The sequence below is a fragment of the Aricia agestis genome, chromosome 5 (assembly GCF_905147365.1).
Source record: "Aricia agestis chromosome 5, ilAriAges1.1, whole genome shotgun sequence".
NCBI lineage: Eukaryota > Metazoa > Arthropoda > Insecta > Lepidoptera > Lycaenidae > Aricia > Aricia agestis.
Genome location: NC_056410.1, coordinates 6371648 through 6486251, shown reverse-complemented (window position 1 = coordinate 6486251; position 114604 = coordinate 6371648). Strand labels below are relative to the sequence as shown.

Genomic DNA, 114604 nt, shown 5'->3' with positions numbered 1-114604 from the left:
TAATATTATAAATGCGAAAGTGTGTCTGTCTGTCTGTCTGTTACCTCTTCACGCCCAAACCGCTCAACCGATTTTGCTGAAATTTGGCATGGAGATACTTTGAGTCCCGGGAAAGGACATAGGATACTTTTCATCCCGAAAAAAATGAATGGTTCCTCCGCGATAGACGAGTTTTGGCGCCACGGAGTTGTGGGCGATCGATCGGGCGGCGATCTAGTAGTTTATAAATTGTAATACTAATAGGATGATTAATTAGTAGAGCAAGGTCATGCTTATTATCAACTTCTGAATACAAAATTGAAAATACTATATGTAAAAACCCAATCTGACATTAGAAATAGGTATAGTTTGTGACAATATTATAAAAGAGAAAATGTGTCCTTCATTCTGTCTGTCTGTTAAATTGTGATTATAAACTGCTGAATCAAACTATGTGAAAAGCATAAACAAATTTTTTCGCAAAGCAGTCTAGGATATTCGCCTCGTGTAGAAGACAACGTCTGTCGGGGCCACTCCTAAACGAAAAATGGAATAATCACGCACGAGGCCGTTTGTGGTTGGAACACATGACATTTTAATTTTGTGAATATCAAATGGACCTTATTATACAACTCGTCTAGGTGTGGTACTTTGACCGACTCATCCTCGTATGAGTCTGCTTGCGGAATATAAATTTTTCATTTTTTTTATGAAATAAGGGGGCAAACGAGCAATCGGGTCACCTGATGGAAAGCAACTTCCGTCGCCCACGGACACTCGCAGCATCAGAAGAGCTGCAGATGCGTTGCCGGCCTTTAAAGAGGGAATAGGGTAATAGGGGAGGGTAGGGAAGGGAATAGGGTAGGGGATTGGGCCTCCGGTAAACTCACTCACTCGGCGAAACACAGCGCAAGCGCTGTTTCACGCCGGTTTTCTGTGAGAACGTGGTATTTCTCCGGTCGCGCCGGCCCATTCGTGCCGAAGCATGGCTCTCCCACGTGTAAATTTATTATACTTACCTAACTCAACAAGGACTTCTCACACTTTGATCAGCTCACTTCCACGGTGCGTTTTTCCCGTAACTTTCTGCCATGCACGGTAAAGCTCTGGAATGAACTGTCGCCAGCAGTATTTTCAGACCTTTACGACCTGCAAACTGCAGAGTATTCTCTTTTAAAAGGCCGGCGACGCACTTGCAACTCTTCTGACGTTGCGAGTGTCCATGGGCTAAGATAGTTGCTTTCCATAGTTAACACGTTTTACGTGGGCCGTGGGTTCGGGATAGCTGCATTAGTTGGACACGGTAGTCAAGCCAACTGAAGAACAGGCGACAGGGTATTTGGACAATTACTTGTGTTTGACGATTGAATATTTGGGTAGATGAACAGGGGAACTAATTTTTTGTAACATAAGGATAATTACTCATGTTCCCCTTATAATTTACCTTACCTACTTTATCATTTCTATACATCTACTTATACATAATATCCACATTTTTTATTTTAAATAATTTTCCCGGTCCTAAAGCATCGATTTATGCAAAAAACTGTCATTTTCAAATTGCTGCTTCATCCACTAATGGCTTCAATTTCGAAAGTGAAAAGAGAGCACCTGTAATAAAGTTCATTCAACAATCTCAAAACTTTTTTGCAATTTAAAATAAACAATTTGGAATTGAACGATGAGACATTGTTATCGAGTAAGAATGTCAGAGATTAATCTAAAAAAGGTAAACAAAATATGGCATAAGGTAATGCATTAAACGAATTCTTGTTGAGTGTTTGTTGCATAATTACGATATCTTTTATCTCAAGGCTTCGTACTCATTGTAGTTTGTATTAAAATTAATATAAGTTTTAAAGACAAAAATTGGTGCATTTTAGACGTGAGAGAGCCATGCTTCGGCACGAATGGGCTGGCTCGACCGGAGAAATACCACGTTCTCACAGAAAACCGGCGTGAAACAGCGCTTGCGCTGTGTTTCGCCGAGTGAGTGAGTTTACCGGCGCGGAGGCCCAATCCCCTATCCTATTCCCTTCTCTACCCTCCCCTATTCCCTTCCCTTGCCATCCCTACCCTCCCCTATTCCCTCTTAAAAGGCAATTGCAGCTCTTCTGGTGCTGCGAGTGTTCATAGGCGATGGATGTTGCTTTCCATCAGGTGACCCGGTTGGCTCCTTTGTCCCCTTATTTCATAAAAAAAAATGTTAACTGGACTGCCGGCACAGAATACATATTAGTTTAACAACTGCCGGACAAACTGTTCATAAAGAAATCCTTTAAATAATAAATGTGCATATTTTGGTAGTTTGTTATGATTTGGTATATTATTATTATGCACTTTGGTAGTGCATAATAATAATTATAATCTGATGTCTATTTATAAACATAATAAACACAAGTAATCTCCACGTTGGGATACGATAATTAACCATGATAGCGAAGCTGTCAATGATGGACAATCACAGGCAACGGTGATCGCACAGTAATTGTCAGCAAAGTACGCGCCGCATATAGTGCAAGAAATGCGGCGCGTACGGTGCGGACGAATGTGCGAGGTTTCACATCATTTCATACAACGAATTCTGAAATGCGGCGCGTTCGGCGCGTGCGTGCTGATAAATGTGCGATCACTATTCTAATGCCTCTACAGTCTACACATAATATCGTAATCACTTGTCGGTTTTTTGTCCATCATAGGCCAACGTAGAAAAGCCCAATCTAATCACGTGCTAAAAACCTTGGTTATCTGCAAACCCTGTGCTCCTCCACAATCTAGGCATCTAGTAATAATATTCACAGCGTACATTCCATATTAAGATTCGTTTTAAATCAGGTTTGCTCCATGAACTTTAAATTATTTAAATTATACCTATACGGACATAATTCGATAAAGGTGTCAATGTACGCCTATTACTGTGTTATTATTGAAATATCGGAGAAGTTGATTCCTAGGCAGATTCGTACGTAGTTTGATTACGTTATGTTAAACCCAGCCGACAGATCACAATTAACATTGAATTATAACAGTTGATAGACCAACGTTGGTCTATCAACTGCCTATAGGAATCAATTTCCTCCATAGTTCATTTATCTCGTACACATTATTTAAGTTTAATAAAATGCATACAACGAATAAGATATTTTTATACGCTATGTTTATCTATAGTCTCTTGTTTTAAGTAGCAAAATTAACGAATTCTAAACCTTAAAACTTAGCTAAAGCTAAGGTAAGAATTTAGCTTTGAAGTGATTGTACCTTAGAAAACAGTCGCGTAAACCCTGGGTGTAAAGTGGAGTAATGCCGATTTTTAGTGGAGAGGTGCTGAAACCACTGTCCTATCTCAGCAGATTGCAGTTAAGACACCCATCCCCATGTTTAGAAAACATATTTTTATTGCCACAAGAAAGTAGATTGCTGTCGTATTGACATTAAGAACAGTTTTCAGTCATTGGCTGTGCTCAGATCAGCATTATTGCACGGCAAGATCCAGTGCTACCTAGTGGACGATAAGGAAGCATTTTTGGGTCATAGTATGTTAACCCAGGTCGAGTCACTCACATCGTACCCGGGAGAGATCCACATTACATGGCAGAGCATGACCTCTCATCGTCGAAAATCCATAAAGGACTTAAAAACTATGGGCACATTGTTTTATCTGAAATAAATGTTTTTCATTCATTCATTCATTCAAAAAGGAATGTGAAGTACGTGTGTTATAGATAATTGATAAAAATAACTAACCATACCAAATCTTGAAGTTACTATGGTTAATCCCCATAAAGACGGCAACACAGACGTTAAGGTACCTTAGAATACAGACCAAAGAAAAATGAGGACTGAGAAGAGCTAACCTTAAAAAGTTCCACAGTTTCCAGCAACTTGACACTTGCTTTCATACTTATGCGTAAACAAGAACAAACCTTGATTTTAAGGAGATATAATCATAATTTGTAAATTTAATTAAGCAATGATGCGAGAGATTCCCTCGGAATTATGCAATTTCGTAATTGCGTGGAATGCACCTGTCACATATTTTCTTCAAAAAGTGTGTCAGAATTGCACTTACGTACCACCACCCTACTATTTTATACAGCATTTGCGCAGCTTCACTTGTTATACGTTTCCTATCTAACTACAATATTAGGAGTTTATTCATAGGTAGTTGACAGACTAGAACATACATATTTTGTTTGACGTATGTTAAAGAAGGCTATTTTGTAGTCTTTACACCCTCGACCCATTCTCTTTAGCTATAACTCTATATACTTCTCCAGCGTATTCCATAAATCGTCTTCTCTTTTTATCGTTATCTAGGATCGTTCTAATAGTTTCTTCTCTTTTTTCAATACCAAGTTTTTGCTCACAGCCGAAGCGTTTCTGACAAAATCTTTGACATTCAGTAAGTATGTGGGTAATTGTTTGCGGGGTTTCTTCGTCGCAGGAGCAAAATGGGCTATCAGTTATTTTAGATTTATGCAGATAACTCTTTATACCACCATGGCCTGTATAAATTTGAGTTCTTACGTTGGAGGTGGCGTCTGACCGTAGAATCTTGTATGCTCTAGTGAGGATTGGGATTTTTTTTAATGAAAAAAGGGGGAAAACGAGCTAATGGGTCACCTGATGTAAAGCAACATCCGTTGCCTATGAACACTCGCAGCATCCGAAGAGCTGCAGGTGAGGCGGGCCTCTTAAGAAGGAATAGGGTAATAGGAGAGGGTAGGGATGGGAAGGGCAGGGAATAGGGGAGGGTAAGGAAGGGAATTGGGTAGGGGATTGGGCCTCCGGTAAACTCACTCACTCGGCGAAACACAGCGCAAGCGCACTGCATTGTGAGAACGTGGTATTTCTCCGGTCGAGCCGGCCCATGGCTCTCCCACGTATGTCGATATTGTGTACTTTCCCGTGTCAGGTTGAGTATATCTTGCCTGCCAAATCTCTGTGGTTGCGGCTCTGATAGAGTTTATGCGTAAGATATTGGGAGACTGTCATATAGTTCATTGCTTAGGCCGGGCTCCTTCCTAGGCAAGTGCGTATGCACGTTCATTCCCTAGTATACTGTTGTGTGCCTTGATCCAGTAAAATCTTATATGCTGGTAGCATCGCTTTATTTCCTTGATATTTTCGTGTATTTTATATACTATGGGGTGTTCCGTCTTTGAGTTGGATATTTCTTCTAGGGATGATCTAGAGTCGCCGTAGATTGAGCTGTTTAGGTTCATGTATAATAATTTTAGTGGCCTTAAAAATTGCTAGCAATTCAGCTTGATATACAGAGCAGTAGTGGGCCAGATTAAAACTATTTCCGCTAATTTTGACACCGTTTTTCCAGCGTCAAAGACCGGTCAGGGTTCACAGACCGGTTTTTGACGCTGGAAACCCGGGTTTTAGCCACTCAGCAAAAATTACGGGAGTTAAGCTGGGAGGTGTTAATGTATCCGCCGTATAGTCCTGACCTTGCACCTTCAGATTTCCACCTGTTTCTGTCGCTGCAGAATTCCTTAGGTAGTTCAGGTTGACATCACAAGAGGACTGCCAAAAATCACTTGTCGCAGTTTTTTCATCAGAAGCCCTAAATTTTTTATAGCAATGGCCAGCGGGATCATGTCCCTACCAAAAAGATGGAAAAAAGTTATCGAACAAAATGGCACCTATACAGGGTGTAACAAAAATAAGTGATAATATTTTAGGGCGTGTACGTGTTCCTTGCACTGTGAAAGTAGCAGCGATGAAAGACTAATTTTTTTTTCACTTTAATTGTATGGGGAAACTCGTGACTCTCGGGCCCTTGCCCATACAAAAGTGAAACTTTTTTTTGTCTTTCAGCGCTGCTACTTTCACAGTGAAATCTCTACAAGGAACACATACAGACCCTAAAGTATTATCACTTATTTTTGTTACACACTGTATACTTAAGTCAATTGTAAATAAACTTTCTAAATTTTCACAGATTGTGTGTATCTGTTGCCGCTATAACAACAAATACTAAAAACAAAATAAAATAAATATTTAACGGGGGCTCCCATACAATAAACGTGATTTTTTTGCTATTTTTTGCTCGATATCAATAACTGCAACACATAGGCTCTTGAAATATTGACGAAATACTCAGTTATATTTGTACTTTAATAATAAATGATAAAATTTAAATAAATCAAATAATTAAGGGGGGCTCCCATACAAAAAAAACACAATTTTCAGCCTATTTTTGCTCGATTGAGGTACGGAACCCTTCGTACGCGAGTTTAACTCGCACTTGGCCGATTTTTATTTTATTTTGAGAGGCTTCATGTTAAAATAGGCATTAAGAGGGTGTCTAACATAGAATCAAACATCATCCTTCTCTCTTCACACTCACGCCCGTCTTTCATATGCCAGGTGAAAAAGAACGACGCGGATTCATCGCCAAATTAGTTTTTTCTCAATAACTCGATAAATATATAACATTTTAAAAATCCGCTAGGTCAATCTTTCAATGATAGAATTTTATACAATGTGTTAAAATAGTAATTTAGTTCAATGCACGGTTATGGTAATAAATGAAAAATTCGTGAAAATTAGATGCATCTTTGTGATTTTTTTCTATCGAGAAAATTTTAAGATATCGTGTTTTTGCTCAGATCAAATTCTTGTTAATATAATGTAGTGTCTAATTTTAGAAAATGAAACAATTCGGGGCTTATTTTCAAGTATAAAAATAAATTATAAAATTGAAAATTTTGGGTTAGTCGCCCCTTAAGGGTAATATTTTGTATATTTTTAGAACCATTAAAGACGGTTTTAACATAATATAGTAGTCAGCTTGTCATAATATAATATTTCAATTATTATTTGTCCTTCGGATGAATGGTAGAAGCCGGACATAATGTATAAACGAACCTTTGTGGCTCGCGGGCCGCGGCAGAAGCTCTAAGTTCAAATGTCACAACTCGTCCTTGCTAGCGACGCATTTTTGGTATATAAGACGTATCTTCTAGCAATCAAGTCATTCATTCGATTGCTTTGCATCACGAAACACCAAAACTCAAAATGAAATCCGTAAGTTTCAACTCCCACATATTTCACGTACAAATATTTCACGACAATACTATGGACCAGCGATTTGGATTGCTTTGGACATCGAAACTAATAGCAATTGTTAAAGTAGTTTGTTAAAAAGTGTTCAGAGTGCTTAGTCAAAATGCATTTGCTAATTTCGATAGTGAAATTAGATGTTAATTAATAAATAAAAATTACATGAGACATCGCTAGAGTCATGAGTCATGACACTCAGCGAAGCGATTGAAATCTTCGCCATCGGCACTTGCGAATGAATTTTGACTAAGCCCTGTGATTTGCTTGTTGTGTACGTCGATGGTAATGTTGGTGTTGTTGTGCAGTTCATCGTCCTCGCCGTCCTCGTCGCCGCCGCCCTGGCCGCTCCCCTCGACTCCGACAAGAACGCCGTCGTCGTCCGCAGCGACCTCGACAACATTGGCGTTGATGGATTCCAATGGGCGTAAGTTTCAAAAGATTAAGGACTCCGTAGAGTACCTACAGTGTAGTGATTGTAGAGTCAGTACAGTATATACGTACAGATTACACTGTAAGTTTGGAGTAGCCGATATTGTTACTGTACCTCTATAGTATAAAGCTTTTTTTTTAATTTCGTCCCCCTAACATTATCAGGGCTATTTATTTTCTATTTGTCTATAAATACATACAATCTAAATAATCTAAAAAATAAATGTCTAATTAGCCTTTGATGTAACAATTTAGTGTAAAGCTTACACGACCCAGTGACAGTATCGGCAAATGGATCTTGTCTTTATCCCCGGTTACACAAAATAATTAATTTCCGCATAAAAAATATAATATGAATAACTTTGACACGAAGGCTCATACTGTGCTCATACTGTGCTGCTCAAAAAGACCCCATCATAAATCAGCTCTCTTTTATACTTTGTTTTACACGGAGTAACCCGCACAGTCGTTAACTTACTAACATATTACAGTTACGAGACCTCCAACGGCATCGCCGCCCAGGAGCAGGCCCAGCTCCAGGGAGCCGGTACCGAGGATGAAGGCATCGAGGTCCGCGGCCAATACTCCTACCTCGGCCCCGACGGTGTCACCTACACCGTGACCTACACCGCTGGCAGGGCCGGTTTCCAGCCCAGCGGCGCCCACATCCCCCAATAAGTGACGTCTAGAAAGTGAAAACTTAGAACGACATTTGGCAACCCCTCAAATGTTTCAGCATTGCAATCGATATGGATCTTGTTAATAAAGTTTTAGTTTTTATTTAATTCAATATGCGTGTGATTTCTTTTCCTTCGACGAGTTAGACCATTAAATAAACTTTTTGTTAGCATTTAGCGATATATTATTATCTTATTGTATTTTAAGACAATCGATACGAAATATCCTACAGCTACAAGCCTCCACGGTGGCAGATGGTAGGTAGAAAAACATCAGAAATTTCCTACTGACAGGTTTTGAAAACACGTGTTCACCAGACGATGCTTCTGTGTGTACAAGTCTGCTTCCAAGCGGCAAACATAATATCGAAAACCCTTTGGCGTGTAAGGCACACTATTTTCTTGTCTATCCTATTCTAACTGTGTTCTGAGTCCTGACTTTATTTTTGGAACGAAGTTCCTTATCGCGCGTTGCGAATGGGGACTAGACGGAAAAAGTTGTAAAGACACTTTTTTATTAGTACCTACATAGCAGGGGCAGAGGGCGTTGATAGTATTCCTGGGCGTCAACTAGATGGCGTTTTTGATAATAAACAGCGACATCTACCTCAACCTTTTAATATAAAAATAGTTTTTAAATAAAATAAAAATTCACATAAATCTCCTGTGATTCGCTTAGTGCGTGACAGCAATAAACGCATTGCTGCGCTAATGGCCGGCTTATGATCATTACCCAATTCAGCGCCCTGATAAATGAAGACGTGAGTGGAAGAACCTGGTAAGTAACAGTTCAAAAATGCCATTGCCTCCGGTAAACTCGGTGAAACACAGCGCAAGCACTGTTTCACGCCGGTTTTCTGTGACCGCGTGGTATTTCTCCGGTCGAGCCGGCCCATTCGTGGCGAAGCATGGCTTTCCCAAGGTAAAAAAATATTTATTTATAATACTTTATAGAAAACAAGTTCAGAGTCAATGAACTTTAAGGTGGTTTGCTGAACATTTCCGGCCGTTTTTGAGCCTAGCAAACCAACATAATCTTAATGTAGACATTGCAAGGAACAAATTAAAAAAAATCAAGTTACGTAATGAGGGCAAAATCACCTCCCTCATCACACACTTGAGGCTTGCCTGACTCACTTCCTGTGTTTGTAAAGAAATTTTCTATTGAATACACTTTAGCCAAACCAAGTGCACATGGTGAAGGCAAAACATTTATTAAGTAAGTAATAAAATTTTTACGTACTTCCGGCTTTTCAAATCCACGCAAACCAAGCGTTTCGAGTTCCTATAGTTCTAAACTATCTATTTTAATCAAAAATATCCATGCACACCATGAGGGCACTTTCTAGATTGACAGCTCCCGGACCATTCCTCCCGCTTTTTGTTTTGGGATAGAAATCAATAACTTTTCTAATAAAATTTTCTTTCTAGCTGGCAGTTTCTGTCTCACTGACATCATAATATCATAGGGGTTTCAAGGTTGCTTACCGTTGTATATTTAGACAGGAATTGTATTGGTGGGAATGTTTGTTAGATCATTGTCCATTAAAATTTAGCAACTTGAAGACCCTATTTACGCAACCTACTCAGGACTAACTCGATGCTTTTTTTTCTTGCTATATACATAGCTACCGCGAATAGCTCTCTTTATTATTACTTGTTGATGATGACCAGATGTTACTACACTATCTGCAAGTACCTATTACTACACCATCTGCAAGTTTACTACACCATCTGCAAGTATTACTACACCATCTGCATTTTGCTTTCTCGCTGTTTACTTCACACTTCTATTTGAACCACTTCGTTTTGATGAACGATAAATTAAAATCTATTTCAGTAAACCAATTGCTTCGTATCCTTTTATGCAGTCTTAAAATATCCGATGCCTCAAACATTGTACGAAGAGTTCCATTTATAATAGTAGAATAAGTCTACCGTTCTACCATAGTGGATCGTTTTTTGGGAAAATCTTTCCGCGGATTAAGGACATCGGCCGGGATATGTGAGACTCCATAGGCGTGGGGTCTACCCACCAAAACCCCAGTGTTCCACTCCCAGCTTAAGGCAAGCTTGTGAAAACGACAACACCTACCTCCAATTTTGCCACATAATTCAGGTAGGTACCTAAGTAGTACAAAACATAGCTGATAATAAATTGTGACAAGTAATTTTTTGTAATGTTTGTCCGATAGGCGAAGGTATTTTAACCGAGATGATATAGATGGCCGAGAAACTTTAAAAAGAGATTTGGCAATCGTAATATGATATTTGATTTCATAAAGCTTTGACAAGCAACTAATAATAAGCACGTATAGAGAACGTGGCACTGAACTGATGTCGCCAATCTGAAAATTTCTACTTTGCCACCTGCCGTTCCTTCTCTTTTACAAAGAAAGACGCCTACTGGCGTTAGAAATCAAAACCGAACGAACTTGACAATAATTACGGCACGTGTTTTTTTGTAAGGACTGTAAAATAATTGCAGCAAATAATAATGTTTATCAATATCCAACTCTACGATAAGTTTGAAACATAGTTTTTCATATTTTGGTCATTTGATTTATATACCATCGCGATTCATTGCTTTCAATTAGAGTCGAACACTTACGCGAAAAGTAAGAGAGAAAACATAAAATAAAATAAAGTATCTTAATTGTAACCTAAATCTTTATTAACAAAATCCATATCGATTGCAATGCTGTGTCGGGGAGGTGGCGTTATTCACTTATTGGGGGATGTGGGCGCCGCTGGGCTGGAAACCGGCCCTGCCAGCGGTGTAGGTCACGGTGTAGGTGACACCGTCGGGGCCGACGTAGGAGTATTGACCCTGGACCTCGATACCCTCGTTCTCGGTGCCGACCTGCTCAAGCCGGGCCTGCTCCTGGGCGGCGATGCCGTTGGAGGTCTGGTAACTGTAATAGGAAACAAAGTTAACAACTATGCTGGTTCCTGGGTGAACAAAGCAGTAGCTTTGCTAGATATACTAAATTTCTTTATCTAACACCACTATCTCGGAAAGTATAAAAGAGAGTTGATTTGTGATGGTCGCTACGGTTTTTTTGAGCGACAGCCTTCGTATCAAAGTTATCAAAATTATTATTATGGGGAAATTGATTATTTTGTGCAATTCTACCCCTACCCATTAGCAGGTTACAGGTGTAGACGTCTGTAGATGCGTCCGGGGACGTGTAAATGCAGTTTTATCCACTTGCCTTAGATATTATGACAGAGTCGTGTGAACTCTACACTATACGGTGACAATATCGGCAGTGTACAGTATACTGACTCTATCATCATCATCATCTTTTATCATCACACTGAAACTTACTTCCATTGGAATCCTTCGACGCCAATGTTTTCGAGGTCGCTGCGGACGACGACGGCGTCCTTGTCGGAGTCGAGGGGAGCGGCCAGGGCGGCGGCGACGAGGACGGCGAGGACGATGAACTGCACAACAACACCAACATTACCATAAACGTACACAACAAGCAAACCCATAAAGTTAATATACCTAGCGGAATAGAGCAATAATCTCGAGCATTCTAACGGAACCGAAATTGATTTACGTCTGTGTGTAAAAATTTGTTTACGTACTTATACACTTACACAGATGCTTGTGTAGATCTAAGAGATTAAATTGTCAAAGTGATAAGTGCCGACTGCACGTCAAACAGATGAAAAAAATTGGTTCTGCTGTCATGTATCACACTTCTCTTTTTACCACGCAGTGTTACTTATAGTGACATCTCGCTTGATCAGGCCTTTGTTTCTCTATTCCGCTAGGTATATTAACTTAATGATCAAACCACAGGGTTTAGTCAATTTAATCGCCAGTGCCGTTGGCGAAAAGAGATATCCTTATAAGTTATAGATTCGTCATGACTGTCCGGCCATCCGTCCGTATCTCACAGCCATTTTACCATATAAATATAGTTTAGAAATGACTCTCTCACAAAATGTCAAATAAACCATAAAATGTTTTGCCGATTGTTCAATACTGCAAAGATCTATTCGACGTATCTTTGTTGAATTTGAGAAAACAGTTTTGTGTAATCTCCGGACGGAATCGAAGCTGCATCGTAGTTGGATTAATAGCAAAATGGGGGTAAAGCGAATAGATTTAGATCTTATCACACTTTAATAAAATATCTAAAATTCAAGTAACAACCGAAATCACTTGTGTACAGATTAAGTTTTTAAGGTAAGACAGTGTTACTACAATGCAATAGAGCGACACGTCCAATCACGAAATATTTTTTACATGAAATTGTAAGAGGCAATCTACGCTTAGTGCACTTTGAACTTTCACTTTTAATGAAAACTTTTATAGAAATAAAAACTTACGGATTTCATTTTGAAAGGTTTAGGTGTTTCTTGTTGCAAAGCAATCGAATGAATGACTCCGTTTGTATTAGGAATCAATTTATATGCCAAAATATCTTCCCAGCAAGGACGAGTTGTGACATTTGAGCTTAATCTATCTAGATTTAAGCTGATTAATTTATCTATATTATTACTAGACATCTTCATCGATTCCAAAATTTTAAGGTTAGTATTACATCGTTTATGCACATTTTTTTTACCCCCGATCGGGGGTTGATTTTGCTATTTCTTTAGCTTAGGTTTAATTTAATGTAGGTTTGCAAAATATAATATAATATTTTGATGTAATTTTAGTGCGTTTTCATTCATTTTCTATAATTTAGCTAATTTAATGTAGCTTAATTGGAATAAGGTTTGATACCATTATATAGAGCAAAAATAGACAAAACCTGGCGTTCTTTGTATGAGAGGTTACATACCATTTTTTATTAGCTATTATTAATTATTAAAGTACCTACACATATAATTGAATATTTCAAGTACCTATACATGCTGAAATTATTGATATCGGGCAAGAAAACGCATTTTTCTGTTAAAGCATAATTTGTTTTTATAGAGCCATCAGAAATACGTAATATTATTATGTGAATGGAATAAAAGTTAAAAAGTTAAATAAGCTATTTTTAATTTTTGTGATTTGCCTGCCTGGTTATACAGACGGACGGACAGATGGCAGAAATATCTATGTAAGTTATACACGCTACGGTTTACCGGACAGGTCGCCAGTACAATGTACAGGTATGCTAGTGCAGATATCAGTCAATTGATTGATTGATTGGCATTTGATTTTCGATTTTTTTCCGGTCGACTGCGCAGACCTAAAAAACTGCAGTCTATTCCCACACACGTTCCGGTAGCTCCATTATATACCAGGTATGCCTGGAGCCTCCAGGTATACCTGCGCAGGTAGACCTCTCCGGTAAACCGTAGCGTGTATGACTTTAAGGGTCGCGTTTTCCGTTTGGGTGTGGAACCCTAAAAATAATCTCAATCATAAAAATATTTACATTATTGGCCCTTGCTAATATAAACCTAGATGTTACTTTAATATCAGTTTATATTATACTTTATGGTAGCATCTAGGTTAAAATCGTTTCCTGGGACCCAAAACTAAAAGTATTTTCTTGATGTTTTTATATTATGTTTCTCATACCCGCGGTGTTGACCTTATGATATCATACTAATGGGAGATATTTTTATTGATTCCGGATTTGGCTGGTGGATCATCAAAACTAGTTGACGAAGTTCAGGGACGTATAATTATTATTTATTATGCTCGACTTATAGAACAGCATTTTGATGCGATTTCCGTCTAGTGATCAACTATTTTTAGTTCTTTTAAACATACATTCATAAAAAAAAATGTAATTAATAAAATTTAAGACTATTTAATAGTCTTTATTTGTGAAAATGTGTATGTATTAATTACATATACCTACATAACTACTAAGAGACTCAGGGCACAGACCTGTGCGGCCAAAATCAGATTGGTCATTTGAACCACTAGATGGAGGACATTAAATAATAATATTAATTAATATTATTTAATGTCCTTCTATATTTCTTAATTGTACCATCTAGGAAATTGATTCCTAGGGAGTTCACGGACCTACGTCATAAGGTCGGCTTATGTCAATTCAAAGTTAGCTGTGATCGCGGTCGAATGGGTTCGACTGAACGCGACCAATTAATTACTTAGGTCCTAGGAATCAACTTCTCTGAAAGTACAATGTTTGATCAATTTTCTTTTGATGAGAAAGTGCGAAAGTCATTTTTAGGGTTCCGGAACCCTTATACAGGGTGTAACAAAAATAAGTGATAATACTTTAGTGTGTGTACGTGTTCCTTGTAGAGAGTTCACTGTGAAAGTAGCAGCGCTGAAAGACGATTTTTTTTTTCACTTTTGTATTGGCTAGGGCCCGAGCGTCACGAGTTTCCCCATACGAAAGTGAAAAAAAAATTTGGTCTTTCAGCGCTGCTACTTTCACAGTGAACTCTCTACAAGGAACACGTACACACCCTAAAGTATTATCACTTATTTTGTTACACCCTGTAGATTCGTCATGTCTGTCTGTCTGTCCATCCGTATGTCACAGCCACTTTTCTCCGAAATTATTTAAAGAGATTGAGATTGAAACTTGATAAGTAGATGTAGACGTGAGAGAGCCATGCTTCGGCACGAATGGGCCGGCTCGACCGGAGAAATACCACGTTCTCACAGAAAACCGGCGTGAAACAGCGCTTGCGCTGTGTTTCGCCGAGTGAGTGAGTTTACTGGAGGCCCAATCCCCTACCCTACCCTCCCCTATCCCCTTCCCATCCCTACCCTCCCCTATTATTCTATTCCCTCTTCCCTCTTAAAAGGCCGGCAACGCACCTGCAGCTCTTCTGATGCTGCGAGTGTCCATGGGCGACGGAAGTTGCTTTCCATCAGGTGACCCGTTTGCTCGTTTGCCCCCTTATTTCATAAAAAAATGTAGTCTGTAAACCGCATCACAGAATATATATTAGTAGTACCAACAGAATTCCCACTCGTGAAACCAGTTTAAAAAAATATTAACTCTGAATGCTGCGATACTATAAAGTTCAAATTCCGACCGCGCAGTGCTAGGTGCCTACAATTATATTTGCCTACATGTACGCTCTCTTTCTATCGCGTAAGAGGTACCCTTTCTGACGAAATCAAGATTGTCACCTTTTAGAAAATAAAATAATCTTCTTTTAATTACTATAGCTATAACTAATAGCAAACTTTTTTATAGTAATAATCAAATTTTAGTAACCCAACGTATATTTTATATTATCGTTTTATAGTTTTATAATCGATTATAATGTAGGAGCTGATCAAAGTTAAACATACCTTGTGTTTATGTGTAGTATGCGGTTTGTTTGTAACAAATTGGTTTATTTGCTATGTTTGTGTATTTTTTTATGGCTTATAATTAACTGATCACCAGAAATAGTAACATTTCACAGACAAAAATAGTAAACGATCACCAAAATACATACCACCATTTTAATGTAAAATGATAACCAAAGATTTAACATCTTAAAGCCAAAAATAGTAAATGATCACCAAAATTAGTAAATGATCACCAACATTATACTAGCATTTTAAAGTAAAATGATCACCAAAATTAGTAAATGATCACCAACATTATACTAGCATTTTAATGTAAAATGATCACCAAAGATTTATTATCTCGCTATCCTATTTATGCAAAATGACTCCAAATAAATCATTGTCACCTAAACCAAAAGTAGTAAACGATCACCAACATTATACGTTAGCATTTTAATGTAAAATTTTAAGCAAATACATTTTTATTTAGCAAGTATCCTATTAAAGAGAAGAAGTCTTAGGAAAAGAGTCCCGTTTGTACCCTTTGGGTACGGAACCCTAAAAACGTACCTCTATTACTGAGACGTCTGTCTGTCTTTCTCTAGGGCCTAGGCTGTATCTTAAGAACCACTCAAAATCAAATCAAATCAAAATATTTTTTATTCAGAGTAATTTTTTTACAAAAATATTTCTGAACGTTGATACTAAGGTGCCTACCACCGGTTCGGGAACTATACCGGCGAGAAGAATCGGCGTAAGAAACTCGCACGGGGCCATCTTTTACTAAAAAGATGGAAATTACAATTTGAACATATATAGTGCACCAAGGCTTTAAATGAATATGTCAATGGGCGCTGCTGGTAAAGAAGAACTGTCAAAAATGACGTTTTTGTATGAAAACAGCGCTAGTTCCCCCTCTCGCCACGTTCATTTAAAGCCTTGTCGAACTGTAACAATACCACTCCAGCTAGACTTCTAAAAATTTCACAGATTGTGTATATCTGTTGCCGCTATAACAACCAGTACTAAAACAAAATAAAATAACTATTTAATCCCATACAACAAACGTTATTTTTTTGGCCTTTTTTGCTCGATATCAATAATGGCAACCGGTAGGCACGTTGATATTTTCGCAAATGCCTTGATTATATTATTATGTTAACTTCAATAATTAGGTAATGATAATAATAAAAAAATAATTTAAAAGGGGCTCCCATACAAAAACACAATTTTAGGCCTAATTTTGTTCTATAACGGTACGGAACCCTTCGTGCGCGAGTCCGACTCGTACTTGGCCGATTATTCCATTTTTGTATCAAAATCTTAATGCGGTCAGGCCTGTCCCACTCGCGCTATAACAACCAGTACTAAAACAAAATAAAATAATTATTTAATCCCATACAACAAACGTTATTTTTTTGGCCTTTTTTGCTCGATATCAATAATGGCAACCGGTAGGCACGTTGATATTTTCGCAAATGCCTTGATTATATTATTATGTTAACTTCAATAATTAGGTAATGATAATAATAAAAAATTAATTTAAAAGGGGCTCCCATACAAAAACACAATTTTAGGCCTTATTTTGTTCTATAACGGTACGGAACCCTCCATGTCCGACTCACACTTGACCGACTATTTTGTTTATAATATGCTTACATGTTTTGTCAATCGTAGTGATTTATTTCTGCAGAAATATCGCATTGATTTGCTCACAAGGATTTTGTGATCATTTACTATAATATTTGGTGATCATTTACTATATTTGGTGGTCATTTAGTATTGTTACGGTACATGGTATACGGACATGTGGTGCGCAAGTACATACTCGAACCTTCTAAAAAGGTCCAATGTTTGTTTACGTGTTTACCCTTTATTTGTTAGCGTGTTTGAATTTAGACCTTATGACTGAGTCCATAAGGTCTAAATTAAATTCAACTTACTGCACTTATCGCAAGGACGGCAGTTTTATTGTGGTACATGCCCGAGCCGCCTAGAAATTTCCCACGATTGTTTACTTGTTTATGTGAATCGGGAAATTTCTGGAATTCGTCTCGCCATATAAAAAGAGCCGCAGGCAGGCCCGGCAATTCAGTTCGGTTCGAGCGATCATCAAGGCGATTTCGGAGTGAACACGAGTGATCAATAGTGAGTGAACCAGTGAAACCTGCGACTTGGCTACGACCTAGGACAGTGATAGTGCTTAGTGATTGGACCTAGTGATTAGTGTTTGGACTTAGTGCTAAGTGTTGTGACCTAGTGTTTAGTGCAGTGTTAATAAAGTCTTCAAGAGAGTCACCAGGTCTTTCTCTCCAAATCCTCGAACCCTAGCACGTAACAACTGGTGTCAGAAGTGGGATTTGGAGATGCCATTGACTCCGAGAGAGGACTTCAAGGGGAGTGTCAGGACAAGGGCGCAGCGAGCTGCTGCCATTGACTCCGAGAGAGGAGTTGCGGAGGCCACACCCACTGGGGACCAAGCTCCGCCCACTGAGGGACAGGCCCCACCCACTGGCCCCGCCCACATGGCTCCGCCCACTGGCCACGCCCACCAGGCTCCGCCCACTTTGGCTGAAGCCACGCCCGCTGGCTCCGCCCACCGGGACACGCCCACTGGCCACGCCCCTCAGGCTCCGCCCACGTTGGGCATGGCCACGCCCACTGGCTCCGCCCACCGGGACACGCCCACTGGCCACGCCCCTCAGGCTCCGCCCACTTTGGACATGGCCACGCCCACTGGCTCCGCCCACCAGGCCACGCCCACTAGCTCCGCCCACCGAGCTCCGTCTGCTCAACCCCTGCCTACTGGCTCCAGCCACCATGCATCGCCCGTAGCTTCTGCGGCCCCTCAAGTGGCTCCCCAATTACAAAGCCTAATTGAGTTAATTCAGGCTCTGCAAGAATCACAAGACCGCAAGCTCGGCGCTTTGCAGGAGTCACAAGACCGCAAGCTCGGCGCTTTGCAGGAGTCTCAAGAGCAACAAAAGGACCTCCAAGAGAAAGCGCTTCTGGCCATAAAGGATGTCAGTGACACGGTGACTAAGCTTCGTAAAGATGTCGACGTAATGAAAGAACGAGTTACTGGGTTAGAGACGGTTGTGGAAAATTTGAAAACCGGATTCACAGAACTACAGAAGAGAGTAGTGCGCCTAGAAACTACGGGAGTTGCGGTGTCTAGTGGAGTCACTGGTGTGGCGCAAGGACCAAGAGTAAAGGTGCCACCGTACGACGGCACTACTTCTTGGAACGCTTATCGTCGGCAATTTCAGACTGTTGCTACCGCAAACGGATGGACGGAGGAGCAATGCTTGACCGCTCTCACTATTGCACTCAGAGGGCAAGCTGTGTCGGTTCTGGAGGCACTGCCACATACGGGAAATGGTTTCCAAGACCTGATGGAGGCACTGGAATCCAGATACGGGGAGCGACACCTGGAGCACGTGTTCCGTGCCCAACTGCGTGACAGAGTCCAACGTTCAGGAGAAGGACTTCAACAATGGGCGTTGGAAATTGAAAGACTCGTCAGGAAGGCATATCCAGGAGCCGACACCAAGATGGTCGACACAAATATTGTTCAAGGATTTGTCGACGGAATCAAAGACTTGGAGGTCAGGGCTGCAGTAAGACTTGGTCACCATACCTCGCTAAAGGAAGCATTAGCGCATGCTTTGGAAGTCGAGGCTGTGCGCCATGACATACGGCAGACCCATAAGATCCACAAGGTCTCTGAAGAAGTCAAGGAAGTTAAGGCTTCTACGAGGAAAAGATTTGAAGCCATGTGCTATAAGTGTGGTGAGAGGGGCCATCTTCAGCTAAACTGTCCGCAGAAGAAGACCCAGATGGCAAGGATAAAAAGGATCGAGGAACAAATGGAGGAGTTGAAGAAGCAAGCGGTTTCGTCCCCTACCCGGAATCATGCGGAACGAATAGAATCCAGAACTAAGGGGCGAGTACTGGATGACGCGGAGAAAGCCCCGGTAACTGTTACCTCCCAGGCACGGAGCGGAACAAAGAGAACAAGTAATTTGGGGCACATGGAGAATGAAGCTATGAGAAAGGCTCAAGAAAGAGATGACGACCTTCGGCACATCATCACATGGAAGAAACGGCGTGATGAAAAACCAATCTGGAGTGAGGTTGCACCCACTGGCGCTGTCACTAAGGCGTACTGGGAGCAATGGGACAGTCTGATACTTCAGGACGGACTACTCTACCGGAAATGGCAGAAGGCTAACGGCAGAGAGTTCTATTTTCAGATAATTGTCCCAAGGGCAAGAGTACCAGATGTTCTCCGCGAGATACATGAGGGCGTATCAGGGAGTCATCTAGGCGTCAAGAGGATGCTAAGGAAAGTGCGAGAACGATTCTTCTGGTTGCATTGGAGAGATGATGTGCAGGATTGGTGCCACAGATGTATTACTTGCGCTGCTGTAAAGGGACCACAGACCAGGAGTAGTCGTAGGAACCGTCTGGCGCGTTACCATGGCAGTAACAATGATGCTCGGGACGAGCATCTCTAAGAGGGGAGTAGTGTTACGGTACATGGTATACGGACACGTGGTGCGCAAGTACATACTCGAACCTTCTAAAAAGGTCCAATGTTTGTTTACGTGTTTACCCTTTATTTGTTAGCGTGTTTGAATTTAGACCTTATGACTGAGTCCATAAGGTCTAAATTAAATTCAACTTACTGCACTTATCGCAAGGACGGCAGTTTTATTGTGGTACATGCCCGAGCCGCCTAGAAATTTCCCACGATTGTTTACTTGTTTATGTGAATCGGGAAATTTCTGGAATTCGTCTCGCCATATAAAAAGAGCCGCAGGCAGGCCCGGCAATTCAGTTCGGTTCGAGCGATCATCAAGGCGATTTCGGAGTGAACACGAGTGATCAATAGTGAGTGAACCAGTGAAACCTGCGACTTGGCTACGACCTAGGACAGTGATAGTGCTTAGTGATTGGACCTAGTGATTAGTGTTTGGACTTAGTGCTAAGTGTTGTGACCTAGTGTTTAGTGCAGTGTTAATAAAGTCTTCAAGAGAGTCACCAGGTCTTTCTTTCCAAATCCTCGAACCCTAGCACGTAACAGTATATTTGGTTATCATTTACTTAATTTGGTGATCATTTACTTATTTGGTGTTCGATTACAATTTGAAGTGTTGTCATGACTAAAATAGCTGGTAGTATTGCAATTTTAGACTTTATTTTTTGGTGTTAATTATCTTTTTTGGTAAACAATTTTAGGGTATCAGTGCATTTTTTGGTGGTCATTATATTTGTTCTCTTTTTTATCTTTTTTTTTGTATTTTAAAGTCTTAAATTACTTTATTGAAATATTTCTTTGACTTTTTTCAATTGTTCCTATATTTTATCAGATTAATAATGATTCTGTCACAGCGGTTAAATCAGTACGTAGATATATGCGACGAAAAAATCTTGGGCGCGCGTCACCGCTCGCTTGTGAGTCCCTTGTGATCTGCCCCTTTAAAGGGGTACTTACAGCTCGATACCTAAACGCGCGAGTGGGACAGGCCTGACCGCATTAAGATTTTGATACAAAAATGGAATAATCGGCCAAGTACGAGTCGGACTCGCGCACGAAGGGTTCCGTACCGTTATAGAGCAAAAATAGACCAAAAATTGTGTTTTTATTTTAATATCATAATATTAATTCGCGAACGGAAAAACTTTATAACCCTTTGTACGAATAAATGGGGAAACGTAGGTGCATGAAATTTTGCACAGTTATAGTTTATATGGTGAAGGAGTGCATCGAACTAATATTATTTTGAAATTATGCTTTTATCATACTTTTTTTAACAAATAAAACATTACACACACATGAGAAATGACAGATTTTTGAGTGACAAGCCTATACATACGAATTATACTCTTTTATTTATGGTTGAAGTCTGCTGACAACAAGTTGACAAATTGAAAATGGATTATAGTTTTTTTATTGAATCTAAGATACTATTAGACAATGCTTATACAGCCACTCTGAGATCAGCTAAGTCCCAGAGACAAGAGTTGAAAATGATAAAGTCAATATTTTTTACAAAATATAGGTAGTAGTCCTAATGTCGTTGTAACTAAGGTTGAATTTCGACCATAGGGCGATCTCTAGTTATTATTAATGATTGAAGTAGACATATTATAATTAGGGCTTTTGTGAAAATATCAAGTACGTACCTGTTGCCATTATTGATATCGAGCAAAAAAGGCCAAAAAAATACGTTTGTTGTATGGGATTCCCCCTTAAATATTAATTTTATTTTTAATATTTGTTGTTATAGCGGCAATAGATATACACAATTTGTAAAACTTTCAGAAGTCTAGCTATAAGCGGTTCTTGAGATACAGCCTAGAGACAGACAGAATGACAGACAGACAGACGGACGGACAGACGGACAGACAGACGGACAGACAGAAATCGAAGTCTTAGTAATAGGGTTCCATTTTTACCCTTTGGGTACGGAACCCTAAAAAACAGGCCAACAATTGTGTTTTTTGTATGGGAGCCCCCCTTAAATATTTATTTTATTTTATTAATAATTATTAAATAACACATATAATTGAAGATTTTGTAAAAATTTCAAGCGTCTACATGTTACCATTATTGATAACGAGCAAAAAAGGGCAAAGAAATCTCGTTTGTTATATGGGAGTCCCCCTTAAATATTTGTTTTATTTTTAGTATTTGTTGTTATAGCGGCAACAGAAATACACAATCTGTGAAAATTTCAGAAGTCTATAGCTATAGCGGTTATTGAGATACAGCCTGGAGACAGACAGACAGACAGACGGACAGACATCGAAATCACAGTAATAGGGTCCCGTTTTTACCCTTTGGGTACGGAACCCTAAAAAGGAACATTGAAATTATAAATTTCAACTTTGAATTATTGAGCTTTTAGCGGTAGTTTTTTTTGTATTTAAAAAGTGGTTATTGATTCGAACTATTATTATTTATTGCAATACGAGATCATTTATTATTATCTATCTATCTATATACTTATAAAATTACATGTCCTGATTGACTGACTGACTGATTCGTCATCGCTGAGCAAAAACTGTAAAAGTTACAGCCACGAAATTTGGTGAGTAGGGTTGTTTTATTAAGTAGACACCCACTAAGGAAGGAATTTTGAAAATTTTACCCCGAAGGGGGTGAAATAAGGGTTGAAAGTTTTAATGAAAGTCCGTCATTTCTTAAGTTAGAAACATGAAAGTTTATTTTTGGACTGCTGATTAAAAATGAATGGATAGATATTTAAGCGTTTTTAGAAATTCTACCCCCAAGGGGGTGAAATATGGAGTTGAAAGTTTGAATGAAAGTCCGTCATATCTTGAGTTAGAAACATGAAACTTTATTTTTGTGCTACTGATTAAAAATGAATGGATACATATTTAAGTGTCTCTGGTAATTCTACCCCCAAGGGGGTGAAATTGGGGTAGAAAGTTTCAATGAAAGTCCGTCATTTCTTGAGTTAGAAACATGAAAATTTATTGACGTTTTCGTTTGACGTTTGCTTAAATAGGGTCCGTTTTTACCCTTTGTATAAGGAACCACAAAAACAAAAAGGAGAAAACTATCCATCTTTGTTATTATACTATGTTAACGCGGATGAAGTCGCGGGCAACAGCTAGTTATTTATAAATGTCATATTCGTATTTAAAATACATTTGAATACTATTGTATACTATATTTTGCAGTTTATAATATGGATTTTACAGTAGGTAAAATATATCCAGTGTAAATAGGCCACGAGAAGCTCGAGAAGATTGGATAATTACGGGTAAGAATATACTACTTATAGGAAACCAAATGAAAGTTAGAGTTATTTTATCAGTATTTTTATTAATAAATAATTTGTACGTGCATATTAATGTTCAGTAGGGTAACTTAAATTAGGATTGTAGTCTAAAATCTAAGCCTGGGGAATGTGGTCGCCGAGGGGGTGGAAGCCGTCCTTGTCGGCGGTGTAGGTCACGCGGTAGAGGACACCGTCAGTTCCCAGGTATTGGAACTCTCCCTGGACGAACAAGGATTGCACTTCAGTGCCGATGTCTACGCTCCTGGCCTCCTCGTGGGCGAGGATGCCGTTGGAGGTCTCATACCTGGAATTAAGTTTCCAATTAAAAAAAAAAAATTAAATATTTGAAATTCTGGTAGTGTCCGACCGAAGCTTCGGCTTCAGCTTCTGCCGCCTTCAGCCAAAAAAAGCCTTCCGCTTCAGTCTAAAATCGGCCGAAGCCGAAGGTTTCGCTGAAGGTCCGAGCAACTGTGGAACCAGAATTTAGTGTCCGACCGACACTAAATTCTGGTTCTACAGAAGGAGAAAGGAGTATGAAGTAAAGTGGTCCCAATTTCCACCACCAACGAGACCCATATTGACTTATTGACCATTAAATATAGAGTAACTTTCATTACGATAAATTAAAAATAAGCTCTCAGTAAAAAGTTATGACCATATGAAAAAATATTTTTGTGACTGAAAAATGAAAATATTGATATTGATATTCATTTATTTCAGTGAAAACCTAATATTAAATGCCAAGCGGCATGATATAACATAGACTGAGTAGTTAAAAAGTGCAATGGATCAAATTAACACTATTTTATAGAATAAAATGGCAGAAAACTTTTTCATTCCCTCATAACTTTTTACTTACAGGATATTTTTGGTTGCGGTCCAGTTATAATGATTCCGTATTTAGCAGACCATTACGTAAATGTTATCGGTTATGGACATTTGCACTAAACTCAATATATTTTTATTTCATCTACAATATTTTTCATACAAAATGGTACTTTATGTTTACAAAATGGTACTTTTCATTCAACCATAACTTTTCACTGACAGGGTATTTTTGATTGCGGTTTGGTTATAATAATGATTCAGTATTTAGTAGACAATTTTACTATATAGGTCTGTTAGTGGTGGAAATTTGGACCAGACTCCATACATTTAAAAACATACTCCTTTGTCTAATTCTTTCAGTGTCATGTTCAGGTTACCTCTAAGCTACGGTTAAGCCGCTGAAATTGGATGGGTATGCGGATAATTTGAGTCACTTAAAAGAATAGAGTTTTTATACAGTAAAATATGCCTGCCGCGTGATTAATCAGTATTTTATTATCACTACTGCTTGTAGAAGGGAGTCAGAATTTTGTTTACTTACGCGTATTCGTAGCCTCCTTGTTCGGAGTTGTTGTCGGCGTCGTAACGGAGGATGACGGCTTCACCGTCGGGGTTAACGGGGCCGGCCAGGGCGGCGGCGACGAGGACAGCCAATACGATGAACTGTTTATTACAAAAAAAAAAAAGATAATTAATTTACACTACATAATGACATACGCCATTATCTTTAGGTTCACTTGGTAGTTATTATGAAAATGAAAAATGTTTCATTTTCAAATTGGTTAACATCTATCAGAATGTTGGAGCCAACCACCGGCTCGGGAACTAGTCCGTTGAAATGAACCGCCGTAAAACCTGATTATTAAGTAAATTGGCAATTAAAACAATTATTTATTAAATTTTATACTTGCAAAATATTAAAAACTGTTAATTTTGACTTAAATTTAAGTCGGGTCGCAAGTTTTTCTGCAAATATTTGAAGATTTGCAATCTTCAATACAAATATTTAACTTTAATTAAAAACATACCGATTTCATTGTGAGAGTTTTGTAGTAGGTTACTGTAGCACAGAAAAAAGTGACTGAGGCTATGTTTTCTCGTGCTGCATTTATATCCGTAAATTTGGCATAGGTACTATCGATACCATATTGGCTTAGGTCACAGGTCATCCTATAACCAAACGAGTTTTAATTTTGGTCTTTAATAAATAAAAAATATTATGACGTTTATTGTATACCTAATTAAATTGCTTATGCGTATGCGGTTTAAAATCATTTCATCAACTCGAGTCACAAAAGCTGGACCTGTACATTTTTGCTAAACGGAAGCTTTCCCGCGAATATTATATTCCTAATAAAGATATAGTGAATTAATAAATAGGCCAAAATATGTTTACTGTGGTTTGTGTGCCATACATTAACGTGACATGCACGTAATTAAAAAAATGTGACAAATCTACGTGTGAATTAACCCTGTTATGAATTAACTACAGTTTAAATTAATTATCCAGAGCGTGTAATGCAAACTTTTACGATTAAAAACAAAAATATATTGTTTTTAAATTTTATTCACACAATAAAGTATTATTTTATATTAATTAATGTTTAAATAAATAAAAATCCTATGGAAATAGTGACAATTATTCTCTTGCTCCTATTGCTAGGTTTGTGGAGCTAGGCACAGAATATTATCATATTTTAAGTGTCTCCTAAGTCCTAAGTGTACTTAGGACTTAGGAGACACTTAAAAAATAATAATATTCTGACTTACTTAGACATCCTGATATAATGAAACCGCCTAATATAAAAAAAAAGAGGTTCTGTAAGTCATGGGCTACCCAGGTTCTGGGCCAGGGGGGGGGGGGGGTAAATCAGATAATTTTTATAAGCTACGTGTTTATAAAGAATAAAAAATTCATAAGTTTTAGTTGTAAAAATATTGTATTGCAAACAAATGGCAAAAATTAGTTTCCTTCATTTTTATAGATAAAATTACTAGACAAGATACTTAGTAGGGACGTCAACATGATCCGGGGGGGAACCATGCCCCCCCTGGATCTATGGAATTGAAAGTATTGAATTGTATACAATTCAATACTTTTAATGAACACTTTGACAAAAATCTTCACCAAGCGGTGAGCCACATGATACGTGATAATTTATAAGAGAAGACTAATAATCAATAAAATACGAGTATGTCTCGCGCCTGTATAGCTGCTTAAATAAAGATAATAATACTTATAGCTGAAAATAATTAGGTTTTTGTTAAGTGAATTTTACTACTATTATGTTTTTTTTTCAGGTTTTACGATCCAGCCTTTTATTTCAGATTTTAGGCGGCATTTTGTCAGTAACTTACGCTAACACGCTTTTATAAGCTTGGGCTGTGTGTATGTATGTAACGGAGTCTTTGAGCACGATTTTTACCTATCTCCAGTAGTCTAATTAATTCGAAACTTTGAATACGTATGAAGAATCAATGATAATCCAATAATTAATTGGTTTTTGTAGAAAAAAGGCGTGTTTTTTAGTTTTTTAAAACTATTATTATATTTTAAGGTAATAAACACCTTGTGTGTTAATGCTTCAAAAAATATCCACAGCCGAACATCCTCCTCCTTTTTGGAAGTCGGTTAAAAATATGATATTTTGATGAGACTAATAATAATAATTATTGCAGCAATCCTCTGAATATGACTGATCTATCAACGCGGCACCTAAGCTAAGAGCCAGTCCACACAGCGCGTTGCGTCAGCGTTGCGTCGACGCAGCGCTGCCGTTGCGTTGTTTTACATACAAATAACCAAGGTGTTCACACAACACGCTGCGTCCTCGCAACGCACACATGACGGACAGCAGCCCCCGAGATGAAGCGGGAGGGGGTGTTGACGTTAAGAGCTGGTACACATTGGGAGTTTTGTAGCGCGCCAGTAACGCGCGCTTGCATGTGTACGCTTCAATAGAATCCGGGGTTCTCAAAACCCGTTAGCAAAGCGCGCGCCTAACGCGCGCTTGAAAACGCCCAATGTGTACCAGCTCTTAAACTGCTTCGTAATAACGCTGCGATGACGCAGCGCCCGTGTGGCCGGCTATGCGTCAAACGAAAGCACTGCGTCGACACAACGCTGACGCAACGCGCCATGTGGACTGGCTCTAAGGATTAGAAGCACACCTGTAAATTCACCCCTTAGAGGGGTAAGATGAGGGTCAAAGTCGGTATAAAATTTTGCTGTTTCCGAAGTTATTCTTATCATAAAATCCATGTAAAACATTTTTGCTTAAATAATAATTATCCTCTAAGGTCTACGAATATTAAAAACTAAGGAAACGGTTTTAAATTTGTTTCCTTTCGAACTGTCATGTAACGTCAGCCGGATACAGCTGAAGGCCACCTTATTGCAAATATATTATAGATACTAGATGTCCCGCGCGGCTTCGCCCGCGTAAATTAGAAATTTTACAGAATCCGTAGGTACATTTTCCCATAAAAAATATTTTCCCCGTTTTTCCCACATTTTCCTGAGTTTCTTCTGTCGTATTAGTCTTAGAGTAATAATATAATATAACCTTCTCGATAAAATATGATGAGTCTTACTCGATAAATGATCTATCTAACACTGAGATAAGTTTTTAAATCGGACCTGTAGTTTCTGAGATTGACGCGTTCAAGCAAACATACTCTTCAGGTTTATAATATTAGGTAGATATAGATTTTTTTTAATTATCGCTTGACAAACTCGAGTCTCGATCTAAAAGACTATGAAATGGTATAATATGGTAGTGATGATGATGATGATGATGATGATGATGAAGAATGTAATTTGCATAGTAGCATATGCTTTCTGTTCTTAAAACAACGCCGAAACTCCCAAACTTGTATCTATAAAGAATCAGGAATTCTCTCAGCACCTTCCGAACCACGGTATACCAGGTATATCTCGGTGCAAAATCTTACTTGTTGGTAGCATATGCTTAGAATACTTCTCACGAAACCGAAGTCACCATATGTTTCCCTATAAGTTTTGAGGAGTTCCCTCGATTACTTATGGATCCTTCATCAGATCACCACTTTTCTGAATATAATACCAAATTGGGATGATACCCTATATACCAAAAGAAAAATTAACAAAAGGTTAACAAACGGCGGAGTAATCGTTGAATATAAGAAAACGAACATAACACCTCCCCCATTTTGAAAGTCGGTTAAAATTGTAGCCTATGTGTTATTTATTTAATATTTTAATCAGCACATGAATTGAATAACAAATTTTTTTTCAAATTAATCGTAGCACCATCTGTCAGGACAAACTAAAATTGAAATAGAATAATATTGAATGCGATGATAGCGCCGTCCGCCGGATCTAATGTAAAACATTCCAAAATCAACAACTCCTTATAAATAAGAAATTAATTGAAAAAACATTTTCCAGTAGACCAAACTGTAAATCTAAACCATTCTCGAATCTCCACGAACACACACAAAAAATTTCATCAAAATTGGTCCAGTCGTTTAGGAGGAGTTCAGTCACATACACACGCACACAAGAAATATATATATTAAGATGTACCTGGGTACACATTTTTGACAAGTATTATTGTAGAACATGTTTTTTGACGGAGTTACTTTTCCTTAGTTTTTATTATTCGTAGTCTAAGGTAGTAAAACGGGTGTTGAAAGTTTGTATGAAAGTTTTCTAATTTTCATAATTATTCTTGTAAAATTTTGCTTGCAGGTTTTTCATTGAAAGTCATAAAGCACATGTTAAATATATTTTTAGGGTCATTTCAGATTTAAGGCGAAGTAATTAAGAATTTTTCTTTGATTTCAACAAAATGTTTTATTTTGCTATATTATATTCTTATAATTAAGTTGATGATAGTATGCATATTTGTGTTTAAATATTGTTTTATTTAATAGATAAAGTGGTTTCAACCGAAAGGAAGACTACTTTTTAATAAGAATATTAAGGCATTGAAAAGGGGATGAAACTTTGTATATATATTAAACTGTTCATAAAATTATTTTTAAAGACAGAAGCTTTAAATTGAATTTTAGGTACTTAATTCGTGTTTTCAGTCAAACAGCTAGCCCTTTGACTGTACAACGCCATTCAATCACACGTCTAGCTTTTAGATTGAATATTGTAGTCGCTCAAAACGTTCAACACTACAGCTGATTCAAAAGCCGCCGTCTAATTGAAGTAGTTCAGCGCGCACCGCTGCGGCGCTAGGTGCGTTTTATTTACAATATGTCGTCAACTAGCAGGTGTTTGTTGGTGTTTGTGGTTGTTTTTTGGAAAGAAAGTAGTTAATAAAAGTTACAAGTGTTATTAAAGAAACAAAAATGATGGAGGCAGTTCTTTCAGCTCCCCCGAAAGGGGGGTTCGGGGGGCACAGCCCCCCGCCAAAACAAAAACAAACACAATCCAGAAAGTCCAAAAGTTGGTTAGGTTAGGTTAGAACTTAGACCACAACACAGAGGGAGCCGAGCGAGCGCAGCGAGCGTGCTGCGGCAGCAGCCGGCGACCGCCAGCAAATAAAAGGAGGGCTCGGGGGGCGCAGCCCCCCGCCAAAACAAAAACAAACACAATCCTGAAAGTCCAAAAGTAGGTTAAGATAGAACTGTGACTGTGCTGCGGCAGCAGCCAGCGACCGTCACAAAATACGCCTCAGAATTTTTTTTTACTTATTGCATTAAACTTTTGGTCACCCCTTACACTTAATCCGAGAATAATCTTTCAATTTAAAAATACAAAAAGTTTTCCTATTCTCCCAAATTACATATTAAACTAATAGTCACCCTAGTTAATTTACCATTAAACCAGTTGGCTAAGCGTCGTTTAGCTGTAGTGTTGAACGTTGTAGTCAACTAGTCGACTAAACGACGTAAAGCCGTAGGATTGAAAGGCGTTGTTCAGTCAAAGGGCTAGCTGTTTGATTGAACGGCTATTTAAACCAGTCGGCTGCGACATATATATTAATACGAGAGCCAAAAACTTTGTACCCCTTTTGAGGAAAAATGGGGAAACGTAGGGGAATGAAATTTTGCACAGTTATAGTTTTTATGGTAAAGGAGTGCATCGAGCTAATATTATTTTAAAATTATGCTTTTATCACAGTTAGGGAGGCGAGGTAGCTAAAATATGGCGTAATTCAACGGCGCCGTCGATACCTATCAAAATCGAAAGATAAAATAATTTCGAAAAGAAAAGCTCGTATGGTAAAAACCATTTTAGCGGTGGGTTTGGCGTGTACGGTTTTTTAAAAATGTAAAAAAAAAAAGCAGTTACTTGGGCATTTTCGAGCGCGTCAGATATTCATACTACTTATGCCCCAAGTGCCTCTGATAACATCGGTATACTAATCTGCCGGTTTGCGTGGTGGGGGTAGGCATATAAAGTAGTCAAATACTCGATATAATGGGGAAACGTAGGGGAATGAAATTTTGCACAGTTATAGTTTTTATGGTAAAGGAGTGCATCGAGCTAATATTATTTTAAAATTATGCTTTTATCATAGTTAGGGAGGCGAGGTAGCTAAAATATGGCGTAATTCAACGGCGCCGTCGATACCTATCAAAATCGAAAGATAAAATAATTTCGAAAAGAAAAGCTCGTATGGTAAAAACCATTTTAGCGGTGGGTTTGGCGTGTACGGTTTTTTAAAAATGTAAAAAAAAAAAACAGTTACTTGGGCATTTTCGAGTGCGTCAGATATTCATACTACTTATGCCCCAAGTGCCTCTGATAACATCGGTATACTAATCTGGTATACTAATCTGCCGGTTTGCGTGGTGGGGGTAGGCATATAAAGTAGTCAAATACTCGATATATATATATATATATATATATATATATATATATATATATATATATATATATATATATATATATATATATATATATATATATATATATATATATATATATATATATATATATGTATATATATATAAAATAATTTCGAAAAGAAAAGCTCGTATGGTAAAAACCATTTTAGCGGTGGGTTTGGCGTGTACGGTTTTTTAAAAATGTAAAAAAAAAAAACAGTTACTTTTAACACCCTCAGTTTTCGAGATATATACTCAAAAAACTTCAAGTCAAAAAGTTTTAACTTTGGACAAAAATGTAAAGAAATTTTTTTTGTGTAAAATAAAATTACCTTTTTTGTTTAATTAAACTTTTTTTTAAATGTATCGTTCGCGACATATATGCCGCAACGCGTTTGCGGAAGACGAAATGGCTCCTCCACACTTCCGGTCATGAGGAAACCGGCAGATTTTGTATTTTTAGTAAGTTTTAGATTATATTCTTCAAAATAAAAAAATAAAAAAATCGCGCTCGAGAATGCCGGATTAACTTTTTTTTTTACAAGTTTGCGACCCTATAGCTCGGCGCCGTCAAGGACTTATCGTCAGATTAGTTAAATTTAGTCTTAAAACACTAAAATCAACCCCCAATATCTTAATCTGACGCGCTCGAGTATTTCAGACTATCGATTTTTTTTTACTAATCTGATCGTCTATCCTAGGCGCGCGTCACGACATATAGAGCTAAATACTTTACAAGGTTGTTCTATTAGGTCCAAGGTATCTCTCATATCTTAAACTGCCACGCTCGAGTATTACCGAAAATTCCCCTATTCGCCTCCCTAACTATCATAAAATTTTTTAACGAATAAAACATTACACACACATTAAAAAATGACAGATTTTTGAGTGACAAGCCTGTACATACGAATTACACTCTTTTATTTATGGTTGAAGTCTGTTGATAACAAGGTGATAAATTAAAAATGGATTATAGTTTTTTTTTATTGAATCTTAGATACTTTAGACAATGCTTACACGGCCAGTCTGATATCAGCTGAGTCCCAGAGACAAGAATTGAATAAAATATCATAAGGTCAATATTTTTTTACAAAATATAGGTAGTAGTCCGAATGTCGTTGAAACTAAGGTCGAATTTCGATCATTGGGCGATCTCTAGTTAAGATTAAGGATTAATTTTTATATTTGCCTGTTTATCACACAGAATCAGCCGCTATAAGATACAAAATGTTTTATTCCAACTATCCCGGTATTGCTAGAGTCCATTTATTGCATCACTTTTGCCATCAGATTCTGGTAGACCTATAAGCTATTTAAACTATTAAGTTTGATTTTCTTTAAAAACCTTTCTTATTATTTCGTTGTAGGCCAGCGCTACTTCTTAGCTCAGACTTCTACGGATTCTTAACAAAAACGGTCCTAAAGTCATATTTATACTGACGTAGAAATATAAATTAAGTTTCGGGGATTCAATTAAATTATTTACGACGGGTTTAACAGAAAGTTTTATTAAATAAATACATTGCAAAGGCAGCATTATCACAACATCCTTATAACTTAAAATATATCAAACTCTTTACTGAGCCTGGGGAATGTGGTCGCCGAGGGGGTGGAAGCCATCCTTGTCGGCGGTGTAGGTCACGCGGTAGAGGACGCCGTCGGATCCCAGGTATTGGAACTCTCCCTGGACGAACATGGATTGCGCGTCAGTGCCGATGTCTACGCTCCTGCCTGCTTCGTGGGCTTGGATGCCGTTGGAGGTCTCATACCTGAAAACGATAGTGGTTGACAGCCTAAATAGTCTTATTGTTGGTTTGTCTGAATAGTTTTATTATTGTTAGTTTTTATGGTCGCCAAGGCAAGTTTTATTGGGTATTTCCATCATGGTGAATTGGGGAACTCCGATAATTTCTTTTTTAAATACTGTTCTCGTGTAACCTCGACTATGACGGTTGATTTAAAATTAACACACAATAATGAAAAAATAGTTGAGGAAAACTTGTTTTTAGGCGTACAAATTGACAAACACTGTAATTGGCATGCACACATAGATAAAGTTTGTTCAAAACTGAACAAATTTGTTTTTGTCTTGCGCAGGTTAGCATGGACAGTTAGTATCCAAACGTCAATTACAGCCTATCACGGCTACGTGTCCTCAGTCCTGCGATATGGTCTAGTTGTCTGGGGAAACTCAACGCATATAGACAAAGCATTCATTGTGCAAAAGAAATGTATTCGTGCTATAGCTAAGATTCCACCGTATGAGTCATGTAAGCCTTTCTTTAAAAAAATTCAACCTAGCATGTACATTTTAGAAATATTTAAATTCGTTATACACAATAAGGACATTTTTACACAATTGATTGACACAAACCCAACTAAATATTTTAGAAATTCAAATAGATTAATTATAAATAAAAAACCAAAAACAACTCTTTTTCTAAATAATGCATATACAATGTGTGTAAAGATTTATAACAAAATACCAGATCACATAAAACACTTGTCTAAAAAACAGTCTATTAGAGAACTAAAAAGAATGCTAATAAATGAATCTTATTATGATGTAAAGGAATTCATAAACAGTTGACATTAACTTATTTTATTTTATGACAATAGTTTTTAAATTAATTGACATTTTTACTTTATTTAATTTCTTGACATAAATATATAGATTTCTCATTACTCTCATGACATGTTTAATTATTACTAAGTATGTAAAAATTGATTTGAATAGGTATTGTTAGCGTAAAATATATTTTGTATGATTATAATTACTTATATTATAACTTTATGATAATATGTTTAATTATTACTATTATTAATGATGATTGATAACTTATGTATAAAATTGATTTGAATATTTTTAGTGTAAAATATATTTTTGTACATGATTATAATTTAAATATATATTTGCATGCTATTTTATACATAGCTAAAAGTGTTAGATCTTAAGAAAATAATCATTACCACCTACTGTATTCACCACTTTTATAGCAAATAAACGAATTGAATTGAACAATAATTACTAACGAGTATATTATAGCATGCACAAATCGACGTTGATAATGCAGCATCGCAGTGACGGCTATTTTGAGGAACACTCATCATTACGATGCTGATGGAATTTAATACCCCAACATGGAGTTTACCAACCTTTATATAAAAAATATATAGCATTGATCTTTGATTGATCCTTAAACTTACAGGTATTCGTAGCCTCCTATCTCGGAGTTGTTGTCGGCGTCGTAACGGAGGATAACGGCTTCACCGTCGGGGTTGATGGGGCCAGCCAGGGCGGCGGCGACGAAGACAGCCAATACGATGAACTGTTTTAGAAAAATCTGTGATAAATTCCACGTTTGCCAAAAATGTTAAAATGCTTCAAGATTTCGTTGTTCTTTTATTATGGAAGCGGTATATCATAATAATAATATTAGTATCTTTTTAAGACATTTACTTTAATTACAGTGAACATTGGAAACACTGATAAAATAACTTACAAACTAAAAAGTTAAAACAATTTATTTTTAAAAAAATTTTATTGAATCGGTTGTATTTTTTGTAAATAAAAATATAATTTAGACCTACCGATTTCATTGTAAGGATCTGTAGTAGTTTGCTGGGGCACACAAAACAAGTGAATGGTATCCTGGACGCGTGCTGCTTTTTTATATCTAAACTCTATAATAAATTAAAAAACTGGATCATGTCACGGTTATAGGTCATCCGATACGAGTTTTCATTTTACTAATTAATACAACACCGCATAGCAGGAAACATTTAACATAAAAAAAAATTACATAAATAATAACTTATTTAATATTTATTTAAGTCAGTTATAATTATTAGAAAAGACTATGCCGATTGAAATGAAATTCATCGGACAGAAATGACGTTTCCTGAAATAGTTGCAGGCTCCCGAAGATCGTGTGACGTTTGGAAAGCTATGCACCAGTAGGACTTTGCAGATGGGACACGAGGAACAAACGCATTTTACGGGAGTTCTCTGCATTATACAGTGTGTTACAAAACTAAGAGATAATACTTTAGGGTGTGTGTGTCCCTTGTATTGAGTTCACTGTGAAAGTAGCAGCGTTGAAAGAGCATTTTTTCTGTGATTTGTATGGGCAAGCTCTCCAGCATTAGGAGTTCGCCCATTCAAAAATAAAAAACTCCGTTGCGCCAAAATTCGTTTATCGTGCGAGAGCCGTACATTTTTCCGGGATAAAAAATATCCTAGGTCCTTCCCCGGGACTCAAAGTATCTCCATACCAAATTCCACCAAAATCGGTTGAGCTGTTTGGGTGTGAAAATGTAACAGACAGACACACATACAGGCAGACATAGTTTCGCATTTATAATATGGATTTATTTATTATACCTTTTGATATTTACCCCCAAAATAATTATATCTGAGGGCCTAGACAAGCGCCAAGCGATTATCGTAAACGCCAACGCCAACGCCACAAAATGTATGGGATTTGACATTAGTATTCGCTAGCGAAATCGTCGAAAGCGAAGTCAAATCGCATACATTTTGTTAGCGTTTACGATAATCGTTTACCACTTGTCTACTAGGGCTGAGCAGCTTAGAGGTCCAAAAATCATGCATTGATTTATAATAGCTGAAGTCACATTGTAACAGCAGACGTTTTACTTCCTCAGATTCAATTTGTGAATAAAGTACCGTATACAAACTTAATTTATTATTAATTAAAAAATAAACAAATTGAATCAGGAAGTTACGTCTGCTGATGCAATTTTAAAATTACTGATTAATCACATCCATTTAATTTATCTAATCTAAAAAAATATAAAAAGTCTATTTAATGATTCACAAGTTTGTTTCTATTTTTTTGCATTTGATAATAATCGACATACAGGTAATACAGGCGAAATAATGCTTTGACTGCCGTAAATATTCATCATACGATGAAAATCACATAAATTAGCCGGCTCGACCGGAGAAATACCACGTTCTCACAGAAAACCGGCGTGAAACAGCGCTTGCGCTGTGTTTCGCCGAGTGAGTGAGTTTACCGGAGGTCCAATACCCTATTCCCTTTCCTACCCTCCCCTATTCCCTTCCCTTCCCATCCCTACCCTCCCCTATTACCCTATTCCCTCTAAAAGGCCGGCAACGCACCTGCAGCTCTTCTGATGCTGCGAGTGTCCATGAGGGCGACGGAAGTTGCTTTCCATCAGGTGACCCGTTTGCTCGTTTACCCCCTTATTTCATAAAAAAAAAAAATCAACGTTGTAGACAATTTGCACAACAACTTTGGTTCCTATAATTATTTTTGAAAAAAAATGATAAACAAAGAAGTCGAAATTCGACCCCAAAGAAAAAAATTAAATTATAAGTTTCAAATTTCAACGTTTTTCTATTGATATTCTAATGTCAAAATATTTACTTTATTGAAGTGAAAACTTCTTTAGTGGCGTTGAGCACTTTTGTGGGATGGGTAAAAACTGTGAAACTCGCGTCTGACTCTCGTGCTGATCGAAAAACCGTAAGACGGTTGGAGAGTAGTGTTGTAACATCGAAATCGATTAATCGAACAATCGATTGTTTTTTTCGATTGTCGATATTTTTTAATCGATTATAAGAGTTGCGATTAATAAAAAAAGTTTTCACTTCTGCCGGCACTCCCGGAGTGCAACCCGTCTTTTATTTTTAGGGTTCCGTGCCCAAAGGGTAAAAACGGGACACTATTACTAAGACTTTGATGTCTGTCCGTCTGTCTGTCTCCAAGAACGGTAATAGCTAGAGAGTTGTAATTTTCTCAGATTATGTATATCTGTTGCCGCTATAACAACAAATACTAAAAACAAAATAAAATTAATATTTAAGGGGGGCTCCCATACAACAAACCTGTTTTTTTTCAACATTTTTGCTCGGTACCCTAAAATATTCATAAAATGCTAAATTTATACCTAAGTACTTTAATAATTAATTATAAAATTTCAATAAAATTAATTATTAAGGGCCCATACAAAAAAACATAATATTTTTCGTATTTTTGATGTATGATATATGTGATACGGAACCATTCGTGTGCGAGTCAAACTCGCACTTGGCCGATTTTTTAGAGATAATTCCTGCGACAGTCTCAGATATAAAGTCAAATGATGACAGACTGGCCATGTAATATAGGCCTACGTAGCCTGATATAAATAAATAAAATAATTAATAATTGTCGAACAGATTTAAGATTCAATAAAAAAATAATAACTAAATCTATTTTCAATTTGACAACAGACATCAACCATAAATAAAAGACTACAATTCGTGTGTATACTTGTATGGGCTTGTCAATAAAAATCTCCTAGTGTAATGTTTTATTTGTTAAAAAATGTGTGATATAAGCATAATTTCAAAATAATATTATTATCTCGATGCACTCCTTCATAATATTATCATAAACTGTAACTGTACAAAATTTCAATCACCTACGTTTCCGCATTTTTCGTCAAAAGGGATCCAAAGTTTTCGCTCGCGTATTAATAATATATATAGATGTAGTCAAAAATAGGCCTAACCTTTTTTTTAATAATATTTATGGTCGCTTCACACCACGTCAGCCTGGCCCCCTGCTAAGTACCTGAAGGACTTGTGTTACGGGTGCCAGACAACGGAAATATATTTAATCTATATCTATACATATTATAAAACAAAGTCGCTTTTTTCCCTCATGTCCCTTTGTTCCCTTTAATCTTTAAAACTTTCTTTCAGTGTTAGATAGCCCATTTATCAAGAAAGGCTATAGGCTATATTTTATCACGCTAAGACTAATGGAGCGAAGAAATAGAGGAAAACGTGGAAAAAACGGGGAAAATTATTTGAAAGGGCTAACTTGAACGCGCTAATCTCAGGAACTACTGGTCTGATTTGAAAAATTCTTTCAGTGTTACATAGCCCATTTATTCAGGAAGCCTGTAGGCTATATTTTATCACGCTAAGTCTAATAGCGGAATGTGGAAAAAACGGGGGAAATTATTTGAAAGGGCTCTCGCGAACTACTGGAGCAATTTTTGCACAGATAAGAAGTAGACCACGTGAAGTAAATAGCCCATTTACCGAGGAAGGCTATTATATTTTATTACGCTAAAACTAATAAGAGCGAAGAAATAGAGGAAAATATGGAGAAAACGGGGGAAATTAGTTGAAAGGGCTTATTTGAATGCGCTAATCTCAGGGACTACTGGTCCTATTTGAAAAATTCTTTTAGTGTTAGATAGCCTATTTATCGAGAAAGACTATAGGTTAAAACTAATAGGACCGAAGAAATAGGGGAAAAAACGAGGGAAATTATTTGAAAGGGCTTATCTCACGAACTACTAGAGTTTTTTTTCTGTTATTTGGGTGAGATAAGAAGTAGAGCAAGTGAAGGTTCATAGGTTTTTTGTGTACTAATTTGTCTGTAAAATATCTAATTTACGCGGGCGACGCCGCGCGAAACGTCTAGTTCATAATATTATGTGTATTTAATTACAATTTAGCTTAGACAAAATTAAGTATACCATTTAGTGTAACAATAGATTTATTTAACAAATATATTACAAATGCATTATACGTCTTTATGTATCACAACGTCCATAAATAAATTAAGTTTTCAAGTAAATGCTTAGGCCTGGGGAATGTGGTCGCCGAGGGGATGGAAGCCGTCCTTGTCGGCGGTGTAGGTCACGCGGTAGGTGACGCCGTCAGGCGCGACGTATTGGAACTCTCCCTGGACGAACAAGGATTGCACTTCAGTGCCGATGTCTACGCTCCTGGCCTCCTCGTGGGCGAGGATACCATTGGAGGTCTCGTACCTGAAATTTATTCGGCATTGATTTAGAAAATGTTAAAAAATTACAACTTAGTATTTGCTTACAAGAAACTCTTCCTTTTTTAATTTAAAGAAAAGGGAAATCAGTGAAAAAACTCAGAGTAAAGTTCAGACCAAAATGCTACCTGATACCTGAACTTTGTGATAATAGGAACGTCGCACTACTTGTTTATAGTTAGAAATCTTGTGAACTTACAAGTATTGGTAGCCACCTTCAGCAGCGTTGTTGTCGGCATCGTAGCGGAGGATGACGGCTTCACCATTGGGGTTGACGGGGCCGGCCAGGGCGGCGGCGACGAGGACAGCCAATACGATGAACTGTTTGATAAGAAAACAATAATTAGAAGTAATCACTAATCATATCAGTCAGAAAGTATTCCTTGCCGATGTCATAGCAATTGCTCTAAGCAGGCTAACTCAGTTTGAAGTAACCCACATCTTTGACTTCAGGACTTAAAATGTTTGGTAGACCTACCGATTTCATTGTGATGTGGTTTGCTAGCACACAGAACAAGCGACTGCCTTTCTGGATGCATGCTGCTGTTTTATATCAAAATGTTTTTTTACTAAAACAAGATTGGGTCTAGGTTAAAGGTCATCAACAAGTTTTAATTTAGTAATTAATGAATATAAAAATATATGAATACTATTGGAGTTTCATTCCTAATGAACAAGAGCCAGTCTACACGGCGCGTTGCGTCAGCGTTGCGTCGACGCAGCGCTGCCTTTGCGTTGTTTTACAATATAACCAAGGCCTTAAGGTTCATACGGCCGCGGCGCGCTGCGTCGTCGTAACGCACACAATATGACGGACAACAGAGAGGAAGCGAGAGGGGGTGTTGACGTGACTGCTTCGTAATAACGCAGAGCTGACGCAATGCGCCGTGTGGACTGGCTCTAAGGCCGCGTCTTCATCAAACATGGTGCAGCGCCGTCACCTTGTAACAAAACGACCTATTATTAATACCTAATCTATACGTCTTTATGCCTACTAGATGTCCCGCGCGGCTTCGCCCGTGTAAATTAGGAATTTTACGGAAACGTTTTCTCATAAAAAATAGCTCTTATGTCCCTACTCCCTTCACTTGGTCTACTCTATATCTGTGCCAAATATTGCCATAAAAATTGCTCCAGTAGTTCGTAATTTCTAATATTTCCCCCGTTTTTCCCGCATTTTCCTGAGTTTCTTCGGTCGTATTAGTCTTAGCCTATAGTCTTACTCGATAAATGAGCTATCTAACACTGAAAATATAAGTTTTTAAATCGGACCTGTAGTTCCCGAGATTAACGCGTTCAAGCAAACATACTCTTCAGGTTTATAATATTAGGTAGGTATAGATTTTTTTCAATTATCGCTTGACAAACTCGAGTCTCGATCTAAAAGACTATGAAAAGTACCAATAACATGGTATAATATGGTAGTGATGATGATGATGATGTTGACGATGAATGTAATTTGCATAGTAGCATATGCTTTCCGTTCTTAAAATAACGCCGAAACTCCCAAACTTGTATCTATAAAGAATCAGGAGTTCTCTCCGTACCTTTCGAACCAGGTATACCTCGGTGCAAAATCTTACTTGTTGGTAGCATATGCTTAGAATACTTCTCACGAAACCGAAGTCACCACGTGTTTCCCTATAAATTTTTAGGAGTTCCCTCGATTACTTATGGATCCTTCATCAGATCACCACTTTTGTGAATATAATACTATATTAATACTATATACCAAAAGAAAAAAAATAAAAATCGGTTAACACACGGCGAAGTAATCGTTGAACATAAGAAAACGAACATAACACCTTCCCCATTTTGAAAGTCGGTTAAAATTGTAGCCTATGTGTTATTCTGATGTATAAGCTATATTATTGTAAAGTTTCATTAAAATCCGTTCAGTAGTTTTTGCGTGAAAGAGTAACAAACATCCATACATCCATACATCAATACATCCATACATCCATACATCTATACATCCATACATCCATACATCCATACATCCATACATCCATACATCCATACATCCATACATCCATACATCCATACATCCATACATCCATACATCCATACATCCATACATCCATACATCCATACATCAATACATCCATACATCCATACATCCATACATCCATACATCCATACATCCATACATCCATACATCAATACATCCATACATCCATACATCCATACATCAATACATCTATACATCCATACATCCATACATCCATATATCCATACATCCATACATCCATACATCCATACATCCATACATCCATACATCACACTCACAAAAGTGGTGATCTGATGAAGGATCCATAAGTAATTGAGGGAACTCCTCAAAATTTATAGGGAAACACGTGGTGACTTCGGTTTCGTGAGAAGTATTCTAAGCATATGCTACCAACAAGTAAGATTTTGCACCGAGGTATACCTGGTATACCGTGGTTCGAAAGGTACGGAGAGAACTCCTGATTCTTTATAGATACAAGTTTGGGAGTTTCGGCGTTATTTTAAGAACGGAAAGCATATGCTACTATGCAAATTACATTCATCGTCAACATCATCATCATCATCACTACCATATTATACCATGTTATTGGTACTTTTCATAGTCTTTTAGATCGAGACTCGAGTTTGTCAAGCGATAATTGGTGATTGGTGGTCATAAAGTGGCATTTTAATTAAATTTTTCGGAACGAAAAAAGATCGGAACGGCACCTTAGGTTTATTTCCACAGTTTGTCCATACTTTCGCATTTCCGCTGGTCGCCGTGCTACCGCTACTGGTATACCGTGGTTCGAAAGGTACGGAGAGAACTCCTGATTCTTTATAGATACAAGTTTGGGAGTTTCGGCGTTATTTTAAGAACGGAAAGCATATGCTACTATGCAAATTACATCCATACATCAATACATCCATACATCCATACATCTATACATCCAAACAAACTTTCGCCTTAATAATATTAGTAGGATAGAATAGTAGGATAAAGCGGAAGAGTTTGTTTGTTTGTTTAAACGCGCTAATCTCAGGGACTACTGGTCCGATTTGAAAATTTCTTTCAGTGTTAGATAGCCCATTTATCGAGGAAGGCTATAGGCTATATTTTATCACCCTAAGACTAATAGGAGCTAAGAAATAGAGGAAAATGTGGAAAAAACGGGAAACTATTTGAAAAAGCTGCTTATCTCACGAACTACTGGAGCAATTTTTATGTTATTTGACACATAACAGACAAGAAGTAGACCACGTGAAGGATCATAGGCTATTTTTTGTGGACTTATTTGTCTGTGAAATGTCTAATTTACGTGGGTGAAGCCGCGCGGAACGTCTTGTAATTAATAAACCTACTATTACCACTTTCTGATAAAGTGCCGAATAGGCTATTCAGCTTTTTTGACAGATTCTCCATACTTCATCCGTCAAGTTAAGTGGTGGATAGCCTATTCGGCACCTATGAGGAAGTGGTGAAACAGGCCCTTAATCTGTGCAAATTTTTAAGCTCTTGCTTAAAAATTTTGACTGTGATTGGCTGATAAAAAAAAAATCCTCGGTTTCTTTTTCATTCGTCGTCTAATGCTAAGTACTCACATACGGTTTTGCTCGATAGTTTTACTCCAAATCAAGCAATAACCACCGTGTGGACCGCAAAACTGATAGCTTGAAGGCTATCAGTTTTGCGGTCCACACGGTGTATGTCAAATATATCATTTCCTTCGATTCGGAGCTGATTCGGAGTAAAACCATCGAACAAAACCGTATAATAATAATAAGCCCGCAGGGCAGCTTGTGGCGAGCTGTTGGGGGGTAGCGACCCCACGAACCCGAGTGCTCCCAGGGAAGCCCCTGTTCTCCATCTCCGGCTTCACCGGCCGGCCGGAGTAGGCGAGTCACCGTCTGCCAATTTTATGATACATGTTTCCACGTTGTATCGGCAGACGCCATAGTCCTTCCATAGTCCCAGTTACCCAGTCCACTACCACCTCACCCCCATAGCCCGGTATCATTTTTTAATATCCATTCCCTGTAATAGTCCTACACTGGCCGCTGGCTCCCCTTGGTCGTACTCCCATAGTGCGCACAGGGACTGTCGCCGGCCAGTGTCACATAACATTTAAATTAAAACTGTGTAACGGGCCTCTACGTATTGGCTTCGGCCCCACGCATGCCTTCCAAAGGTCCGGGATTTAATTGCCCGTGAGCAAGGAATACCTTACACAAACAATAATAATAATAATAATGAAACGTAGCCGCAAATTGGCTCATGCTCGGCATGTGTTGGTACACCCAGAGGCATATTCAGCGCCGGTCTTCCGCAAGAGCCGTATGTGAGTACTTAGCATAAAAGATTCATACAACAAAACGATGGTGAAAAATTATGCCAAGAAATATGTCAATGTATTATGATGGCAAATAAAAAACTAAAAAAAGAGGATCATCTAGTTTCTATAAGAACACTGGTGGTTTTGAAACATAAATATTTTCACAAAGTTGGTTCGATGTTTTCTTGCTATTTAACTACTACGAGTATACGGATACATTCCTATTCATTCTTCACTTCTTTGCCCCATTAGGCCCCATCTACATTAAATACGGTGCGGCGCCGTCACCGTGTAACGACACGACGCCGCCACCGTGACACGACACGCAGCACGGTGCCGCAAAGGTGCATCCCCGGTGCCCCTATTCCGTCAATATTTAGCTGTTGGAGCACTCGAACTTGCTTGTTTGGATATGGATCGCGAAAGAGTTAGAGCCATACGTTGTTATTACCATGGCAACGTCTGGCGTCTGTACGTCGCCGCAAAGCGGTGTTTTTCTTAAATTCTATGAAGATTTAAGAAAATACTTTGAAAAAAATTTCAATTATCTGAGGATATCACTAAAATCAGCGACTGATTGAGTGACGGAGCATACAAAGACGCGCAAACAACTGGCAACGTCAACAGTCGCCGCATGTGGAGCGGTCGACTCTGGCTACGCTGGCTACTTGGTAACGTCGCCAGTCGGTCGAAAGGTGAGTTACTCGTCATATTACATCTTAATACCTCCTCCTCTTAAAGCTACATATAATTTAAGAAAAACACCGCTTTGTGGCTACGTAGAGACGCCAGACGTAGTCATAGTAACGACGGTGGCCACGTCGTCATGGCATCCCGGTGAGGTTTGGCTCTTACTGTAAATATATCCTGTTGTTCCAGACTTCTTTTAGACTCCTACTCATTAGGATTATTTCTGTTGTTTTCTATTTAACACTTTATGTAACAGTAGCAAAATAAAAAGGAGCCCCTAAAAATGGCGTTGATCTTAAAAATGACGTAGGTACTTAATTATAATTTATTTAGGTGCAAATAAAAAACTGCTCAGGAAAAGCCAGTGCGAATTTGGTAAGTATACACAAGGCATCCGACTGACGTAGCTAATGTCAAGGCGTAGGTCAAGGCCAATAATTATTAAGAGTTATTAAGCTATCCAACCGGCAGGTGCCAAGTGCTGCCTGAATTTTATCCTATGGGTCAGGTCACACAGTCCAGGTACGAAAAGAGGCGCAACTTCACGATGCATATTACGTCGCAGTCAACTGGTTCAATCTATATACACAATGATATCACTGAACGTCCAACTAGTAAGCGGATTGTAACATAGGCCATAGCCCTTTATTTATAGCGGACATGAAATCAGCTAGGCGATTCGAATGTTTTTATCCAAGTGTATTTCCCACTGCGGCGACAGAGCTTGATACCGCTTCACAATTTTATTTTGCAACGCAGCGTCGCACATCGTTTTTTAGTATGAACTGTACGATATTATTTTAATAATGTCCAACGAAGTGAACTGCATTTTTTTTATGAAATAAGGGGGCAAACGAGCAAACGGGTCACCTGATGGAAAGCAACTTCCGTCGCCCATGTACACTCGCAGCATCAGAAGACCTGCGTGTGCGTTGCCGGCCTTTTAGAGGGAATAGAGTAATAGGGGAGGGTAGGGGAGGGAAAGGAATAGGGGAAGGTAGGGAACGGAATAGGGTAGGGGATTGGGCCTCCGGTAAACTCACTCACTCGGCGAAACACAGCGCAAGCGCTGTTTCACGTCGGTTTTCTGTGAGAAGGTGGTATTTCTCCGGTCGAGCCGGCCCATTCGTGCCGAAGCATGGCTCTCCCACGTATGGTCCCAATATGGTTCAAGTACAACTGTAACATTATATGCGTTTTTGTGCATTCGTTGACGAGATAAATAAGAAAGAAAATACGGCCAGGGTCCATTTAGCGCATTGCAATCGCATATAAAGCTATAAGTACTGATAAGACAATAGCAGGTAAAGGCTTTCAGTGGCAACAATCCATTAGTCCGCTACTCACCTAGATCAAAGTTAATCAAAGGAGAACGCCACAAAGGACAGAAAAAGGAGTTCCATTGTCGTAAATAGACCTGCGGTGTGCACGACGAAAACGTACTCTACTTCAGATTATAGGTGCTTTACTGTAATCAAAATAATGAGAGTTTCATACTTTTAACATCTGTATTCTATAAAGTATAAATAAAAATGAATTATAAATTTTGTTAGTCTCGCAAAATCTCGAGCACGGCTGAACCGATTTTGCTTATTTTAGTCTTGAAATATTCGTGTAAGTCCAGGGAAGGTTTACACAGTAGAATGAACTAAGTGATACGAAGTTCACGGGTAATCTAGTTTTACTTAAAATACCCTCCTCCTACCTCAATATTTAGATTTTAGTAGTGATGTTTTCGATTAAATTTTTATACAGCCGTTTGTAATGATATTATAAATTCGTGCACGTAATGTAAGGAATTTTTTTAAAGATTTCTCAATTTGAGTTAACCATAATAAATATTCATTCACAGTGCCATAGATGCTTCAGGTTTTTTTTATTTATTTTTCATTCAATATAGGGTCTTACGTCTTTACCATTATCCTTTAGTCTTTTATTATGTGAGTTGCCATTTTATTTGTTATGAACATCTACAAAAATTTTGCATATTTTGCCTTACCATTATATATCATCATCCTACTTGAAGTTTTGTACAAATTTTATAATAAAATAAATATAATTTATGAAAACATATAATAAACTGTTATGTTATGTACTGTGTGTGTTGTAGTTTTAACATTTCTCTTGGATGTAGATAAACATTAAAATTTACAAAGGCATGTAGAGCAACTAGCACTTTTCTCTTCCCGAGTAAGATTACATCAGGGACTTCAAAGACGCTTTGATACCGCTTAGAGGTGTTAATGCATTTCTCTCATTACTACACGCCAACTCACCTCATACGAGCCACTCACAATAGGACCTGCTTACAAATAAGATGAAGCTATCTTATTGTATTTGTTTAGGAGTGCTTACATACATCTTTGTTTTCTTTTATGATTAAAAAGAGAGTTTTCAATATGAACAATAATTATTATTATCAACAGCTGAACATTAGAACCTCCTTTATGGAAGAAGATTAAAAATAGTGTAGTTACAATTTAAGGAAAATAGAGTAATTAGGGAACTTTATTGTACATCTATGTTTATGATAAAAGGTCAAAAGCTTAGCTTATAGGTGTAGATGGGTAAAAAAATTAGGGGTATATTAAGATACTCATAAACCAAGTTCTACCTTGACGGACGTGATATATTTTCCCAGTCGTTCTGAATTCTAAAAACATCAGCTGTAATATGATATTCACCCCTCGATCAAACAACGCATATTTGATTGTTGGCGCGTTTTTTTCCCACTTTTTCCCACCCGCTCCGGGAGAACCGTTAAGAATCGTTTAATGACAGGAAAATTGAAAGTTTGAGCCGTTTGCTGCAAAAAACTTTGCTAAGTACCCTAAAAAATGAGTTCGGGAGATAACGCGAAAATGATGCTTCGGTATTTTTCGACGTAATTTATTATAATTGCATTCACGTTGGTAATAATTGTAGGTTGCTTGTTAACGACGTAATATAGCAATGCGAATAGTTATGTTGTTACAGTGTTACTTTGATTTCAAGAGGGATTGAGACTGCACTGAAATCATTTATCGCGTAATTGAGATTTGACTATATTTATACGTAAAACATAATTAATTATTGAAAACCATGGGTGAAGATTGCCCCGATTGTCTGTAATACCCTTAAAGGACATCATACACAATATTATTTCTCTATAATCGTGTGTCATGTAGTAGGTACACATTAGCCAATTTTCAGAATGTCACCTATAACAAACAGGAGTTTGGGAATAAAGATATTGAATGCATAAATCGTGTAGCACCGGCGCGCTCGCTGTCGTGTGTTCGAGACGAGTTGTTTTAACAAATATTTCGCCTGTTCTTTTGTAATACGTATACTTCACATGGTGGTTCAAGTAATAGGATCACCAGGGCAGTTTTACTGTAATTATGAAGACTGATTAAGGTGTTACGTGAGTTCTTATTGCGTCATGGTTGGCTCCGCCGGAATTTCGCGAGAATTGTATATTTTCCCGCAAAAAGTAGCCTATGGCCCTTTGCCTGTGCCAAATAGGGGACCAAGAAATCACTGTAGTAGTTCGTAAGATGGTCAGGTTTAAATAATTATGGCCGTTTTTCCACATTTTCCTCTAAATCTTTGATATTATTGGTCGCAGTGTGATGCTATATAGCCTAAAGGGTTCCACACATTAAGAGTCCGCCTGCAGGCTCTGGTTGGCAGGCTGCCTGACAGTCATTGACCGTCGATACAAAATCTACACAATCGTCAGGGGAACTGTGAGTCTGTGCTCTTTTCCGATTAACTGCCAGGCGGCGGCCTGCCGGCGAACTGTTAATGTAAAGGGCCCTTCAAGTCTTCCTCGACAAATGTACTATCCAACTCAATATTTTTTCAATTCGAACCAGTAGTTCCTGAGATTAGCGGGTTTAAACAAACAAACAAACTTTTAAGCTTTGTAATATATCTATACATAGATAGTTTTGTGCGGGTAACATTTCTAAGCCAGTGAATCGCTACCGCCTATGCCTCGTCCGCTTGTACCACGTCCGGGCAATAGATCATGTGCACCTGTAATATTAACGCGCACTACTCGTATCACACGCACATGGCGCTCCCCGAACATAACGTATATGGTTTAACACGACGTGGCTTTTTCACTACTTTCATATTTTTTACATATTTCATCCGCATTCAATAAGTTTGAAATGAAAAAAGTTTGTGTGTGTGCTTGGATGCAATATAGGGCGCGGGTTGCAATTAGCGACCGTAGAGGGTGGTAAAAAAAAATTCCAAAACCATAAGTGGGGATTTACTTATCTCACACATTATGATAATTAATAAATAACTAGCTATTTGACCGAGCTTTGCTCGGTATTCGATAAAACACGAATGAAATTGGAAAAAAGTTGGAATTGGCTCCAACGATTTTCATGAAATTTAGTATAATATAGGGGGTTTCGGGGGCGATAAATCGATCTAGCTAGAAATCATTTTTAGAAAATGTCATTTTATTCTTGTTTTATCGAACACCGAGCTCAAATAGCTACTAATATATTATGTTAATAAACTTGTTTTATTTTGACTTTGTTTAGTAGCTGTCTTTCTAATACAGAAAAGCCTTAACCAAACAGTCCAACTCAAGCGGACAGAGCAACTAATAATAAAATAACAAAATAAATTTAATTTACCAGGAAAGAGGCCCTGAATTGAGTCGATCCACCTCATCGAGAAAATTGAATAAGAAAATTTTATTTTTACCTTTTCTTCAAATAAACGAAAAATAGAGCGAGGACCCTTTTATTATACCTCTATTAGGGCAGCAATGGGCATCGAATTGGCTAATAACCGTTCTATCAGGTGAAAGGAATTCACTTTCGCTATCGTATCTGCGACTCTAGTGATGTTATAAGGATTTATCGATAGATCATCATTGTCATCTTAATAATATTATATTATGTGATCAAATCGGCCTTGTAGTTTCGGAGCCTATTCGATGCAAACTCCGCCCGGTTTTCGCGGGAATTTTTTGCAATACGAAGTACTTTTTTCTTTCTTGTGGTGTACTTTATAATTATGTCTATATTAAAGACGTATTACATTAATGACTAACTGAATTACTATTTAACATTACAATATTATTATATATACAGAATGTAACAAAATGAGGCGATAATACTTTAGGGTGTGTGTGTCTCTTATGTAGTTCACTGTGAAAGTAGTAGCGTTGAAAGTACAATTTTTTTTTGTAATTTGTATGGGAAAATTCATGACGCAGAGGCGCTTGCCCATACAAATCACAGAAAAAAATGCGGGCAGGGAAGTTAAATACATACTTCAGCCATAAAAGTAGCAATACCAACTAAATAGGTTCATTCTGTACGTTTTTTTTTTATGAGATAAGGGGGCAAACGAGCAAACGGGTCACCTGATAGAAATCAACTTTCGTCGCCCATGGACACTCGCAGCATCAGAAGAGCTGCAGGTGCGTTTCCGGCCTTTTAAGAGGGAATAGGGAAGGGTAGGGATGGGAAGGGAAGGGAAGGGAATAGGGTAGGGTAGGGAATAGGGGATTGGGCCTCCAGTAAACTCACTCACTCGGCGAAACACAGCGCAAGCGTTGTTTCACGCCGGTTTTCTGTGAGAACGTGGTATTTATCCGGTCGAGCCGGCCCATTCGTGCCGAAGCATGGCTCTCCCACGTATAAAATGTAACGAATAATCTGAACAGAAACAAAACAGAAATTTTATTTGAAACATCGACGTAACTTTTTCCATGCCTATCGTGTTCCGTAACAAAACTTTGTCCACCTTAATAGCAGTTTTAGTGTTTTTCCCGCAGTTCGGCACGTTAGCACGCTCGCTCCTGTACCGGGGAAACTTGCACAATTTGTTTTTCGTTGATTATTTTTATCGCCACTTCTGTTTAATTAAATATAGGGAATATATTTTATCTTAATTCAAAATCTTTTGTAATAATATTGTGCAAAGAAAATATAGCTTTCACTTGTACCATATATCGTTTTATACAGCTATCGTTTTCGTTAGTCGTTACCAAACCAGGACCTAGAGACAAGTGTCAAGCGATTATCGTAATCGCCAACAAAGTGTATGGGATTTGACATTAGTATTCGCTAGCGAAGCGATGACTTATGTCAAATCGTATTATTTTGCTATCGTATCTTATTTTGCTGAAATTTGGTATAAAGATACTTTGAGTCCCGAAAAAGAACATAGGATACATTTTGTCCCGGAAAAATGTACGGTAACTGCACAATATACTTTTATGATTTGCGCGTAAACTATTCAATCCATTCTGATAGAATTTGGTATGGATATATTTTGAGTCTCAGGAAATGACAAGGAATACTTACTTTGTTTATACGTGGGAGAGCCATGCTTCGGCACGAATGGGCCGGCTCGACCGGATAAATACCACGTTCTCACAGAAAATCGGCGTGAAACAGCGCTTGCGCTGTGTTTCGCCGAGTGAGTGAGTTTACCGGAGGCCCAATCCCCTACCCTATTCTCTTTCCTATCCTCCCCTATTCCCTTTCCTTCCCTACCCTCCCCTATTACCCTATTCCTTCTTAAAAGGCCGGCAACGCACATGCAGCTCTTCTGATGCTGCGAGTGTCCATGGGCGACGGAAGTTGCTTTCCATCAGGTGACCCGTTTGCTCGTTTGCCCCCTTATTTAATAAAAAAAAAAAAAAAAAAAAAAAAATGTACAGTTCCCGCACAGTAAACTTTTATGATTATCGCCTAAACTATTCAATCAATTTTGATGGGTATGGCAACACTTTCAGCCTCGAGATAGGACAAGGGATACTTTTTATCCCGATTTAAGAAATTCTTTCAGTGTTAGGTAGTCAATTTATCAAGGAAGGCTATAGGCTATATTTTATTACGATAAAACTAATAGAGGAAATAGAGGAAAATGTGGAAAAAACGGGGGAAATTTATTTGAAAGGGCTTATTTAAACGCGCTAATCTCAGGAACTACTGGTCCAATTTGAAAAATTCTTTCAATGTTAGATAGTCCAGTTATTGAGAAAGGCTATAAGCGATATTATATTACGCTAAAACTAATAAGAGCGAAGAAATAGAGAAAAATGTGGAAAAAACTGGGGAAATTATTTAAAAGGGCTTATTTGAACGCGCTAATCTTAGGAACTTCTGGTCCGATTTGAAAAATTATTTCAGTGTTAGATAGCCCATTTATTGAGGAAAGCTAAAAGCTTTATTTTATTACCCTTAGACTGATAGGAGCGAGGAAATAAAGCAAAATGTGGAAAAAAACGGGGGATATTATTTGAAAGGGCTTATCTCACGAAGTACTATAGCATTTTTTCTGTTATTTGGGTTAGATAAGAAGTAAACCACGTGAATGATCATAGGTTTTTTGTGTACTAATTTGTCTGTGAAATTTCTAATTTACGCGGGCGAAGTCGCGCGGAACGTCTAGTATTATATAATACCATATACTTGATACTTCTAATTTGCATTAAATGTGTAACATAGTATATTTTATCATACTAATACTAAAAGATCAATGCATAAAATTAACGTGTCTTTTCAAGTTCATGTGAAAGTAATTATTATGATTTTAATAAATAATTACGTAAATTTTTCTTCAATGCCTCTAGTCTCGTGTATCGGTTTTACATAAATCATTTAATATTCATATTATTTGTCTGATTTATTACAGCGGGACTATAGATTGATTCCTAATTATGATATACTAATAAAGAACAATAATTCATGCAAATGAATACTTAAAAATGGTGGAAGTATTTCTAGTGATCGACCTCGCATCATGCGTAAACTACTGGATTGATGTTAACCATTACAATAATAACTATACTGCATGACTGGTGAGACATTTGCAATACTTAAGGAATGTATTCGGTACTCGATTCTCATTATAATTATGTAATAAAATTGGGTACTTAATTTCTTAACAAATTTCCCTTTAAATAAATGAATCATGGATACTGAGTGAATTACACGGCTAGGCAAGTAGGCATACTATGCGGCCGGCGCGGCGGCGTGTGCCATCAAAGAAACACCGCGCCGCGACCCTTCCCGCGCGCGGTTTTCATGCGTTGGGTAAATAATTATTTAACTTTAAGCTTTAAAAAATAATATCAATTGATTACTGAGTAAATGTAACTCAGTAATCAATTGATATTATTTTTTTCATCTAATATAATAGCCAAATATCATGTCGTCGAGTATTGAAAATGTCTCACCACTCATGTTGTATTATTTGCCACTTGCTCGAGCAAATCTTTGTTTCCAGCATGTCTGCTGTAATAGCAATAACATAAAAATATGCTAGCTATTGAACTAATTCGAAACAAGCCCAAAACTCAAAACGTCCAGCTGAAATAGGCTGGTAAAATGTATCTAGTAATCCACATAGCGTGACCAAATAATGAATACGGTAACGAGCGGCACTAAAACAGTGGGCACTATACAGGGTGATGCATCACAGCAGGTGAGTGATTCAGAGGACAAATGAACAGTTGAAATACGGTAATGGCCGCCCCGGCAAATGTTTTAGTTTAAATTCCACCTGCATTTGTAAAATATCGTTGTGCGGGTAATTTATTGTGAGTCACTATTTGGTTTGCTATTTGATGTTTGGTTTTAATTTTGATGGTTATGAAACAATTTAAAGCTAAACAATACAATACAAATACAAAAACTTTATTTAACAATATAAACAATACTGGATATTAGACTTACGGATATATCAGAAGAATTTATGAAAACAATATGTTAAAATTAATTGATAAGTAGGCTAAAAACTAAAAAGTCAGTAAATTTACTATCGCTATTACGTAGAAAAAACAATTTTTTTCCTATATAACCGAGTTGACAAAACATTAATTAAAAGGGTTTTCAAATTATTTTGTTACGAATAATCCACAGTAACAACATTCACCTTACCATCGACGATAATAATTTGTGCCAAAAGAAGCCAACTCCTTGAAGGCATTAGTGAAATCTTCAACAACCCTTGCAGGTAACGACGTTTATCTCTTCCCATCTACACTCAGTAGATAACCATAATTTATTTGCGTAACATCTCCGCGCAGATTAAAAATGTTAATTAAGGAATTATTCGCTGTAATTTATTCAACTCCACCGGGATCGTACCTTGTTGAAGGTATGCGGTTATACAGCGTGTGTTTTATTGTGCTTAGCGAAATTAGACGATTTGTCGTGTCCAAATTTTTTGGTTTATTTAGGAAATGTTCATTGTACTAGTATAATATAATATAGTTAGACTAGTTAGAGATTTTAATATTAGTCGTACGGTTAAAAAATCACAAACAATTAAAAACTCGACACTAATGTCCTCAAAAAATATTGTTTAAATTAAAGTAAAAATAAATGTTAAAAATAAGTTACATTTATTTTTGCTTAAATGGAAGTATTTATATGTATTTAATAGGAACCTACGAATAATAAAAACTATAGGAACTAACGGAAAATTATGGCGTGAATGATGTTCAAAATTTAAGTCACATTTTATTAATACTCTTAAACATCCTGTATAGAGAAATGGGAGTCTGTCTGGATATCTTCATTAATCTGCGCAGATATCTGCTTAATTCATGCTAACTAATGCGACTTCGATTCATTAAAACAACCCTTCACCTGACATAAAACATTATTTTATGTTGCTTGCTAGGGATCGTTAGAAATTAAGTGTTTTATAGTATGAGTAGTATTTTTTAAATTAAGTTGTAAAAGTAAGTAAAAAAGTTCGTGTGCTTAAATAAATATTATGATTAATCAAATTATGTTAACCACGCGTAAATAGCTTCGATAAATATATGCAAACTGTTTATATTATTTTTTGATAATATATAATAATATTTTGATATTATTTTCCTCGTCCTCGGCGATAAATCATTTAATATCAAAAATATTTTTTATTTCGTCATCGAAAGCAGAAGTATATCAAAAGAAATTAACTCTCTGTCGGTACCGTGCTTACGGTCTGTCTGACCCATCGTATTTACAAAAACTCAAATCCTTATAAAGACATCAAAATATTGTCAAAGTGTGCCGTAACATCAGGTGGCGGGCGGCCGCCGCTGGGAATATTTTAATACAGTACATCTCGGACCCTCCGCAATCATTTTATTTTCATACCCGGTCTCGGAGGCCCAAAAGGTCTACCTTTTCGTGATTTGCCATTCAAAGTGTGAGACGTGACGCCGCATCAGGTATAGGGATCACTCCCGGCCTTATTCTCGAAACGATATCGATTCCGAATTAAAATGCGCGAACGGGGTGAAAAAGTCACTTGTATTGACAACTGCCTTTTCACCAAAGGTCACGGACTAATTTATTAATTCTCGCAGACAAAATAATTATTAATCCTTATTAATAAATTATGTTATTTATAGTTTTCGATACTGTTTTGTATTTTGCATTTTTTGTCGTCAACGCTTTATATTTTTTCATAGTTGTTGTACGAATGTTAATCTTACCGTACTTATGATTACTCGCAACTTTTATTAAGTTAATTAACATAATGCAATGCAAAAAAAGTATGCAGAATATCGGAAAGTATTTCGGCATCTAAGTGTGTAAAATTTCCCAGAATAAGCCCTCGAGCCGTATCACAGAAGGTCGAGATAATTTTGTTGACAAATAGTTCGCAGGAAAATTTATTGTTTTTTAAATTCTCTGTGACTTTAAGCTGAAACGTTTTTTTTATTCTGAAACTTACTCGTGTCATATTTCCAATCGCCCAAGGAAGCGTAAAAGTTATTTATGACACCCGAAGTAAAGTTTATTATATTCAAAATAAACCAGTTTGAAGGTGATTAGTGATAATAAATTATATCTCAACATAACAATAAAATATTTTGTATTGATTAACATTTTAACGTTAGAGTTGTGCCAAAAAAGATTTTCTAGTTGCATATTAAATAGCGTAATTGAGTATGTGATTCTCTATTTCGAGTACCTATCCAAAATTGACCGTCAACTGTCCATAAAACCTCTATCTATAGTTATTTAGATGCACCAATATACAACCACTGGTAAGATTATGGTAATCTAATCCAGCGCTGGATTGCGACTGAAATAATGTAAACGGGAACTAGAGATTAATTTATAACGTTCCAGTCTATTACAATACCTTTTTTTTATGTAATAAAGGGGCAAACGAGCAAACGGGTCATCTGATGGAAAGCAACTGTTGCAGTGCATTGCCGGCCTTTTAAGAGGGAATAGGGAAGAGTAAGGAAGGGAATAGGGAAGGAAATAGGGTAGGGGGACCGGGCCTCCGGTAAACTCATTGACTCGGCAAAACACAGCGCAAGCACTGTTTCACGCCGGTTTTCTGTGAGTCTATTTCTTCGGTCGAGCCGGCCCATTCGTGCCGAAGCATCTACCACGTTAAACCCTGTTTTCATTGTTCCAGTAGCAAGACAGCTCTGGGTTGGATTACTGAATGGGAATGATATAAGACTTTTAGACCAAACTATCACATGAAGGAAACAACAAAAGATTATGCGATTATTTATCCTGACCGTATGCATTTCTTATTGTCTTCCCGCGGGTATATTCCGGGATTCCGAGCACAGGTCCCGCATAAACTGCCTGGCCGTCACGAGGTGTGTTTTATAAAAAATAAAGTGCGATTTATTAAAGGGTACGGTGTTTTGATACCCGGATCACGTCCGGGCACGGGCCAGATTTGTGCTCAAGGTGCGGCATTCCGCCTTTGATAACTTCCACCCTCACTATAAAACTATTGGATCTTTTTGCGTACGTTATTGATATATTCATATTACATTCGATTTGTATGTGAATCTTTGAGATAATTCCAAATGTGAAATGTTGAAATTAGCCTTATATTCAAGCATTTAAAATCTACAACTAGATTTTCCGATTAGTCAAAAATATACAAAAAATTAAATCAGCTACCGTCGAACAGACAGAACAAAAAGAGTACCCGGATACATTCATTAAATGTGACCAAACGGACGTACAAAATAATAAAAAATAGCCACCTCGAGTCAATCCTGTACAGTCGCGAAGAAAAATATAATAAAATAAAGTGCTTATGTTATAGTGCGTGCATCAGCTTCGCCATAAAAATCGTCTAGACGCGTGATTTACGTTCACCTGAGAGGCAGAATGTTGGGGAAAAAATATGGCCCCATATATCTTAAAATGTCGCCTTATTTGTTTAGAAATATTGTTGTTTTTAATTAAAAGTTTCAGTAGTTTTTTAGCGTTATATTTCAAAGACTATTTTATTTTATCACGATGTTACACGATTTCAGTTTTATTTATGGAATTATTTACTATAAAGTTGGATTAATTATGTTTTAAAATTGAACATATTTTTAAGTTTCAGTTATGTAAAATCTTGCAAACACATTAAAAAAAATCATATTTTAAAGACTCTTTAGAGAATTATTATTACTTATTATTATTGTTACGACTGTAAAGATGTAGCACTTAATTAAAATAAAATAAAATTTTGCTCATAGATATGTTGATAATGTGAATGTGTTAAAATAAATGCAAAAAGTCTATTAATACACTTTTATTTCTAATCTTAATTAATATGTATCTTCCTTTTAAATTTTATGTGCACCGATTAGTTTTGTCTACTAACTAATTAATGTAATTATAAATGCCCGTAGTATTTAAAAATATTTTTATTTTTCTTTGTTAATGTACTTAGCGGCTGCACTCAAAGATATTTAATGTATTTTTTTAAAAATTTTTATAAAATTCTTCATAAAATTGAAGTAAAGTAATCATTATTAGAGGGCTGCCATGAGATATAGTATAAGTGATGATCAGTCGTCATCTTCCGTCTTATTGGGTTATGAGAGTAAAAGTAATAGAGAGTGCTCTTGTGTACTGCGCACACACTTAGGCACTATAAAATTACTCTTGCGTAACAGGTCCAGTTTCAATTAAACTCTCCACCGACATCGAAACCGGTGTGAGTAAAAGAAAGTTTACGATTGACTTTCGTAGTACCGTAGACGGCCGCTACGAGACAGCTACGAATTGCTACGGGGACTATTTGCTTTGTAATTTATTTTGTAACTAGATGACGCCTGCAACTCCGTTGCGCCAAAATTCTTTTATCGCGCCGGAACCGTATATTTTTCTGGGATGAAAAGTATTCTATATCCTTTCCCGAGACTCAAAGTATCTCCATACCAAATTTCAGCAAAATCGGTTCAGCGGTTTAGGCGTGAAGAGGTAACAGACAGACAGACACACTTTCGCATTTATAATATTAGTGAGGATTGCCAGGGTTTTCAGATTAGGCTGCATTAAATACTTCACGGCAAGTTTTTATGAGTTTCTTTTTTAGTTCATCAGTTAATCAAAATCTATACTTCTACATATTTTTTTTTTGTTTTCATTATAACTCACAACCCAAAACTAGTACTTATTGTATTAAAATTGCACATACTTGTTGTATTGAATAATAATCGGCAAAGTGCGAGTGGAACTCGCGCACGAAGGGTTCCGTACCACAATAGAGCAAAAAAATACTGAAAATTGTGTTTTTTTTGTATGGGAGCCCCCTTAATTATTTTATTTATGTAAATTTTATCATAAATAATTAAAGTACAAATAAAATAGAGTATTTTGTGAATATTTCAAGTGCCTATGTATTGCCGTTATTGATTACGAGCAAAAATTGCTAAAAAATCACGTTTGTTGTATGGGATCCCCCCTTAAATATTTAATTTATTTTGTTTTTAATATTTGTTGTTATAGCGACAACAAATATACACAATCTGTGAAAATTTCATAGGTCTAGCTATAGCGGTTCTTGAGTTACAGCCTGGAGACACACAGACAAACGGACAGACGGACAGACATTGAAGTCTTAGTAATAGGATACCGTTTTTACCCTTTGGGTACGGAACCCTAAAAACCAGTTTTGCAGAATTTGCAACCACTAGATTTTACAAACAAACATGTAAAAAAAATATTAATTAATCACCTAAAACCATAAAGTTAATTACCTAGCGGAATAGAGAAACATAGGCCTGAGCAAGAGAGATGTCACTATCAGTAACACTGCGTGGTAAAAAGAGACGTGTGATACATGACAGCAGCACTCTTTTTTTGACGTCCAGTCGGCACGTGCCGCACTTTGACAATTTAATCTCATAGAATTCATGTTCAATCATGCTTGTGTAAGTGTAAACGTACACATATTTTTACACACAGATGAAACCAATTTCGGTTACGTTTGACAGCTCTAGATTGTTGCTCTATTCCGATAGGTATATTAACTTTATGCCTAAAATGCCCTATTAGTTTTATGTAAGATTGTATTTAATACTATTGAAGCAAATTCTAAGATATAAATCTATAAGGCTTGGGAAGTAGAATGGTATTGGTCAGTAGATGAGGGTGCCGAGTAGGCCGGGGCGGCGCGGCGGCGGGCCGTAACCGACCGTCGTAAAGCGCACGACACTAACAGATACTGGATTATACCAGGCGTGGATACACCGGGTACTTGCTAGAAAAAAAACCCAAAAAGACTACTAAAACAGTGGGGACATTCATACACTTTCGCAGCGCGGTATACCTTAAAGTCATGTTCCCGTTGCTTTCTTTCCCCTCCTCTATATTCCCTCATTACCACCACTGCATCACTGGTTTACTATCCCTCGATCCTCCTTTCAATCAGGTCATGATATGTTCCGAGGCAAGTTTTGTATATTTTATGAATGAAAAATATATTTTTTTCAAAATATAATAGCAATAACTCAGATTGGCACAAGTGGGCCTTACACACAGAATTATAGAAAATAATACAGTAAACTAAAATTTATAATTAACAAAAAAGTATAAAATATAATAATAGCTCATTATAAGAATACAGTATTATAAGATATTATTATTACTTAAGCAAGGAAAACTGAGTGTATCTCTAACTTTTCCGCTACCTTATTTTATGGGGATTATACGATCAGCTTCTACCTTGTCAACGTTCCTCCATACTCAGGTTTGGACAATGTAATCTTTACAAAAATACAAATGCACAAACACTCACCCCTATGTTGAACTCAATAAGGCCTATTTTCCTTTAGCATTGCAAAGTATAGTATTAAGTAAGCGCAGAAAAAGGAAAATTGACTTACCGTAGATAAGGATAGTAATAGGCTGCGTTTTTTCTTCTAAAACTACGCCAAGCCGTTAAATGCTTTCGCCTGTCTTGTTTACCTTTATTTTGTTAACTATAATACAAACATTAGTTAATAACTAGCTAAAAATCGAGCTTTGTGAGTCGCGTCGTCACACCTTGACTGACTGATGATAACACATCTACATACAAATAAAAATTACTATGTCAATAGACGTGATAGTTTTTCCCTAAAGTGTACCACAAAATGAACAGGTTCTGGGATATACTAGGGCGCGCTTCGCTCGCCCTGATAAACGTCATAATTTTAAATGAAGTTAAAAATATATTATGATGGCGTGAAGTATATATGCTTTATTTACACAAGATTGAAAAAAGTCAATTGTAAAGTTTTACTCTAGTAATTGTTAGGGTTAGTTCACATACTACGAGACGAGGAGATGCGATGTATATTCTTGTACGAAAATGCGCTTTATTTACTTGGTAAGATAGTACATATTATTGATATGGAGTGTAGATGGAGGAGAACTATCTCTGTATGTAAAAAGTGTCCGCTGAAGTGCGTTAAATTAGGGTGGCGCTACAGTAGCAACAGGGTAAATTTTAAATCATTTAGCAGCTTTTATTTCAGCTATTTTAGGTTATATTTTTCAAAATATATTGGTATTAACCCAGTAATTCTGTGACTCGGCTATTCGGCTAACTTCAATTTATATTTTGTCACCAACGGCATTCATTCCATACCCTTTACTTGCTGCAGCCATCGCCACTCTTGGATGATTTTTCAACTGTTATTTACTGCGTACAGCTGGACACTTTTTCAAATATCCCTCATATAAGATAGTTCTCCTCCATCTACCCTCCATAATTATTGAATTAACAGACTTGCCACAGACAAGGTTGGGCTGCCTGTACTTACTTTGATAGCTTCTTTTAAAAATGCATCTACTGCATATACTGATTAACCCTTGTTACCATCTACTTTTAAGTTTTAACCAAACAAAATAATTTTAAGTAGAATTTCCAAAAAGGAAATGAATTTATCCACTTTACTCTCGGGAAGAAGAAAATAAAATAGTTGTAGAGGGTATATAGTGTATATAATCTAATGTTGTAATATATTACAGTGCACTCTCCGGCAGTGGACGCGGTACCTATCCCAGGAACATTGCCAAAGTGACCTGTCACTGTCTTTTTCACTTTATTTACATTCCCCGCTCTTATACAAGGGTTAAGATTCCTTTGTTCGAAATTCAAATCTGTTAGATTTTAATAACGTTTTCTGTAGCAAAAGTCTTTTTAATTTGATGTAATTACAACACATTATTGCCTTGAAAAGTTACTTATTAAATAGTATGAAAATTCTTGTGTACTGAAAATGAAAGGCCATGTTATGAATTAGTATTTTAATCATTCGTAGGACTTACTCGTTATGGGACTGAGTCAAAGTGTTAATGTCTGTCTGTTACCACTATATTATGCTGAAAATAAGTGATAGCGGCGGGCGAACTCACATGAGGATACGCTGAAGGAGTGAGCACACTGAGACGGGCCGTGCCGGGGCTCAGCGTGCCGGGGCGCATCGCAAAAATCCGCCTCCATACAATTTGTATGGAAGCGGATGCGCGTATCGCACACTGTGCCGGGGCGCATCGACGCGGATTTTCGCTCGGTGGATTTCCGTTAATGCGACACGGCCCGACAAGATCCGCTGCGCCCCGGCAACAGTGTGCTATAGCCAGCGGCGCGCGGATGTGATGCGATGCGGCCCGGCAAGCCTCGGCTTTAAATCCGTCTATGCGTTGCGCGCCGACCTGCCCCGGCACGCCCCGGCACAGTGAGCATTAAAATCCGTCAATGCGATGCGACCCGACCCGGCAATAGTGTGCTATAGCGCATTTTGCGCTGCGCTGCGCCCCGACCCGCCCCGGCACGCCCCGCACGCGCCGACAAAGTGAGCGCGAACCTTAATGGTGGATTAGCGTTTAGATGTGTAGTTCTACTAGTAACCAAAAAATCACGATTAGACGAGAACAGGTTATTAGCAGCTTTTGTACGTTATTTGTAGATATCGTACCTACTCGAACGATTTTAAAACATTTCTATACAAAATATATAAATACAGAAGATAATGTACTCGCCAGTCAACTTGGCAAGTCATCTCGGACATCGTTGGGCCCGTACCTGTTGTACAGCAGCGAGTCCCCCTGCCAAATGGCGGCGCCATGCCAAATTAGATCATAAAGGTTAATACGCCGCGGTCTGACGATACGCAGTAATGGATTCTTATGTGTCATTGTCTGGTGTAGTCTTATTACGCATTATGACACTGTAGTGTTTAATGCAGCTCTTATGGACCTTAAAAGGATTTTCACTTGGATCGCCGAATATTTGGAAACAGTGAATAGAATAAAATGTTGTTGTAAAAAATATAGGAAGCAAACATATTCTGAAAACATACTGTATGGGCATTTAGCTGTGATATTGCTGTATAAATGACTGTAAATAGAGTATATTAATCTTATATCTTATCGGCTCCAACGATTTTCATGAAATTTAGTATATAGGGGGTTTCGGGGGCGATAAATCGATCTAGCTAGGAATCATTTTAGAAAATGTCATTTTCATCGAATACCGAGCAAAGCTCGGTCAAATAGCTAGTATATATAAAGTTATGAAATATTTCCTTTATCTCTTCCAATCTACATCAGATTATGATTATGTTAAGGTTCAAGTCCGTATCGGTTTATTTAATTTATTAATATATTTCCAACAATAAAATCTAAACATCTGTTTAAATCCACAGCTTAATACAAATCTGACGTACAAAGAGCATTGGAAAGATTTTAAATTCGCTTTAAAATAAATGAAACACATAAATTGTATGGTGTAAGTAGAAAAGTAAGAAATAATCCCAGCACAGGCATCCGGCCAAAGATAAGGGCGCGCTCACACGTGAGCAGCTAACAGCCACTTAGACGAGATACGGCCGCGCTAATCTCTGATTTACCACCATCCACTAAATATGGTATTCCTAGACTGACGATTTAGGTTACAATGTAGTATATTGTGTAACTTACAGGGTGATAATTTAAATGTGGAAAGTTTGTGCAAAGTACACTGAATATACATTAAAAGTAAAAAAATTAATTTGCATCCATTGATCATAGGCAGATCGAAAATTTAAGTTCTCAAAATAGTAATGGAATTAAAGACGTGAGTGGATGAAGTGGGTAATAGACAATTTGAAAATTGACTTTCTTTTGCGTAAATGGAGCCTCCATTAGATCCGGAAAGAAAGTAGTATTTTATGTATAACCAGATATATAAGCCAGAATATGATAAAATAGATAAGTTACAAGATTTCTTAAAATTATAAAGGAAAAAATTAGTAATTACTCACCCGTATGTTATTAAATGTTAGTTATCAACTTCATCCACTCGACACGTCTTTAGTTCATATATCACATCTATTTCTATTTGAACATACAAGATTATCGATCTACCAATACATTTTGTCAAAGAAAAATATGTGTTTAGTTTTAACAAACACACAAAATGTTTTTCCACTAAACTTATACGAGAAAATAATCCAAGAGCATAAATTTTCGAGTGAAATTTCTTTATTTGCCTCGAAGACATTGCAACTGTTACGACCCTCTACGACACACCTATCTCTGGGCCGCGTGCCAAAGTAAACTACACCGTTGTGCATGAGGCTTTATGCGCCGTGATACAAACGGAGGGTCTTTATTTTTTAATTTGGAAATGTTTGTTTTCGAAATGAATAGTAAAGAAAATCATTTGTACCGTTTAATACAGTCAAGTGTTTGTATTGATAGACAGTTAAGTTAAATTATTATATGTAAAAGCTATCAGGTGGATAGGAAATTTAACTAGAAGACGGTCGTAATTAAATGAAGTAAAGAAAAAAGTAACCTGTGTCCTTTCCCGGGACACAAAGTATCTCCATTCCAAATTTCACCAAAATCGGTTCAGTGGTTAGGGCATCAAAAGGTAATAGACAGACATACAGACACACTTTCACATTTATAATATTAAGAAAGTATGAATTTTAGGAAAGTAATTACTAATGCTCTTCAATGTCATTAATCATTATCTAATATTGTATTTAAACTTCTAACACACACCGCGACACGTTGTAATTGCTAAAACCGCACCGTCAGCGTATGCAAAACGAAACAGCGTGAAAAATAAAATGTCTGGCGCGTGCGACGTGTCCCGCCGTCACGCGCGCGACAGGTAACGTCGTATTTTTAACACATGCTACATTTAAATTAAATTCCGCAGTAGGAGCGTGACACGGCGCGCTTAATTTAGGCAATTTCAGATAAAACGCTTATCTGTTACGTATAACACTTTGCCTGCGTGACGGAATTATGTTCTGTTTGCATTTATAAAGACGTACTTTTATTGGGGATCGCAGTTTTTACGAGTTGAGTGCCCAAGGTGTGCTTGTTAGCAAGCTAGGCTACTACAAAGTTTTCGGATTGGATCAAATGTTTTGAACTGTCTATACACATTTAAAAAGAAAATAACACAGATAATCGTTATGATATATTAAATTGAAATAACCATAAGCATTTGAATTACAAAGTAACATTTTACATTTCAGCAATAATTCAGCTTAAGGTTGTTATTGACTCAAACTTCAGTTATTTTTATGATCACTTTTTAAATTTATTCACTAGTGAAACGCGTCCTTACTCGTGTAATGCTATCGAACAGCCGTTTACACGGTTTGGCTCATCGATTAGCATAAAACACGCTCGCCCCTTTTCCATTCAGTTACGTCGTAATTTTTATTTTCCACAATTCATCACGTCGCCGCTCCTTGGGGTGTCACGTCGCGTGACAGGTGACGCTTGTTCCGTTTTTGTAAATTAATAAATTGCGTTTTCCAGCTTACAACACTTTTACATGGGTCGTCTCCAGAATATTTAGCGGGCTGTTTATTCAAAGGTTAGGTGCTCAACGAATATTGACTTGGTTATGGTTTAAGGCATGTTAAAGTTAAGGATCGGCAACAAAGTCTTTTTTTACCTCATCAGGTTACTGACACTGGCTATTCTTTATGGGAGGCCATTTTTAAAGAAGAAGAAGTTAAGGACGGTTGGACAAGATTGGGTAAGTATGGTATAGATACTGTTGTATAATGCCAGAAATGCTATGATCTTAATCGTCCCACAATCCAAAATTAATATAATTTTCTTTCAAAGTGTCTATTCTAGGCGGAAAATATCGTGAGTTCTTCTAAAACAATGTTCTTGATAAAATTGTTTGTTTAAACTTTTATAAAACAATTGACCCAGATTTTTATTATTTGTAGACCCAGACACTATCCCATTACTAATTAAATGATTTTTTCTATACGCTAGAAAAAAACAAGCACACATTGTGTACGCGCCTTATTGTACAACAAAATACAGAGTCCTCAAGAGAACATTTTCAGCTCATCCAATCTACATAGACCGTTACAGCATTATGCAGGTGTTAGCAATTGGCTCACGTTTTTGCGAGAGGCGATAATTAGATGAGGCTCATTAGGGGCCAGACTAACCCGGTTATTGTCCCCCACCGTCTTGTGACGTCACCGAATATAAAGTGCTAATAAACCTTACCTTCCCAATTCGCCGGTTTGAATGCAAGAAGTAATTGTGTAAGGACATTACCGTGTGAGGATTATAAATGTACTTATTTGGTTTTATTTTGTCGTCGCATTTTGAGACTTGATTATTTTTTGTTTTGTTTTGGCTACTTATTTTTCTTATTATATTTTATTGTGTTGCAATCGTTTAAAAATTAAAAGTACATCTTTTCAGGTATTAGTTAAAACCGCAAGAACGAGAAGAGGCTTAAAGAAGCGATGCTAAACAAAAGGTGGTGTCACGCTTTTAATATTTTGTGTTGCTACAGTATACCATGTGACGATGTAAAAAGCACCATACATTTTCTAAATTAAACGAGTCAACTGGCAACTTGCAACGCTGCAAGAATCACAGTGTCTTGGAATTTTTGTCCAATCGTTTATCACTTATAAACCTTGCTTTACCAATTCCCGTATAAAATAAATAAGGACTTTTGATGTAGGGGCATGCAGGGTACATGGGTAGTCGCCGGCAGTAAATCAGCGCACCTGACCCACGCCACTTGTCTTACGGCATAAATCTTTGGGTCACTCAGCAATAGTGTTGACCGCGTTTTTCACGTTACGGTTGTGTAAAAAAATATCTCATCAATATTTTTATAATGTTTCCAATTTTATCAATATACTCCATCAGAGGCTTTACATGCAGATGGTAGACCTACGTAAACTAGTCGGGTAACGGGTTATGTGTTATAATATGAAGCCCAGTCGAGAGATCACAGCTAAATTTGACTTGATGTAAAATTAAAGGTTGGTCCCTACTGGTCATCAAGTTCGACAGCATCGACAGCAGCTAAGTTGGAGAGTTGGAGGTTCTGTAAGGAGTTTTCAGAGCAGCGTCTGAATATAACAACGCTCGATCGATATCCACGCTCGTTCGGAAGATTTCTTCATATTGTTCCCGTCAACGTAAATAGCAAGACGTTTTCCGGATTATCTAGTTTACATTTTTTTTTTAAATGGACGCTTCACACCACGTCAATTCGGCTCCGTGGTAAGTACCCGCAGGACTTAATGTGTTACGGGCACCAGACAACGGAAATATATTTAATACTTTTATACTATACATATATTTAAGTTTTATACATATGTTTAAGATTTTTATTATATAATTAATACACATCCACGACCCAGGAAATTTGAAAACTTTTTGTTCCGTCGGCGGGCCCGACCCCCGGCTTGAGCTACAAACGCGCTCATCCATTGAGACACAGAGGTCGTCGTCGAATTAAAGTTATACTAATCATAAATCAATAATTACTCAAATAAAAATCGATAAAACTTTTCGGCATCACTAGAGCGCACCCTATCGTGGTCGTAAATATCGAAGTATTGAGTCCACAGGAGTCGGGTCAGGCCGACTGTTTGTTAATGATAGTGAGGGTCACTCCGACCTGTCCTCTCCACCGCCGCCATTAAATAGAACGATAAAATAACACCACTATTCAGCGGGGAGATTAATGCACTTTTATGTTTAGGATATTGTAATGGTTATTAAAAGGAGTATTATATATTAAAAGGAGATGGAAGGAGCAACAAATAACAACACGTCTAAAATCAAGACGACCAGTTTCATCTTAGCGCAAGTGTAAACAATGTGTAAATGTTGGCTGATTCTTACAATCAACACACATTACAAAACTACATAGAAAATAAAAATCAGTCCAGCTTTTTCGAAAGAGTTTAGCAACAGACACCGCGTTACGAGAAATTTTTAAAATAGGATTTTGTTTAAATGACTGAAAAAATTTAATTTTTTTTAACTGAATTGATAAAAAAAACTTGAGAGTTGTCAAGGGACACCTGAATGGAACGAAGTTATTTCTTATGTTCAAAAAACCTGTATACAATATATTATACACTCAAAAAAATATTTAAAAAACGCCATATATTGACGCTCGGGAACTCTAATAACGCGTCGCTGTTTATTCTCAAAAAATGCCATCTAATAAAAAATTGTCGAGGTCAAATATCGTTCTGTCTAGCCTCCTTTACGCCGAACGCGCCATAAGGAACTTCGTTCCAATACTGACAAAATACTTATAAAACAGACAATTTTTTTAAGTATCATAGTCACATCCCTTTATAAGTATTCGAAATGTTAACCGTTACGTTATCTTTAGAATATTACCCTTATACATTGCAAGATATTTCAGTAGTGTGAGTCGCTAACTAGAAAGAAATTAAGGCACTTGGGTAGTCGAGACGTGCAGCTCATAATGCAGGTCGCCAGCGCCGCATAGTAATCACCTCTTACAGACACTACAACCTATTGGAGAAATGCAATAGATATAATACATCTAGAATTATAGTAGTTGTATTGTATGGGAAGGTAGTTAATAAATGTAGGCGCCTAAACAAAAATTCATAACTTTTTTATATAATTTCACTCAACAATTCGTCAATATTAGAAATAAAATTACGTAACAGGAATATTATAGATCACAAAATTACTTTGCAACAACTAATACTAAGAATAAAGAAGCATAAAACAATTTAAACGCCTTAAAATAAAATCGAGCAATAATATTCTAGCCTTTTAAGTATGTATGTTGAAACAAAACAATTTAAAAACAATTTACCAGAAGCCCACAATTGTGTAAACATGAATTGTTTGGAAAATTGCGCCAATAAGGACTTAGCTCGTAGACCCTCTACGAATCTTCGTAGAGGGTCCACGTAAATAGCTACGCACTACAGTGAAGTAACCGCAGGCAATAAAAGTTTTTCGATTAACACCTGAGAGGGCCGCCCTGTATCATTAACATTGGGTTTATTATTTGTGAGGGAAATGAGAAAATTATTTAATAAAAGGTTGCTTACAATTTGTGTTATTAGTAACTCGTTTCTTACTAGTGTTTGTTAAATAATCCTGTTAAAAACCTTTCGAAACTGTACAGTTATAACACAAATTGATAACATTTTTTACTTAATGAATCCCGTAGTATCTCGTAGAGTATTCTTTAAGTAAAAAATATTTTTTTTACTTAAAGAATACTTATTTGACGAATAAAGATTGACGAACCTATGGACTCCCACAACACCGAAGGGGCCGACACATCATTCACGATAGAACGAATATTCGTCTTGATATACAATACGCCTAGTTATACTAAGCAATAAAATTTGTAGCTTAACATTCTCTCAATATAAAAATTTTATCTTCTTAAATATAATGTAAAAAGTTCTTTAATATAAAATAACGTCTCTTAAAAGTTTTTAATCCGAATCAGTTTCAGTGGAAATATATCACGGTGTTCAATTTGCGACATTCTAGGTTTTAATTTAGTGTCCAAGTCTGCGTCTAGATGCCCTAAATCATACCTGCTGGCAGGTGCCGGGGCGGCGGCCTAGTCAAGCGTGAACAGATAGTAATAAATTCCTGTGTCTCCGAGGTAAAGTCCATAAAATGCGTTATAAGAAGTCAATGGTGTGCGCTGAGGTGCGCCGTATGGGTTGATTGGAACGGGTTTGTTTGTAGTGTGCGGGTGACCTTGTAGATTGGTGAAAAATTTCAGTTTATGAGGCACCTACGATTTGAAAACTTTCAAAAAGGGCATAGTCGCAGGCTACTTTACCAAAGGCATAGGCTAGGTTAAGAGTTGATTAGATTATTATCATGCTATCAGTCTCATTCATATAAAGAGTGACAGAGCAGAGGAAATTACATTTGAAATAGCGATTAGAAAGGCCTTATTAAGTGCCTTTTTTGCAAATGGCCTCTAATTTTACTAATTTAAATTTCCAATTCATTTCTAACAATGACTATAATATTATATAATATTTTTATAGTAAATTTAACTTCGAGCAGAATCGGAAGCCTCAAAATATCTTCACCTTCTCGAAGTATAGTCTAATACGGAATTTGATTTACTAAAAGCTTGAACGTGTGAGCCTGAAATATTATGATGTTTTCTGTAGGTGCGGTCTAGACTTTCATCTTGCGAGAGCGATGGCGCTGTCGGGGAGATCGGTGGTGAAATAACGCAGCCACGATAGGCAAAGGTGGTTTGGTCTGAAAATATTAGCTTTTGTCTCCCGGTTCATCTTTTCTGCAGGAAAATTTAAGGGAGAAAAAATGTTAAAGGACCATCAAAGAAATTAATTTAAACAATGGTATTTGCGTTGAGTTTTGTCGATATATATTAGTCGTGATCTGTCGATGGTATTTGATAAATCCTGTGAATAATTTTCTCTGATAGTACAATAGATATTGCATGAAATTTGATGTTTTGTAGCATTATATTTGACCTACCATTGAAAATAAAGTTTTTGCTTATCATAATGATAATTGTTTGAAAGTAGATTCGACGCATTGTTTACTTCCAAAAAGGTATATAACTTGGCCACAAATTAAGTTGAAAACTTTTTTTTTAAGATTTAAACGAAGAAACTTTTGCCTTAGTTCTGTCTGCTTTACGGTATTTACATACGTCATCCTGCGAAAAACACGTTTTAATAAAGCAATCGGTCATCAAAATAAAACATTTCACTTGGGTTTCTGAGAGCAAATAGAGATAGCTAATTCGGGAGCCAAGTCAGGATTTTCTTGGCACGCGCTTAACTTGCGAACTCAACCTGAGGTGAGCGAAGTTCGTAACGAGTTCTACTTATTTGTTTCAAAAACTACTGATTGAACTTATTTCAACGCGTCATCTCGAATGAAAATTGTATAAAACTTTGTGACATATTAAAATAGTTTTAGTTCGTTCCAAAATTGAACGATAAAGCTGGCTTGAGGTAAATTGTACAATGCTAAATCAGCGCTATAGCAATCTTATGCTATAAAATATTTCAATAAGTATTTTGATGGCTGGTTTGATGCTTGATTTGTTAAGTAAATTAGTCTACAAGTGATAATTTTATATTTTTAGCCGTTTTTAGTTTTTGTTGACTCTTATGTTGATTAGTTTAAGCTTTATTATTCTCCTGGTTATTGAGTTTTTATACAGCGTTACCTAAAACAGCAGAAACAGATTTTGTTGAGGGATGAAGTTGATACTTTGATTGCCGGAAGTGGCTAAGAAGGTGGCGTTCAGGACCCAATCAAATAACGTAGGTCCACCATTTACCACTGAATATATTTCGCTGATAGAGAAATTGATTCATAGGCAGTTGAGTGGTCGGATTATGTCAATTCAATATTGGCTAAGATCTGTCGGCTGGGTTTGACATAACGCGGCCAATTTACGTAGGTCCACCATCTACCTTTTGTGGTGGTGGCAAATCAATGTCCCTGATAGTGCATAAACGAATATCGCAACAAACATCTACACCGTACTCGGTGAAACATAGCGGTACCGGTCATTTCATTTTCTACCGGTCATTTTCTATATAAACCGCGAATGACAATGGACTAGGAACATCTGACACTTCATTGTCAATGGCGGTTTATATAGAAAATGACAAGTTTTTGACAGGGAGTCAATGACCTCTATCGCCATGTTTCGCCGAGTACAATATAGTTTACAATAACATTTTCTATTTCGGGTTTCACACTGTTCGTGTTTATTTGTACAATCCTAAGGTGTAAGGCCCCCGCGGGACCGCTCGACCGCTACACTGTACCTGCCAAATTGTTATACTCATGTTAACTGTGCGAGCCATTTTATTTTAACCACACACTATTTGGGGTCGAGCTGTTTGTAGGTTAGTTTTATTTCTGTGGCTTTGTAGTAAGCGCTGACGTAATTGGATTTGTTTTATTAAAAACCTTTGTATATAAACATCCATACCATCAATACTAATATTATAAATGCGAAAGTGTGTCTGTCTGTTACCTCTTCACGCTCAAACCGCTGGACCGATTTTGCTGAAATTTGGCATGGAGATACTTTGGGTCCCAGGAAAGGACATAAGATACTTTTTATGGAAAAATGTACGGTCCCTGCGCGATAAACGAATTTTGGCGCAACGGATTTGCGGGCGTCATCTAGTACAATAATTATAAATTGCAATTGATTAATACAATATTTCAACAATCTTATTATTATTTAATGCATATCACAACCTTTCCTTTTAATATTAATTTTAAAAGCAATATTATGTTTGAATGAACTAACTATATTGCTAAAATTAACTTGAAGTGAAATTAGTTACGAATAGTAAAACGGTTTACATACAACAACGATAACTTTTTTCGAATCAAAAAATAAAATGCACATTATGTTCGGAGCTTTTTCCGTGAGCTTTCACACCCAATAAGTATTACCTGTTAAGTTCCGATAAAGCTCAAGTACACCGCAGTACGTGAACTGGAGTAAGTAATCGGTTTGCGCCGCTAAATCATTTGTAAGCTTTTATACCTGACAGGAATTGATACCGGCTTTCAGAGGAAATGTGTGCTTTCATCGAGCTTTTTAAGCTCTGTTTTAGTGGAATAATTCGGCGAATTCTAAAGCTAAATTTTCAGTCAATAAAAGCTATTTATTTTCTTCTTTTGTAGTATAATTAATGGAAGTTCTTAATAATAATAAGTAAAATAGTTTTGAACTTTTTTAATAATATCAAATCATTGTTTATATAATGCAAGTGTAAAAAAGTCAGTGGACGTATTATACGCATGGTGAAAATTTCCGATCCAGAATTCATTTTAAACCACAAAGGCTAGGCCGTTAAAATCTAGCTCTTGATAAATTTTATGACGCCAACTTCCAGCCAATAACTCAAAACAAAACGCAGCTCATATTTCATGACAATTGAAAAGTCCATTAATAAAGGTACAGTAATGACGAACGCACCGCGCCGTGAACGACAAATCGTCAGCGGCGAGAGGTGAAAACGGCTGGAAAATGGGTTGAAACGGTGAAAAGGGGTTGAAACGGTGAAAAGGGGGTGAAACGGGGTGAAATTTATAGCCACTGAGTTTTAGTGATTGATCCATATGCATTGAATGCCGATGAAGTGTGTTCGAGTTTTGTGCCACGTTTAATTTACGATGGCTGCGTTTTTTGTTGAATTTGCAAAATTTTAATATTAAAATCATTCAATCATTACACAGAACATTTTTTTGTCATTGTATTCTGTTACAAAACTTTACCATTTTTTTCCTTTCGGTACTCTCAGAGTATACCGGCGATCTTTTGTTATAATATAATAAAAAAAAAAATGTCTGTGTGCATGAGTTTATTATTTACATACTAAATAATCATGTATTTATTCCTAACATGCTTGTTTTGCCCCCTCTGCCTATCAATACGCATTTTAATATTTGATAATAATTATAAAGTTATTAAAAGCTCAAAGGTCTCAACCTAAAAAATGTAAGCTAATTATTTAAGTTTTAAACCACACTGCAACGTTTCGAGGTGATGCGATGGATTTTTTAAATTGCAATGGGCAGTCCAAAACAGCTGGCAGCCTAAGTGTACTGACTCTAAGCCTGAAGCCTGAATCTAAGGAATTACAATAACTTCCTTAGTGTAACTTCTCTTAGTAACTTCACCGCCAAACTTCTGCCGTCAAACAAATACTTTAAACACATTTTAATACAAAAAAGTAGTTGTTATAATGAATATTGTAGGCTTTACAGGCTTCAAATATCCGGTGAACGATGAAGAGCGGTCGAGACATCCATTCACCTGTCCGGCCGGCTCAGCCTCTAATTCCAACATATGTGTATAGAGCTGTTATATGTCTCGTAAAATAATAATATGGAAATGAAATTTTCGTCATCGCGTCACTGGAAATGCAAAATTAGGAATAGCAATAAAGCTCTGTATTCATAAAGCCATATTGCTATTTGTAATTCGTAAAAATAAGTTTTCTATAGTTTGTGCGTTCTAAGATGATATGCGTGACACATTATAATTGACAATAGTAGGGAAGTTACCTAACAAAAATTAATCGATAATTTAAAAATATCGAATCACTTTGTAAAGGAATTGCAATCGAAATTATCGATTTCGTACTGACATTTCAGTGGTGCCGGCGACTTAAGATGGCCGCGCTTTTTTATCGATTTGATTTCGATTCAACAGTGTCAATCTCTATAAGTGATATAGGTTCCGTTTCATGCATCTGACATTTTTCAAATGTTTTCTCAAAAATAATAAAGTATTACAAAGTCATCAAATATCGTTAGAAGGCAAATCAAGTTTTTTCTTTATGTTCAGCAATAAGTAAATATAAATTAAAGTGCCTAAAGCTATGAGGAAAAGTAGGCTTCTGAAAATGACGACATAAATCTGATAGCCAAAGCTTATATTATTATGTTTTCACTTACGCTAGTATGAGTGATTGCATTTTTTTTATTAAAATATAACTCTCTTCCATTCTTTCACTCCCATGTGTTTAAAACTTTATAGATTAACAGATACTTTAAAAGAATATTAGTGCAAATTCTTGTCGTAGCAACTCTGTATACATATTTTCGCGGCGAGAAGCATTAATCGCGATAGCTCGAACGGGGGCGATTGAAAAACGAAAAGAAAGTGTCTAAAGGTTTTTAAAAAAGAGAAATGATTGTGAATAGCTTTTAAAGGTGATGGGTGACAAATGGCGGTGTCGACGGATCGGCCTGAGCGATTGTTTCACTCAAATAATACTTTTTGGAGGCTGTGTGTAATGGACGTTGTATTGAGAACGTCCGTACGATGGATCGATATCTGTATTGGCATATTTTTAATGAAAGTGTCTATTCTCTATTCTCAAAAGCTACTGACAGCTTTTGAGAATAGAGAATAGAGAGAGAATTTTGAGAATAGACAGCTAATTTTGAGAATTTGGATAGGTAAATAATAATATACTAATATTATGTGTTTTTTTAGTTAAAATGAAATAGACGATGAAAGATTTGGTCTAAAGTAGACGAACAGGATATTAAAAAAACGTAATGTTAATGTTTACTAACGAATATTTAAAATATGCTTTATAGTTTTATCGTGTACTAATGTCCCGGCAAACGTTGTTTTGCCTTATAAAGTATTTCGCCCATAATATTACTTTATTGAAGTGACTAAATAAGTAAGTATGGCACCATGGCAACGTCCATCGCTATCCCATCGCACAAAAAATGGTCGCCGTCAGTCTCGAGTTGTAATAATTTACTATTATTCATTCAACAAATGCACTTATCAATATTAAAAGTAGATATTGTCCGATTCTCCACCCTAGTCGATATACTCGCTAAGATTCACGAAAATCAGTCGAGCCGTTTCAGAGGAGTTCAACCACGCACACCGTGACACGAGAATTTTACATATTAGATTTTCCACTATTTTAAGTTCATTACATTCTTTTTTTTGTTAAGAGCCTATGCAGTCCCACTGCTGGGAAAAGGCTTCCCCCCAAGTCCTTCTATTCATCCCGATCCATCGCCACCGTCGGCCAACCTGGCTTGTATGTGTCAAGTTCATCGCGCCATCTTTACATTACATTCTATCTTAGCAAAAAATATTCACCTTTTTTAAGTTTTAAAGTTACGGTCATAGTACTTAAAATGAGGACCAAATGTTTAATATCTGCCGGAAACACCTAGAAACGCTCAATGGGAAACAAAATAAAATGCTTGGAAGAAATTAATACCCTATTATCTTCGCTCGCGATTGGGAACAATTACCTTTCCCGCTTTTATTACTCGCCCGCAATAAAAGGGGATTAGGGATTCAATAACTCCATTTGATAAAAGTTTGCGAACACCTGCCCCGAATTTACGATCCACCCTTCACCGAACTTCGCGAATCATTACAAGCTTCATTGGTTCTGATTATAAATATATTGTTTTATAAATAGCTAACCCTTTTTAGGGTTCCGTAGTATTAAGGAACCCTCATAGTTTTGGTCTGTCCGTCCGTCTGTCCGTCTGTCTGTCTACTATTAGGAACCCTATATTGCGCATGGTCGGTTTTCAATTTCAGGCGGAGGAAGTGGAGGTTTTTGACAAATTTTAAAAAAAGAAAAGGTTTTTAAGCTTGATTTTGATGACAATTAGCATTTAACCTTTTTCAGTTCAGTTCAGAAAACATTTGAAAAGTCAATAATTTTCGATCTTTTTGGTAAGAGAATCTATATAATTAATTATTATTTCCTTAAGAAGTATTAGGTACTAGCTGGTGCCCGCTAGTACCTAATACTTCGTCCGCGTCAGCATAGTAGATCACGTCGCAAGTATTATTTTTCAAAAATTTTCAATGTACAGAATTGACTTTCCTACGATTTTATTATAAGTATAGATAATATTTGTTAATAACTTCAAAAGCTAAGGTGAGTCCGGTAAATTACTAAGCGTATTCAAGAATAAAGTTCATTTTATTACACCTAAGTGTGTGCTAATTTTCTTTCGCTATAATTCCTTGTGCCCTGCCTGTAGTCTGAGCACGAACCTGAATTACAGTTTTCTTGTTTATTCCAGCTACAGGTACAAAACATAACTAAGCTGGGACAAAATACGAATATAGATTTAGTTGAAATTTGAAAACTAGCCAATAAATTACATGGTTTTTACGTGAATACAATGGAATATAAAAACTGCATCGCTTTTATTTACTTGTTTTTAAGCCTTTGGTACCCTTAGGGTCAGCTACATTGCAACGAGGCATTGCGATGCATTGTTAAAATATGAGCCATTCAAGTTGCAAGCTGCCTGTTTCCAGCCCGAAATTCCTGGTGGCTAGTCTCTCAATTCAAATTGTATCTTCTTGTATAGAACACAGACTTCATTTTTTAATGTCTCATTTAAAAATGCACCGCGTCGTATCGACTACTCGACAAAACACAACGCCAAACGGTTTACACCGCATTTCATTGAATTTCTAAATTGGTCGTCCAACTCTAAAACAACGCTTAGAAAAGTCACCTCAAAGCGCATGAAAACGCAGACCGCTATTTAACAGCAATTTCGTAAAAAATACCATAACTGGGATTTTATGTGGAACCGCCGCTAATCGCTAAACTCACCTGCCCTCTGGTATTGTTTGTGAGGGGAAAACGGAAAATAACCACAGCGTTGATGTTTTACTAAAATAGATAGATATAAATAAAATTATTATTCAAAACAGTTAAAAAAATGACAATGGCAGGCACAAAGATTTTTTGCAAATTACACTGTAACAAAAATAATCAATGCATAAATCCTTTAGCGTTTTTTAATGGTTCTAAGTCTCTGAACTCTGATTGTAATCCAATTTGTTTGTTTTAGGCATAACATTACAAATTCATTATATTATTATATTATTAAGTACATTAGCTAATTATGCCAAAGTTACAAGACGGAAGTTCTACTGTGTAATAATGTGTCGTCAGCATTATATTCTGTAGTCTTAAGTTCAAGTAGCATGCCGATGCCGTCGCTTTAGTAGGCCTATTACGAAACCGTTTTGAGACTAAAACAATCGGACGAGAACGCTGCGTCCTGCTCTAACAACGTCATTTCACGTTTGTAAGAGTAGGACGTAGTATTCTCGTTCGATTGTTTGAGACTCAAAACGGTTTCGTGGTACAAGCCCAGTTGCGTAACTTCGGCGTAGTGTGTTTAGAGTTTTTCAGTTACTTTATTTATAACAACTATACTATTTTAAACAAATATATTCAAAACCTAGTCGTCGATCATGATATTTTTTTATGAATCTAATTAGTTCATTATTTTTTTATATTTTATCTTTATAATATTTTATATCGATGTCATCATCCAATCAATCGGGGGAAATAAGTAAAAAATGATCGAATTCGCCTCACGTGCGAGTGGACGCGGGAAAAATTGCCCTTTTTGCCCGCGTGTGTATTTGTCAAATTACGGACTTCACCGGTGCCTTTTGGTTTACAGATTCGCACTTTTCTATTTTGTTTAATTAACATTCACAAAAATACACGACGTCGCGTCGATGGGAATACATTTTGTTCGAAAGCTTTCTAATACAAAAATTAATATAAATCCCTTCCCGGGATTCAAAATAAATCTAAGACGATAGGTACAGCGTGTTATATTGTGCGTCATGATAGGGACTAGCGGGAACACACGGACATATTATTGCATTTAAATATTAGTATGGATTTTTGCTTAGCGCTATAGACAGGGGATTGTCTAGATAAGTGTCTGGTATGGTATCAGGTAACAAACGGCACTGTGCGGCGCTCTTCTGGACATCATTTTAATGACATCTCGCTCCGTTCTAGTTATTCCTCTGCTCTTTTAAAACTAGTTAGAACTTTCATTAATTACAATTTTATACTATCGATTGATTTTGAGGTAAAACATTTTCTTGCGTTATAATAGTCAATTTTTACATATAGAAATCATTTATTAAGCTTAAGCAAAACAAAATAATTAAGAGATGAGTGGAAGAAGCAGATAAGTAACAATTATAAAAAAATGCCGTTTTTTTTGCATAAATGAAGGTTTTAGGGCCGGGAAAACGATTTGTGATGAAAAAAATGAGGATTTTATATATAGCCAGATACATTAGCCAGATGATGAAGTAGATAAGTTAACAGGTTTGTCTAAATTATAAGTTAAAAAATGACTTATTGTCCTTATGTAATAAAATGTTACTTATGTGGTTCTTCCACTCACGTCTTTAATTAAGACTTTTAACTCTCTCGTCACTTAAGAAAAAAACATTTTTAAGATACAAAAATATTATTGAGTTGGAGATAAAAATAGGAAACAAATAAACGCGGTGTATGTAATAGTGCGTAACAGCGATTCCACCTGCGTTCGACAGACGGGGCCCGCCACGGAAATCGGTAACAAATCACATAAAGCCACTTACACATACGGCGATTTATTTGAATGCTATTGGAATAAAGCATTGGTTTTTATAATTATATATCCATATAATCGACGTATTTATTTTGAGTATGTCCTTTTCACATGCTGCTTATATTTTAAAGAAGTCCTTAATGGGCGCTTATGCATACAATTTAACTAAACAATCACATAAACAGGTATGGGGCTACAGGAGACATAACCCTCAGTTGATGCAAAATCTAGGTTACTAGTGTGTGGTTCTTATCGACATAGGTATTGTACCATTGAACAAGTTGATTCGTAGGCAGATGGCGGATCTGCCTACGAATGCGTAATTAGAGTCCCCGTAGACTACAAACTTTTAGCCAGCCGATAGTTTGACCAAATTGGGGTTTCAGTAAGTATATTATTATCGGCCGATACAAATCGTTTAGCGCACCTTCATACATTTTCGTACTGATTAAGCTTTCGATCAAACTATCGGCCGACAGAAAGTCTGCAGTCTGCGGGGGCTCTTCAGCTAACATTAAAGTGACATAACACATTTGGTCCGACCAAATGACGTAGGTCCGTCAACTGCATATGTATCAAATTCTCTGATAGTACATTTCACCATTAGTTAAATCTTTCAATCTTATAACCCCCTAAAATTTCAGGTTGCAACGGCGTCTGATCGCCTCATTTGTAAGGGCCCTTCTAGTAAAAAATACTATCACGTAGTATCGGACGGAAGGTGAGGGGTCCAATAAAAATGTATAGAGGGATTTGTGAAGAAATAAACTCCATTCTGACCGGTGGCCGGCGCGCGGTGCCAATTAATGAATTATTACGATTTCAGAATACAAATACTTTCATATTTACTGTACTTTAAAAGCTTTGCCAGCAGCCGCCCTTAGAGAAGCAGAAGACCGAACAAAATGGAAGAGCTTAACAACCGAAGTAGAGGAGAACTTTTTCAGTACCTAATAAAGAAAACGACAAAGAAGAGAAAAGCTTTTAGTGTTTTGTTTGAATGACAAGTATATTCTTAGGTGCTAGATGATAGCTGTAACTTCGTCACCCAAAAGACGCGTAATTAATCGCGCGGGAACCTTAAATTCTTCCGGGATAAAAACACATTAAATACCTATGTTCTTTTCCGGGACTTACAGTATGTGCACATTAAAATTTAACAAAATCGGTTCATCGGTTTAAGAGTGAAGGTAGACAAACAGACACGTTTTACATTTGTAAATTAGTATGGATATAAAATCTTTATGGACATCCTCGATTGGATCAACGATATCCAAAAGTAGACTAAGAAACTTTTTAAAAATGTGTATGGGTTGTTGTGATTGCCTAGAATGAATAGAATAGAATGATCTAGAGCTAGACATTCCCTAATATTTACAGGATTTTATTAATGATTTTACTAATTTCTTACCTCTTTATACCATTTTTAGGGTTCCGTACCCAAAGGGTAAAAACGGGACCCTATTACTAAGACTTCGTTGTCTGTCCGTCTGTCTGTCTGTCTGTCTGTCTGTCGCCAGGCTGTATCTCAAGAAACGCTATAGCTATAAGACTTGTGAAATTTTCACAGATTGTGTATATCTATTGCCGCTATAACAAGAAATACTAAAAACAAAATAATATTAATATTTAAGGGGGGCATGCCTAAGTACCTACCGATCAAGGAAATTATCCAGCAGTGGTAGGATTACGCGGTGAGCCAATTGCCCTTTCAGAATATCTTTAAAATATCATTCAATTCAGACACCCTCATAGTCACAGGTTTATCTTCTTCACCTAGAAAGGAGGTATTATTTGGATTTGTGAATGAGCGATAGAACGAAGACATTGATCGATTCACCTTTGTGATCCACCCGAAGTGCTGACGACTGCATTTTATTTTCGCACGAAACGCTGAAATGAACCTTGTGTTACAAAAAATAAGAGTCTTATTTGCTCGGGTTTTATTGCTATTTCTCTTTGTAAATATTTATCTAATTACAACACGTCTTGTCAAAAATGTGTACCTAGTGTAATGTGTTATTAATAAAATCCTGTACACATTTTCCCACGAGTGGAGCCCAAAGAGGCAGAGGTGGTGGGGCTGCGGTCGTGTATCACGCGTTTCCCGTAGTCCCACCTTCAGGAGCAGGAACACCGTTGGGGTTTTAGTGGGTAGTCCCGACGCGGATATTACGTCTAACTCGGGGAGTCCCACATACCTCGGTGGTCCTCCCCAGGCCCCGGGAAAAAAGGTACACATTTTCAATACATTTGCAATATTAGGTGGCCTTGAGCGGTATCAGGCTGACGTTACATGACCGTTCGAATGGAACCAAATTTAAAACGGTAATAGTATGGGAGTTACGTTTCCTTAGTTTTTATTATTCGTAGGATAAATACATTACCAAAAGAAAGTAGCCAAATAAAATAAAACATGACGATTTATAAGCACCTCGTTATTATAGGAGCAAAAGCAATAACAATCATTGTCTAATATCTCACAATCTTATATAAAAAATTCTCGTATCACAATGTTAGGCCGCATACTCCTCCGAAACGGCTTAACTGATTTTAACCAAATTTTATATGCATATTCAGTGGGTTTGAGAATCGGCTACTGGGTACTTTTTATATTGATAAGTGCATTTGTTGAATAAATAATAGTAAATTATTACAACTCGAGACTGACGGCTACCATTGTTTGTGCGACGGGATAGCGATGGACGTTGCCATGGTCACATACTTATTTAGTCACTTCAATAAAATAATACGGGCGAAATACTTTATATGACAAAGAAACGTTTGCCAGGACAGCTAGTATTATAACATACGAACTGTATATTTGGGATACCTACTTAATTATTAAAAGAAACAAAATATTTCATATAATATTTTAATATTAATGGACAGAATAAAAACAAACGAGTGAATAAAATCTAAAAAGCCGTAACATAAGCTCTGATGGGCTTTGAACAAAATCCCGTAAATTGGGCGCCCCTCACCTGACCAGCGCCAAATAATCTGACATCCTAACACAAGCCTATTACAATAAAATACTGCATTTGTTCACAATAAAAAGCTGACAATAAATTATTGTGGCCTTTGCAATCATATTTTATTTGCATCAATAACGAACGGATTACTGTTGAATCATAACAGAATGCTACTTCTGCTAAGTTACTTAAGAGTAAGTTGTTGTGTCGTTTCCATATCTACTGCTATACTATACCAACTTTTTTTATTGTGCGTAGACAAATTTATTGGAAAGACTAAGACTACGAGACCCGTAATGGTTAATGTGGTGGTAAAAATGGTTGACAGCTTTGCTACTTTACTTTTATGATTGTAAGCGCAGGTTCATTTCATTTTGATCAAGGAACTCTTTGAAAAATATTCATAACGTTAATGGTATTAACTAAGATGGGTGCTGGCTGCGGATATTAATAATTCATCAATCCCAGAGTTTGCAGGTAAGCATGCACTTTGTGCATATTGGATGGAAAGATCAAAGTTTTAAGTTATTAAGACTGGCTTTAATTGAAATAGCATGATGTGAATTCCATTCATTATTAACTATCGCTTGTAATAGGTGCCTTTTATAATATTATAACGATATTTACGATACTCGATTACGATAAAATGTTGTAAAATGTTTAATAGAGTCTACAAGATTCTGAAAGAAGGAAAGTTATTTAAAATCTGAAATAGAAAAAAACTTACAAATGTAAGAAAACAAAAGACAACTGTTAAAAAATTTAAATTATAGTATTAAAATCAAATCTGTAATGCTGATGGAAGAATAACTTTAGGTTCAAACAATATAAGGAATTCGAGTTAATCTAATTGAATCGATTCAAAGAAGTGAAGAGTTTTCTCCTTGCAGAGGATCGGCGGACGTCTGAGGCCAATATAAATGTAAATGTTCCTGAGGTATCCACTTGTGTCCAGAGATTGATCAGCACGAAGATAGAAGCGACTTTCAAATAGATACATACCCCTTTAACGATATACATATTTACTTACCGAATAACTATATTTTTGATCTTTATCTTGATTCTACGCGACGTTAATCTTACATTAGTAAGACGTAGTAAATTGTTGAAAATTCGTCATTTAAAATAATCTTTTTAAACTAAATTGGAAAGTCTGAATTAAATACCAAAACTGTTGGTCATAATTTTGTACATTGTAAATTGTAATAATATAATATTATTCCAGTGTTGAATAAGCCCCAATGTTAATTTATATGGGTTCTTTAAAGCCATTGTACCTCTATGAGATTTTTGCTACATAATTAAACAAAAGAAGATCGATAGAAGACGTGAAATTATTTTAAATATATCATTAACCTTTTGCTTATCACTCTTAGGTGAATGAACTTTAAACGATGACGCAATACACTATCGCCTAATCCTATCTGCATACTGGTGTCACCGGTCAAGCTTAGGCCACACGAAGCTAGGTACATTATAGTAGGGGAGACCAGTGTGCTATTCATGTAGTTACTCGAGCACCGTGGAGACTTAGTAGGTTTTGTAGATTAGGTAAAATGAAGTACAAAAGAATATAAGCGTTTTTTGTTTTAGCTGTGCGTTAAGGAGCAACATCCATTTTAAAGTTAAGAAAAAAGAAAATATATAAAAATAAATTGATAATAAAAATAATTTATTACAAGATTTTAGACAACAAGGACTGAATAATTTAGTCAAGTGCGACATAACATATCTTGGAAGCTTAGATATAATAGATAGATATCTGAACCTTTTTTTTTTTAATTTTAAAAGTTCCTACAAGCTTACCGTACGTTTAAATCATCAGAGTTTTAAGTGTAAGCTTCTTTGGAATATACAATATCCGCTATCTTAATCTGACGGATTTTAATAGATACTTGAAAATAACTTTTTTGAACCCACCAACTAAGAAACCATGATAACTAGAGACATGTAGGCTTGTATAGGGAAGCCTATATAAGCTTATTTTGCCTCCCCTACTATTACATATTTTGACATTTAATTTTTTAGAATTTCTCGTAGTTTCGACCACATTATAGTACGTTACAAATATTTGATTTGAAATTCATTATCGAATAGTTTTAAATGGTAGACAGATAGTTCGTCAGATGAATTATGCATGATGAGAAAATCTTATATCCTCTTATTTTCATTGATAAAATATGCTTTTACATAACAGGCATAAGATTTTGGATACATAAAAGCTATACTATATTATGTAGATTTCAGGAAAATAATAATTTAGCAGGTAATTTAGAAGTTAGATAAATACATTAGTGGCGTACTCTGGAGGAGGCCTATGCCCAGTAATGTGACAATATCTCAGAATATTGATAGAAATATTTTTCTATATATATCATGATGCAGGAAGGACGTTGGCGTGCTCTGCCTAATCCGCTAAGAGCATTAAAGTTGCAATCGTTTTTTAAATTAGGTTATTTTATATTCAGAATTTTTATCATACAAAGGCTCTACAATAACCTGCTCTATGCTCTACATATCGGCGACGTGCGTTCCGAATCACAAGAGCCCTCATGCATAAAGAAACGGGGCCGCAGCGCTGCGCCACCTGCACGGCCCTGAATATTTCAGCGCCACTCAATTATTACGACAATCGTTACTTTTGTATATTAATATTACGGGTAATATTTTCATTTAACGTCGTTGGTTAGGTGTAAAAAGGGGAGAGTTGAAAGCTACAAAAATAGACAGCACCAGGGCTTTATTCAAATGGCATTCGATAAATTCTACGCATAAAAAACGATAACGCACCATTAAGAGCCGTGACGTACATGCCGACGAACATAAGTAATATCACTAATATGTAACATTTACACGACCACGATCACAGCCGCGGGCAAAGGTTAGGTAATTTATAAAATTAAAAAAGTCTTTGTGCATATTTAAGTGACAACAAAAGCAACCCCTGGTCCTCTGAACTTTCCACTTTTAATGAATACTTTATTCAATCGGCGAACTTGTGGAGTTTTCATGATTTTTATATTGCGAAGTTTCGCATTACCTATGCATTGTCCCGTTTTGTACGTATAATTTCACCGAGACGGGACATCTGTTGGAAACTTTTTAATGTCCCCGGGATTCGATTTCGGATCTTATGATTTGAGGGAACGAATCGGAGCTACTATTTAACATGTTGTTTTGGTTAAGGGAATTGGGACGACGGTGTCTATGCTTACATTCCTAGTCCTAGAATAACTCTATTTTAAAAAGATAAAACCGACTTCAAAATTGTACGTAATTAAGAATTAAAACTCCTACCTCCAAAACTACTGAACCGATTTTGATGAAACTTGCACTATTCCCTAAGTTGAACAATACCTAGTACAACAACAAAAAAAAAAACTAAAATCGGAATGGTAATTCCAGAGATATCCGAACACAAACATAAAACATACACATACACTTTTGAAATTTGGTACATTTGTTCAGACGCTGATATATAGACTAAAATATATGAAAATTGTTCAGTTCTAGAAATATTACATACATACGCGTCGAATTGATAACATCCTTTTTTTGAAGTCGGTTAAAAATACTACTATTAAGACTACGTCTAGCGAACTTTTAAGTCTCTCAAATACTGTAAGGTATACAATATTATAACATTTTTTTTTAAAGCTATAAGTGCTAAATCCTGACTTTCTAAAATAAGGGGAGAAATAATCAGTACACTACGATCTATTTTTTAATGATTACTAATGAAAATAACATTCAATTTCTTTTGCACGATATAGGATGTAGTATTTTTAAATATTTTACGCTAAGAATAATATGTAAAGTTATTACCATTTAAATGTCAAAATTTGTAACTTCATCCAAAACCAGTTTGCCAGGCCCTTAACGGCAACCTCTCTTAGCAATCCGGAGACTTTTTAATGTATTCAAAGAGTTCAGATTTTTCTATGAAGAGATTTTATATGGATCTTCGCATAATTAGCATATTCTACCTATCGAAAATGGGCCTCTTGAATAATTTATTTAAAGTATGGATGTTGGACTATATAAATAAGGCAACATTTTTTAATCTTCAGTTACCTGCTCATCTCAGCAACTAACCGACCTCAAAATGAAATCCGTGAGTACCATTTTGATATTATCCATTTTATTTATATGATTCTTTTATAGAAATTAAATAGTTAATTATATTATGAGTCTAGTTTCTAGTCAGAATTTTGTAAATATGTTCATAGAACTACTAACTAGGTAGTTAATGTGTTCATTTGACCTTAAAATTATCGACCTAAGAACATAGAAATAATAGGCCTCTCTATGCCTTTACTGATTAGTGACATCCGGTATCTCAGGTTGTACCATATATATAATAGGCCTCTTATAATTATTATGCCTTTACTGATTAGTGACATCCGGTATCTCAGGTTGTACCATATATATAATAGGCCTCTTATAATTATTATGCCTTTACTGATTAGTGACATCCGGTATCTCAGGTTGTACCATATATATAATAGGCCTCTTATAATTATTATGCCTTTACTGATTAGTGACATCCGGTATCTCAGGTTGTACCATATATATAATAGGCCTCTTATAATTATTATGCCTTTACTGATTAGTGACATCCGGTCTCTCAGGTTGTAATATTACATCTAGCTCCTAACTTTTAGAAGGAATATACAAGGACTACAAACAGTGACAAAATGCATCATGTCTTTTTGATTACCCGTCTTTCGAGTACAAAATTGTGATTTTAGTATTGGAATTAGATTTATGTTTACATAGTTTGTGAAAAACGTAAAACGCTTTGGAATCTGCTAAGTTATTTTTGTGTTCTATTAAAAATAAAATGTTAATATGTTTTGGTGATATATACCTTCTGTTATGTTCAAGAGCGGAATCTTTGCCTGCTACGAACATAGAACTTCCCTTAAAAATACAACCATTGTTTGTCCCACAGTTCGTCGTATTCGCCCTCTTCGTCGCCGCCGCTGTGGCCGGCCCCGTGACCCTCGACGTCAAGCCTGTCCAGCAGCAGGTGTACAGCCAGCAGCTGGTCCGCAACTCCAACGACGAGCACGCCGAGGTCCTCCGCTTCGACAACAACAACATCGGCATCGACGGATACGCATACAGGTAACACTCATTCTATATTAGTTTTGGGTTTAGCGATGAGTCGTTAATCGCAAGTTTACAGAATAGTATAAGGCCCAATTTCACCAACGTCTGTTAGCTGTTAAAATGTCATGTCTTCTCTTTCATTCATATGAAAAACGAAAGAGGTAACGTGATACTAATTCGAGCACTAACTTTAACAGTCGTTATGTACGGGATGTCATCTGGCTATACGTAAATATAATAAAGCGTGTTAAAAATACTTACTTAATATACTATACGCTACTTAATATTACTACTATATACTATACTATACGATACTTAATATTACTACTATATACTATACTATACGATACTTAATATTTTTATACGCTTTTATTAGCTTGGGCCGCATGTATGTAATGGAATATTTGAGCACGATTTTTACCTATCTACAGTAGACTACTTAATTCGAAACTTTGCATAAAATAAAAAAAAGTATGTTTTTAGTTTTTTTTTTTAACTATTGTTTATTTTGATTTCAAATCATTTTCCGGGCCCTAAACTCTTCATCTATGCAACAAAATATCCTTATGGGTCGCAATGACGTCAGGGCTAGAGTGACCTGCCTTCTTTATGATAAAAAAAATGCAACAAAACCGCAATTTTCTGTTCCTCACCTGCTTCATCCACTAACGTCTTAAATTCTCTTCACAGCTACGAGACCAGCAACGGCATCCGCGCCGGTGAGCAGGCCGCTCTCAAGAACGTCGGCACCGAAAACGAGGGTATTGAGGTCAGGGGAGAGTTCTCCTACATCGGCACCGACGGTCAAACCTACACCGTGACCTACGTCGCCAACGAGCTCGGCTTCCAGCCGTCCGCCCCCCACCTCCCCCACAACTAAGAACCCCCAAAAAACGAGGAACAACGAACGATTCTGAAATGTTTAATGAAATAAACGGCTTAATTTAATTGTTCTAGTTTTTTCTTTAATATGTCCTTTACTTTATACAGAATGTAATAAAACTAAGTGACAATATTTTAGGATGTGTATGTGTTCCTTATTGAAGACTGTGAAAATAGCAGCGCTGAAAGACTCAATTTTTTTGTGATTTGTATGGGCAAGCGCCCCAGCGTCACCTGTTTCCCCATACAAAAGTGAAAAAAATATTGCTCTTTCAGCGCTGCTACTTTTACAGTGAATTCTATACAGGGGATTCATACACACCCCAAGACCTAAAATATTAACACTTAGTTTTGTTACACGTTATAAGGTTGAAGAATTTGTTTGTTCGAAGCAACGAAGTTCGAACGCGCTTATAATCTTTCGAACTACTGGATTTTTTGTGCATAATAGTAATAGTGTAAAATAAGCTGCGAGGAATATTGTCTACTAAATTATAAGTAGGTACTATATTTTGTAATTTTGCTCTATCTATCTCACGAGAACTTGTTATTTTATTTATAGTCTTTAAACTGTGTGCAAATTTCTTAACATATATTTTTTTAACAAACAGTTGGAGCTTCAATAATAATATTATAATATACAAGATGACGCCAGCAACTCCGTTGCGCCAAAATTCGTTTATCGCACGAGAACCGTTAATTTTTCCCGGATGAAAAGTATCCTATGTCTTTTCCCGGGATACAAGGTATCTCCAAAATTATTTATCATTTTAGCAAAATCGGTTCATCAATCAGTGAAGTTCTTTGGGCGTGAAGATGTAACATGCATACAGACAGACAGACACACTTTCGCATTTATAATATTAGAATAGAAGTATGGATCTGATCTGAATTTATAATAATATTGCTTAAGACAACATCAGTTCAGACAATTTCCTATTTCCTTTCCTATCGTGCACCTTCGTTTCATTTCCTGGTAAGTCTCATACAATTTTTCGTGCTTTTTTTCTAACGAGACGTCAATTGTCTACAAGTATGGAAAGAGATCCACTTAATAAAAAAAATATTTATTCCTTAATCTATTTGTAGATAAAACATGTTAGTGAAATCCTTTATTCATATTATTTTAACCCAGTTTTATGGTTTTAAACCGTAGTAATCAACATAAATAAAAATTTATTCCAATTTTGCTAGTCTGGCTAAGACTCGAGAATGGCTTAACCAATCTGCCAAATCTTGGTCTTGAAATATTCGTAGAAGTCCAAGGAAGCATTATGCGGTGAGAAAATTTATAAGTTAAGTGATACGAAGTCCGAAAGTGCGATTGTCACTATGTTACCACTTCACGTCTAAAGCCACTAATTAGATGAACTTCAGAGTTCTGAGATGCTACATTACGAAATACTGTTTAGTTAATTATTTATTTTTATGACTTTACGCAATTGATTTCTTTTTACCTTTTTGGCTTAAAAGTAGAGCAATTTTAATTTCATCCAGTCCATACTCGTAGAATGGCAAAATTCATTAAGACATTTTAGCTTACATGCTAATAAAAGGTTGAATAATTGAATCCCTCTCCACACTATGGGTTCGTTATTACGGAGGTATGATCGAGGCAGCGCCAAACACTGGATTTCAATAAAGCCGACCTTTTGTTACGTGTGCTACCAATATTTGAGCACGGTTCAACCGCCGCGATATTAAAAGATTCATTTCAGATGAACATTCGTTCATCATAGGAGCTAACAGCCAGTTAGGTTTTGGGTTTCTTATTGATCGATCATTCGCCGATATCCAGAGGATTTCCGTTAACGGTTTTAAATGTTTATTGGTCATTAAACCTTTAGCAGTATAGTTATATGTTTTGAGATTATCTATATGGTTATTATTTTCAAAAGTGCCTGTCTGCATTATGGATAAAATTTGTTTTTGTTGTGGCAAATTGTACGTTTCTCGAGAATCGAATTTCTAATTAAATCTCCATCGTATCCTGACTCCGGTGGATTAAGGAGTTTCAAGTTTAACTTCTTTTACTTTACTTAGTTTTGCATTTATATATTTTATTGCGAAGGCAAATTATAATATAAATCACTCACAAAATTATTTTGAGGTGCTCCCACACCGGGTGAATTCGCTTGTAATGTAACGGAGTCGAGCTTTACATCAGTGAGGGAGGAGAGCCGAGCATTACAATGCACACCTTGTAATGATAAAGTGTGTTTAATATCTTGATACAGCATGACGTGGGAGAGCCATGCTTCGGCACGAATGGGCCGGCTCGACCGGAGAAATACTACGGGCTCACAGAAAACCGGCGTGAAACAGCGCTTGCACTGTGTTTCGCCGAGTACTCACTGCCGGGTTTATCGGAGGCCCAATCCCCTACCCTTTTCCCTTCCCTACCCACCCCTATTCCCTTCTCTACCGTCCCCTATTACCCTATTCCCTCTTAAAAGGTCGGCAACGCACCTGCAGCTCTTCTGATGCTACGAGTGTCCATGGGCGACGGAAGTTGCTTTCCATCAAGTGACCCGTTTGCTCGTTTGCCCCTTATTTCATAAAAAAAAACTAGCTATGGAATGCTCAAAGTCGGATCTTTCATGTTACATTAGACGTGAATGCTTCCGATGAGGGCAACTTTCGAAATAACTATATTTTAGCAATGTGTGATATTATGCTGTACGTAAACCTTAATCAAAGTTAAAGCAAACTTCGGTTAGACAGCTCATAGTACGCTGTAAGCGCCAATATTAAATGGCGCTTAGTTGAAAAAGGAACAATCACTAATTGCAGTGACAATATGCTTTTGTCATTAATAATAATGATAGATGACGTTCGTCGGGAGGCGGAGTGATTCAGTGCATCCGCCTGTCAGTAGCTAGAAATAGTTTCGCGCGTCGCATAATTCATTAAAATTTAGAATTGATTTGATAGCACTTCGGATGAGAACATAAATTACTACAGGTGTTTCCTCGTCGGTTGTTTTGGACGACCTATTTGGGCGCACGTCTCATTACGTGCGATTTAATTTATTGCGTAGTCCGACGAATATTTTTTGTAACATACTATATAAATATTCGACATATTATTTAAACTTAATCTTATGCTAAGTGTTAACCAAGTTACTAAATAGAGAAAAAATAAAGTTACAAAATTCGGAATTCCAAATACTGCTGGTATCAAAAGATTTTAAGCAGAGATGCCTTAACTATTTGCCCTTTACACGTTGGACATCGATGGAAAACCACGATGGCTATCATGATTGCAAAGCTGCCTGTCGAATACTAAAGCATGCATGGGCAATCATAAACAACATGTAGGTAAGCAATCTCTTGAATTCGACCAACGTGGATACACCGCATTTGGTTACTGGCAGGTGGTGCTAGGTTAGTGCTAAGTTGGTAGAAATCTATATAATTATATAAAACTCAAAGGTGACTGACTGACATGATGATCTATCAACGCACAGCCCAAACCACTGGACCGATCGAGCTGAAATTTTGCATGCAGTTAGATATTATGACGTAGGTATCCGCTAAGAAAGGATTTTGATCAATTCCACCTCCAAGGGGTTAAAATAGGGGATGAAAGTTTGTATATAATAATACTTCTTAACGCGAGCGAAGCCGCGGGCAAAAGCTCGTAACATATAATATTACTGCAATGTTTTCACGCTATACGGCAGCACTAGCACAGACAGTTAACAAAAAGTTTTTTTCGACGTTTGACAACGTTTATGTCAATCCATACTAATATTATAAATGTGAAAGTGTGTCTGTCTGTCTGTCTGTTACCTCTTCACGCCCGAACCGCTGAACCGATTTTGCTGAAATTTGCCAGGTAGATACTTTGAGGAAAAGGACAAAGGATAGTTTTTATCCCGAAAATCTACGATTCCCTCGCGATAAACAAATTTTGACGCAACGGAGTTGCGGGCATCATGTAGTACATGTTCTAATATGACACAATATGCAACATGTCGGGTTTTGGTTGGATTATTTACTGTATATGCTAGTAGCGCCCTCTGCTCCTTTGCGTTATATTCCTTATGAAGCGCCAAGTTGTGTTTAAGGTTGGTGCAAGTTTTTGTCAAGTTGGTATGGGTTTGGTGCCAGATTGTTGCCAAGTTGTCACGGTTGTGTTTTCTGCGTATGCGAAATTGACGATTTTATAAATCATTTTATACTTGAAAATAAGCCCCGAATTGTTTCATTTTCTAAGCATAGATACTACATTATACTTCCAAGAATTTGATCTGAGCGAAAACACGATATCTTAAAATTTTCTCGATAGAAAAAAAAACACAAAGATGTATCTTATTTTCATGAATATTTCATATATTGTCATAACCGTGCATTAAACTAAGTTAATATTTTAACAAATTGTATAAAATTTTATTATTGGGCCACTGACCTGGCGGATTTTTAAAATGTTGTATATAAATTTATCGAAGTTATTAAGAAAAAACTAGCTTGGCGATGATTCCGCGTCGTCCTTTTTCACCTGGCATATAGGACGGGCGTGAGTGTGAAGAGAGAAGGACGATGTTTGATTTTGGGTTAGTCGCTCTCTTAAGCGGAAAAGCAGGAACACCGTTAGGGTTTTCGTGGGTATGCCCGGGCGCGGCCTCCACCGCCCCGGGGAGTCCCACATACCCGCTGCCAAACTGCCGGGGATGCGTAAAAGCATTTCCCCAACGGGAATAAAAAAAGCTTGTTGCCAGGTTGGTGCGGTTTGGTGCCAGGTTGCGTGTAAGGTTGGTGCGAAATGTAAATGCACATCGCAGTAATTCCCGCGGGTGTTGGCGCATGAACACGTACGCTTTCCTGTTTGTTCCGCTGAAGGCTATTGTTCCTGAATGTATGTCGGGATTTATAGCGGATGTATTTATTTATGGGCTCTTTTGTTAAGTATTTAAAGGAAGACAAATGAATGATCGGGCGTAATTAAACCAATAAAAGTAACCATTATACAAATTAGCCAAATCGATACAAATGCGTAACAAGTATGTTTTAGATTGTGTTTAGGATTCCGTACCCAAAGGGTAAAAACGGGACCCTATTACTGAGACTTCGATGTCTGTCCATCTGTCTGTCACCAGGCTGTATCTTAAAAAACCGCTATAGCTAGACTTCTGAAATTTTCACAGTGTATTTCTTATGCCGCTATAACAACAAATACTAAAAATAAAACAAAATTACAACAAACGTGATTTTTTGGGCTTTTTTATGTTATTAGATTCGGAAAACTTACGGCTACATACAAATAATATAAAAAGAAGAACACATACATGAAGACCAATTAAAAGTTTTCATCTACAGATAGAAAATCTAACAAGAAATATAAAGTCGTTAGTTAATTATAAACAAAGAGTAACAAACGTAACAAAATTTTAATAAATGACGCACAAAATAATTTTTTAGATATACATTTTTTTAATGTAGCTATGTTTTTTCTCGTAATAAATAATGGCAACAGGTAGGTACTTGAAAATTTTTACGAAGCCCTTAGTTATATGTATACTATAATAATTAATAATAATATTAAAATAAAATAAAGATTTAAGGGATCCCATACAAAAAACAATTTTTGGCCTATTTTTGCTCTATAACGGAACCCTTCGTGCGCGAGTACAACTCGCACTTGGCCGATTATTTGATATTGTATGAGGTTTAAAACCTTTTTTTTACTTATGGTGTATTGATTATTATCAAAACAGTAAAGAGTCCAATTCCATAAGAAATAGGTTTAAAAAGACTATAAAGTGTGAAATACAATATTATCTAATAAGTCTCCTAGAAAGTTTTATGGTGCTCCTACACCGCCGTTAGAAAATGTTTGTAAACATTTTCTAACGTAAAAACATTTTGTTAGGAACTGTTACATGTTATAAGTGCTCCTACACTAATAGAAAATGTTTACTAATGTTTACTAACATTCTATAACATTTAAATCTGGTATTGGCTCACCGCATACCCCGTCGTCCTTTATAAAATTTACAAACAAAAGGTAACACAATATGTTTTATTTGGTTATAATTTGTTAACTTACGTTTACTAAATATTTTCTAACATGAAAATTGAAAACATTTTTAACATTTTTTTACATTTTGTGATTAAATGTTTGCTAACAAATGTTTACTAACCTTACTGCGGTATATTTTCTAACTGCGGTGTGGGAGCACCATCAGGTTAAACAATATTTAATAAAAGAGAATAATGTTATGCAATTTATCATAACACATAATCAAAAACACTCGTACCTATCTAACAAACGATACATGCTAATATCGAAGGTGTTAGCAGTAACAATTACCGTTAGCCCAAGCGATACGATTAAGCGAAATTAACAAATTCCTGCTCGATGGGAAGACAAACGGAATTGGAAAAACCGGGAATGAATCACTCCGTTCAGCTGAGTTAACAACCGCATTATACCCGCGTTTACAGCGAGACGACCCCCATTACTCATCCCGTGCTGTATTAATGACAGCCAGCTGCCTGACTTACCTTTTCGTGTTGTTGTGTGGTGTAGAAGATAAGATGAAGAGATTACGTAGAAGTTGTTTACTTATATATTTTTTGTTGTGGTATTAAAAAAAAAAAAAAAAAAAAAAAAAAGGTAGCAGATGGTGTATAAAAAGCTTATACCATTCTATTACATTACCAGAGGTGCAACGAGAACTTCTTGTTTTTCTGTCAAAGAGTTAAGTGGGCAATCGACGAATTTAAGTACTTACCAGAAATATTATTATGTGACTGATTAAAGTCTGGGGAGTACAATAGTTTCATTAATAGTGAGTGCGACACCAATCTCAATTATTTAGATGAGACAAAGATAATTTAGAGGGAAAACTTTTTTTAAGCAGATTAGATATTTGAGATATGAACAGCATTGAACTTGTAAGACTTTTAGTTCACATATTTACAGTATAGTTATATTTACATACAAAAACCACTTACAAAACAACTTATAAATATAAAAACAAAAAGTTTCTTTATTTCATTGATGCTTTCATCAATAAAATAAAGAATATCACAGAATTTTATACAAACTATACTTTTTTTTCGCTTGTATCTTGGACCATATTTACCTTTAACTTGAATTGTTACGTAAAAAGTATTTGTATTGCTGTAGGTTAAAGTCGAGATTACTTCGCACGCTTTCAAAGGGCTTTTAGAGTAGGTTGCTTTGGGGTACTTCATTCGTAACAATTTTTCTTTGTCGCAAAGAGACGGATTTGGGCAAAATTAATTTTGCGAGGAAATTTTATTAAGAGATTTCTAAGGTGGAGGTTTTTGTTGACGATAATTTATGTTTGTGTGTAAATAAAAGAACGATTTAGCTAAACGTAATGCCTTAAAATCCATCATAGTTGTAAATTATAATGTTTTGTGACTATTATAAAAGTTAAGTTAGGTTTAATAATAGTACATAGATACAATCAATGTACTATTTGCTTTGTCCACACTGTGCCTTTTTCTGTTCGTCAAGGGCATGCGTTATAGCGCAGTCAACAGCCAACGTGAGGCATTCAAAATCTAAAACTTCAAAAATGACAATATTGGTGTTGAGTTCCTTGACGCATTCAATATGAAAGTTGATGAGGAACATTGAAGATGAAAGTGCACAGTGTGGACATAGCAATTTTTTTCTACATTATATTAGTGTGTATCTTGCATAAAGCTGAATAGAAATTTAAAATGAACTTATTCACCACAGTCATAAAACGGAACGAAAAACTTTACTCCCATTTTGTGTTATATCTTTCTTATTTCAAATTAAACCCAATTCGAATCTCTCAAAAATTATTTCTACGATCAACCCAATTTCTAAACGAAGTTTAATCAACACTGTTAGTATTTGTAATTTAAACACGAAACTTTTAAATGAAGAATGCTCAAGTTTAAAATTCGCGGTGCGACGTCGTCCTGCGGGCTGCCGCAAACAAGGCGGGCGCAAATAAAATTAATTGACTATTCCGCGCATACCTGCCGCTAACGAGCTATGAATTTTATTACAATACTGCAATAAAACGGAAAATCTATAGTCTGCTAAGGGACTGGCTACTTTATTACAGAATATGAAAAATAGAGCCTGTAATTTATTACATATTATGCGCTTGCTTGTATTTAGATTTTTCAGGGCAAAAACTATTTAATCTTCTTTCCCGGAGTCAAAGTATCATATCAATTTCCATTAAAATTAGTTCTGCGGTTTCATAGGAAGCAGACAGACAGATGAAATTACACTTTTGCATTTATTATAATATTATTACCTACGGGAGTATGGATGTTTATGCACCTACTTGATCTTTATGTCAGCCAAATCATATCTTGATATCACATTTATTATATTTGACTGCTATATTTATTTCAACCCAAAGCCAAGTTTAAGATTTATCATTCATTTAGGAAAAGTAATTGAAGTCATTTATTATGAGGTAATAACACCATTGTCGGAATAACTCAACGGCAATTTATAATAATCCCGTGACGTCAGAGATCGGGGAGACACGCGACATGTGTCGATGGCACTCGACTCAATGATACATCACCGAGATATATAGTCCGGCTTAGCCCGGCTCACCTGCGGGATAACCGTTAGATAAGTAGCCCAAATAAACCTCCGATATGTTCGTTTTGTATTTAGTTTAGGAAGTTGTTGGATAAGGAATTTATTAGTGAAAACTATTGGCTCTTAGTTTTGTAATAATTTTAGGTATAGTTATTAATAGGTAGCTGTAAGTTTTCCTAACTTTTTTTTGAAATAAATGGTGAACGCTGAACAGTGTCGTTAATTTTACTGTCAAAATAATTGGAAGTCAAAGTGTGGATTCAATGTGAGCTGTAAGTGTAACTAATATGACATGACATTTGTGAAAACAAATAAATATATCATGTATTTTTATTTCAAACGAGCTTTTGCCCGCGGCTTCGCTCGCGTTAAGAAGGATTATTATATACAAACTTTCATCCCCTATTTTAACCCCTTGGAGTTGGAATTGATCAAAATCCTTTCTTAGCGGATGCCTAGGTCATAACATCTACCTGCATGCCAAATTTCAGCCCGATCCGTCCAGTGGTTTGGGCTGTGCGTTGATATAGATCACTATGTCAATCAGTCAGTCAGTCACCGTTGAGTTTTATATATATAGATTTTATCAGTGATAATAAAGAAGCTTGGCTACGGCCTACGGGCCTTGATTTGAAGCGAATAATAGTGCACTGTGCAATAGCGACATCGGCCATTTTTATAAATAAAAAAAATGGCCGAAAATTTAAAACACAATTAAAGCTTACATATTTACAAAAAATACTTTTTATTTTACTTTAAAACTCTACCTTTATGCGTATTTGAATATAAAAATCAACTAAGCCGGACTAAACCCAAAATTTTATAATACCGTAATCCACTTTTATGAGACAAACTCGTACAATTTAACTTCAAGCGTGGAATTTAATGCTCAAGAAAGTTCACCTGAAGAAGTTTTCAGTTTAAATGAAAAAATAATTTCAATTTGCGAAGTTGGACGACTCGGTCGACATCATTACCTTCACATTTTTGAGGACGACACTTTTATATTTAAAATACTTTCCAACAAACTTGATAAGCTATGGATATTAGACGAGAATTTTATACAGGTTATATTTCTAAGAATGTAGAAACAAAATAAAAATATCATGTGAGTTGTATCTCACGATTTTTTCTTTTTAGAGTTCCGTACCCAAAGGGTAAAAACGGGACCCTATTACTGAGACTTCGAAGTCTGTCCGTCTGTCTCCAGGCACTATCTCAAAAACCGCTATAGCTGGAATTCTGAAAATTTCAGTGATTGTGTAGATCTGTTGCCGCTATAACAACAAATACTAAAAACAAAATAAAAGTCTGTCAGTTACTCTCCCTCACTTTTTCTCTCTCTATCTCTTTGTACAACGAACTCTTCTACAAAAACATTAATGTATATTTATACAGTATACAAAACAATGATAAAGTTAGTCGGTTCAGGTGCTTATCCGTCGCCGATGGAAATTTCACAACAACTTTTGTATAACTTGTGACAGTTCCCCGCAGCTGACAGATGAGCGTACCTTTACCTAAACATGTACCTTTTTGTCTGTCCTGACTCCTGAGCCCACTTTACTGACTATGTCCACACAAGTTCGGCTTCGAAAGGTTTGATAAGCGTAGGGCGTAGCAAAATATCTACATTCTAGAGATTACCAGTAGTTTTGAGTGACGTAGAACCTTGAAAATACTTTTGATGAAGCGTTATATAACGTTACATATTAACACAGTCTATATCTTTATTACGCTGTGATATTAACGTTAACGTTATTTTCAAAATACCAACAAAACTCATTTCAAAACCTTGACTTTTAAAAGGATACGTAAAAATATGTCCCATGTCACATTAATTGCACACTTTTAAAGTGGATTAAAGTGCGACCAAAAACCCTTCTATCCATTATCCACCTCCGTATAAGCTTTGCGGCGTAAGTCTAAAATCGTGTTGGATCCGGTTCGGTCCGCCCTGAACCGGAATAATCCGATCCACCTGATCCCGTGCGATCCGGAGGACTTGCGGATACAGTGCCCCAAGTTTGTACCGTATACTCTTAAAAGTTTTCATAAAGTGCGCTTCTGTTTTAACAATATTAAATTTGAGTTAAGCAACCGGTAACTCAAAGTTAGAAATGTTATTTATGAAAAAAAATATCTATAAATTCATCTGAAAATTATATTCTATTTAGACGGATACAAGAATATATTAAAATATTATTATAGCAAACGACTAGAGATTATATTATATTATGACATTAATTAAGTAAGTAATTAATAATATTATTTTATTACCAAATTATCTAGAAAAGTGCCAATAAAGTAAGTATCTTAAGTTTAATTTTAATATCCAAAAAAACTTAAAAAATAAATCCTTTCTTCGTTCAATTTGACGTTCGTTTTATTTAAGCCATTCAAAAGGAAGGAAAAACACCTCAAGGTAATTTAACTCTTTAAATACCTTTCAGCCCTCCACGAATTGCGAAAGGGTGGTTAAAAATTGGAAGGGTGCCTTCGAATACCTGACTAATTCATGCAAACGAATGCAAGCCAATTAATTAAGAGCAGTCTGACTGCGTTCAGAAATCTGCTGCCGTTGGAGAATCCGACCGAACCTTCATACTTATTGACAATCGCTGCGGAAATTTAGAGCAACGTCTGGACAATAGAAGGCAAACATAATATTATAATTCAAAGCATAAATAATATGGTCAATTAATAATACACTTATTGTTGTCTAGATTTTATGGTATGGTAAGAATTTAAAGTACCTACCCTTAATTTTACTACAATAATAACTAAAATATATGTTGAATTATAAACCATAATTCAACTATATTTTAGTATACTTTGCACAATCCGCAACTATTATTATTGTAGAGTTTCAGTAATACATGAAAAATATAGACCTCGTACACAAAACAATAATAATAATTTATAATAAATATTTTTTTTATATTGTAGTACTTATTTTTTTTTGGCATCAAACTATCGCATACAAAAGCAATACAATATTTAAATATAATTTTTACATTTTTTTTAATGAAATAAACGAGCAAACGGGTCACCTGATGGAAAGCAACTTCCGTCGCCAATGGACACTCGCAGCATCAGAAGAGCTGCAGGTGCGTTGCCGGCCTTTTAAGAGGGAATAAGGTAATAGGGGAGGGTAAGTAAGGGGATTGGGCCTCCGGTAAACTCATTCACTCGGTGAAACACAGCGCAAGCGCTGTTTCACGCCTGTTTTCTGTGAGAACGTGGTATTTCTCCGGTCGAGCCGGCCCATTAAATAAATAAATAAATAAATAAAAATTGTTTTATTTCTGAACAAATTTGAATCAAATATTTTCAGAACGTTGAACTACATGTTGCCTACCACCGGTTCGGGAACTAACCCGGCGAGAAGAACCGGCGTAAGAAACTCGCACGGGGCCACTTTTTAGTAAAAAAGTGGAAAATTTGTCTATTAAAAAAATAAAATTTACAATGTAAATAACTTTATCTATACAATATGAATACACAATTGTAAGTCACATATAATAAATGTATAAGCAGCCTTTGCAAGCAGCCATCCTACTCCCAAGATGTGCTATCGTTTAGGAAATCGTTGACCGTATAGTAGGCTTTGGCACACAAACGTTCTTTAATTACTTTTTTAAATTTATTTTTAAATTTATTCGTGCCGAAGCATGGCTCTCTCACGTCTAAACCTATATAGTTTCGGCACTATAGGTATATACAATAGACCTATAGTTCCGAAACATAATACATACTTATCTAGAATTTAGATCCTCTTAACGCAATGCCAAATTCTGTCTGAAGAGTTCACAATACCTCTAATTAATATCCTAGAGTTCTTATCTCTCAACAACGAGATTTTAAGAGATTAAGGTGTTCCATTACAGGATTTTTCCACCGTCGAAAAGTAATATTAATCTTGCCAGCTTTTTACTATCACACAAGTTTTATGCAAAGGATTATTACATAATCATTGTCAGGAATCGGTTTAAAGGTCGGTTTAAAGTTAATTTTTTATGTTGTTAGACGGTACATCATTAACGGAACGACTTTTGGTTATTTAGATTTGATACATTTGTACTAATATTATAAATACGTAAATGTATCTGTCTGTGTGTCTGTTACCTCTTCACGCTTAAAACGTTGAACCGATTTGTATGGGCTGGGTATGGAGATATTTTGAGTCCCGGGAAAGGATATATGATAATTTTATCCTGAAAAAATGTACGGTTCCCGCGCGGTAAACGAGTTTTGGCGCAACGGAGTTGTGGGCGTTATCTATAGTAACCCAATTAATTTTCAAAGATTCCAGATGCTTTGAGTTTTGACTTCGCTAAAGGTTAAATTATTACCTTTGATTTGACTTCGCTTCATAGGTAGAAACATACAATATGACCAATATGAAGGTGACAAACGTCGGGTCAGTCAGAACATTAGTTAGGGGAATAAGGTTGGAATTGCGTGCCGGAGATAAACAGACGAGGTCCGCCGACTTCCAACATTTGTCACATCGTGCATATTGTAGTGTTGTGGTTAAGTATATCGATAAATTTATTGATTTTAAAAAACTTCCACTTTTGTAGTAAAAAGTGGCAACGTGCGAGTTTCCTTTATTCCCGGCGAGAAAAACCGGCGTTAGGTAGTTGCCGAACCGGTATTGATTTAAATAACAATTTTTATTTTATTTTTTATTGCTTTACTTATCTCTACTTACGTTTTAACCCGGCGTCAATGACGTGAAAATAATTACACGGACTATGACGTCGGGTCATTATGACCCGAACTTTGTAGATTAATTTTTAATAAAACTAAGTAAGCTACCACAATTTTGTTTATGAATTATTTAAAAAGGGGACTTAAATTATGCATAAAATAAAAAAAACCCTGTGTTATATTATAAATATTTTTGTTATTGGCTTTTTTTACGGCAGATGCAAAATTAACCTTGAAAACTTTACGTGTACGTTAATTTTATATTTTCGCAAAATTTTCTTACTTATGAAGGAAAAAAATATTGATGAATTTAAAGGGAGTTTGTTATAACTTACTAACATGAAAATAAAAATTAATCAGTCTTCTACTTCCTCATTTAGAGTTGTAGCACTACTATATTTATTACAATATGTAATTATGCCCTAGCATATAAAATTGGACATGCTGTGCATGTATGAAGTGTATTTTTAACTTTTTTAGATGAATCGACTTCATATCTTTTGTAAGTTCCAGAATTTTTTTTACTTTTACCTAGGTAGGTGGTGCTCAAGTTCAATGCCCAAAGCAGCCTGAGACTCGTCATCGTCAAAGTCTAACTCTTCTAATAACTCTGAAATCCTTTCTGGACAGTTAGTTAATGACATTCTTCTTCAAAACGTTAAAAATAAGGCAAAACGATATTTTAATACTAATAATTTTCTTCACATCTTAATTTGTACCCTATGTCTTTTGTATTGTAACGTACTGTTTTTACCTTACACTATAATTACTTTGTTAACCACTGACTCCAATTTTGTATGTAAGTTTTTTTTTCTGTTTATCTGTGAAAACTTGTAATTGGCCTTCATGTTTGTGTAATTTGTATTTGCTCTTGTGTTTAGCCGTAAGTTTTCCGAATTTAATAAAATAAAATAAAATAAAATAAAATAAAATAAAAGTTATTCACAAAAATACTACACCGACTATGACGTCGGGTCATATTGACCCGTTTTTACTTGGCGCGTGTGTATCTTGCTTCACACGAGGCGTAGCTCTAGCCGTAACAGCTAGGCGGGTGTAAGGGGGTTGTATCTCCAGCTAAACTAAGGTTGAAATCATTCAATTGGCGCAAGGATAAAATATGACGAAGTAAACTCGCCTCCGGTCAATATGACCCGGCGTCATTGTCGCCGGGTTAAGCACAATAAATAAAAATATTGGTGGTCACGTGATACGTTCCTCAGCCAGGATACGACTAAGAAGAAGAAATAAAAAATATTTCAAGCTGCTGTAAAAATCTTTGTATGAACATTTCGTTGAAAAGCCCATTTTAAAATTGTTGTGTACAACACTAAAACCATCTGCGTGGAAATGGGAAGACCTGTGCTCTCGGACTGAAACGAATGGCTATTTGTTCGGTCACATAAGTTTCTGCTCACCTGACCATGTGAGGTGAAAAGTCATCACAGGAGCGAATATAATTCATAACTTGATAAAATGTTATCGGAATAAAAACTACTGAGTTCAAAGTATGCTGGGTTGTCATAAAAACTAACTAAGCTCCTTTACAAACATTTTCATTTTTTTTTGTATTTTGTCTTACACATCATTATCATGATAGTTAACTGTAACTGCATTTACTGTAAACTCTACAAATTATATTGCTGAAAGTCATCGAGTCCAAGTTACCTTTATAGTCTACGAATAATAAAAACTAAGAGGGCCCCTAGACGAGCAATTTTATTGCGCAATATCATGTATTGCGTAATATAATTGACTGTCTAGGGTTGATATTGAACATCCCGCGCCTTCAATATAATTGTCTAATAAACTGTTCAATAAAATTAAAGCGTGATATTGCACAATACAATTGATCGTCTACGGGCCGGCTAAGGAAAAGTAACTCCGTCAAAAATATGTTCTACAATACCTACTTGACAAAAATGTATACCAACCTAAGGTATAACCATAAAGTTAATATTTCGCTAGGTATATTAACTTTATGGGTATAACACATTTCAATTATACATTAATTGCAATATTAAGGTGGCCTTGAGTGGTATCAGGCTGACGTTACATGACAATTTGAAAGGAACCAAATTTAAAACGGTAATAGTATATGAGTTACGTTTCCTTATTTTTTATTATTCGTAGTTACGTTCGTACATACGTTTTTCAGTGATAACGATATTTACAAAACATCGTTATACTCCAAATCGTTGATTTGAAGTTTAATGAAATAAAACTCAATCACCGAATTGAATTGCATCGTGACTCGTGAGATTGAAAGACAAACAGAGTCTGATCGGAGGTCGTTAAGTTGGAAACCCCACTTACCTCCTGGATGGCTATTACGCCTCAACCCTTCCATCTGATAAGAAAGGCAATCCACCTTTAGCTATCTAGACGCCAATCCGTCTCCGTCAAATGTTTTTATGCAGCAGCCATTTTGTTTTGTTTTGTCTTAAATAAATTTAAATCTGTACCAAACTTAAAACATTATTGAAGTTTACAAAACAATAAAAGCCAAGGTTTTCAATTATTACCGAGGATGAATATAATATTCGTGCACTAGTACTTGGACAGACAAAAAGCGAATATTTAATACGACTAAAAGGTCAAAGGACTCAGTTGTTAATACAGTGCCATTGATTTGATAAATACTAGTAATTAATAAAAAAAAATACAGTTTAACCTCTACATTAATTAATTTACCAACAAAAATATAAGAAAACGGTGTACAAGTCAAGAAGCCGTAGCCGAAACTGTCTCGAACTCACGTAAGCCATTACGTACAAACTAAACGATCACCGGACCTCATTACTGGCGCTTAACTCCCCCTCCCCCCTGCAGTGGGGAGTGGGGGGGGGGGGGTGGGGGCTAAGTGACTCCAAACGGAAATAAAGGTGCACGCGACTGGAGGTAATGTTAATTGAATTTCTGCAGACGCGTGCCTAGTGTTGGCAAGTTATTGTAGCGATACAATATTTGTAATTAGATTATTTGGGTCTATTTTTAATTGGTACTTTTTAACCGACTTATTAAATGTTATTTTTGAAAAATTAAGCGTTTGAAATTTATTTACTTTTATCCCATTTTGTTAACATACAGTAAAAATGAAAAATATTGCGAATATTACTTAAGAATAAATTAAGAATGACTGTTCATCACAGGAAGACTTTGCGTATAATTTTCATGGGAAAAAGTCATAAAATGACTTTTCAAAAAAGTATATACAATATTTTGTTTTCAATAAGTTGTTGAATTATTATCGACAGTCGATAATATTGTATATTATTTTCAATTAAGAAGTGTATGCACATCACTAAATAGCCCGTCGAGTGATAGGTACCTACGCGACCACGCCACGCAAGATTAAACGTCACGAACCGTCAGATATTTTCACCAGAAGTGGGGAGGCACAATTAAGAGTGGCAACACCGACATCATTATCACAATTACACAAGAGTCATTTTCGCTTAATGATTCTTCTTGTAATTTTGTCGCGGTAGTCACCTGCAGAAAACAACTTTTAAATATGACAATAGGCATTTTCGTAGGCAATTTAATATTAAGTGACAATTGCTGTTAACGGCAATATGATTTCTAATTATATTTTGCTCCTTACGGGTCCTCTAATTAAGGGTAGAAATATAATTGTATTCTAATTTTTAGGGTGTGGGTACTATATTTTTACCTAACTTTTAGGATTTAGACAATATTTTATAGAATAAAATATTGTCAGGTTAACAAGTCCAGGGCCTATTTAAATAGTTAAAAAGAAAGTATTATATCGCATAGCATGAAGTGTAATAGAGTTTGACTTAATTTTGATTAACTGGCTATCCCTCGAAGACTTTGACAGACGATGTAGGCCAAATGTGGGATTCAAAAATTATTCTTTAGTAATCAGCAAACCAATGCCTCAGAGATTAACAAAGGCACTCAATCTTAGAATATTATCCCATAGATTAGGCAACTTAATGCATCGTTACTCTTAAATTCACCTTCGATAAACACTAAAAGCTTCTGATCAAAGCTGTTAAAGTATGTTAAGACTTTTACGTCCCATATTATTTAAAACGCAGCAATTTTCTGGGCGATTTGGCGCGATCGCTACATCTCCAGCACTCTAGAGGTGGGAACACTGAGCAGGTAATGAAACACTTACTGTAAATCATGAGGGCCTTTTACTGTAAAATATTGGTACAGACACTTAAGGGAAATAAAAATGCACGCCATGAAGTTGAATTAAATACCAGGCCAACCAGGTAGAGTAGTTTATTTGAACTGTGTTTTTGTCAAACTCTGTTTAGCTGTTTGTTTGATATTTAAGGTACAATTCTTTAAGGTATTTGAAAGAAGTTTTTAACTTGTGAAATAACTCTCAAAGAAACTAATCTAAAGAAAATACAGTATGTATATAAAATGTAGTTTTTATGCTTCTTCGCTTACAAAGTCATATAGTTTATAGATAATAATAATAGATAATGGTTATTTATAGCAATTATAGCTTTATTAATGTCATCTTTTAGTACTAAAATATCGTGATAAAACATCAACAAACAAGTGTGTATTTTCTCCAAAGGTCCCTCGAGGTAAGCACCTGTGTTGTTTGTGCTCACTAAAAGGTGGTGTCGGATGTCTATATCGCTTTACTAAACGCTCAACCAATAGTCAATACCAAACAGAAATATCAAATGTTGCAAAATATACCACTTAAAGTAGCAATGGTTTGCCGTTTGAGGTGAGACAAAAGAAAAATGAGAAAAATATATGCGACTTATTACTTGTAGATTTGAAGCAATTGAATATTAATATAATATGTTATGTACCATCGAGAAAATTCATTCCTAGGCATTTCACAGACCAATGTCATTTGGCCGGATCATGTCAATTTAGGGTCAATTCAGACCGCAACGCGACGCGTAGTTGCATTTCTAAATTTGTATGGGCTTGACAGATTTCAATCGCATGAGACGTCATGCAAAACTGTCAAATCCATAAAAATTTATTTTTATGGATTTGACAGTTTGAATTGAGTGATCTGTCGGCTGGGTTTGACGTTACGCGACCAAACTACGTAGGTCCCCCATCTGCCTAGGATTCAACTTCTCTGATAGTACATAATATGTTTTGTCTAATTTCAAGGAATTCTTAATCATTACTATTAATTATTTTCGAATATTTTTCTATGATGTACACGATTCACTTTTGCGACATAATATAACATGGGTGTATAAAACATTTGCTTTGAATGATTTAGATATTACGTAGGCGTAAAAGTTTGACACAAAATCGTTACAACTTTTTTTACATGTTTGATCAATTTATTTGGACTAGAAATATTTGCATTTTAATCTATTTGATCTATTCCTAACTTTTTTACAATGATGTTTTGATTACCGCGTGGCGGAGCGCGATGATTGTGGGCAAACAATCCAATCAGTCAGTGCGGACGTTGATCGAGTTTTTCTATTTCAATTAGTGTCAATTCATTTGTTTTTTGGTGATATTGATGTTAGGTAGTGGAAATTGGCTTTATAGGTTTTTACTCTTTGGTAATATTTTGTGGGTTTTTTACTTATTCCTTTTTATCTTTATTTTTAAACTTTGTATGTGCAAATATAAAATATTCAGTTCAATAATTTAATTCTATAAGGCTGTGTAATATGCTTTTCATTATCATCCCCATTTATCATAAATATTATATTTCGAGATGATAATTAAAAAAAAACATATAAAGAATATTTATCCGAGTAATTTTTTGTAACTTTTTTGTTCAATTGATGTTATTGCGATATTTGCGATGTATAGTAGAAGGCTTATTAATTCTAACTAGGTTCACAAATTTTCTGCTAGTGAATAAATTACCTACAAGAAAGCAATTTCCACAGAGGGATCTGTAAGTAAGAGGTGGTATATAAAAGTATCTACGTAGAGCGGAGGTAACTTTAAGGGACCGACCGCTATTACACTAGTACCTATGTCTAGAATATGTGGATACGATTCAAAATTATGTTTATTGTAAATAATTTACAATATTTTTACTCTGAGCTTTTATTACATCCGCTAAGCATTGTGGGAATATCAATTTTGTTATTAAAACAAAAATTTAATGTGAAGTTGATAAAAAAGTGAATTTTATTTTTATATGTAGATATTTCTAGTTGTGGAAAGAATGAGTAAGTCATGAAAAAAGATGAGTAAATATTAGCAGTATCCTGTATCACACAATAAAACTTGTTCCTATTTTACAAGTCGTTAAAATACACCTCTCAATTAAAAATATAATATATTTTTTGATTGAGTTTGATTGACTTAGTTACCATCGAGACTGTAGTATAACGATTTCTTTTTCGTGTCACTTGAAAATATTGTTATTCTAACGTACATCGACGAATCTTACGTCTGTTTTGAGAGGGCCATGATAATTTATATTTAAATGATAGGCGTATTATAACGACTTGCAAAATAGGAACAAGTTTTATCGCATAGTACTTATAACTAAAGTACATCTTCACGAATCTGGCACGTCCATATCATTCCAACGTCCGGTCCAGCAGTAATTGGTGCTATCAGCGAGGCAGGCGGCCATAAAGAGGTGAGGTGGTCCGATCGCCCGTGAAACCTCCTCCGTCCGAGCCGATAAAGAAAACTCGCTACTTAGCGACACACGATTTACCGCCCGATACGTGTGAGGTGAGCTTTACGTGCTGCAGCTGATAAAATAGTAAAAGGAGGTTTTAATATTAATATTCAATAAAGAGTATGTATAAATATTTATTTGTATAAATAGCTGGGTTTCGAGAAAATAACAAAAATTCAATATGAGACTGTACCTCGATTTTACTACTTTATTGCAAAATTAAGAATGCTTAGTTCCTTCTACATTGTATTACGTTCGTTAGTCTACAAGAATACAATTTTATTATTTAATAGGAAACAGATCGAAAAAGATACTAATCTGTTACTTTAAAAATCGGTCAAGTGCGAGTCGGACTCGTGCACGAATGGGTTCCGTACCGTTATAGAAAAAAATGGCGTTTTTGTATGGGAGTCCCCTTAATTATTTATTTTATTTCAATTTTATTATTAAATATTAAAGTACAAATATAATTTAAGATTTTGTGAATATTTCAAGTGGGTACATGTTGCCATTATGGATTACGAGCCAAAAAAGCCAAAATAAATACGTTTGTTGTATGCGAGTCCCTACTTAAATAATAATTTTATTTTGTTTTTAGTATTTGTTGTTATAGCGGCAACAGAAATACACAATCTATGAAAATTTCAGAAGTCTAGCTAAAGCGGTTCTTGAGATACAGCCTGGAGACAGACAGACAGACCGACAGACGGACAGACAGACGGACAGACAGATTAACAGACATCGTAGTCTCAGTAATAGGGTCCCATTTTTACCCTTTGGATACGGAACCCTCAAAATGCATAGCTCCTTAAGCATAAAGCTCGTAGCACCGCTACGAAACAGTGCTACGAGCATCGTAGCATTATTTTCAGATGTCTAATTATTCTAGCTCCATCCCGCCTTTGTGAGCAAGATACAGTAGCAACACGAGAGAGACAACCTGAGAATTGGAGCGAGATTCACATCCATGAATCGAAGTCCATGAATTAGTCTTCTGAGAATCTCGTAGCTCTGCTGCTCTACACATATTATTATCTTTATGCAGAAGCAAGAAGCAAACTTATTTCATACTAAGAAACAATCAATTCTAGAAAAAAATATATAAATTATTATATGTATTATGTAATCTTCTTTCGAATACATTAATTATAATTAGAGTTTTTTTTTTGCCGAAATAACCTTTCCAAACCTTACTATTATCTAAGCTCTAAGACGCAGAAAGCTTTTTATCTTATAGAAAAATACAAATTTGTGTGCTCAGCACTGAAAGAAAGACGCATAATTAAGGCTCGTAACCCACAAGTCGCCCCACCTACATCCATTCATTGACAGTCAATTGAGCCAACAAATCGCTGTGGGGTCCCGACAGTCTTTTAGCGGAGGTAGGCCCATATATTAGCTGTAAAAGGTAGGCCCAGGGCTGCCACACGTGTTCCTTATTTAATTTACTTAGGGTCACGATTTTAAAATTACGAAAATGTACTAGCAGAGAATATTGGTACAAAGCAGATTGCATATTTTATTTGGATAGGTCGTGTCATGTTAATGTTAGTCGTGTTAATATGTATGTCAGTATGTTCTGTCAGCTGGATTTTACATAATTCGACTAAATAACGTAGGCCCTTCATCTGCTTATGAATGAAACTGGACGCCTCCATGGTCTAGTGGTATAGAGCGCGGCTCTTCACTCGGAGGTTGTGAGTTCGTTCCCCGCGTTGGAAAACATGTTATTTCCAAGTTTGGTTAGGACAATGCAGGCTGGTCACCTGATTGTCTGACAAGTAAGATGATCCATGCACTGGATGGGCATGTAAAAAGTCGGTCGTGTCGGTCTTCCGCCCTACTGGGTAATGAGAGTAAAGGAATAGAGAGTGCTCTTGGGTACTGCGCACATACTTGGGCAGTATAAAATTACTCCTGCATAGCTGACCTGGTTTAAATGAAACCGGCCACCGTCAACAAAACCGGTGTGGGAGCTATTATTATTATGAATGAATCTCACATTGTCCTATGTCTAAGTTATGGTTTTTTAATGTGGGCAACTTAAGCCAAATGTCTCATATCTTGTGTATTTCTGTATGTGTTTATTGATTATATTACATTTTTTAATCCTCCTTTGTTCGTCCGATGTGATATAAACTGAGTGTCGGTATAGGTATCGTATCCCGGGAGTGCCGTGGCGGTGAGCGCTCCACTTAATAATATTTTTCACCTTGTTTCGTTTTCCAATTTTCCGCAAGTCACTCTCCTGGGTAACGGGCCGTGTTTTGATTTAGAAATGCGCCACTGGTCTTTCTTGTTTATAGGGTACGATGCGGAGACGATACGATATACGATATTGTGTTTTGTACTTAATCATTGGAAGGATTGTTTAAGCTAGTAACCGGATTAATGTGAAAGTATTAACTTTTACATCAGTCCGGTTATTAGTTACATAGAAATAAATACGTCTGTCTCTCTTTCGGATTTATATTATTACCGTTAGAATATTATAATTCTACTTTAATTAAGTTAAAGTTAGTAGCACTGATTTGTTTATTGCTTGATAAAAAAAATACAATTTCCTCGCTACAAATAATTATGAATTCGGTCCCGGGACTAAAAGTATACGTTTTTATATTTATATTTTGTTCGATCGTTTCATCGTAAAAAGGTAACAGAATAACTTTGTATTTAAAATTATTTTATTTAACTTTTTCATTAATAGAAGAGATTTACATTAAAAATAATAACTTTAAGTCGTTTGGTATATATTGCCTCGTGCGTTGTTTATTTGCAGCTATGACAATGTTTCTTAGTTGTGATAAAAAGTGGGAAAAATTAATTAAATTTGACCTTTCTTTTGGTTTGGTTAAAACGCTAATTAATTGTAATGAAATATCGATCAATAAATTTTGAAAGCGCTTTTCTCTTATTACATGACTGTGACGGCAATTTCCATATTTTTTGGGTAACAGTAGTAATATCTACGTACCTAGGTACTTTTAAACTTCGCGCCCAGATTTTCTCTCTCAGTCTTCTAAAACAGAAAGGACTGAAAAACCTAACATAATATCCAATGTTCAAAGTGATCATAATCGAATTCATACAGAGTTCGGTAGTTGAACACGATATCGGTAAAAATAACCCAAAAGTTGAAGTTGCCAGAAACTTTACGCTACATGTTTGTAGAGGGACGTGAGCAAAAATAATATTTTCATCATCGCCCATTCGACCTGACCCCACTTGTTCTAATCTAATTTTCCCCCTCGATATTGGACAAACATCGTTATTCCGAGAGATATTTTTGAATATTATACCGTTTCATTAATATGTATTGAGATTTTTGTAACAGCTGACCTGATCAGTTTTGGATGAGATATTTAAATGATAATGTAATTGTTTTTGGAGAATTGAAGACCGCAGACTTTATTGTCTATAAAGATCGCTCGACTAACTTGCAACTTGGGGTATACGAGGTATACCGTAATCCGTATACCCCAAGTTGCAAGTTAGTCGTCGAGTGATCTAAACTTTTGTTAGAAAAAAAAAATCTGCAATAATGAAACGCGTTTTAATACTTCTCAATTTGAAATATTTACACATGCGAATAAAGACTTGGCTGATAAATTAGAAACATTTTCAGGATAAAATTAAAAGAACATCTTGTGCCACCTTTATAGTAAAATCAAATATAGGTCTACCAGAATCTGATGGCAAATTTTGGTGGCAGATTTTCAAAAAATATCCTTGATCATTCGATACATTTTTATATTTGCATATTTCATATAATAAGCCGCTATACGGAAAAAAGGATCAAAATGTTTTATTCCAATTACCCCGGTATTGCTAGTCAATTTATTTTCTCACTTTTTGCCATCAGATTCTAGTAGACCTATAATATCGTCCGATGAAAAATAAAACATTATCAAAACTCATTACAATATACGTGGATAAAAAGATACTCAAAATTCTTTTGCACATAAAAGGTCACATCACAAAAATAATATCATTTTGTCAAGTTAGAATGGGCGGTCAAAGATATGAGATGACATGGAGGGAGCAGGTAACTTGACGGAAAATCTAATTTCACAAATTGAATTACACCACGAGATATATTTCAGCGAGTGATTTCTGCGATGTTATTGTACGGAATAAGTTGATTGATATTGTATGAATTGTGTGTAAAGTTTTCTAGGAGTTTTTTATTTGGATGTTTCTTGGGAATCTATTTTAAGAAATATTTTCGCAGGTCTAAATATATTGCGCAAGGAATCTTGACGAAAATGTAATAATAACAATGTTATATAATATATAATATTTATAATTAAATTTTAAAATACTGATAAAAATATAATTAAATGGATCAAACTTTCACATAATTCCTAACCATTTTATATTCAAAGTCATTTCTAATGTAAACTAATCATACAATAACATAGTTACTACACTAAACTACACTTACACAAAAAAATATTTTTAGTGTTTAAATATTTTGTAGTAAATTTTTGTACAGGAACCTAGGTTATTAATATTTTAAGCCGAAAAATAACTCAAACATGTTAAATATTTTCATATGAGAAAATGATTTTGGTATCACGTAATACGTAGGTATGTATGAGAATTTCGATGGCACCCGGCCTCTTAAGTTATAAAAAAAAAGATAAATTCAATTTATAAGGGAAAGAAAGGAATAGTATTTGGTTAGTAGAAAGGAATAGAAAATGTGTACTTCGCCAGGGTCGGCCACAGGAGTGCGGTTACAGCAGTTAAAAGTAAGAGACGCCACGTGAGTTAGCTACAATTTATATGCAAATCAGGACAGGGATCTTTGTAGTACAGGGGATGACTACTATTTCGATACGATTTTATTAATCTATCGAATATTTGTCTACTTTTAATCAGTGATATGAATAAAGTATATGAGTATAATATATTATGAATATTTTTTTGTTTCAAAGAAATTAAAAATATTACAATATATCGACCACGAATAATTTATTGCTCTAAACTACGAATAATAGAAACTAAGGAATTGTAACTCCCATACTATTACCGTTTTAAATTTGGTTCCTTTTGATCTGTCATGTAACGTCAGCCTAGTACCGCTCAAGTTCACCTAAATATTGCAAATGTATTGAAATGTTTACCTAAGGTACACTTTTTTGACAAGTATTGTGGAGCATGTTTTTTGACGGAGTTACTTTTCCTTAGTTTTTATTATTCGTAGGCCCAAAAATATGTTATAAAAAATTATTGATACTTACTAGAAAATTATAAACAGAATAAACGTTTAAAAATACAAAATATAATGTTACTTTTACATCTACGATATATCGCACTTTTAATTAGTTGGAATTAGTTGGTTAGTTTTCGCTGCTTCCTCCTGGACTATAAAAGTCGGTCTCTTAATTCTCCTGAGACGAATTTAATAGAGTTTTCGCTGAGGTGAGCACTGCACACTTTATTTACTTTTTACAGTCAGTTGCTCTACCTTTGATACTGGAATTGTTTGAAATAAAGGCATTAAAATATTTAACTTTTGTAATAAAAGAAATAGTATTAAAAATATTGAATAAATTAATTTTAAATAGCTTTTTTTTTTAAGTTGAGAGGAGTTTAGTGGCTTTTAAAAAATAATTTTTTATCGAGTTTCTTTATACAGGGTGCAACAAAACAAGTGATAATACTTTAGGGTGTGTATGTGTCCCCTGTAGCTCTGAAAGAGTTTTTTTTTTCACCTTTGAATGAAAATATCCATGAAGCGCGGGCGCCAGCCCATACTAATCACAAAAAAATTTTGCTCTTTCAGCGCTGCTACTTTCACAGTGAACTCTACATAAGAAACACATACACACCCTAAATTATTATCACTTAGTTTTGTTACACCTTGTATAGCATTTAAAACAGTCACTAAATATTGAGAAACTATTTTAAAACAAGAAATAGATATTTTGTGACTGCTTTCAAATAAAATTATTTTAGAATATGTCGTTGTTTAAGTTAAAATGTCCCTTATGGGGAATATACTAATACCTTAGTAAGCAAGTAAGCAAAAAGTATGTGGAACACTCTTGGACCTTGTTGGACGAAGGGATTAAGGGACTAAGCGGATAGTTTGCTCTGACACATGCCACCTGGTATTAGCGGACACGGACAGTTATGACATGGGCAATACTTTGTTTGCTATGTGTCCCCGTTGGCTCTTATGTCAAGAACTTATGTAGCTTGTATTTATTTTTAGGCAAATACAAGGTTAAGGACCTGTTTCATCTGATACAATAATATGTATCAGATGAAACAGGTGATAAGTGCCTAATAGTAGTAGATCCACCGCTTAACTTGACAGCTGATAGAATATGGAGAATCTGTCAAATAAGTTGTGGATAGCCTATCCGGTACTTTATCAGGAAGTGGTGAAACAGGCTCTTAGGTAAACATTTTTCAAAAATAAGAAATATACTGTGTCTTTTCCCTAGACTCTATCTCCAGCGGTTTAAACATAAAAGACTTTAAAATAAACCGGCATACACTATACAGATATACACACTTTGATTTCATTAATATGCATACAGATTACCTATAGTTTTATTTGACTTAGGGCCAGTTTCACCACTTTCTGATAAGGTGCCGAATAGGCTTTTCACAGCTTTTTTGACAGATTCTCCATACTTCATCTGTGAAGTTAAGTAGTGGATAGCCTATTCGTCACTTATCAGGAAGTGGTGAAACAGGGCCCTTATTAATTTAGATTTTCACATTAAAATGTCATAAACGCTCATTCCCTAAAAAAATTCAATCTCAAATAAAATCTTAGAAAACAATTCCATCGGTTCATGTAAAACAATTAAATCAATGTTCGCGACAAAACCATTCGAACTTAAAAACGTCGAGAAACAATGGATTCTAATTTGTTTCCACATACCTAACGCGATAAATCACGGGTCCGTTTCATCGGCCAAATTAAACATTATTCTTTTGGATCGACATTCCAGCTTTGGGGACTTTTTATTGGAATTTTTGCGTATTCTGTACGTGCCAATAAATACGAGCGTTAAGCGTTTCAAACGATTCAGACCCCACCATTTAGCTCCTTCACGCCAATCGCACACACACAAGCCTCATGCAAATCGCAAAGATAGAGCACTTCCAACGTGTATTTGTTGCTTTTCGTAGCTCAAGTTTTGATACTATCTAAATGCGATAGATCTTCAACGTTCTTGACTACTAAGAAATTAGTTCTGAATATAAGTTGGGTCAATAATAATTCGTGACAAATGAGCGGACGGTTTAATGTTTACTTTTTTAATTTAAAATGATTTCAAACATTATTATACTGCAATTTTAAAGCCGGATTACTCTAAACTTTTAAATTAATATTAGAAAGACAACAAGGAAAACAATCATACAGAATCTATTTTAAAAATCCAATATAATATCTTTGCCAATACTCTACCATTCGCCATATTATTACTAATTTCTTCATTTGTTACAAAAAAAATAAACAAGTATCAAAATTAGCCGAGAGCGCTACAAATCCCAGAATTGTTCCTTTAACACGACATAGAGGCAAATAACAAAATAAAATACAATAGAAAAGAATAAAAAAAGAATGTATTGATTTGCTGGAATTTTTATTAGGAGGTGTTACCTCAGGAGGTTAGCATATTGCTTTCCGCGCGTTAACGCTTCCGCCCGCTAGCGCCGGCTTCTCTTCCGTATATTGCTTTTATTTGCCATTTAAATTTTTATTACTTGACAATAAAACTATGTTAGTTGTGATGCGTTTTATTTGTTTGCAGATGCAGTGCTATCTAGATCTGCTTTGATTGCAATTATTATTTCGAGGTGATATTGAGTATATTTTGATAATAAAGAAGATTAGTTCAGGTAAAATTAAAGCCCTGGATGCTATAATTTATTACGCTGTCATTGGTACAACCAAAATGAACAGAGGTTATTTGTAACTCGTGATGGTGTCTAAATTAAAGTACCCACTAGTCTGATATTCTAAGGATGAGCTTAATTCTGATATGAAGTAGCTTTCAGATATATTATATTTTAAGAGCGTTTGTGTACGACATGTCAAAAGTATTGGATCATCGGCCGCTAAAATTCTGCGTATACAAACGCCCTACCTATACAACCGATATGATTAAATTAAAATAAATGAATGAAGATGTTATGGAACAGGCGATTTAATTAATCTTCCCCCAAATTGGGAATGCGAAAGTACACGAAACTCAAAGTTACATTGTAAGGGCGTGTTTACACTAAATAAAGCGCAAAAGGTACGGATTTGTAAGATGTAAATCAAACTGAATGTTTTATTAAACACTCAGTTGTGCTGGATATTCAAATTAAGTGGCGTCGTCTCGGTGTGCTGCTGTGGAGATGGACTTTTTGGATTTGCGATATAGACTAGGTATAGTTAGTCTATATCATAAAGTAGGATTTTATTTAAATTTTTTAGGACTTTATTCTATGTCATAAGTGGCATTATATTTGTTTTTTTGGTCGCGCCTAGCCGCGGT

At 36.2% G+C, this 114604-nt stretch overlaps 6 protein-coding genes across 6 annotated transcripts; 2 read left to right on the top strand and 4 right to left on the bottom strand.

Moving 5' to 3' along the window:
- The first annotated feature begins 6988 nt into the window (after nucleotides 1-6988).
- Nucleotides 6989-8275, top strand: LOC121726811 (flexible cuticle protein 12-like). Its single transcript, XM_042114349.1, has 3 exons — nucleotides 6989-7020; nucleotides 7362-7480; nucleotides 7977-8275. The coding sequence occupies exons 1-3, from the start codon at nucleotides 7012-7014 to the stop codon at nucleotides 8161-8163; spliced, it is 315 nt and encodes a 104-aa protein (XP_041970283.1). The 5' UTR covers nucleotides 6989-7011; the 3' UTR covers nucleotides 8164-8275.
- A 2592-nt stretch (nucleotides 8276-10867) lies between these two features.
- Nucleotides 10868-12536, bottom strand: LOC121726810 (flexible cuticle protein 12-like). Its single transcript, XM_042114348.1, has 3 exons — nucleotides 12510-12536; nucleotides 11494-11612; nucleotides 10868-11077 (listed from the first exon to the last, which is right to left on the bottom strand). Exons 1-3 carry the CDS (start codon nucleotides 12516-12518, stop codon nucleotides 10891-10893), a joined length of 315 nt encoding a protein of 104 aa, XP_041970282.1. The 5' UTR covers nucleotides 12519-12536; the 3' UTR covers nucleotides 10868-10890.
- A 10785-nt stretch (nucleotides 12537-23321) lies between these two features.
- Nucleotides 23322-25097, bottom strand: LOC121727066 (flexible cuticle protein 12-like). The gene is made up of 3 exons (XM_042114742.1): nucleotides 25064-25097; nucleotides 24577-24698; nucleotides 23322-23511 (listed from the first exon to the last, which is right to left on the bottom strand). Exons 1-3 carry the CDS (start codon nucleotides 25070-25072, stop codon nucleotides 23322-23324), a joined length of 321 nt encoding a protein of 106 aa, XP_041970676.1. The 5' UTR covers nucleotides 25073-25097.
- Nucleotides 25098-32439: 7342 nt separating this feature from the next.
- On the bottom strand, nucleotides 32440-34463 carry LOC121727064 (flexible cuticle protein 12-like). The gene is made up of 3 exons (XM_042114739.1): nucleotides 34455-34463; nucleotides 34071-34192; nucleotides 32440-32632 (listed from the first exon to the last, which is right to left on the bottom strand). Exons 1-3 carry the CDS (start codon nucleotides 34461-34463, stop codon nucleotides 32440-32442), a joined length of 324 nt encoding a protein of 107 aa, XP_041970673.1.
- A 4031-nt stretch (nucleotides 34464-38494) lies between these two features.
- On the bottom strand, nucleotides 38495-39623 carry LOC121727063 (flexible cuticle protein 12-like). Its single transcript, XM_042114738.1, has 3 exons — nucleotides 39471-39623; nucleotides 38898-39019; nucleotides 38495-38684 (listed from the first exon to the last, which is right to left on the bottom strand). The coding sequence occupies exons 1-3, from the start codon at nucleotides 39621-39623 to the stop codon at nucleotides 38495-38497; spliced, it is 465 nt and encodes a 154-aa protein (XP_041970672.1).
- A 12478-nt stretch (nucleotides 39624-52101) lies between these two features.
- On the top strand, nucleotides 52102-86168 carry LOC121727061 (flexible cuticle protein 12-like). The gene is made up of 3 exons (XM_042114737.1): nucleotides 52102-52164; nucleotides 85128-85303; nucleotides 85979-86168. The coding sequence occupies exons 1-3, from the start codon at nucleotides 52102-52104 to the stop codon at nucleotides 86166-86168; spliced, it is 429 nt and encodes a 142-aa protein (XP_041970671.1).
- The last annotated feature ends 28436 nt before the right edge of the window (nucleotides 86169-114604 follow it).

Excerpts from the sequence above, each read along its gene's own strand:
- LOC121726811 (XM_042114349.1), top strand. Across the intron at positions 7,481-7,976 it reads GTTGATGGATTCCAATGGGC|TTACGAGACCTCCAACGGCA; the intron begins GTAAGTTTCAAA and ends AACATATTACAG.
- LOC121726810 (XM_042114348.1), bottom strand. Across the intron at positions 11,078-11,493 it reads GTCGAAGGATTCCAATGGAA|TTACCAGACCTCCAACGGCA; the intron begins GTAAGTTTCAGT and ends TTCCTATTACAG.
- LOC121727066 (XM_042114742.1), bottom strand. Across the intron at positions 23,512-24,576 it reads CAAGGAGGCTACGAATACGC|GTATGAGACCTCCAACGGCA; the intron begins GTAAGTAAACAA and ends ACTTAATTCCAG.
- LOC121727064 (XM_042114739.1), bottom strand. Across the intron at positions 32,633-34,070 it reads ATAGGAGGCTACGAATACCT|GTATGAGACCTCCAACGGCA; the intron begins GTAAGTTTAAGG and ends TATCGTTTTCAG.
- LOC121727063 (XM_042114738.1), bottom strand. The coding sequence starts at position 39,623 with ATGTTTGATGAAGACGCGGCCTTAGAGCCAGTCCACACGGCGCATTGC. Across the intron at positions 39,020-39,470 it reads CGACGCAGCGCGCCGCGGCC|TTCATCGTATTGGCTGTCCT; the intron begins GTATGAACCTTA and ends CTTATCAAACAG. Across the intron at positions 38,685-38,897 it reads GAAGGTGGCTACCAATACTT|GTACGAGACCTCCAATGGTA; the intron begins GTAAGTTCACAA and ends AATAAATTTCAG.
- LOC121727061 (XM_042114737.1), top strand. The coding sequence starts at position 52,102 with ATGAATACGGTAACGAGCGGCACTAAAACAGTGGGCACTATACAGGGT. Across the intron at positions 52,165-85,127 it reads AGGGTGATGCATCACAGCAG|TTCGTCGTATTCGCCCTCTT; the intron begins GTGAGTGATTCA and ends TTTGTCCCACAG. Across the intron at positions 85,304-85,978 it reads ATCGACGGATACGCATACAG|CTACGAGACCAGCAACGGCA; the intron begins GTAACACTCATT and ends TTCTCTTCACAG.